Here is a 144179-nt window from a genome sequence, read left to right as displayed (position 1 = left end):
TTCTTCTTTTGGTTGAGAACTCCTCCTTCATACTCTTCTAAGTATCCTGTGTTTCTAGAGGTTACCTTTGTGGAATTGGGGTGCATATATTCGCCATAATTCTTAAAGTCTTCTTGCCTGAAATCCTTTTGTCCTGCTTCAGTATGGCTGCTGCTAACGGGTTTCTTTGGAGAATCTGACCACTTGTCTCCGAAGCTTGCATTGATGCTTTCTTGTTTGATACTAGTCATTTCTTGCTCTTTCCAAGTTTCTACGCTGCCAGCAGTTCCAATTACCGAGCCTGCATAGCTCTTTCCTTGCTTGATTTCAGATGCTTCTCCATTAACGATACCATTCCGATAGCTGTTTTCTGGCTGGAAAACACCATTTTGTTTTGTATCTGGTGCTGGCACAATTGCTCTTGTAGATTTTGTCTCTGCTTTCTGCTTTCCTTTCCCCTGAAGCGTGTCCTGGGAAACTCGTGATTTACTCCTTCTTGGACAGATCCTACTTAGGCAACCAGGTGGCTGTTTATGTTCTGTTTTAGATTCTTGTTTTTGCAGCAAAGGGGCACGATGAGCATAAGTACTCATATTGTTAGGGATGGTGTGTTTGTGTACCAATTGCTTCAGCACTTAGTTAAGTAATACCCCAGAAAAGTTTACCAACAAAGAATCTTGTTGGGACTAATCCAAAACATTTTAGTGGCGTTATGCATTGTAAAGTTGTTGCCAAGATTCTTCAACAAAGAATTTGCTTCCTTCCTTTGGATCCTCAACAATTGTGAGAAGAATAGAGATCGGCTTAGCAACAAAATGAACCCACAAAAAAAGAATATATGCCAGATTGCCAGCCACATCAAAATTGTAACTGCTCATTCATTGAGAGAGACTACTTTTCTAGAAAGCAAAAGCAACTTTTCCAATTTCAATTCAGAATAGATAGAGAACTACTCAACTTTTACAATAAAACCAGGTTTGATATGAGTGGTAGAGCAGAGTTTTCACTAATTGAGCTCTTAAGATGTGACTTGTTTTTTTTCTTAGAATAGTTATTAGAACAACTTATTATAGTGGATAAAATCATAAAGCACTGTCAGACTATTATCAATCGGACGGAATATAGCAGAAAATATCAATTTGTTTTATCCAGGAGAAAAGGAAATTAAGTTAAGTATAAACTTTTAATTAGAATGATGCTATCGATGAACCTAGAAAAGAGAGTTGAGGGTTGGAACGCGAGTATAACAAGAATTCTTGGGATTCCCTGGGGATTCTTGATTGGTGCTGAGCTAACTATAGTGCAAAGTCGTATCTCTTTGGTTAATAAGATCCAAAAGGTACAGATCCATAATAGGCACATAGAAATTATCGTATCATTATTTATCTGGCTTTTTGCGATTAATTCTTTCATTTTTTGATATCACCTCCTTAGCTTCCTACTCTTCAAAATATCCAGATTTACTTGAAATCTTATGCAATACTGTTGCTTTTTCCATTTCCTTTTTTTTGGGGGGCACATTGCCAAATAATTCATTATTTAACGTTGTGTTTCTACATTTGGGAATATTACATCTGGGAATATTATTTACATCATGCCTTATTTATGTATCTTCAATAAAGAATTGGCTTGCTGACTGGCATATATTGTTTAAATTTCAATTATTTTTGCATGCTATACAAAATCATATACCTGCTATCATATAAAGCACGTGGAAGACTATCACTCAACTTGAACGTTGGTCTACCATTACTGATAGTAACTACCGATAGGCGATGTGCCTGTCAATTTTCTGTAAAAAAAAGCGCTTAAGAATTGCAAGCTGTAGAAATTGGTAAGGACGAGGAATTTTCATGTCTCTTTCACTATCTTATATCCTTAATGAAGAATAATCGACTTCCATTCTTATTAAGATCTTTTATTTTATTATAGTGTACTATATGAATGAAATGTGAACGCAATATATGGTCTTCTTTTACGCGTATGAAACTAAGCTCTGTGAAAAAATAGAATAAAAGAGGAGGTCTTGGAGAATTATGTGTCTCAATTCCTTTGAACTATATAGTACTACAAAAATGCATCTTCCTAGCGTTCTACAACTATTCAGTGCACTTTCTCTTCGTCTCTGGTGCACCACTACCACCACCATAATCAATGCAAATGAAACAGACCGTTTAGCATTACTTGCCATAAAGTCACAGCTTCATGATCCACTTGGAGGTCACTAGTTCATTGACCAATTCTGTAAACTTGTGCGAGTGGACAGGCGTGACTTGTGGTCATCGGCATCAAAGGGTAACAAAGTCAGACCTGGGAAACCAAAGCATAGGAGATCTTTCGTCTCCTTATATTGTGATTCTCAGCTTCACTCAGGTTCATCAATATTGCAGACAATGGCGTCCAAGGAGAGATTCCCAATGAACTTGGTAATCTAGTCAGGCTTGAGAAACTAATATTGGCCAATAATTCGTTTTCAGGTACAATACCAACCAATTTGTCTCTTCGTTCGAAGCTCATGTTGTTTTTTGCTAATAGAAACATCCTTGCGGGAGAAATCCCAGCTGAGATTGGCAACTTGTTCAAGCTTGAGAAACTATCCTTTTGTGTCATTAAGCTCACAGGACAACTTCCAGCTTCCATTCAGAATCTTTCATCTCACCTGGAAGCTGATTCAAATAGGAATAATTTTGGTGGGAAAATTCCTGAGAGTCCAGGCCAATTAAGAAGCTTATTTTATCTCAACGTAGGTGGAAATCAATTCTCAGGCATGTTCCTTCCTGTTTATAATCTCTCTTCGCTTGAGATGATTTATCTCCACGATAATAGGCTCAATGGAAATTTACCACCTGTCATAGGAGCCAAACTTCCAAACCTTCGAAAAATTGTTATTGCTTTAAACAATTTTACTGGCCCTCTCCCAGATTCATTTTCCAATGCTTCAAATCGTGAAAGGCTTGAACTATCCTACAATCAATTCAGAGGGAAAGTGGCAATTAATTTTAACAGCCTAAAAGCATCTATCACGTGTAAATTTTGGGAAAAATAATTTAGGATGGGGAAGCCAATAATCTTTATTTTATAACCCTACTAACAAATTGTAGCAGATTGGAATGGCTTGGTTTTTATGACAGTCAATTTGGAGGAGTGCTGCTACATCCTATAGCCAACGTCTCAACGATGATGACCAAAATCATCATGGGAGGCAACAAAATATTTGTTACCTTCCTACTGGGATAAGCAATCTTGTGAATCTAGATTCACTTGCTACGGAGTGAAATCAATTGTCTGGGTCTATTCCTCATGCAATTAGTGAGCATAGAAAATTGCAATTACTGTACTTGCATTTCAACTTTTTACAAGGGAGCATCTCCTCCTCTCTTGGTAATCTAACCAGGCTGACCAACCTTGTCTTGGCAATTGCAAGAATCTGATAATGTTGTCTGTCTCCAAAAATAAATTGATTGGTGCTTTGCCCCAACAAATTCTGGAGATAACAACCTTTCACCTTTCTTAGATTTATTTGATAAGGTTCTCAGGGGCTTTCTTCCTCTAGAAGTGGGTAACTTGAAGAATGTTGTTGTATTGGATTTATCTGTAAACCAATTTCCGGTGGGATTCCCATTACTCGTGCTTGGACAAGCTTAGAATGTCATATTGTGTATGGCAATTCTTTCAAAGGAATCGTTCTTGTCTCTCTGAGTTCATTGAAAAGCATTGAAGAACTTGATCTCTCAAGCAACAATTTATCTGGTCAGCTTCCAAGATTGCTTGTGAATTTATCCTTCTTAGTACTCTTGAATCTTTACAATCACTTTGATGGTGAGGTACCAACGAAAGGTGTTTTCAACAATAAAACAAGAATTTCACTTGCTGGAAATGGAAAGCTTTGTGGTGGTTTTGATGGATTGCATTCACCATCCTGCCACTCTAAAGATCAAGAAAAGTCACTCTATTCAAACTGGTGATTTCGGTGATAATATCATGTTTGATTGGTCATTCTCGAAGAAGGAGATCTGCACATGAATCTTCTGATTGGTTACCTATGGAACCGCAGTTTCAGCAGTTTCTTATGCCGAGCTGAGTAAGGCACCTAGTGAACTTTCATGATCAAATATTATTGGTCAGGGAAGCGTTTGCTTTGTGTATGAGGGAATTTTATGTGAAAGTGGAACAACAGTTGCAGTGAAGGTGATTAATCTTATAGAAAAATGAGCTTTCAAGAGCTTTGTGGCTGAGTGTGAAGCATTAAGAAATATCCACCATAAAAATCTACTTAAGATCATCACCGTTTGCTCTAGTATAGATTTTAAAAGAGTGGATTTTAAGGCTCTAGTTTATGAGTACATGAAAAATGGAAGCTTAGAAAAGTGGTTGTACCTGAGCGATGACTTCCTGGAAATGTGCAAGTTTAGTTTGTTTCAAAGACTAAACATAACCATTGATGTGGCTTCTGCAATTGAATATCTTCACCACCGCTGTCGACAACCTATGGTTCATGGTGATCTAAAGCCGAGCAACGTTTTACTTTGGGCTAGCAAGATTTTTATCGGACATTCCACTTTGTACAGTTCCTGAAATTCAATCAAGTTCAATTGGGATAAAGGGAACCGTAGACTGCGTAGCTCCAGGTAGCGATTTCTTTTCTGATATTTATATTTTCCTAATTTTATATGTGGAAACTGACACATTAATGCATCAACTTTTGTTTTTTTTTTGGCTCTCAAAGAGTATGGTATGGGAGGCATCCTTGCCAGGAGATCTATGCAGCTTTGGAGTTATGTTGCTAGAAATGTTCATTAGAAGGCGACCTACAGATAACGCGTTCAGTGAAGGCCTAACTCTCCATGAATATGCCAAGATCACAATGCAGGAAAAAGTGATGGAGATTATTGATTCTTCGCTCAAGAGCTGACAAAGGTGCCAAAATTGAGGAGTGCTTCGTTGTTACAGTCAGAATTGGAGTTCTCTGCTCAATGGAATCTCCAACTGAGCGGATGGAGATGAGAGATGTTGTGGATGTTGTGGCACAATTACTTGCTTTAAGGAGATTTTTCTTGGTATCAAGGTTTGATATAGTGGTCAAGGCTCATATGCTTTTATGGATAGCACAATCTGTTTTTCCCAAAATTTTTATGGGGAAATCCAGCTGTAAAATTTGAGTAATTGAACAACAAACTCCAATTGAATTAGAAAATGAAGAAACGACAGACAAACAAGCACGTGCGCGCGCACACATACATATATGTATGCGTGTCTCTCTCTCTCTATATATATATTTACTGTTTTCAAGTGAAAAATAAACACACAACTATTTTTTTTTTAATTATTTTGCTTGCCTAACAAGTAACAGCATTCTTCAGTTGCTCAGTAGATTCATTCTCCAGCTGGTTATCTTAGAGAACTGGTGTCTGCATATTTCTCAAATTTGTCATCTAGCCGGACAACATCCTTTTTTTTATTTCCTTCCACATCGATAAACCAGCTTGCTCAGCACTGCCAATATATTTTTTTTAATATGGCTTTCACTATCGTTTCCATGCTTCGGAACACCTCTTTGCTACTCTTCTAATTGATTGCCAGAGCTTCTGTTGGTTATCTTTGAAGGACTGGAATCAGCATAGTTGCGCTCTCTGTTGATGCCTTTTTGCATGACTTCCTTGTCTTGTTCTTTTGGCCGTAGTTGACCTCCTTGTTTAGGAGTATTGCTGGTTTCAATTTGAGAGTCCAATTGCTTGTCAACAATGCTTCCATAGCTAGTGTTTTCCTTGATAAGACCCTTTTGCTTCTCATTTGACAGTAATTGGCTTTCTTGTGGGCTGCTAAAAGTTTTCCTTGGAGGTTCAATCTTCTGTTTTTCTTTTGACCAAACCTGCCCTGCTTCAGCAATATTGCTTCCAGTTTTCCTCGGACTTTCAATCTTTTGCTGTTCTTTTGACAAGAAGTTGCCACCTGCGTCCGCGCTTCTAACAGTTTTCGTAGGAGGGTTGGCCTTTTTTGGTTCATTCGACAACAGGTGACTTACTTCAGGGCTGCCAAGAGTTTTCGTCGGAGGGTAAAGCTTTTGTTGTACTTCCGGGCCGCCAAGAGTTTTCATTGGAGGGTAAACCTTTTGTTGTACTTCAGGGCTGCCAAGAGTTTTCGTTGGAGGGTAAACGTTTCGTTGTACTTCAGTTTTCCTTGGAGGGTAAACCTTTCGTTGTATCTCAGGGCTGCCAAGAGTTTTCATTGGAGAGTGACCTTTCTGTTGTTTTCTTGACAAATCAGCTTCAGGACTGCCAAATTTTCCCTCTGGAGTATTCGGGATCTTGTCTTCAAAACTTTCGAAGCTGCTTTCTCGCTTGTCTTTTAACCATCCCTGGCCTTCGTCAGACCTGCTAACAGTTTCCACGACACGGTCCGGCTTCTTTTCTTCCGAAAGGCTTCCACGGCCCATATAATCTTGGCTTTGATTTGCTTCTCCGTTGCTGCTATTGGCAGCCGCTATCCAGCTGGGATGGTCTACATCTTTTTTCGTTTCACCATTTCGTTGTCCATCTGGCATAGTTGTTTTACCAGAACCTGAGGCTGTGTGGCCTTTTCTGTCACCTCGATTCGCAGCCTTGGCAGGACGGGATGATTTCATACAGCAACAAATCTTTTCAAGACAAGATGTTTGATGATCATCTTCATTTTCTTCAAATCCTTTTCTTTCCTCCCAACTATCTGGGGTACCGTAACTCAGAGCAGACATATTCTAATTTTGAGCCACTATATGTTTCTGCATAAGGGCATCTGCCTTCACATTTCAATTAAGAAAACACTGCATATAAATAAAATAAACAAATCTCCACGCCAGAATTTTTTCTTTTTCCAGACCAATTAAATTGTTGCAGCAGGGAAGATAAAAGTTGTACCGAGATTCTTCAATTGATTAATTACCAATTTCTTTCTGTCCGCAACACTCATCCTCTCTAGTGCTTTCTAAATTTTCTTAAGAATTTTCATTTTCATAAGATTCTTCAATGTAAAAAAAAAAAAAAAAAATTCACATGAATCAGGTGTTCCTTAGATGCCTTTATTGATTAATCTGTTGAGCCATATATTTCATCACTTTCTTTGCAGAATTTGGCTTTTGCGGTTGCTGATTTGTTGTAAAATTATATTCCTAAAATCACACGGGGAACAAGGAAAGAATCATGCTCTTTAGAAAGATCTGTGCAGTATAATTTAAAGTTGTCACTAAGTTGTTTATATTATCATTTGATTGTTTTCAAAATAGCTCAAGAAACATATAATAGTTTCTATAGCAAGCCATCAGAACATTATTGCTGTGGCAGACATGGTTTTGCTTTATTCTACAGCTTAAATTATTAAATAAGTGATAATGCTCTTATGTTACTCTGTTCTTTATTTTAAAACAATTGTTGTAAAGTTTTTTTTTTCTCTCTCTCATTTAGGAGTGTTAATGGTTAAGACGCAAATTCCATCACAGTTCCATCACTGTAATATCCCCAAATCAAAGTGCGTTCATACCGAGTAGGCTCATCACAGATAATATTATTGTAGGGTATGAATGCCTCCACAAAATTAGATTGAGTAAAGGAAAAAAAAATGGGCTTGTTGCATTGAAGCTAGATATAAGTAAGGCCTATAACAGAGTGGAATGGAGGTTTTTGGAGCATACCATGTATCAGCTAGGATTTGCAAAAAATTGGATTGATTTGATTATGAACTGTATATCAACATCTTCATTCTCAGTGCTAATAAATGGGGTAGCTAAGGGCTTAATTCAGCCTCAAAGGGGCCTGAGACAAGGCTGCCCTTTATCCCCATATTTGTTTATTCTTTGTGCAGAAGCTTTCTCGAATTTGTTGATCCAAGTAGAGAAGAAGCAGCTGATATAGGGATTGAAATTCAGCAAAGAGGTCTCCATCAACCATCTCCTATTTGCTGATGACAGCTTGATTTTCAATAGAGCCAAAACTGAGTGATGGTTGTTGAAGCCAACAAAAATAAATGTCTACTTTAAATAAATTGTGTACAGTGATTGAGCAGGGTTGTGTCCACAGAGATCGGTAATTATTTAAATCCTTTTAAAACGTAAAACATAAAATGGGGGGTTTTGTTGACAATAATAAAAATCAAATTAAAATAACAAGAATGCAAATTAAAGTTGTAATTCAAATTGGAGAAAGCTCTGGTTGAAGGAATTAACTCAGCTTGATTCGACTACTGATCATTGATTCAAATATAGATTATTATTACTTATGAATAGACCGGTTATAGCTATTGAGACCCTCTAATAGCCAATCTCTCCTTAACTAGTCGATAACCAAGGTACGACCGTTGTATATTTCCCTAATCAATAGACAACCCTAGATACGATCACATGATTTAATCAATTGACAGCCTGAAAAACCAAAGAGACCCAAATCCTAATCAACACATATGATGATTCATTTAAATTAGATTGTTTATTCTCATAACACAACTCACTGCTATGTTATTTGTCACAAACATTAAAATCTTCATACGATGAATCCTTTAATTGACAATAGATTAAGTTGATAATTAAATAGTGGCCAATTACCTAATTAACAAACATAATCATGAAACTAATTCAGAGAATAAACAAATACCCAAAAAGTAATAAAACAATTAAAGCATAAGAAAGATCTCACAGTAGTGATGAATCAAAGCTTCATTAACCTTCAACCAGAAAAATAAGTTTAGTTCTTCATAAAGAGAAGAGAAAAATTAGATATATGGTTTCTTTCTTTTTCTCCAATCAAAATCCCCTTTTTCACAATAGATTCCTCCCTTAAATACTCTCTCTCTCTTCTCTTTTAGAATTCTATTTAAAATGAAATCCTAATATCTGAAATATTAAATTCGTAATTACAAAAAAAACCAAAAATACAAAACACGTTAAACTAAAAACTGCAGGTCCGCAGTTGACAGCACGCTCCCACGCCTTATCAACAAAGTTCTTCTAACGCTCATAATTTCTCTAAGAGAACAATCATCCTTAAACATCATCTTATAGCTCAATTTTATCATCAATCAATAGAATTGCACCTACAAAAGTAAAACACAAGTAAATCACTATTATTAAGTGCAAAACATTGATATTAAGGGAAGTAAATAATGCAAAACTAGTGCATAAATTGCACTCTAACACTGAGGATTGCAAGAACCTAAAACAAATTTTCAATTGTTATGCAGCAACTTCAGGCCAGATATTCAATTTTGAAAAATCTTCCATGTTTTTCAGTGGAAATACATCAGCGGGGCAGATAAACATCATCAAAAATATGTTTTAGCTAAATGTTGTGTCAAAGCATGAAAAATATTTGGGTTTACCCTCGATGATTGGGAGAAAGAAAATTAGTTTTTTCAAGGACATTCAGCTGAGAATCAGTAGTAGGTGCAACAAAGTCTCCCTTTGAATCTCTAATTATGATCCCAAGCCCCACCTTCTGCTCTTCCATATAAATTGCAGCATCTGTATTGATCTTAACATACCCTTCAGGGGGAGGCTTACGTGTTAGTTCATTGTTGGACTTTTGTCTGCCATCTGCCTGCATCTGGGGAACTTTGACTTTTCTGTAGACTTCAACTGTTGCTTCAGCTCTGGCCACTGGAAGTCGGGGATCCTCTTTTCTTCTTTAAAAAATGAAGAGGTTTCTTGAGTGCCAAATAGCCCAACAAAGAGACACAAACAGAGCACGTCTCTTGTGTTTTGCTTCTCTGCTATAGCTTTCATGGCAGTTAACATATCTTGGTTCTCCATGCCCTCTAGATCCTCTTTGAACCCGGTCTGATTCCACACCTTTTGGGAGAACTTGCACTTTATGAGCGCATGAAAAACGTTTTCACCTTTCTTTCCACACCTTTGGCACCATGGGTCTTGTAGAGCTTTCTTCTTCCATAAGTTTCCAGCTGTAAGCAATAAGTCTTGGGCTGCTCTCCACATAAACACCTTCACTTTCTCCGGAATTTCCAACTTCCATATTGCATTCCATTCTGTTGGGCTGGCTGCTGAGGAGCTCGGTTGGTCTTTAAATTTTAAACTCATTGCGATCTGGTATCCACTTTTAACAGCATACCTCTCTTGCTTGTCATAAGCCCATATCATCTGATCTGGTTCAGGGGCTCAAGTTGTTTTCAAGTGAGGGTAAGGAGATTTTAATCAAGGCTATGGCTCAAGCCGTACCGGCTTATGCTATGAGTGTGTTCAAAATCCCCATAACCGTATGTGAAGACATCAAAAGAGCCATTGCCCGATTCTGGTGGGGGTAAAAAAAAGAGCAAAATGGCATCCATTGGGCGAATTGGAGAAGTTTGTATTAAGCAAAAATAAGAGGAGGGCTTGGATTCAGGGATTTTGCTTGCTTCAATCAAGCATTGTTAGTGAAACAAAGCTGGAGAATAATCCAGCATCCACAATCTATTTTGTCAAGGGTGCTAAAAGAAAGGTATTTCAAAAATACTAATTTCTTACAAGCCAAATTAGGATCCAATCCTTCTTTTATTTGGAGAAGTATACTTTGGGGAAGGAAAGTTATACACCAAGGAATGAGATGGAGAATTGGCACAGGGGATAAAATCAAAGTGTACAAAAGCAACTGGATGCCCAGACCACAGACATTTAAACCCATTTCAAGGCCAACTTTAGATCCCGAGTGTAAGGTGGCAGAGTTAATTGATGAAAATCAGCAGTGGAAGGAAGCTCTGATACACCAACACTTCAAGCCTGAAGATGCAGCGCAAATTCTCAGAATTCCACTACCTACCAGACCAAATTTTGTGGCACTACGATAAGAAGGGGCTGTACTCTGTCAAGAGTGGATATCAGGTTGCTTTGAGATTAAAACACTCAGATTTCCCAAGCTGTTCCAGCAACACCCATTGTCATTGGAATGTCATTTGGTCCCTTGATCTCCCAGAGAAAATCAAGATTTTCATGTGGAGAGCCACCAATAATCTGCTCCCAACAACATAATTTATGGAAGAGAAAATTTGTGAAAGATCCAATCTGTCCAAGATGCAAGATGAGGGCTGAAAGTACCATACATGCTGCAATAGAATGTAAAGCAGCGAAGCAAATGTGGAAATTGACTCCTTTCAGAGATGAAGTGCAGCTTTTGAGCTCCCCAGATTGTGCCAATTGCGCCCGGTACACCTCCATACTTCAAAAATTATCTCAATACCCTAAAATATGTTTTTGCCAAAATTTTCATCGATACCCTTTAAAAACTGATAGGAAATTACTAAACCATCCTCATTTTAAAACATTTCAACTCAACGGACAGCAACTCTCCCTTCTCTACTGAAGCAAACAAACACTCATCTGCTGCAATTCTCTCCATTATCAAACTCAAACAAACAAACACTGCAATTCCCTCACTGGCATCACCTCTGCCGAAACAAACATTCATTCTCCATACATGGTAAATTAAACTTCAACACGAGCAAACTAAGCCTAAGAAGGGGAAGCTGCCACAACTGAAAAAGTGAAGCATAGTTCGTCACTACATAATCGCCGGAGAGAGTTGATCATTTACTGTAAAATTGTCAGAATGTAACTAGTTGAGACAAGTAATTTTGTGTAATTAGTTTTCTTGTTAATATTCAAGGGAAAAAAATAAAAAGTTAGAGTTTTATATTGAAAAAATAGATTAATTAGTCGTGGGTCTCTCATAACATGTTCGAAAATAAATTTCTAATTGTTTTGCTGCATGCAAATTGTGAAAAATTAATGGATTGTGCTGATTATAATTTTGTTATGTAACACAAGATTTGATCTTGTAAGGTTATGTAAGATTCAAGGTGTGTATTACACGACCTTCATGTATTGCACAATTACACGACCTTCATGTATTACACGATTACACGACTACACGACCTTCATGTATTACACGTTTACACGACCTTCATGTATTATACAATTACACGACCTTCTTGTATTACACAATTACACGACCTTCAATTCCACATTTTGTTTCTTGTCAATAGAATCTACACATTACATTTAGTTTAATTAGGCTCACAATAAATTAGAATGATGCATATACCTTTACCTTGTGAAATGTCATTAGTTAGAGAGATTCTTAATTTCCAATTATAAGCCATGGTAAGTCATGATATGTCTAGTTATGAGTGGAAATATTTTATCACTGTGAATGGTGTTCTTATGTGTATAACATTACATTAATTTCCTATAGTTGATATTTTTTTTTCTTAATTGATTTCATGGATTAATTATATGCAAGCATTCCTCATATATGCTTGTATGCTTGGCCAGAGGAAGAAAGCACTTTGAAGATAAAAAAAAAAAATTTTTAAATGGCTGTAATATGTTTAATTGCGACTTTAAAATTACACGAATTTTTCCATTAATCATTAGATTAATTTAGTTATTTAAAGACTTAATTTGTGCTAAGAATTTATATTTGTTGCTATGCAGAAAATGTCAACGAAAATTATTAAAAAAAAGAAGTGAAATTAAATTGGAATCTAAAAAAATTCCACATCATCATTGGTTTGAATTGTAACTGGTGGCATAGGATCAGATGTCTTAAGTTTGAACTTCATTGTGATTTCGAATTCTGAAGTATCTATATCAATAACTTTAGCTATCTTCTCCACCAATTCAGCATATGTTGTCGATCGTGGTATCATTATCCCTTTAGCTTTTGAACCTTTGAACTTATACTCGTCATTTTGCTCAATCCATTCACCATTGAAGAGAATAGGCACACGTACCAAAACCATATCTGATGATACAATAAAAACAATAATATTAAATTTCATATACAAGTAACTACACGACCTACATGACCTACACGACTATATTACTTACACGACTTACACGACTATATTTCTTACATGACCTACATGACTTACACGACCTATATGACTAACTATATGACGTACACGGTATCAAAAGAATGCACGACTCGAAACATTTTCGCCATAAATAAGTTATATTGCTGAAAAAAATAATTAAACAACCTACATTGCATATATTTCTACATATAAGAAAAATGGTGAAAATAAAACATTGTAATGTGAGGAAAATTTCTAAATTTTCCTCAAAATTAAAAAATTTAAAACCCAACAACATTAACATACCTTATTGGGTTGTTTAATAAGCAATGCACTTTGAAAGAAAGAGTGGGTGTTAAAGAAATGAATACATAATTGTATTTGTGTAAGAAGTTATGAAAGATTTTAAGAGATTCTAAGAGATTTTGAAAGAATCGGCAGCAAAAATGGAGTTGGGTGAAAGAAATGAGGAAATGAATATGAAGACAATTCATTGAGTGAATTTGATGCATTCATTAAGGGTATTTCTGATTTTACTCACATTTGTTAGGGTATCCATAAAAACTAAAAAGGGAGGGGGTATTTCAATAATTTTGAAACTATTAAAGGGTATTTAATTAAACCCCCCCCCCCCCAAGATTTGTTAGGACAGATGTATGAGATAGCAAAAAGAAGAAGTAAAGAGGAGCTGAAGCTGATAGTTGCTCTATGGTGGGTAGCCTGGTATGCTAGAAATCAGTTTGTCTTTGAGATGAAAACTCTGGATCCAGAGAGAGCAGCAGCTAAAGCTGAAGCTGTGGTGGAGGCATATACCAGAGTTAAAATGCACAAAGTGAAAATGGCAGCTGGATCAGAAATAGATAGAAATTCAAGTTGGCTTCCCCCTCCCGAGGGAAAATTCAAAGTAAATGTTAATGCAGCAATTAACAAAGGGACACGCCAAGGAGGACTAGGGGTAGTGATAAGAGATCAAAATGGAAGAGTTTTGGCGACAGCAGTGAAAAAGATAAAGTTCAATGGGGATGTGGCACAAATAGAAGCAGCAGCTATTAACCTGGGAATCCAGGTGGCCAAAGATGCAGGATGGACCCCTTTGACTGTCGAATCGGATTCAAAAGAGGTGATTGACTTGGTGCTGCGTAAGAAGGGCAGTAGAACAGAGATTGTTTGGTGCATTGAAGATATCCAAAACAAAATTGAGGGAGAGAGTATGATTGTAATCCAGCACATTCCAAGGGAATGTAATGCAATGGCACATGCTATAGCCAAAATAGCTTTAGCATGCAGTGATGATTGTGTCTGGAGGGAATCTTTTCCCCCACAAATCATGAATGCAATCACGCAGTTGGTTTAATGAAAGCAATTCTTTCTATAAAAAAAAAAAAGAAAAAAAAGTAGCGGGTAAAGCCCAAATTAAATTTTTAGCTGAACCTGTAGGATTTGGACCAAGCCCGTGGGGCAGCTTCAATTTTACATTTGCTTACTGCAAAAGTATTACAAAATTTCATGATCTCTTTTGGGTTCTTCCGCTCTTAACTGCTAATACTAAGCACTTCTTAGATCAATTCAGTTCCCGATCACAAGAAGATATCGCCAGAGAGATTGAAGAATGTGCTAACCTGAGAAGCAAGAGATATTTTGATTTTTCTGAAAAAAAAAATCATTTTATTTTATTTTTTTCATTCAGGCAATAATTAATTGACAGATTATTGGTTTAGAGCTCAATGGTTTAATCATCTGCAATATTCTGCAAGCATGCAACATAGTTAATGACTGTTTTATTTTTCTTGAGGAAGCCAGCTCTCCCTCTATCCAAGGCCTAGCTTAATAGTTTTCAAGCAATTTTATTTGGCTTATCGCTCCATTTCGAACCCTAAAAAAATGGTAAGGACTTAAAAATTTGATTTGAACTTTGCCCGCAACTAGGCCAGGAAGCCAGCTCTTAACCAGAAGGTAATTTCATTTTTTCATTTTTCATTTTTCATTTTTTTTAATTAGGAGTAGGAGTGTAGTGTTAAATCAAGATTTGAAGATATTAGTGGGACAAAAGGGTAATTCATTTTCGCCCCTCAAGACAAAGTTTTCTCATTATCAGAAACAATCCTTGTAAACCCATAATTACTTTTTATTATTTTATTTTAATGTATATCTTATAGAATGTAGCATTTTAGACTAATGATATTTAAGAATGTTTTAAATTTCTTAAAATTTCAAATCACTTAACTTTTTATTTTATTAAATATATTTTTAATGGATTAGGGTATTAAAAGACTTGTCTTTATAAAAACTCCTTTTATATTATTTTGGTTTTGATCAAACCCTTAGAACCTAACAAAGAAAAGAATATATCAGCAAAATACCAACAAAAAAAAAAAAAACTCTCTTACATTTTGAAATAGGAGGAAGAGAAGATTTTCGTTGTGTTACTGTTTTTCATTAAAGAAGTTCTTGACTTTTAATTTAGTTTTGAAGGTAGGCCAAAGTGAGCTCGTGTGTTTGGAGTTATTGTTGGTTGCTTCACATCGAGATACATGAATTCATGCATAATGTTTGCTATATGTATATATGTAAATATATATATGAAAAGATTTCATATGGATTAGCATTTTATGGTTTTGAAGTAATTTTAGCATATAATAAATTATATTTTCGTTAAAAGCTTATTTAAAATATTTTCTTAAATTTGTTTAAAAATGACTTTAAAACACTTGTTTTCTTATAAATGTTTTCCTTGAAATTATTTGTAAAGCTTTGTTAATTTAATGTCTTATAAGAGTGTTTTACTAAAATATTATTGAATGATTGATATTGAAAGATTGAAAACTGTATTTAAGGTTTTGGCTCATTATCCATAATTACTGTTACTAATATGACTGAATAGTAAGCTGTATTATGCGCACCTACTGACGAATATTGCAGGGTACAATACCCTAAGGGTGCTTCGCACATTGTATTATATTCCACTATATTACATTATTTTAAATGCAAGTGTATTGTATTATATTGTATTACATTAGCACTATATTATAATAATGTTTACAGTGTTTGCTGCAACACTGTATTGTGTTAATTTTTTTTGTGATTAATTTGAATTATTAATTTTTTAATGTACTAAAAAAAATTTATTTGTTTATTTATTTTTTTCATTTTCCTCTCTCTCCTCTTTTTTTTTTTAATTTTTCTTTTCCTCGGATAATGTTTTTGTATCATCATCTATTTCCTCTCCTCCTCCTTCCTTGTCTTCTCCATTTCATTTTCTTCTTTGTTCATTTTCTTTTTTTTTTCCTCTTTTTCTGCTTCTTTGTTCATCTTCTTCAGTTTGTTTTCTTTTTCTTTTTCTTTTTTCTCGTTTTCTCCTTCTTTCTTTGCCTTCTTTAGTTCATCTTTCTCTCTCTCTTTCTGCTTCTTTCTTCTTCTTCTCTAGGCTTTAGCTTCTCCACAGTGAAGGCATCTTCATATCATCTTCTCCACAGAGTAGGCAAGTGGTGGTGGAGCAGTAGCTATGATGTTTGCATGGCACAGTGAAGGCGTTGATGATGGCGTCGAACGATGATTGTCAGGTCGATTGATAATGCTAGATTTGTTGATATAAAGTTCATCGTGAAGAGTTGGCGTGAAAATGTTGCAAAATTTTCTCAATTTTAATTTTTTTTTGCTCTAAAATGTGATGCGTCGTAAACTCGACTCTCCCCTTGGGTTTGATTTATGCGGATTTGACTGCATTAATTTTGTAAGTTAACGCAATGCAGTTTTGGAACCAAGCATGTGCTAGTATTAGGTTAATGTGAATAGTATTTTTATCCTACATTATGTAGGCTACCAAACATGCCTTAATTGAATTATTGGTGAGCTACCGAGACAACAAGTGATATATTGACTGGCCGGGTCACTAGGAGTGTAGGCCATATTATGCGGCATGAGCAATTGAATGAATGAAATGTTTTATTAATAAATGATTTATTAAACAAATAAAAAATGATTATTATGTTATGACTTAACTGATTATGAGTTTTATCGTACATATGTATTAGATTATAAAATGATTACTGATTTTGAATTTATCATACTTATAATGATTATTGTGTATTTTATCATAATCTTATGCATGAGTTTGGTTTCTAAGTTGATGGCCCACCCTTTATCTCCAACATTTTTCAGATTGATTTAAGAGTTGTGGGCTTTTGGGTTTAGAGAAGAAGATATGTTAGCTGAAAACTTTGGCATTTTCTAGATGAATCAATTGTTGTTACTTTGGTTATTGTTTAGAGCAAAATTTTTGTTTTGGAGGATTATTGTTATATTTATTGTTTTAGAGACCATGTTTTGACTATGGACAAAATTTATTTTTATTTAGAAATAGTAATGAGATTAATGTTATGAGGTTTCATTCCAAATACCTTTTAAGATTCTTAGGTAAATTTGGGTTGTTACAATCCTTTAATTATATCCCATAGCTGTAATACCCCAAATCTCCTAAGGGTATTTAAGTCTTTTTAATTTTTAGTGATCCTTTTTACCCTAGTATAAATAGAACGAGATGTCTTTTTCATTATAAAAGAGAGAAAAAGAGGGATCGGTTGAAAAAGAGAGATGGAGAGACAAGAGTGAAAAGAAAAGAGAAAAAGAGAAGAAGAAGGTCTTCTTCTGCTTCTTAGTTTTTGCCATAGACAACACATGGGATCAAGTTGTTATTGTTGGGAGAAGTTTTGGAGGTACGTTTTAATTATTGATTTCTATTAAATTGTTGTGGAGAAGCATGATTGCAATAGAAGTAGAAATCAAAGATTTTACATAAATATGCTGACAGTGAATTATTTCGAAAATCATAGTAATTTGTACAAATTGATTTTGATTCTGATTTTTGGGTATGTTAAACTAGACATCGTCTAATATGTTTTGAAACTTGTTTCAAGTTAATCGGATAAGATTTCAATTAATTATGATTTTTCAAAGTCAAGTCTGAAAACCCGAAAATTTATGATTTCGGTGAATTACGAAATTATTTCTACCATATCTAGACTTCTTAAAAAATTATGAAATTTGGACCAATGATTTTTATATGTGTCTAGTATGATTCTGGAAATGTTCATGATTTTATGATAAAGAAATAAATTGTTTTGTATTTTTAAAGCAAGTGTGTTCAAAACAGAAAACTGTTTGACAGTATTGATGATGTCTGAAACGTGAATTATTTTCAATCGTTTTGGAAGGAATTATGTTATGAAATTTTTATCAATGAACTTTCAATGTGTCAGCATATGGTCTGTAAAATTTGTGATTCTTTCAATAAGAGAATAATTTATTAAAAATCGGAGAAGTATGGACTGTTATGTTTTGAGGGCCGATTATTGAGGACATTTGAGGTTGAGCTTAAGAGTTGTTTAAATTAAGATATTTGAGGACATTAGAGTTTATGATTGAGATTTGATTATATCTTATGAGAATTTATTGATGATTTTAGGTTGATGGTATCAGTACGCATTTGTTACATGAGGATGCCAAGAGGTAAGTAAACTAGACTTTAAAACGAATCACAATAAATAATATATATGTTTGACTTGTATGAAAAGCCTATTTTGATATGTACGAATATGGATTTATGTCTCTGCTCATGTGTTTATGTGATGTGTTGTTATTTAATGGGCGTGATTATGTACATGGGCATATGTATGTGTGATGGTTCATTGGCATGAGCACGAAAATGCATTGAGTTTTCTATGAATGAGAAAGTGGATTTTAGCAAACGAAATTTATGTTTTATGAGATTTTGCATTGGGGGCCACCTCTTGAGACTATGCGGGGGCCACCTCTTGAGGGCCAGAGCGCCGCAAAGTGCCACGCACAGCACAAAGTGCCACATTGCAAGATACGTATTTCATCGAAAGAAAATGAAAAAGTTTGAAAGCGACAGAAAGAGATTTTTATGAATTTATTTTACAGTATTTCTAAAAGATCATGGCATATCATCCATTACATTATGTATAAGTATGTATGTATTTTCTATAAGAAAAACTAGTTTGCTTACTGAGTTTTGTACTCATTATAGTTTATTGTGATATAGTTTCCAGAAGTCAGGATTGATTCGTGATGAGTGACAAGTTGAAGATGGTAGATGGTTTGGCTAATTTTTTTTAAGTTATTCCGCTGGCTTTTGTATTTGAGGCTCGAATTTTATTGTTTGTAAAGAGTTATTTAAATCATATGTGAGTTGTGGACATATTTGCCCTTGGATTTCGGACTGGGGTGTTATAAAAGCTTTATTGTCAAAGATTCTCTTCTCAATATTCCCATGAAGAATAATATTTTCCAGTAGATCTTTATTTTTAGATTATATAATCTTTCAAAAGCTGCACCGACCAACCTCCTTTCCTGAAGAGAGCACTAATTTTCACGAGCAAGCTCAATATTCATTCCTGTGACCTCATATGAGTTTCATGCTTAAGTTGAGACAATGATGAAGTAATGATGAAGGTTTATGTCCTGATAAGAAGCAACAGCTGAATATTACTTAAAAGAAATGATATAGAGGCATCATAAATAGCAACAGGATCATTTATTCCAATCATCTAAATGTCTCTCTGTTTAATTGGAAACTTCTGTGGTTATTTATTTATTTATTTTCAGATCCATATATACCTCTGTTGTTTTCTGTTCATCGCACCCGATCACAAAACTTCAAACTCTCAAGATACCAAACTTGGGAGCACCAATTATCGACCAATATCCTGTCTGAGGTATTTGAAATTGAATATCTCTTCCTTCACAAGCACTCCTACATCAGAATGCAACTTTCATGCACCAGATGATTTTTGGAAGAAGCATTAAACCAGAAGATAAAATGCAGAGGTTTGATTTCATAGACTTCAATAATTGTTTTAATCTCTAGTTAGTTCTTGATTCATTTGTATGAATTTTCTGTCTTTATTCTGTTGTTCGCTTCAAATCCTGTTGATATTTGGTCTGGTTGTCATTGGGCTCTTATGGTTTGTTTATGCAATAATATAAGGTTGAGCGGTCTTCTTTGAAATGTCAATTTAGCAATTTCATCTTTAATTTCTACCCTTTTAATCAGTTGCGTTAATGTTTTTCTTATTATAAGGCAGAGTTAATTCATTTTATTACTGACTCTGAATTTTTAAGAATGTCCAAAACATCTTGTAATCATGATTTATTTTCATTTCATTTTCAGACAAAAGTGCTTTCTATGAATCCCAGTGCAAATGTATGCTGCTTTCGTTTTTGGATTGGAATTCAGAAAATGGAAGAAGAAAAGCATAATAAACAGGACTGCAGGACATAATTAGCATCTCGTTCTTTTCTTGAACTGTCTTTGTTTTCTTTATAGCATTTCTTGCGATGCTTTCTTAGCCTTTCTTCTTTTTCCTTTTGCTAGTGTGGCATCTCTTTCTTTTCTTGAACCAAGATACTTTTGCCTTTACTTACAAGTAAAGTTTAAATTCTCTTTCGTGTTTTGTTAACTTGTGTTTTCTTTCAGATGCATGATCATTTTCGGTTTCACCAAAAGCATCCATTTATCATAATCAACATTATTTTTCTATTTATTCGAAATAATAGTTTGATTGTGTTGCGTTCAAACACAATAAGAAATCATCCGAGATATTGAAGTTAGTCATTGCTCTGAGGAACAACAGGTACTTCATTATTTGCATTGTCCCAAAATAATTTCATTTTATTAAATTTTCTCGAATATTAAATCCACTTCATGTTTTTGATTGACTCTTATTCACAAGTTATATTTTTGGCTCTCATTTTCTTATTACGATAAATCAGATTAAACAAAAAAAACTGATTGAAAGTTGTCAATCATCATGGTTTATCCATTATTGAACGCACCACCATAAGTTACATAAAACGTAACTTACATCAACCCAAGAGTATATGACAATTACTAAATTATATTTGATTTGTTTGGACCAACTCTTAGGTTGATGTAAATTATATTATCCAGTAGTTTACAATGTTGTAAAAGTCATTTTATGATGTCATAAATCTATCCTGAACTTTAATTCCAAATAGAAAATATTTTCTCTCTGTATGTGTATACATAGGAAAATTATCAGGTATGGATGCTCGCACGAATTTTCCTACAAATTTGGGGTTTCAAAATAGTGTAAAAGCCCTTCACATCATTGTAAAAGCATTTCATATCATTGTGAAACCTCAAATCCTCACGAATTTTTGTGCTGACATCTACTGGAAAGAAGAACTATATATATTAGAAATATCTAATCTAAGATCCTACACTTTGTTAAAGTTTGAAAAAATTATTACACCATATGGTGTAATAAAGTAATATTACTTCTAAACTTTAATAAAGTCCAAAATACTAAATTAGATTAGCACATTTTCACGCACGCACACACACATTTATAATATAAGTCATTATTTAATAAGCGATCTTTTACTTCATTGAAGTGAGGAATAAAATAAAAGACTAGAAAAACACACACTTCAATGCAGTGTATTTAATTTGATAGTGTATTGGAGTGTATGCTTTTCTTGTTTTTTAAAGGATCTCTTACTTTAATAAAGTATTAGATTTCTCATTGGAATAATTCTCTCTCTTTCTCTATATATATAAAAAAATTAATATTTTTACATTTTCTAAAAATTCACCCAAGCTCCACGCCCATTTCAAATTAAGCTTTAAAAGCCCCTTATTATTTTCTATAATTTATGATACCCATAAGTTTTATGACAGTCAACATGGCATATTAAAATTCTTAATTAATGTCTTCATATATTATCATCAGCGGCGGAACTACATTTGGCTCCTTTTTTTTTTAACATAATTTTGTTATAACCTACCAAATTTTATTGTTTATCCATCATTGCCCCATAATTGATGGTTGGCCTCTTGAATTTTAGAGATTTTATATCATTATAGCCCAGTTAAGTTTATAGTTTTTCCATTATATATGGCTCAAATCAATCCAAAATTTTGGTTCTGCTAAGTATCATTTATATGATATGTATCAGATAACATTATAATGTCAATTATGATGATTGTTCGCATGTAAATATATTTATATATAGTTTTGTAATTTACTCTTGCACTATAAATTGGAGAATACCTTTGGAGAGTATAATTAAAAATTAACATTACTCATTGATTAGATTTATTTGCAGTTTTATTTTTATATTGTTCGTATTTAAAAAATATTTAACCTTTTTAATAAAAATTAAAAAAATATTTATCTATTAATTACGATAAAAAAATATTTATCTATTAATTAAAAAAGTTAATAATTATTGAATCCATAAACTGTGTCAGTAATGATATACTTACTACAGTTAGTACACCATCATTACAGGATAAAATAAAATTTCACTACAGGATAAATTTTTCCTTCGTCTTTTATGGATGTTGTACTATTTTTTGTACATACAATGTTATTCAACTAGAATTTATCACCTGCAATGTGAATATAACCGGCTGCTTACTTAAACGGAGAGCTACTGATCGACTCCCCTCTTGGTCTCCATTATGCCCCTTCCATTTTGGGTAGACACATATCGTCCAATATTCGTGAATGTGGTTAGATTTCGGTGGTTCAATAAATTTCTCATAGTAAATATTAGTAAACATCTGATTACATTAACTAGTTGCAACTTGCAAGTGATATAATTATGCTATAGATCTCCAAATTTTTCAGGAGGCATCGGCATGGACATAAACTTGGGACTATTTTCAGAGAGGCTGAGAAGGCTGTTAGCTGGTGAAGAAGGCACGTTGCCGGATGCTGCAAAAGAAGGGATTCAAAACCTTCACACAGAGATTGAGGTCGTTACTTCTTGGCTGAGAGACTATGACTACGACTTGGCTTGGCTTCTGATGCAAATCGGTGCTGCTGCAGAGGATCAAATTCATTCCACAGATCTTAAGGCCATCATGAAAGAAATCAATCGCTTTGCCTATGAATCTGAGAAAGTCATCGACACATTCATTATCCCCACCATCATGGAACAACAAAAGAGTGGAAGCAGTTCCAAGGAGATACGTGACGCTCTGCTTGGACTCCAAAGAAAAATCATTGATATTAAACAATGGATGCAACAAATTGAGCACATCCCCTTCGATATCATTGACGTGTTCAAATTGTATAAAGCTGAAGCCCGTAAATCTCCTGCATTTTTATGTTTCTTCAAATTTTTCAAAACTGAAGCTTCAAGTTTTAAGAACAGAGACAATGACATAGTGGGTCTGGATGATAAAATGGAGGAGTTGTTAGATCATTTGATAGAGGGACCACCTCAGCTTTCTGTAGTAGCAGTACTTGATAGCGTTGGCTTAGACAAGACTGCTTTCGCTGCAGAGGCTTATAACAGCAATTATGTGAAGCATTATTTTGATTGTAAGGCTTGGGTTCCGGTGTCTATTCTCTATCAACCTGACAGCTTATTAGATAACATAATTAAGTTTCTGATGCCTTCATCTAAGTTGAGTGAAGTTATGGAGGATCGAGATTATGAAATGAGGAAGATAATTCATCTTCATGGTTACCTAATGAGCAAGCGATATTTGATTGTGCTTGATGATGTGTGGACAAATGATGTATGGGAATTCATTCAAGAAATTCTTCCAGATAATCTGAATGGAAGTAGAGTACTAACAACAGTTAGTAATATTGAGATTCTCAGCTCATTCCAATTGGAAAACGGACAGCACATTCGGCTTGATTTAGTGCCTGCTGGAGGACCCTTGAGAGTTACGTACGAAGGATGGCCTTTCCTCATCTTGTACCATGGAAGTTTGTCACTAGAAGAAAATAGAGAGAAAATACTAGCAGAACCCTTTGGGGATCAAGTCCTTACATACTCCAAGTTTCCACTATACTTCAAACTTTGCGGTCTCTACTTGTCTGTCTTTCCTCTACATTCTGAGATATCCGCGAGGCAGTTGTATCAATTGTGGATAGCTGAAGGTTTCGTACGAGATAACAGTGAGGCAACTGCTGAGGAGATCTTGGAAGAACTAATAGATAGAGGCTTCATTCAAGTGAAAAGAAGAAAAGCTAGTGGCACGATCAAAACATGCTCTTTTTCGAGTCTTGTGTGGCCTACAATATTGGCAGTAGCTTGTACGGTGGAATTTATCTATGCCCCTGTCATGGATCCGCAAGGTAAATCACGGAAAAGGGTAAGACGGTTCTGCGCAAATGTCAATCTGGGTGAGTTGGACTCATTCGATCGTCTTGACTCGTACCTCCATTCTTTCTTATACCTCTCTCCAGAAAGCGACCGCTTGAACCCCAGAGACATCATGAAAATTTGTAAAATGTTCAAATTCCTCAGAGTATTGGACTTGGGATCTTTATTTCTAGACCAATATCCAGCCGGAATTGAAAATTTATCTCGCTTGAGATATTTGAAGCTGAATATCCCTTCCCTCAAAAGCCTTCCTTCGTCATTATTAAGCAATCTTTTGAACCTGTACACGCTAGACATGCCCTCTAGCTATATAGATCAGACAGCAGATGACATTTGGAAGTTGAACAAACTCAGGCATCTAAATTTTGGCTTAATCACTCTTCCTGCTCATCCAGGAAAATATTGCAGCTCTCTAGAAAATCTCAATTTCATTTCAGCCCTACGTCCTCGCTGCTGTACTCCAGATATATTGGGCAGATTGCCTAAACTTGGAAGTCTCCAGATATGTGGAGATTTAAATTATTATCAATCTTTGTTGTCCAAAAGCCTTCACGGACTGAGCTGCCTTGAATCCTTGAAGTTGGTGAACGAAAGCAAGATGCCACGGCTCTCAAAAATTGTCTTATTTGAAAACCAATTCCCTCCAAGTCTAACCCATCTGAGTTTTTCTAATACTGACCTTATAGATGATCCCATGCCAACACTAGAGAAGCTGCCATATCTTCAAGTGCTCAAACTGAAGCAAAACTCGTATTCAGGTAGGAAGCTGGCTTGTGGGTCTGATGGTTTTCCAAAACTCAAGGTATTGCATCTGAAATCAATGATATGGCTAGAGGAGTGGACTATGGGGAATGAAGCCATGCCGAAACTTGAATGCTTGGTTGTCAACCCCTGTGCTTACTTGAAAAGGCTTCCTGAACATCTTTGGTGCATGAAGAACTTCAAGAAATTGGAGTTGTGGTGGCCTCAGCCGGAGCTGAGGCAAAAGATGCGGGACTTCGAGGATACGGAGCCGTATGACATCCAGATCTATCCTTTTGGAATGTGATTAGCATGGACTGAATTTGATGTTAATTCACATTTGGGGTGAGTTTTTCTCCTCATACAATATCTTCAACCTTTAATTATTTACCTAAGTTCATATAATCTATTTTCATCTCTTAAATAGATTTGATAGAGCGTTGCTGCCTGTTCTGGTGCTTCTAATTTCTAATTTGATATTGTGGCTTAGGTCCTCTTGACAGTTTCTAATACTCGCACCAACCATTAATCCGTTCTTTGTAGCAGAGGAAAACCATTATGTATTCAAATATGAGCTTAACGACCATTGTCTATCCTTTGTTGTAAAATGACATTTTCATTTCTCACCATTACCTTAATTACTTGTTTAGGGAAATCAGAGCAGGAAATATCATCGCTGCCGCAAGAGTTTCAATTTCCACCGGAATCCAGCATTTCTGTCCTCATTCCAGCTGTCTACTTAATAAGTCCTCAGTGATCGATACAGGACCTTGTTTGATCTATTTGCTTTCAAGTATTACAGTGTTCAAACTTTATCAATTGCTTTACTTTCTACTATCAGTTTGGCGTGCTTAAAATTCTAGCCCAAGTCTAAGCTTGTATGGTTTTATTTTGTATCTTTTTTCTTTTGTTTGCTTTGAGATGCTGTTCTAATCTAGATATGTATGGCACTTAACATGGTTTGATTTACAGAATAGATTGATTATTTATGAATCTCATGCTTTAGTTGAGATGACGGTGAAGGTTTTACTCCCGGCAATAGTGAAGCAACAACTGAATAATACGTAAAAGAACTAATAGATAGAGGCATTATAAAAGTCAACAAGTTCCTTACAACTAACTACAGAATTATATAATATTGCTTTGCATGTGTCGACTGATTCACCGCTTCTATCCACTTAATTCTCTCTCTTTTTGCTAGCAATCCAACTGTGTTTCATATAATTAAAAGCAATAATCATTGTTCTCACGTTTACCCTCTTAAGGCATCAATAGGGGTGCCTTGTAATGTAGTGCAGTGAAGCTAATGGCGCGCCAAAGCGTTGCTTTCCGCCGAGGAATTCCCTTTTGTATTCATAAAAAGAACCTTTTAGCCATTGGGACTAATTGATTAAAACTTCACTTCCCATTATCACCATTTCTTTCTGCAGGTAAAATCAAAGAAGTTATATTGTAGCTGCAGCCCGGAACACCATTTCAACTGAAATCCCAGAATTTACCGGTTGTGACTTAATATATTTCAGCTCTCTACTCATAAAATGCACACGAATGACAACTTTTATTTACTTTTTTGATTTTACCATTCTCTTGCAAATGATGAATACACAAATAAGGAATTTTTTTTCCAACTTACTTGCCTAACAAGCAACAACATTTTTCTGTTTCTCCTTCCACAACTACGAACCTGCTTGCTCAGTAGCTTCATACTCCATCAGTTATTTTAGGGTGCTGGGGTCTGTGTTATCACCTTAGTTGAATCTCCAATTTTCAACAAACATGGCTGCTAATAACAGGAATCTATGCAGAATCTAATAACTTCCCTCGAAGGCTTACGTGAAGCACTTTCAATATTAGTCCTTTGTTGCCCTTTCCATGGTTCAAAGTTTGGAAGAGTTTCACTTGCAGGGTCTCTAGTGCTGTTCCCTTGCTTGAATTCAGATGCTTCTTAATTTCTGTAGATTGTTCTCTTGTATGAAGACAATCTACAGAGTTTTGTATGTGGCACTGCTGCATTGATCCTACAATTTCCTTGAGCCTAGTCCTGGGATTTCGTGATTTATGCCTCCAAGGACAGATCATATTACAGCATCACAAGTTGGCTGATAATCCTAATCTGTTCCACTCTCACCTTGAGCATTAGCACTGGCATTTTGATTTTTGTTGTTTTCCACCTTTGTTTCTGCACTAAACTAAGGCTCTCCAAGTAATAATCCAGCTGGAAAGTTTACCAAAAATGAATTTTCTTCAAAAGAATCCCAAGCATGTTAGTGGGACACCTTAAATTAAGAATCTCTTTTATTCCTTCCGCAATATCCTCACATATTGATGAATGATAGGCCAAGAAAGAAACAACACCACTTAAAAGAATATATGCCAACCAGTTCATTATCAAAACTGTGACTGCACATTCATTGAGAGATAAAACTCTAATTATGCTTATTAAATGGAGCATAATTAGTGCTCTGCTTTGCTGAAATATGTGTGAAGAAACTAAAAATTCCTCTGTTCTATGATAAAGAGAAAGAGTAGTGCTCTGGAAAGAACAAGTGGAGCATAAATTTTAAGTCCTTAAGATGTAATTTTGTTTTATAAAACCATTATTAGAACAGTATATATTGGTGATAAATCATGTCGCACTATCAGAATATGCTCATCAATCAGGAAGGAATAAAGCAGAAATGCCAGTTTGTTCTGAAAAGGATGAATTTCCTGCATTAATAACTCAGCTTACCATCCCAAGAGTTAAACAATCAACAAAGATCGTGCAGTACTCTTTTAGAGATAATATGGGGTGTCAATAATGCGTATGAAGTATTCTGATAATTTGTTTAAGTTGTAAAAGAGAAAATTGCAGAAACTGACCAGCGAAGAGATAATAAGTATTCCAGGTAAATAGTATTTGACGAACAAAGTATTTTAGAGAACTTAAAATTTCACATTAAAAAAATCTTCAATTTATATAAAAGGAGTATAAAATTAAATGAAAAAACAAACTTATCTTTCGTGTTGGATGTCTTGTGAATAACATTTTTTTTTTTTTTGATCATTTGACAAAGGGCACCTCTGCTTGTTCCAAGCTACCAGTTGTTTTTGTTGGATTGCCTTGTGTCTCTACGAGCTTCACAGATATCATCTTGCCTTAGAAGTCCCTTTTGCTGCTCACTTGATGCATGTACAGTGCCGCTTTTATTCATATCTGTATGGTTTGGCGATGTTTGTATGTTATCTTTGTTGATGCCCTCTAGCTTTACAACATCCTTTTGTTGACCTTTAAGCAATAATTGCCTTCCTTGTCCAAGACTGCTGTTATCTGTATATTGATCTTGTTTAGGAGCATTGCTGGTTTTCATTGGGGAGTCCGATTTCTTCTCAATTGGGCTCCCATAGCTGGTTTCCTGCTTGATAAGACCCTTTTGCTTCTCATTCGACAACAAACGACACTCTTCTGGGGTGCTAACAATTTTGCTTGGAAGCTCAATCTTTTGTTGTTCTTTTGATATTAGCTGACCTGGTTGAGTACTACTGTTTTCAGTTCTCACCGGAGAGTAACCCTTTAGTTGCTGCTTTGATGATTGCTGATCTGTTTCCGTGCTAACTGTTTTCCTTGGAGGTTCAATCTTCTGTTTTTCTTTTGACCAAGCCTTCCCTGCTTCAGTACTACTGCTTCCAGTTTTCCTCGGACTTTCAATCTTTTGCTGTTCTTTTGACAAGAAGTCACCACCTGCTTCCGCGCTTCTAACAGTTTTCGTTGGAGGGTTGGCCTTTTTTTGTTCATTCGGCAACAGGTGACTTACTTCAGGGCTGCCAAGAGTTTTCGTTGGAGGGTAAAGCTTTTGTTGTACTTCCGGGCTGCCAAGAGTTTTCATTGGAGTGTAAAGCTTTTGTTGTACTTCCGGGCTGCCAAGAGTTTTCGTTGGAGGGTAAATCTTTTTTTGTACTTCAGGGCTTCCAAGTGTTTTAGTTGGAGGGTAAACCTTTTGTTGTACTTCAGGGCTGCCAAGAGTTTTCGTTGGAGGGTAAAACCTTTGTTGTACTTCAGGGCTGCCAAGAGCTTTCGTTGGAGGGTAAACCTTTTGTTGTACTTCAGGGCTGCCAAGAGCTTTCGTTGGAGGGTAAACCTTTTGTTGTACTTCAGGGCTGCCAAGAGCTTTCGTTGGAGGGTAAACCTTCAGTTGTATTTCAGGGCTGCCAAGAGTTTTCATTGGAGAGTGACCTTTCTGTTGTTTTCTTGACAAATCAGCTTCAGGACTGATAAATTTGCTCTCTGGAGTGATCGGCATCTTGTCTTCAAAACTTTCGAAGCTGCTTTCTCGCTTGTCCTTTAACCATCCCTGGCCTGCATCAGACCCGCTAACAGTTTCCACGACACGGTCCGGCTTCTTTTCTTCCGAAAGGCTTCCACCGCCCATATAACCTTGCCTTTGAATTGCTTCTCCGTTGCTGATATTGGCAGCCGGTATCCAGCTGGGATGGTCTACATCTTGTTTCGTTTCACCATTTCGTTGTCCATCTGGCATAGTTCCTTTACCAGAACCTGAGGCTGTGTGACCTTTTCTATCATCTCGATTCGCAGCCTTGGCAGAACGGGATGATTTGAGACAACAACATGATGTTTGATCTTCAGGTTCTTCATTGCCTTTTCCGTGATCATTCCCAGGTGGGGTGTCACCCTGACGGTGAGCAGTCCCAGACATTTTCTAATTAAATATGCCCCAATATGTTTCTGCATTAGTGCATCTACCTTCACATTTCACCTAACCAAGATCTAGGAAAGCTTGCAAGATTTTTTTTTCTTTTTCCAAATTTATCCAGAGCAATAAAATTGTTGTATCCTGGAAGATAAAGTTGTGCCAAGATTCTTCAATTAATTAATTAATAATAATAACTTTCCTTCCGTAACACTCATTCTCGCAAGTGCTTTTTAAAATTGCTAAAGATTCTTCAATTGAAAATTTTCACGTCAGTCGGGTGTTATTGAGATGCCTTTATCACAAAGAATGGCTCAGAATAAGAACTTCCGGTTCTATTGAGCCGTATATTGTATCAGTTGCTTTGCGAATTTTGGCTTTTGCAGTTCCTAGTTAGTAGTAAAATTATCACCCTTGTATCATATGGGTAAAGGGAAAGAATAAGGGAATGAATAATGCTCTTCAGAAAGAACCTGATGAGTATAAGTTAAAGTTGTCACTACGTTGTTTAAATTATCAATTGATTATTCTTAAAATAACTTAAGCAGCATATAGAAATGTATATGATAATGTATGCGGTATCAAAATATTATAATTTAGAAGGAATAAAGCAAAAGTGAGATGAGTTTGAGTTATCCAGAAGAAAAGAAAGAAAAAAAAAATGGAACTGCTTGGTTAGCTCAAGGAGAATTGGGAACTTTACTTTACTTGACGAGTATTTTCTATACTTCATATAAAATATGCAATCAATTCAATCATGTTAATGCAATTTAAGAGTTAAAAAGGATTAACTATCTAAATTAATGCAAAAAGATAAGGTCAATCTCAGCCTCTGTTGTCATCATGCTTTTATTCATTGGCGTCATTTAGGCCCATGAACCTAATATGCTATGGCTAAGTAGCATCTTGTGCCAAAAAGATTAATTTACAGGGCACTCCCTTTTTCCATTTTTTGGCGAAACATGAAAAATAAACCTGTAGCATCATCATTTAAGTCCTCGTTATTTAATTTTAAATACAAATTAATTAAGAATACCAAAAGTCCAAAATCGTCATAAAATTACCACAAAAAAAAAAATTAAGGTCTTTTTCATCACATGGATTGTTATCTCCCCTTTTAAATTTGGTCATAAAAGTTCCTCTAGTGATGCCAGCTGTGCAATGAATGAAAATGAAGAATACATATATGTATGTGGGTGTGTGCTAGTATTTGAGTGCCATTATGCTACTATTTACAAAAGATTATTTGCAAACACTTCTCATAAATCTAGTTTATCATCATTATATAGAAATTTCTTCTAACTAGTTTAATTTTAATTTCCACAATAGAGACGCTTCACTTTCTCTTCCAGTTTTCGAGAAAAATAACTTCCAAGCGACACAAATATTATTTGTGTTTCCAAGTTACCTTGGTACTAGAACTATCAGTATGTTAAGCAAAATGCATCCATGGTTGCTGTGGTAAGGGCAACAAAATTAAATTAGGGGTTAACTTTTGCTTACCCCAAATATTATGATAATATGTTCTTAACCTACCTCCGCCGAAGTCGCTGACATTTTTCAGCTAAATTTAACTATCGACTGACATTAATCAATAAAGTATTTATGATTGGAACAGAATCTGTATAAAATCCCGGAATCATTAGGAGTAGTTGTCGGTCACTCTTAGTGCGTGGGGGTAGTGCTTTCTTTTACTGTTTATGAGAGTCATCTGTTCTCAAGCATATTGGTATGACATTCATAGGTGTCCTGCTTCACGAATCATTCATGTTCTTTGGAACCCTCCAATTTCGCTTTTTTTAAAGATTAATACGGATGGTCTTGCCAAAAATAATCATGGTTTTGCTGCTTTGTTGCGGTATTTTTAGAGATAGTCATGGTGATTTCTTGGATGCCTTTTGTCATGGCCCAAGCCTCCACATGGCCTGGCCCATGGAGAATTCTAGAGCAATGGGGACTTGTGTAGAGCATCTATATATTTCCTTTGTAATTAATGTGTTTAGGTGGTAGTAGATAACTTTAGACACTCTCTAGATACTTTCTTGTAATCTATAAATAGGAGAGGGCCTCATTTGGCCAAATCAATTCCAAGCAATATACAATTTCCAGCACACATAGCCTTGTAATCATTCTATCGAGTAATACAAATCCTTTCCTCCCATCCTTAGTGAGTTAGAGTGAATACTCATTCCGGTTTTCGAATTCAACAACAGATTTGGGTGTAAGGCTGACTTAGGGGCAAGAGAGTGCGAATTTGGCTCCTAAGGCCGCACGGCATAGCGTGGGAACAAACCGGGCCGTGACACTTTGCAGTTTAACTTCGTCGCAAGTCTTCCTTCTTCACTGAGACTATTGCTGGAAAAATAGCATAATGAGTTACTATTTAAAAATATAATTTTGAGTGGATCCACTTAGTGTAAGTGGAAGGTTAAGGATGATTCGAAATCTTCTTTGTGAGTATTTCAATATGATAATTTGTATGCCTAAAATAATGCTAGGATGAATGAGAAATTGATGTTCAATGTACATCCATTGACTACAATAAATAAAAGCAGGAGTTACAGAGATTGTAATGGCTGGTTAAATGCAGAATTAATCATGCAATCAATTCCAAAAAAGCAGTGGTTATGCTTTTAATTAGATATTAAAGGCAGTGGTAACAAGTGCATTTAATAAGAAATTAAATTCGTCAGTTACAAAACCTATAACAATCAAATTTATGGAGATATAAATAGCTAGCACACTTGAGCTACACCAAGCACCAAATCCTGAACTTACAAATTCATTGTGTTTGACCAAATCTTGACCGAATTAAAAATCTACACAAAACAAAAGTCATGATTCAAAGGACATCGCGCCTTACTGGAGAGCATGGATTATAATGACATGAATTTTAAGCTTTGTTCAAAAGACATTAATGGTCCCACCAGAGATGTGCATATAGTTAAGTAGTGGTAATTTTTCAAAATCTAATTTTAAAAATTAATTTCATCCTTTAATAAAATTTCATATATATCGTCATCTTTTTATATAAATATTAAATTATCTTTATTCAGTTAGAAAATAGATTCATAAAATTTAAGAAGAATCAATTAATCATTTTTGTCAATAACTAAGTTATTGGTTGACATAGTCCACACTCCTCTCCTTATCTGTAAGGTAGGCGGTTCGAATCTTTCTAGTTGCTTTGGGAGTTAGGTTGATTATATATTTTTGTAAACTTGAGTGGTATTGGACTTCGATTGTATTCGATGTGCTATTAAAAGTTAATTATTCTTATTATCAATTGTTAAATTGAATATCAGCACGTGTATACTCTATATCTTGGCGTTACTAATCCTACTTAATTAATTGCCTTCCAAATGCCAATGGTCTTCGTTTGTCTCTCCTTCCTAATTGGCAACTTGGTGATGTCAAAATATTTCATTTATATTTTTCTCGTATTATTTTATCACAGCCTAAAGCAGCTGACAGAAGTGACCACGCCACTTCAACATGTGCTAGATGCTAATGAATTTAGCTAGCTGGGCCATTTTTTCCTTTGCAGGGTTGTTCACGGCTTTTTTGTTTATAGTATTATGCATGAGTTCTATTTTTATACAATAAATCACTCGCTGTAGCGAGGATGTTTTAAAAGAAAAAAGAAAAAAAAATCATTCAGAAGCTTGGGAAGGCTATCTTCATTCCATCAGACTTCAGTAAACTTAATTCGTTCATTTAGAAAGGTTCACTTAGCTTTGTTTCTTCCTCTCCTATTTTCTTTGGATTTTGAATTCTCTCTTGTAAATCTTGGGTTTGAGAAAATACAACTAAAATTTAATGAGAAAAGAAATCACAATGAAAAATATAAATATTTTTACATAGTGAATTTAAGAGTCAAAATTTAGCAACGAAAGAGAGTGAAATTCCATCTATTGTTTGACAAAACTAATAATAACCTTCTTGATGTTTTAAAGCACATCCAATCCAATACAAGTTTGTCAGAATTAACTAGAAAATGACGACAATTCCCTTACTTGTTTATATAATTTTGCATTTAATTTTTAATTGATTATGACAAAAAAATTATTCAATTGATTAAATAATTAATGATATTCATAATCTCAATATCAAACAATCATCAAGAGTAAACTAGTAAGATCAGTAAAAAAAAAAAGAATAATACTTAGGGAGTTTGGATGTGTTTTAAAACATCAATGGGTTAAATTAGTTTTATCAAAGAACACGACAATTATTTGAATAATTGTCCAAGAGAATTTATACTAAAAACTTAAATAAGATAAAGTAACTCAAAATTAAATAAAATGCAAGCAATTATGAAATTATCCAAGAGATTAAGACAATAGTATGTGACTTCACCATAAAATTCAATTTTATTCTCAATCTATGCTATTAAAGATTACTACCCATATTGACAATTGAATATCCCTAATTCCTTTGATATCCTTTCTCAAGCAATATCAAATATATTCCCATATAATAATACACTATATCTCTATGTAAACTCATTAAGTTCTATGGTATTCTTAAATTAACTGCACAAATCAGGTTAGTACATCTCTGTCTCCCATGTAATTCATGGCATCCACAATACATAGCAAAAGTACATAAATCTCCTCTTAGTCTTATTATATGTCCTCCAATCAATCAAATGATTATATAGTCAAAAGTATTAAGCACAATAATAATCACTCAATCATAGAGAAATAAACTAAAATTAACACAAATTTATAGAATTAAATTTTCATAGTTATGCTATATCATAACCATAACAAAATAAATTAGTTTGTAGAATAATTAAGCGAATTCATAAACATAAATGAAAACATTCAAGTAAGACAATCGAAATAGGGAAAGAAAAACCTAACAAAATAATATCAGCTTATTGTCACAGGATGAGTGTTTTGCGCAGCTAACCTGTGCGGCACTTAGACAACTTTGCCGAATATTGCTAAGTAAGCCTTGAGATTCTTGAACTAGAGAAGAGAGCAATGGAGCCGAATAAGAGAAGTTGTATTGCACAAAAGAGAGATTACAATGCTTGAGTTACTTACAATGCTTGTTGTTGTGTACAAATGCCTAATACCATCCCATATTTATAGGGGAGGCTTGCCAAGCTCTAGAGATTCTAGAGAAATCTACCAACTATCTAGAATTTACATGTGCTGGAAATGCATAGAGAATTCTAAAGTATTTACAAGCTCAATGTGCTAGAGTTGCCTAGAACTTTTCGGAATTGGGTCAAGCTAGCACTCTTGGCATTGTGTTGGGCTCTTGGTGAGCAAATTGGGCTAGCGAATTGGGCGGTCCGCAACATTATGCTCCAATCCTCCAAATTGCTCCTGCGGCTCTCAGCTTTGGCTTGCAATTGAGTGCAGCGGTTGTTCCTCTTCTCGCTCCCTTCAATGCTGCCGTGAGTCTCCTCTTATATTATCTTTAAATTTGCACCCTAAATTAAATGTATTGAAAGGAGAAAGACAAAAGCACTGCCTTTAAGTTCTTAGGCCATTTTATTTTGCAAACCTGAAAGCCCAAATTCACGTGCCATGCACTTGAATCAAAGCCAATGCTTCTACAATTATTCACGTGACTTATACAATTAATTAATTAGCCAATAAATCTATGAAATTATTTATTAATAAATCTAACAATTCTCCTTTAAGCAACCTTCTTCCCTCTTTTCTTCTATAATCGGCAACTATTCCCATTAAATTTCAATTTGTTTCTTCTTTAAATTCTTTGCACTTAAAAAAGGTCTTCTCAAACGCTCTCTACGAAACGGTCCTAGAGAACTGTTGTAGAAGTTTATTTACTGTCTTTGTACAGTGTTTTCTTCTCTCTTTAGGAGTGTATATAGTAATCCAAATTCAATACTAGATTGTCAATAACACTTTTGTTTTTTGTTTTGTTTTTTTTTTCCCCACTTGTTATCCAGTCGTTTAGGGTCGTGTTTCTCTGCCTGTCTGATTATGGATACAGAGGAAATAGCAAAGTTTTGCAAATCGTTGTCAATCTCAGAAGATGATGGAAAAGTGGTTTCGCTTGACAGATCACTTGTGTTGCTGGGGAAAAGGCAAATGCAGAACTATTTGGCGGGCAAAATTCTAACAAATAAGAAGGTTAACATGGAGGCATTTAAGGCTGGATACATGATGTGTGGAAAACGGTGAAGATCGTTATGATTGAATGTGTAGGCGACAACTTGTTGATGTTCCAATTCAACTCTGATGGTGACAAGAAAAGGGTATTTGCAAGCGGTCCTTGGAGCTTTAAGAATGCTATTATTGTGCTAAAAAAGCTGAAAGGGTTGGGGATCTTGCAAAATTAGATTTTACTCATGCCTCTTTTTGGATACAAATCATAATGTTCCAATTTTATGTATGAACAAGGAGATAGCTTTGTTCCTAGGAAAACAAACCAGGGAGGTTGAAGATGTGGAGGTGAGGTCGTATGGTGACTTTACAGGTCGTTTTCTTCGATTGAGAGTGATTGTTGATGCTACTAAGCCATTGAGGAAGTGTGTAAAACTATAGTCTCCGGAGTTGGAAAATGAGGTCATCATTTTGCTTGTGAGGTATGAAAAGCTTCCCGATTTCTCTTACAATTGTGGTAAAATAGGGCATGTTCGTCGAGAATGTTCAAAAGATAAGGAATCCAGTAGCTTAAAAGTCCGTGCAAATTTAGATTTTAAATACTCCCTTGGTTGAAAGCCTCAAATCGAGTGGATATTGGGCGTCAAGCGTAGTCGGCTGATGAAAAACTAATCAGAGTTTCTTCCCAAAATCATGAAGACAAAACGGAGAGAGTTCAACTTCAACCATTTGTACAGGGAGAAGCACTACTAGAAAAATGAGTTTCATTGACACCAATTTAGTGTCAATAATTACTTTTGTTTACACTTGTTAATTATGTCAGTAATGCTCAAGTCAGAACATACTGACACTAATTTTTAATGTTAGTGATTTTTGTATCAGTAATTCCTACCACAATAGTATCATCAAAATAATGACATCATGATGTTAATATTTAATAATACTATTTATATGTCAATAATTTGTATTACTACAGTATCACCAAAATAATAACACAATGATTTTAATATTTAATAGGGAAAAAATCATTTTCATCCCTAGAGTTTTATGCAATAGCCCATTTCATCCCTACTTTTTAAATAATAGCTCAAAACATCATTCTGCTAACTTAGCGTTAGTTTAATGCCGTTAACTAGTAATTCATTGAGGGCAAAATATGATTTTTTTTTATTAAAGTGGTACAAACTATATTAAAATAATTTTTTTACACAATTAAATAACACTACAAAATATGCAAAATTCATTAATTTTTTCTTAAATAAAATCAACGATGAAATAGCTTGATATAGCCACTGAATAATCGTCATAAGCAACAAATTGTAATTAGCACAATATCTTTAAATCCTTGGAAGAAAAACTCAAAAATACAACCAATTTTTATGTGCTTGCATGTGCGGAAAATCTTCTTAATCTTCAACCAATTTTTATTTTAAGCTTTGCTACCACTTTTCTTTGACAATTATTTTCTCCCCAAGTCCTTACCACTATCTCCCTAAGTCGGCTCACAGTGCGATTAGAGAGTATACTTATACGAATATGAAAATTGTGATTATTTTTTGTACTTAAATATAGGGTTTATGGGGCTTCCGTGCCGCCAAAATAGAGAGAAGTGCAAAATAATTACTTGAAAAAGAAGTTTTCATCTTTTCAGTATTTTTTGTTTAATAAGATTAGATAAACATCATTTTTAGTTATATATCAACTTTTATTTATTTTTTTAATTTTCTCTTTAATGGAAAATCATTTTTTACTCTGAATGAATAACTAACAAATGCCATTTAACTAACTATGAGTTAATAAAAGGATGTTTTGAGTTATTGTTTAAAAAGTAGGGATGAAATGGGTTATTGTATGAAACCCTAGGGATGAGAAGGGATTTTTCCCATATTTAATAATACTATTTACATATCAGTGATTTATGTGTCAGTATTTAGTGATGTTATGCTTCATTTGGTTAATAGTATATTTTTATTTTAATTATATTTTTCCTGTTTGTTTTACAATTAAAAAAACTAAAAATATATTAAATATACCGAATCTTGCAACACAATTTACATAATAAACATCGCAAATACATCACTTAACTTAACATAATTCAACTACATCATTGTTTGGTAAAGAAAAAAAAGCACCAAATTAAGTTTTGGACAAAAGTACAAAATTAAGTTTCAAAAACATTAACCAACAAGAATATGCTCAATAATGTCATTGAATATCCATACGTGGCTTCATTTTTTTCCCATCTACAAGTACATTAAATCAATTAGTACACCACAAAAAAAAAGTCTTGGAATTTAAAAGCAAAAATAATCATAAATTAGTCATACATTACCTTACGATTACAAGTTATACTTAACTTGACAACATATGTAACCCATTGATCATGAAGTCGTGAGAACTCTTTATGTCGTATTCATCAATTCCCTTGAACTTTAATTTTAAAACAGCACGTTATTTATCAAAAATCAAATTGTAAACTACTTAATTATCATTCATGTGATATATCCATGTGATAACAATTCAAAACACTTTATGCACGTTAAATGAGCTCCAACAATGTTACTCTTTTATCCAAAATTATACAGGAAGACACTCAATATCTTGAAGACCATGCTAATAAAAAAAAAGAAGATATTTCAACGAGTGTTGATCTACATTATTATATGAATTACTATTGTTTACTCAACTTATATAATAATCTTTGAAGCCGAAGCAACTTGTGAACACCAACACTAACCACTTTAATGCAAATATGGATGTAAATACAAAGCGTCAATCCCTATGCGTACTATACAACTCCTCATATATATATATATATATATATATATATATATATATATTAGTATTGCCTTTGTAAATTAAAATTATTTACGAAAAGGATAGCTAGTCATTATTTTACTCCATCCATCTTTAAAATCACAAAAGTAAATTTCATTATCCATTTATTATTCTACTGGAATGTAATTTCAATAAGCCAAATTCATATAAAAAAAAATATAGATATAGATTCAAGTAGAAACCATAAGCTTTTCCTCAAGCTCTTTAACTCCATATTCCTTAGCTCCTCATAGGTAGAAATGGGCTGCCAGAAATGAAGTGCCAAGATTCATTCAGGTTTTTTTATCAAACACTTATTGGAGGGCATAAAAATTCAAAGACAGTGAACAATATGGCAACATGCATGTGATTACCTACATTCAAGAACAAAACAAAAAGAAGAGGAATAAAGATAAAGATAGAAGATTGGTCTAATTATCATTCATGTCCTATATAACATGTACTCATTACAAGTCATCTCACTGCTAAGTCAGTTACTAATTGTCACTCATTTGTAAGCCATACTGTTAGTGTCTAACATATGAACATAACCAAGTGCTCATTTGCTTCACATTACACAGAACATCTTTAAGAGACTTAAAATAACCCATGCATGAAACAACAACCAATCTACCTACTCTTCACATATAGAGGAAAAAAGATAACAGATTTTGCATTCCACAAATCAAAATAGCAATTCAATTCATGTACCTATAAAATTTGAAAATCAAAACATTGTCAAGCACTTATATATCTTAGTCCATAAACATTCACCTATGAACTCCATTTTGCAGCAACTAGCATATGGCCTTCCTTCACCAGCAGCAAGCATATCTTATAAATGAATAATGAATGGACAAGAAAACCATTAGCGGCCTACTTTTAACTTGTGAACAATTCATTGCTTAACTGCAGGTAATAAGACAAATCAGTTCTTTATTTAGTAACAAGGTTAAGAGCAGATTTTTACTAAACCAGTATTAGTGTAATACTTCCAATAAAAAACCGGGGTAAAAAGGCATGGTGGGTCATTAAGAAATGAACTTACGGGAGCAACAATAAAAAATTTGGCTTTATTTTGTAAGCATCAAAATGAGTGAGTCGATAATGAGTGAGTGAAGATTTGGGTCTCAATTTGTGGGTGGGTTTTGGATATTTTCAACAGCTAGGGTTTGGATTGTGTTGACAGGTAAGCAGAAGTTTCGGTTTAGGGCTAACTTCAAATCTGGTGCAATAAAGAGAGACGACGACGACTAAACGAAGAGCCAGCACCGATGAGTTAAGTCTATCACAGAGAGAGAGAGAGACAGAGAGAAATGCTTGTACTTTGGACTACCAGTGAATGAAAATATGGAAAAATAAGAAAAAAATTCAAATTACAATTAAATAAAAGAAAAAAGATATGGAAGACAAAACCCACCAGCATCACACTATTGGTAGAATTTCTCAACATATGAAACATGCCAAAAAATTAAATAAAAAAATTAATCATAAGCTAATTTTAAACAAATCCATTAATTAAATTGATGAAAAATAAAATATTAAGTCATTACAAGCTGAAACCCCCCTTAGTTCTTTCTCCAAACTTAGCTTGTGAGGGAGAACATGATTACTTGAATATGCAACTTATGGTAGCCACTTCATCCCTTGTTGATGGTTTTTACTTGCTTGCCCGGTAGAGGCACTAGATGATTAGTTGGAGAAAAAGCCCCTTCTATAACAAGCAATTAGGGTTTTGATTTGTTTTTCAATTTGGGAAAATGGAAAAAAGGAAACAAAGTTTTAACTTTTCATTATCTATTTGAATTAATTGAACTTAATTCGTAAATAGACAACAAAAAATAGAAGAGATCAAGAAGAGGAAAATGAAAGAGAAAGAGGAAGATAAAGGCAAGATAGCAATAGAGTTTAGGAACGATAATCAGATGGGGAAAATTGCTCATGTGTAGGTTTTGTGCTGTAGCTATTTATAATTTTTGTTTGTAAATATATTAAAATATTGTTTCGGGCTTGATTCAACAGGGTTCAATGGTATGTGCTCTCAATGTTGAAGTTTTTAAACCTTAGAGGTCTTAGGTTCGAATTGGAACTAAAATAAATTTTAATGATTTTTTTATCTCTAATTTTTGATATTTAATTTACTGACATATTAGTATCAATAACTTCTGATACCTATTTATTAAAAGTAGAAAATGGTGTATAGATATATAATTACTAATACTTTTTATAAAATATCAGTAAATTAAGTATCAGAAAAGTATTTTTGTAGTAGTGAAGATTAAGCAAAGCATGGGAATGCTCCAGATCATGGCTCTTTACATAATGATGGTAGCAAATGGGACAATACGGTGACTTTAGGTAATCATGATAGTAGCATTGCGAGTGGAGCATTTAATGAATTCGGCGGTGAAGCAATTTCCGAGGAAGATAATACAAGGGAAGCAAATTTGAGGGTTGAGCCTGAGGGTGTGATTGGTAGTATTAGGCTTCCTAATCACTAATCAGGCTACGGCCCATGCTATAACATATGAGAAAGGCTTAATTCATGATGACAATGGTAATTCTGGAGAAATGAACTATAAAAAGCCCATAATAGGCTTAAGATGCAATTAAGCCTGTGAAAAGTGGTAAGCCTCGCAAATGGCCTATAAAGCAAGTCATTGGGAACAAGGCCAACTCTGGGATTGGCATCAAGAGGCATGTGTGGAAGTTGACCCACCGTCCTCAAAGAATTAGAGAGATTTGGGATAGCTCAATTTTTTTCACGATTCCTACTAAGTGTTCAAGTCTGACTGAAGATAACTTTATTCAGCAACAAATTATTGATGGAGATGCATATCATGATAGATTGTATGATGTTCATATATCCATGAATCTCATTTGTTGGAACGTTCGAGGCTTAAGGAACACCCAAACGTAGGACATCTTAAATTTGTTCTCCAACGGGTCAGACCATGTATTTTATTTTTGTGTGAAACAAAGATGTTGACCATTCAAATGCAGAGTATCAAAAGAAAGTTTGGTTTTGACAATTGTTTTATAGTGGATCAAAATGGTTTAAGTGATGGACTTGCAGTGTTGTGGATGGATGATGTTGACCTTACTATTGTTTCTTATAGTAGACACCATACAGATTGTGAAATAATTATGGAAGATGATGATCGTTAGTGTTTCACAGGGTTTTACGGGCACCTAGATAGCTCTCACAGAGTACGTTCTTGGAATTTGTTGAAAAGATTAGCTCAACCTAGTAACGATATTCTTAGTTTATAAGAGAAAGAAGGGGTTGGTACACGAAATTTGGGTGCAGTTTTGGAGTTTAAAGACACAATCATGAAGTATGGTCTTTCTGATTTGGACTACAAGGGCGTGCCTTTTACTTGGATAAATCTAAGGTTTAAGGGAGGCCAAGTTAAAGATCAGTTAGACAGATTTTTAAGTTTATAGCAGTGGCGCAATAGATTTCCCAATATTTTGGTTATTCATATGACGATTGAGGGTTCTGATCATTTGCCGATTTGGATTGGATTTAATAAAGGAAGAACATCAAAGACAGTAAGTGATAAGGACAAGTCACAAGCAACAAATATGGTAGCTTGTACCGCCATGGCAAGAGGATTTCCAACATCTCGTCTAAGCCATAATTGATGGAAAATATAGCAGCACATGTCATGGTGGATTCATCACAACGGCAAGTTGATTATTATAATTATTGTAAATATTGTCTTTCCTTGTACAGCATCTTGAACGTCTCTATATATTTGTAAAATTCAAGAATTGCAGAAGTAACAAAAACAATTACTATTTTCACCATATTCAAGCATCTCAAATATTTTTCATGGTATCAGAGCCTAATGGCTTCAAGTTCAAATTCAGAACCATCCCTATTCCTTCAATCTTTCCATCAGTGTTCGAGTTTGATTCCAATAAAACTCAACACTGAAAATTATCTTATTTGGAGTTCTCAAGTTCAACCACTTATATTTACCCTTGGGCTAAATCACCATATAGTTGATGTTAAGACTCCACCGAAGATGATAGAGCAAGATGGGAAGGAGATAAATAATCCAGATTTTCTCATGTGGAAAAATAATGATGGACTTCTCACAACTTGGCTCAGAAGTATGATGAACGAAGACGTGTTGAGCATGGTTATCGGCTTGCAAACGGCTCAAGAAATCTAGCTCACCGTTGAAGAAAACATGCTGCCTGCAACTAAGGAGCAAGAAACATGGCTAAAAGGTAGCCTTTATTCTCTAAAGAAAGGATCTTCCAAGCTTGATGAATTTCTTAAGAAATTCAAGGGCCTTTGCGACAAGTTGGCAACCATTGGAAAACCAATGAACGATGATGGCAAGATTTTTCAAATTGCAAAAGCCTTAGGTCCCAAATATGCTGACTTCAAAACTGCAATGCTCACTAACCTCTCCAAAACCATGAACATACTGTGATCGTAGAAAAAGATGAAGAAGCTAGACTTGGCACAAATCAAAACCAAGCCTTCTTTGGTCAACGTGGAAGAGGCAGAAATCAAAGAGGTGGAAGACCTCCATACCGACGCAGAGGATCTCAACACAACTCAGGTGGTAGAAATTACCCCAACAACTACAACAATGGCAACAACCGTAAACCACAACAGCAGCCTCAAAAACCAAATAAAGAAAATAATACCTCAGATGAAGAAGTTATTTGCCAAATCTGTCACAAACGCAAACATAGTGCTGCTGAATGTTGGTACAGATACGACTATGACAATGAAGAGGATCCACATGCCCTAGCTGTGATGAATCTTCAAGAAAATAATGATCAACAGTTCTATGTGGATTCTGGAGCAACATCACACATGACAAATAACACAGGTAATCTTGATCATGGAAGGCCGTATAGAGGTAATGACAAAATAATTGTCGGCAATGGTCAAGATTTAAATATTTCACATATTGGTTCTGCTTCTTTAAATACAAATCATGGTTCTTTACACTTAAATAATATTTTAGTTGTTCCAAAACTCAAAAAGAATCTCTTATCAGTTGGACAACTCATTGATGATATTAAATGTGTTTTTGAATTTAACACTGATGGTTTTATTGTGAAGAGCAAGGAAAACAAGGTTCTGGCAAAGGGGAGTAAGCAAGGGAAGCTATACACATTGGAAGGAGACTTTCATGCTGCCTTCAACGCAATTCAAGGAGAATCTAGCGGTTTTAGTTTATGGCACAAGAGGCTTGGCCATGCCAATCCTAAAATCTTGGAGGCCTTAAAACGCAATAATTTTATTGACTTTTCTAGTTGGTCTAAAGCACCCCGTATTTGTGTTTCTTGCCAATTAGGCAAGAGTTGTAGGAAATCTTTTAATTTATCTAATAATAAAGCAGATTTTCCTTTACAAAAAGTGCATTGTGATATATGGGGTCCAGCTCCCATTACTTCTACTCAACATTTTCGTTACTATGTATTATTTGTAGATGATTACTCACGTTTTAGTTGGTTATATCCCTTAAAACAAAAATCTGATTTCTTGGAGTGCTTCTTGAAATTTCAGAAACAAGTTGAAAAGCAATTGGACAAAAAGATCACAATATTTCAAAGCGATGGAGGAGGGGAATTTAATTCTACGGCCTTCATCAAACATCTTGAAAATTGCGGCATCACAAGACAAATTTCTTGTCCATACACTCCGGAGCAAAATGGTTTTGCTGAGAGAAAGCATAGGCACATCAATGAGACAGCCTTGACGATGATGTTTCATGCTTCTTTGCCTCTCAAATTATGGGTGGATTCTTTTCTTGCAGCCACTTATATCATTAACAGGCTGCCTCTTTCACCTTTAAAAAATAAAAGCCCTTATGAAATTCTTTTCAAAAAATCACCGGACTATAGAGGGTTAAAAGTCCTAGGTTGTAGATGTTTTCCTTATCTTCAAGATTACAGTAAAACAAAATTTGATAAAAAATCATATCCATGTGTTTTCATAGGCTATAGTCCCCTCCATAAAGGATATCGTTGTCTACAACCTGAGACTAATCGTGTATATATATCAAGGCATGTTGTATTTGATGAAAATTATTTACCATTCAAAAATTTAACATCATTTTTTAATGTGCAGGAACATAGTACATTGACCACCTTCCCTCAACAAGATGAGTGGCTCCCAAAGAATTCTCCCAATTGTGAGAATCTTAATGATTCACGTGCTGTCAAAGTAAACAATTGTAAAGGCGCTACAATATCAACACCACATGTGCAATTCATGCCCCACAAGGACGTGAACTTGGACAACAACTCAAATGCCACTTCTCCAATTATTTCAGATTTCCCACAAGACAATTTAGAGGACAATTTGAATTCAGCAACTCCACACGACAAGTCAGAAGCAATTCCAAATATTTTGGAGTCTCCACATGCAATGCAACCTTTGACTACAAATGATTCAAATTCTAGTAGTTCACATGCAACTGAACCACCTAATTTGTCCAGAAATACAGACAACAGCCCTGCCACAAATTCACAACAAGATTATCCTAACATATCCAATCGCTTATTTGTGGAACTTAAGATACCAAACACAGCTGCAGAACCACAAAGCCTAAATACTCATCCCATGATGACACGCAATAAACTCAAACAAAATCCTAAATTAGCCGTTCAAGCCAGCCACAGTAGAGAAATTGAACCCAAAACACTCGAAACTACCTTAAAGAATCCACTTTGGACTCAAGCTATGAAAGAAGAGCTTCAAGCATTGCATCAAAATTAGACATGGGTCCTTGTGCCGCGGCCTCACAATGTTAATGTCATCGGATCAAAGTGGGTATATCGTATCAAATACAAAGAAGATGGAACCATTGATCGCTATAAAGCTCGATTAGTTGCCAAGGGATTCACACAGGTTCCAGGAGTCGACTTCGATGAAACCTTCGGTCCCGTTATAAAGGCCACAACTATTCGCCTTATCCTTGCAATTGCTGTGAGCTCAAAATGGCTTATCAAGAAGCTGGATGTTCGCAATGCTTTTCTTCATGGACTATTAAAGGAGATTGTCTACATGGAGCAGCCTCCCGGGTTTCGCAATTCACGTCATCCAACATATGTTTGCAAGCTTCAAAAATTACTCTATGGCCTGAAACAGGCACCTAGAGCATGGTTCGAGTGTCTTTTTCAAGCCTTAATTTCTCTTGGATTTTCTAGTAGCAAAGTTGATAGCTCTTTATTTATATTTAATAACAAATCCATTCTTATACTTATATTAATTTATGTTGATGATGTGATCATTACAGGAAATAATGAGAAGGAAATTCAATCAATCATCAACAATCTGAGCTCAGAGTTTGCTTTAAAAGATCTTGGCAACCTACATTACTTCCTAGGAATTGAAGTTCAACAATTCACGCATGGCATCTTCCTATCTCAAGCGAAGTACACTAAAGACCTTATTTCCAAGGCAAGAATGCAGGATTGTTCTCCTATCAACACGCCGATGGGCTATACGATCAATATCGTGTTCGGATGATAATGAACATGTGGATGCGACCGAATATAGAGGCCTTGTTGGAAGCCTTCAATATCTCACCTACACAAGGCCCGATATCACATTTGCTGTCAATCGAGTCTCTCAACATTTCCAAGCGCCAACAAAAGCCAACCTCAAGGACGTGAATAGGATCCTTCATTACCTTAAAGGTACCCTTGACTTTGGCCTTAGATTTTTGTCTTAAAGCTCTCTCAAGCTCTATGCCTTTTCCGATTCCGATTGGGCTGGATGTCTGATAACAAGACGAAGTACAACAGGATTTTGCATTTATCGTGGAAGCAATTGTATCTCTTGGAGCTCCAAGAAACAACACACAGTCTCTCGCTCAAGTGCCGAAGCCGAATATAGGTCCATGGCCTCTGCTGCTGCCAAGTTAACATCGCTCACATATCTACTTAATGACATTGGGTTCTGTATTCCGAAAGCACCCACACTTCTCTATGACAATTTGAGTGCAATTCATATGACTAAGAACCCAGTGTTTCATGCTAGAATGAAACATATTGAGCTTGACGTGCATTTTGTTCGTGAGAAGGTTGCTAAAGGGTCATTATTTACACGATATGTGCCTTCTCATCTTCAGATTGCAGACACTCTTACAAAACCTTTGGGGAAGCATCAATTTCTCACGCTATGAACCAAGCTAGGTGTTCATCGCATGTCACTGCCTAGCTTGAGGGGGGCTGATAAGGACAAGTCACAAGCAACAAATATGGTAGCTTGTATCGCCATGGCAAGAGGATTTCCAACATCTCGTCTAAGCCATAATTGATGGAAAATATAGCAGCACATGTCATGGTGGATTCATCACAACGGCTAGTTGATTATTATAATTATTGTAAATATTGTCTTTCCCTGTACAGCATCTTGAACGTCTCTATATATTTATAAAATTCAAGAATTGCAGAAGTAACAAAAACAATTACTATTTTCACCATATTCAAGCATCTCAAATATTTTTCAGTAAGGATAGGTAGGGCGGCAGATTTTATTTTGAGGATTATTGGTCCTTGTGTAATGATTGCAAAAGATTGATTGAGCTTTCATAGTGTGATGCTAGTGCTTTGAATGGCAACAATCCTATTTCAATATTTCTATATAAAGCGGAAAGTTTGAAGGAAGTGCTGAACGCTTGGAGTAAGGAAAATTTGGTAGGAGGAACAAGATGTTGGAGGCATTGCAGAATCAACACACAAATTTAATCAATACTCCTCTGATTTTAATAGACTGTGAGGCTATCAGGAAAGTAGAAGCTGAGATTGATAATATTTTGCAGGATGAATATTTTAGGTGGAGGCAGCGATCACGGGCTGTCTAACTTAAGGAAAGGATTTCGTAATACCACATTTTTTTCATGCTTGGGATTCAGCTGGACGAGGAAGAAATAAGATTGATGGGCCACTGAAATCGAATAACAGATGGAAAGAAGGGCGTAAAGAAATTGCAACAGAGGTGTGCAACTATTTTACTAATCTATTCATCTCCACAAACCCTTCTCGTGATTCAATTGACGATGTTATTAGTGGTTTGGAGCCTAGAGTAATAGAGGTTATGAATCAGATGCTAGACAAACCCTTTACAACAAAGGAAATCCGTCGAGCCCTTTTTCAGATGCATCCTTATAAAGCTCTAGGACCTGATGGACTAAATGCTGAATTTTTTCAAAAATACTGGCATATCATTGGTGAATCAGTAACAAATGTTTGTCTTTATGTCATGAATGATGGGGAAGACTTCTCTTATTTGAACAAAACTTACATTGCTCTGATTTCTAAAATTAAAGAGCCAAAAAGAGTTTCTGAATTCAGGCTAATAGGCTTATATGAGCACATTGGCTAATAGTCTCTGTAATATTATTTATAAAATTATTATAAAAGCATTGGCTAATAGGCTTAAGCTGATTTTAGAAAAATAATAATTTCTCTTAATCAAAGCACTTTTGTGGCTCGTGGACTTATTATCAACAATATAATTGTGGATTATGAATGTTTACATAAAATTAAATGTAAGAAAAAGAGGAAAAATGGCATGATGGCTCTGAAGTTAGATATTAGTAAAGGCTTATGATTATTTAGAATAGGATTTGCTTGCAAGGGTGATGCTAAAATTTGGCTTTTCTAGCAAATGGGTTGATCTTATTTTGCGCTGTATTACCACTTCTTCCTTTTCTATGCTAATTAATGGAGTTTCTTCAGGCAATATAATCCCTCAAAAAGGATTAAGGCAAGGCTGCCCATTCTCTTCTTATCTATTTATTTTATGTGCTGAAGCTTTTTCATGCTAGTAATGCGAATGTAACTCATGGTGTTGATTTTGGGCGTCATGGTCCTTCTATTTCTCCCTTTTTTTTTTTGGTTGGCAAATGACAGCCTCATTTTTGTAAGAGCCTTGGTGGATGAGTGCATACAGCTCAGAAGAATATTTGAGAAGTACTCAAAGGCTTCTGCCCAGTTGTTGAACTTAAAGAAATCTTCAATGCTTCTCAGTCCGAATGTGCAGGCTGATGTTTTTGCAAAGTTGAAAGAGGTTTTCCAACTGGAGGTTGTATCCCATCATTAGAAATATCTAGGTTTGCCTTCAATGCTTGGTAGATCTCAATGTCAATATTTCAGTGAGCTGAAGGAGAAAGTGTGTAACAAGCTTAATTGCTGGAAATCAAAGCTGTTTTCTAGTGGGGGTAAAGAGGTTTTGATCAAAGCTGTGGCCCAGGTAATCCCAACCTATGTCATGAGTGTTTTTAAGCTTCCTTCAATCCTTTGTGATAACATTCAAAAATCATTGCAAAATTTTGGTGGGAATCTAATATGAAGGCAAGAAGTATTCACTAGATGGATTGGAAAAAGATGTATGTGCCGAAGAAAGGTGGTAAGTTAGGCTTTCGTGATCTTGGAGCTTCTAATCAAGCACTTTTTGGCAAGCAATGCTGGAGATTTCTTCATTGTCCAGAATCACTAATGTTTAGGGTGATCAGGCTAGATATTTCCTAAGAGAAGAGTTCATGAAAAGTAAGTTGGGGTCGAACCCTTCATATACATAGAGAGGAGTTACTTTGGGGGCAAGAAGTTATAGAGAATGTTTCTAGATGGCAGATAGGTGACAGTAAATCAGTTGTTGTCTACTCAGATAGATGGCTGCGAAGGCCCCATACATTCAAACTTATATCACCAAAGCTTTTGTCTGATGACACTAAGGTGGTTGAACTTATTGATAGAGGAGGCTGTTGGAATGAACAACTAATTCGACTAAAATTTCTCCCTGTTGATACCGAGTTAATTCGAAAAATTCATCTTCCTCATGTTTCGAGACAAGACAAATTAATTTGACATAATGATAAAAGAGGAATATTCAGTGAAGAGTGGGTATCAAGTATCTTTAATCATGAAGCTTCCTGAGAATCCTTCTTGCTCCAATGGTGCTCAAGGTGGATTTAAGTTGTTGTGGTCTTGTTGAGTACCAAACAAAATTAAAATATTTTTTTAGAGGGCCATCAACAACTTGCTGCCAACTTACGGAAATCGTTATAAGAGAAAAATCTTAATTGATTCCTGGTGTCCTAGATGTGACTTGATTGTGAGACTAGTTTACGTTCTCTGGCGAAGGGTGGTTATGCTAAAAAGGTTTGGAAGCTCTACTCCTTTGGCGCTTTATGGGAAAGTCCTCACTTAAGTTTCATGGAGCTGGCCTGGTCTATAATGGACAAAGGTAACAGAGATGATTTTGGTTTGTTTATGGTGACATCCTGGACTATTTGGAGTTCAAGAAATAATTGGATGTTTCGAAGAAGAAATTGTTGTCCATTATTAACCTATAATCGAGCAGTGGATTTGTGGCACTCTTATAGACCTCTCCAACAGCATTCTTTAGACCAGCTGGTATTGGGAGGAAATTCTTCCATTCAACATTGGTCTCCTCCTGATGTTCCTTGGTATAAAATGAATGTAGATGCGGCAGTTAATTATGATAAAGGATTGGTTGGTTTTGGAGCAAATATAAGGAACTCTAAAGGAGTCATGGCTGCAGCTACTTGGAGATATCATTTCCTAAATAATGTTCAATTTGTTGAAGCACTTACTATTTATGAAGGTTTAAAGATAGCTAATTTGACGGTGCTTTATCCTTTAATTATTGAATCGGATTCGTAAAATGTGTTTAGGCTGATTATTGACAAGCTTGCAGGCTAGAGTGAGATTAAATGGCTAGTTGGTGGGATTCAAGATCTAGCTAAGAGTGTTGCTAACGTTATGTTTAAGTTTGTCCCTAGAGTTTATAATTTAGTGGCTCACAAGTTGTCTAAATTAGCATTGCTCTAGCCAAATAGTTGTCTTTGGTTAAAAGAAGCTCTTGCTGAGCTCTCAGCTTTGTTATCTTGTTATAATCATTTGTCTCTTTAATGAATATCTATTTCCATTCAAAAAATAAATAAATTTTTGCACTTACATATTCTCAATATTGTATACCTACATTAACAAATAATGAAAATTGTTGGAAAATTCACTGTTCCCTCCCAAGATGCAGTTACTATGTCAAGCAAATAATAATATAAAAATTAAATAGATAATAACACTAATTACACAACACAAGATTTATATGGAAATGGAAAACGTTAAATCCAAAGAAAAAATTACTATATAAAAGATTGTTACAACTAAACTCTCAATAACTTTCCTCTCATCCAAACCCCACTTACACTCAATGACAGCATCTGGAGAAAAAAGAAAAAAAAATTTTCTACCCAAGTTTACAAATATTCATATTGCAAGAGCCAAATGCAAATTCTATTTCTCTTCCTATGCTTCAAACTTGCATCTCTCGTTTTCAAACTTAGATCTCTCGATTTGATTACGTGATCCCAAGGAATAAAATGTAACTACTTGCTTAAGAATATTTCTATCTATTTTTAAAGCACTGGCTGCTTCTCTTGCATTCACCAAATAAATGCTCTTATGTGGGATACAAAACTCTGAAGGGAGCCCTTCTTTTATAACCAAATAATGGCTTCATAAATCAACAATTTCGACTTCAACATTTAGCGAATGTGGCATCAAAACAAAACATGCAAGAAAGTAAATTTCAAAGCAATAAATGCTTTGTCTCACTCTCTTAGTTTTGTCAAAAGAAAGAAAAACTGCATCTACTCTCTTGAATTTGCTTCGAGCGTGACTTCTGTTGGATTTTTTAATCCAACATTGGACTTGTATGTGAATAATTATATGTTGCAGATTGTCATATAAGATTAAGTCCAATTAAAAATGATCTATTTAGGTTTTCGGTATTATAAGTTTTAATGTATATAATAGGTGTGAGCCTTTAATGTGTAGAGACCCAATAATATTCTAACTCTATGATGGGCAGAATTAGGAATACCCAGTAATAACAGGAAAATGTTGTTTATATAAGTGGTTATAGTCCCCAGGTCACACGTATCTTTCTATTCTTTCTGAAATTCCATCATCAGAGAGAGAGTGCAGAGAGAATTAAAGGATTCTCTAAGAGAACGTGTAGATCTAAAAGGCTAACCACATAACCATAGAGAGCAATTTAGCGTTATAGATTCAGGTACTCTTCCGTATAATTTTGTTATTGATTATTAGGGTTGGGCAAAATCGAGTTCGAATTGGGTTTAGATTGGGTTCGAATCAACCCGATCGGATTTCGAGTTGATTGGGTTGGAAAGAATTTCATCCGAACTCAATCTGAATCAGTAACCTAATCCAATCCTACTATGTTCGGATCGGATCGAATTGGGTTAAAATATCGGGTTGACTTCGGATTGATTCAGATTTATATTAGAAACGGTTCGCTTTGATAAAATATATATGTGATAATAAATAAAATTTTGTAATTTATATTAAAACTATTCCCTAAATCAATGAAATTTACATTAAAATTAGTAAATAACCATCAAAATTTCAAAAGTCAAAACACAAATTCGAGTTCGGGTTACTGGGTTGGAGACTTTGAGTGGATTGGATCTTGGAGGAACTTGGTGAATCGTGATGATGGACGCGTGAAGTAGCAAAGCCGGTGGCTGCGTCTACAAATGATGATCGGCGTGTCAGATCAGGTAGGAAAAGTGACGGTGACCGCGGGCATGGTGTGCTGCGTCGGTGGACTGGTGGTCTGCTCTATGTTGCATCGGTTTCCTTCTGCCTAAGGCTGTGATTTTTGAAGAGCAAAGACTGGAGAATGGAGATTGGAGATGAAGACGTCATATTGTAGAGATGGAGAAGAAGAGACTAGAGAGTAGAGAGTGATTGTGTGAATGAGAGAAGAAGTGGCTGAGTGGAATTGGGGAAATGAGCTTGTGTGTGTGCTTTACAGCTTGCAAGAGTAAAGTGTTTTCACTATTGAATTTTCTGATTTTTTTTTCAGCCAAATCCGATCCGATTTTCAGATCGGATCGGGTTTAATCTGACCCGATCAAGATCCGATTGAGTTGGCTAATATTCATCCGATTAGGTTAGGCTAATAATTTGATCCGATTCGAACCCGATTTTTTTCAGATCGAATCGGGTCGGATCGGATAATTTGCCCCGCCTTATTGATTATTAGTGATACAACATGAATATTCATGAGTTATAGGTAATAGTTTTCACCAAAGGTTTTTCTTGTTTCCAACAACTTTAACCCTTGTTGACTTATCAAACGTTTTCATTTTTTTTTAAAATCAATTTTCAACAAAACTTAAGGCTTGTATATTAAAATAGAAATAAACACAAATTAAGTATGAGAAGCTAAAATAATATATAAAATAAAGCACATCATAGGTTTCGCTCTTTTCCCAACTTTAACATATAATATACAATGGTGGAGAGAGATCTACAGATAATCAGAGAGAGAGAGCGATCCAAAGATAATTAGAGAGATGGACAGACGTAATTTGAATGAGACGAGAAAAAGAATAACACCAATTATATATGATAATTTAATTTAATAAAGGTATTAAAGGCATTAAGATCGGTTGATAGCTAAAGTAAAATATTAATTTTTAAATTTTTATGATAAGTTTATTGTGTAAATAAGTTTAATGAGTATTTGGTGGGTTGGAATAGTCTCGTCCATTTTATTATTGCATCTCTAGAGTTTTGCCAAATTTATGTACAGAGCTATTCAGATCATGCAAAAAAATAAAAGAAAGAAATAATCATGGAATTATTGAAGACCGAAATTGAATTATTATTGGAAGGAGTTAAAGTAATAAAAGAGCGAATACCCATAGAAGAAAGAAACGTAACTGGAAGCAACAATTAAAAGATTAACAACAGAAATTTTTCACAAACAGAACTAAAGCCATGAGGAGGCCTGAATTATTTGTTGAAAGCAATACAACTTAGTAATATTAATGAATTGAGGAGATGGAAAGGAAGCTATATTTTTGCTGCTTCAATTGGTCTCCTTCCTTTTTGGTAGTTCTCAACAACGATGCTGGTATAATCTTTCATGGTCTTGTACAGTCTTGGCCTTGTCCCGGTCACCAATCCTTTGACTGGTTCAATCTCTTTATTCGGATTCGGGAAACAAAACATCACCAGGGACATTCTTCCCCTTTCTGTATTTGTCACCACTCTATGTATAGGACTTTTGAATATTCCATTACTCATTATCTGCATTAATTAAAAACTTTTCAGGGAACAAAGAAGTAAAAATAAATTCTAATAGGGATGAAAGTACCATCATTCGAAAAATAATACCAATTAAAACTTGAGCATTAGACAGTTAGCATTAGCAATTAGTTACCTCAATCTGATCGCCAACATTAATAACAAAAGCTCCTGGAATGACTGGAACCCTATACCATTGATCATCTTTCTGAAATTGGAGGCCTTCCACTTCTTTATCTTGGATGAGATAAGTAAATACTGATGCATCAGCATGTGGCTTAAGACCTATGGCAAGATCAGGCCTTGGGCATGGAGGATACAAGTTGAATATAGAAAGCATTGATGCTTCTTCACCATACATGTCGAGAAAACAATTCTCTTCCAAATTTAATGCCCTCGCTATGGCCTTGAGTAGCATTTCGTTTAACTTTTCTATCTTGGCGGTATATTCATGTAAAATTTCCCTGAACCAATTACCGCAAACAAGAGAAAGTTAATTGGTGTTGATAAACATAGTTAGACGTCAAGTAAAAGATATTTCTTATGATTTTTACAGCTTATTTTTCACCGTAATAACCCAAAAAAAAAAAAAAAACTGCTTGCAACAAAAGCAAGATACAAAAGATTTATCTTTGTTTTAATTAGTTTGTGCTTACGAATTATATGGCTTCAGGGAAATTCACCTAAAAGATTGAGGATTTTCAGGCCATAATTTGAGTTGTCTTTTATCTTCTGGTTTAGTTACAAGATGCAATCGATCAATCCAATCGAATGCTTGGTCCTTGGAATCAATAATGTGATTCATATAACCGTCGTAGCTACCATTTTCCCTGGCATATTTCTTCTTCTCTTCCAGAGGAAGACCAAAGAACTGCTTGCCAACTTCATCCACTTTGTCCATAAATGCAGGGTCTATTCCATGATTGATTATCTGAAACTCCAAAGTTTAAGCTATGAGCATTATAAGTTATACAATAGCTAATCATTCTCATGAGTAATCATCCACAGTTAAGGAGTTTTGGACCTTTACAGCACCGTAAAGGGCTCTTAAAGCGCTATAAAGTCGTTGTGCAAAGAGCATCGACTCTACACAGCTGTAAAGCCCACGTAATATGCCTTTGCAGTACTTTATAAAACGCAGACATCCACAGCAGATTAAGTTATGCAATATCAATTGCAGCATAATTCAAAAATTAATTAAGTAGCAGAAAAAAAAAAAAAAAAAAAACTGACCTGGACGCAGCCCCAAGAGGTAAGAGCTGAGCAAAGTTTCTCAAGTTCTTTTTTGCCGCATGTTGGCGATGACAAGAGACTGAAATCAATTGTTGGAATGTCTATGTACGAAGGAGAAGTACCAAGAGTTCCAGCATCACCACCCTTATAGATATAATTTTTTGGTAATTCTTGGACTGTTTTTGATGGTGTTTCTTCTACTTGAGCAGGAGCCATATGTACGAACGTTGTTTTTCAGAAAGTTATGCCACACAATATTTCCTCTGGAACTTCTTTCACTCTTTTTGAGTAGTGATGGCTTTTGGAAAATATTAAATAAATGACTCATGTTGAAAAGTCTCTGCTACTGGCTGAGGTCAAACCTTTTGTGCAAGCTTTTCGAATCCAACGTCTCACACTTAATAAATTAAATTGAATTAATTCGTTTTCCATTAATCCAGTTGGTCATATGAAGCATCATAGGTTTTTCATTTTTCCTTTTTTATTTAAACATCGTAGGTTGGTGTTATCTTTTTTTTTTTTTTTTTGAAGAAAGGAAGAAATTCATTAAACAGACAAATGAGAAAATAACCAGGGTGGTGGAACATGTCTCCATTCACCCGGACCTGACAAAGAACACCCCACCTTAGCCACAACATGGGCAGCGGTATTCGCAAATCTCCTTACAAAAGAGAAAGTCACCTCTTTTAAGCAATGAGCCAAGGCTCTACAATCCGAAATAATAAGACCAAAACCATTCCGATAGTCCTTGGAATCAGTCAAAGCATTAAACACTTGTAAACAATCAGTCTCAATAATAATAGGAAAAAACTGGGTGTTCTTAAGCCAACTCAAGACCTCCCGCACACCCAAAGCCTCTGCCTCACAAGCTTCAAAATTGCCAACCAAAGATCCACATTTTGCAGCAAGAAATTGACCCTCAGAAGACCAGATAATTGTGCCGTAGCTAATCCTAGTAGTAGCACGGGAAGTGGCAGCGTCCACATTGCACTTAAACCATCCAACGCGAGGGCGTTTCCAACAAAAAGAGCCAAGAGTTAAATCTGCTGGCATCTGAGTAAAGTGACTCAGTTGACGAGCCCTTTGCCACTAGAACAAGTCTTGACCAGCTTTATTGAGCACTTGAGGCACTCTGCCTACTAAATGCCTCCAAACTTTAGTATTCCGATTTTGCCAAAGACCCCAACAAACCATTGCAGCAAGACAACTATCCTCAATACTACACCGAGTAAATAGAGCATCCAACCAAGCTCCAAAAGTAACAAAATTTCCAGCAAAACCAACCAAAGAAACCATCCAGCATTGTTTGGCAAAAGGACAATCAACTAAGACATGATAAATTGTCTCAAGAGATGCATTACAGATAGAACAATAAGGGTGTACCTCAACTCGACGACTGAGAAGGTTATCAGCAGTGGGAACCACATTTGCCACAGCTCTCCAAAGAAAATTCTTGATTTTGGCGGGTACAGCCAGCTTCCAAATCTTATTCCAAACTCCACTGTCAGGCGGTTCCAATATAATATCCATCCACTTATAACAACTCCGAACAGTGTAAACTCCTTTTGCGTCGGGGAACCAATACCAAGTATCACAATCCCTCCGAGAGCTAAGAGGAATTTGGAGAATGCAGTCTCGATCTCTTCTGTTAAACACATCCTTTACAAGGTCATAATCCCACCTTCGGTGATCGGGAATCATAAGACTACTCACAGGAGCTGATGCTAACGTCGCTGGAAGATTAGTTGTAATAAAGCCACTCTCCTGATCAGGCAACCAAGGAACCGAGCCAATAGTAATGCTCTGTCCACTTCCAACTTGGACACGACTCCCTTGGATTAAAATCTTCTGAGCAGCCAAAATCGATCCCCATACAAAACTCGGATTACTTCCCATCTTTGCTTGAGTGAAGTCTGCATTAGGATAATACCGTGCTTTAAACAATCTGCCCACCAGCGAAGATGGATTTGTAATTAACCTCCAGCCTTGTCTCCCTAGCATAGCAACATTAAAGTTGTGGATGTGTTTAAACCCAATACCACCATAAGATTTGGGCTTACAAAGTCTGCCCCACTGCATCCACCTAATTCCACCACTACCAAGGTTGGTGTTATCTAAATCTGGTAAAAGACAAGAAATTAAATATTTTCACTTCATTAAATTGGCCATATAAATCATCCAAGGTTTTCTTTTCCTTTCTTTTTTCATTTTTTGAAAGCTGAGTATCCTAAAGTTGGTGTAATATAAATTTGGATGGATAGAGGCTACAGTCATTTCTCAAAAAAAAAAATTCCTGGAAAATTAAAAATTCAATTGAATTTTTAGCATTTAATCCAAAGCTTACGTTTGACTCCCTCGTCTTTTTCCCAAATTTGTTACAGCCTAAAACAGTTTATGATTTAGCTGTTGTAATCCTTTCTGTTGGTTCTCCAATTTCTAAATTTTATGTTGTAAGCCTGGCAAGTTTATAGTTTCTTCATTATCACCCGTCTATCCAAAGTATTCAATAAAAATATTTTATGTCCCTGAACGTTTAAATGCATGTATAGGAGATGAAAATAATTAAAGTTGGCCGTAAGATATGCTGCACCCTAGACTTTTCTTATATTCAGTTTTAGTTGGAAAAAAATAATATTTTTGACAAAAGACGTGGGGTGCCAAATTCAATGTACAAATCAGTTGATAACAAATTAATCCAACTTGGCCTTTAAGTTTGATCCAACATTAAGGATCTATATCGCGATCAGAAATGTTTACTGGGGTCGTACTTTTCACATTTAAACTTTTATATATCAACCTCAACGTTACGAACTTACAAAAATCGTCATTGACAACGAAATCAGAAGCAGTCAGTTACGAATTTGGATGGAGCCGTGATTCTCTTTAATTCTATTTAAAGTATTTTACAACTGTACATGTAAAGAATACCTAATTTGCAGCCAAAATTGAAGCCATTGGCATGCAAGATGTGGACTTTGAAGATTGAAAAACTGAGCATTCGTCGAAGGCCTAATGAAAAGTTGTTTCCTAAACTAATATGAAAAAGAGCGAAACACTGTCATTGGACAAAATTAATAGATATCTCCCTAATATTTTAAAATACTTCTAAATGTCTTGGAGCGCCGTCTTTTTTATTGATCTTACCACTTTATCTATAATGGTTGTTTGATTTTGGAAATATGAATAAGCATAATTATTTAATTAATTGAATACTTTTTGAATCATAATTAATTAAAAATCAAATGAAAAATTATGAGAAAAAGTAAGAGATCGTCATAATTTTTCAATTAATTCTGAAAATATTTTCAGAATTGATTGAAAAATTAAATGCAATATGTATGCACACACACACACTATTTTTTTGCAGAGTAATAAGTTGAGGGTATTTAAAACAAGCAGTTGTGGGTGTATATTTATATAAAATTTCAAGCTATTATTATTATGCAAAAGAATAGTATATATAATTATTAATTTTGAATTTAATTTTTCAGAATTAATTAAATAATCATGTCAATTTTCTTACTTTTTCCTATAATTTTTAATTAATTATGATAAAATTTTTTTAATTAATCAGATAAATAAAGGTATTCATATCTTAATATCAAACAATCACCAAGAGTTAAATAATAAAATCAGTGAAACAGTTGAACGTGTTTTAGTGAATTTAAGAGTCAAAATTTCGCAACGAAAAAGAGTGAAATTACATCTATTTTTTTGACAAAACTAATAAAAACCTACTTGATGTTTTAAAGCACATCCAATTCAATACAAGTTTGTCATAATTAACTAGAAAATGACGACAATTCCCTTGTTTATATAATTTTGCATTTAATTATTTTTAATTGATTATGACAAAAAAAATATTCAATTGATTAAATAATTAAAGATATTCATAATCTCAATATCAAACAATCATCAAGAGTAAACTAGTAAGATCAGTAAAAAAAAAAAGAATAATATTTAGGGAGTTTGGATGTATTTTAAACATGAAGGGGTTGGATTAGTTTTATCAAAGAACACGACGGTTGCCATGTAATTAGCAAGTGCACAAGTCGGCACAAGTAATATAATGAAAAGTCGAATATTGTCCCTCAAAAATTATATATCCTATTAGCAATCAAAATTATTCTAACCCTAATTTATTTGAATAATTGTTCAAGAGAATTTATACTAAAAACTTAAATAAAATAAAGTAACTAAAAATTAAATAAAATGCAAGCAATTATGAAAATCATCCAAGAGATTAAGACAATAGTATGTGACTTCACCATAAAATTCAATTTTATTCTCAATCTATGCTATTAAAGATTATTATCCATATTGACAATTACATATCCCTAATTCCTTTGATATCCTTTCTCAAGCAATATCAAATATATTCTAGTATACTAATACACCATATCTCTATGTAAGCTCATTAAGTTCTATGTAAACTCATTAACTGTATAAATCAGGTTAGTACATCTCTGTCTCCTATGTAATTCATGGCATCCACAATACAGAGCAAAAGTATATAAATCTCCTCTTGGTCTTATTATATGTCCACTAATCAATCAAATGATCAGATAGTCAAAAGTATTAAGCACAATAATAATCACTCAATCATAGAGAAATAAGCTAAAATTAACACAAATTTATAAAATTAAATTTTCATAGTTATGCTATATCATAACCATAACAAAATAAACTAGTTTGTAGAATAATTAAGCGAATTCATAAACATAAACGAAAACATTCAAGCAAGACAACTGAAATGGGGAAAGAAAAACCTAACAAAATAATATCAGCTTATGCTCCAATCCTCCAAATTGCTGCTGCGGCTCTCAGCTTTGGCTTGTAATTGAGTGCGGCTGTTGTTCCTCTTCTCGTTCTCCCTTCAATGCTGCCGTGAGTCTCCTCTTATATTGTCTTCAAATTTGCACCCCAAATTAATTGTATTGAAAGGTAAAAGACAAAAGCCACTGCCTTTAAGTTCTTAGGCCATTTTATTTTGTAAACCTGAAAGCCCAAATTCACGTGCCATGCACTTGAATCAAAGCCAATGCTTCTATAATTATTCACGTGACTTATACAATTAATTAATTAGCCAATATATCTATGAAATTATTTGTTAATAAATCTAATAATTCTCCTTTAAATAACCTTCTTGTTGTGTCTTGATCGAATTTAACCAACCAAGATTCCTCAAGACTGCTCTAAACACTCTGATGCTTGATTAAGAAACACTTAAGGAACAAATAAAAGATACACAGAAGAAGAAGCTAAATAACAGCAACCAACGAGAAAACAGTTTAAGTGGTTCAGCCTGGAGATGGCTTACATCCACTGAAGAACAGAGTAACAATCTTTATTCAATCACCAGGAACAAGATACAAGATTATAGATGAAGTTACAGGAATCACTCGTGCTGATTTCTTATCTCTTAAGGCAATTTATACACGCTTAAGAGGATACAGAAATCTCCCCCAACAGTCAGCTATCCTCTGTAATCCAAAACCCAGATTTTTCCAGCTCTTGTAACAGAACATAACAGCCTTCTAAGACACGTGTTTGCTCCACGTTAGGCAAGGCTTCAAAACGGCATTCAGCAAAGACGTTTTGGTTAAGTGTAAGCATGTGATGGTCACGTGCTTTACTTACTCACACATGGATGATCAAACAACTTTGTCATACGGCTTTGCATGACTTTAACCGACTAGTCATATTCTGTTCCAATCACAAACTGACATGTCGTATGAATTTCTGGAAACCAGTTTCAGAGCTCACACTTTAACACTTCTTCCCTCTTTTCTTCCATAATCGGCAACTATTTCCATTAAATTTCAATTTGTTTCTTCTTTAAATTCTTTGCACTTAAGAAACGGTCCTAGAAAACTGTTGTAGAAGTTTTATTTACTGCTTTGTACAGTGTTTTCTTCACTCTTTAGGAGTGTATATAGCAATCCAATTTCAATACTAGATTGTCAATAGCACTTTTGGTTGTTTTTTTCTTTTATCCACTTGTTATCCAGTCGTTTAGGGACGTGTTTCTCTGCCTGGCTGGTTTTGGATACAGAGGAAATAGCAAAGTTTTGCAAATCGTTGTCAATCTCAGAAGATGATGGAAAAGTGGTTTCGCTTTACAGATCACTTGTGTTGCTGGGGAAAAGGCAAATGCAGAACTATTTGGTGGGCAAAATTCTAACAAATAAGAAGGCTAACATGGAGGCATTTAAGGCGGTGATACATGATGTCTGGAAAACGGTGAAGATCGTTATGATTGAATGCGTAGGCGACAACTTGTTGCTGTTCCAATTCAACTCTGATGGCGACAAAAAAAGGGTATTTGCAAGCGGTCCTTGGAGCTTTAAGAATGCTATTATTGTACTAACAAAGCTGAAAGGGGTTGGGGATCCTGCAAAATTAGATTTTACTCATATCTCTTTTTGGATACAAATCATAATTTTCGAATTTTATGTATGAACAAGGAGATAGCTTTGTTCCTAGGAAAACAAACCAGGGAGGTTGAAGATGTGGAGGTGAGGTCGTATGGTGACTTTACAGGGCGTTTTCTTCGATTGAGAGTGATTATTGATGCTACTAAGCCATTGAGGAAGTGTATAAAACTATTGTCTCCGGAGTTGGAAACTAAGGTCATCATTTTGCTTGTGAGGTATGAAAAGCTTCCCGATTTCTATTACAATTGTGTTAAAATAGGGCATGTTCGTCGTGAATGTTCAAAAGATAAGGAGTCCAGTAGCTTAAAAGTCCGTGCAAATTTAGATTTTAAATACTCCCTCGGTTGAAAGCATCAAGTCCAGTGGATATTGGGCGTCAAGCGAAGTCGGCTGATGAAAAACTAATCAGAGTTTCTTCCCAAAATCATGAAGAAACGGAGAGAGTTCAACTTCAACCATTTGTACAGGGAGAAGATGAAGCAGAGCATGGGAATGTTCCAGATCATGGCTCTTTACATAATGATGGTAGCAAATGGGACAATACGGTGACTTTAGGTAATCATTATAGTAGCATTGCAAGTGGAGCATTTAATGAATTCGGCGGTGAAGCAATTTCCGAGGAAGATTATACGTGGGAAGCAAATTTGAGGGTTGAGACTGAGGGTGTGATCGATAGTATTAGGCTTCCTAATCAGGCTGTGGCCCATACTGTAACATATGAGAAAGGCTTAATTCACGATGATAATGGTAATTCTGGAGAAATGAACTATAAAAAGCCCATAATAGGCTTAAGAAATGCAATTAAGCCTGTGAAAAGTGGTAAGCCTCGCAAATGGCCTATAAAGCAAGTCATAGGGAACAAGGCTAACTCTGGGATTGGTATCAAGAGGCATATGTGGAAGTTGACCCACTGTCCTCAAAGAAACAGAGAGATTTGGGATAGCTCAATTTTTTCACGATTCCTACTAAGTGCTCAAGTCTGACTGAAACAAATTATTGATGGAGATGCGGATCATGATGGATTGTATAATGTTCATGTATCTGCAATCATGAATCTCATTTGTTGGAACGTTCGAGGCTTGAGGAACACCCCAACGTTCGGAAATCTTAAATTTGTTCTCCAACGGGTCAGACCATGTATTTTATTTTTGTGTGAAACAAAGATGTTGACCATTCAAATGCAGAGTATCAAAAGAAAGTTGGGTTTTGACAGTTGTTTTATAGTGGATCATAATGGTTTAAGCGATGGACTTGCATTGTTGTGGATGGATGATGTTGACCTTACTATTGTTTCTTATAGTAGACACCATACAGATTGTGAAATAATTATGGAAGATGGTGATACTTGGTGTTTCACAGGGTTTTACGGGCACCTAGATAGCTCTCACAGAGCACGCTCTTGGAATTTGTTGAAAAGATTAGCTCAACCTAGTCATCTGCCATGGTTATGTGGGGGTGACTAACGATATTCTTAGTTTATAGGAGAAAGAAGGGGTTGGTACACGAAATTTGGGTGCAGTTTTGGAGTTTAAAGACACAATCATGAAGTATGGTCTTTCTGATTTGGACTACAAGGGCGTGCCTTTTACTTGGACAAATCTAAGGTTTAAGGGAGGCCAAGTTAAAGATCAGTTAGACAGATTTTTAAGTTTATGGCAGTGGCGCAATAGATTTCCCAATATTTTGGTTATTCATATGACAATTGAGGGCTCTGATCATTTGCCGATTTGGATTGAATTTAATGAAGGAAGAACATCAAAGACAGTAAGGATAGGTAGGGCGGCAGATTTTATTTTGAGGATTATTGGTCCTTGTATAATGATTGCAAAAGATTGATTGAGCTTTCATGGTGTGATGCTAGTGCTTGGAATGGCAATAATCCTATTTCAATATTTCTACATAAAGCGGAAAGTTTGAAGGAAGTGCGGAACGATTGGAGTAAGGAAAAATTTAGTAGGAGGAACAAGATGTTGGCGGCATTGCAGAATCAATACACAAATTTAATCAATACTCCTCTGAATTTAATAGACTGTGAGGCTATCAGGAAAGTAGAAGCTGAGATTGATAATATTTTGCGGGATTATTTTAGGTGGAGGCAGCGATCACGGGCTGTCTAACTTAAGGAAGGAGTTCGTAATCCCACATTTTTTTCATGCTTGGGATTCAGCTGGACGAAGAAGAAATAAGATTGATGGCTACTGAATTCTAATAACAGATGGAAGGAAGGGCGTAAAGAAGTTGCAGCAGAGGTGTGCAACTATTTTACTAATCTATTCATCTCCACAAACCCTTCTCGTGATTCAATTGACGATGTTATTAGTGGTTTGGAGCCTAGAGTAATAGAGGATATGAATCAGATGCTTGACAAAGCCTTTACAACAAAGTAAATCCGTCAAGCCCTTTTTCAGATGCATCCTTATAAAGCTCTAGGACCTGATGGACTAAATGCTGAATTTTTTCAAAAATACTGGCATATCATTGGTGAGTCAGTAACAAATGTTTGTTTTTATGTCATGAATGATGGGGAAGGCATCTCTTATTTGAACAAAACTTACATTGCTCTGATCTCTAAAATTAAAGAGCCAAAAAGAGTTTCTGAATTCAGGCGTATTAATCTCTGTAATATTATTTATAAAATTATTATAAAAACATTGGCTAATAGACTTAAGCTGATTTTAGAAAAATAATAATTTCTCTTAATCAAAGCACTTTTGTGGCTGGTAGACTTATTATCAACAATATAATTGTGGATTATGAATGTTTGCATAAAATTAAATGTAAGAAAAAGAGGAAAAATGGCATGATGGTTCTGAAGTTAGATATTAGTAAGGCTTATGATTATTTAGAATTAGGAAATAGAACCGCGCTTCTCGCGGCTTTGAAAAAAAAATTAGTATTATCTTTTTTTCTTACTTTGCACTTAATGAAACTAATAAAAAATATGAATTAATTTTTTTTTTAGATGAGGCAGCCTTATAAAACTAATGTTATTTATGAAAGTTAAATTATTTTTTGTTAACTTTAAAAATATATATTAATGTGTATAGTATAAGTGTACAGACCTTATACTTTTTGCAGTTGTTGATAAGTTCCAAATTATATTCAACTTGTTAATCTATTAGAACTATTATATCTCTTTTTTTTTCCAACCAGCTCTAACGATCTCAATATTACCCACACCACATAAACTTCCGATAATATCTGTAATATTATGAAAAAATAACATAAACATGTTAAAACATAAGGATCAATAATTTATAATATACACTTTAACAAACATTAATAATTAAAAAAAATACCTGAGAGGATTGTATTATCATTCACACATATATTAATCAAATTTGAAGATATGAATTGGAATCCATTGATCGGAATCTTAACAGTTCCTTCTTCTAACCTCTTAAGTGAAGTTATAACCAAGAAAATAATCTTATATTGATTTGAAAATGGTCTGTACTCACCCGTAGTTGAAACAACTTTCAAATTCTTGACACTGTACAAAGAACTCTCACTCAACATGTACCTAAACTTTGTCACTGAATTTTTCCTGATTGTTACATGCGTTAGATTTTCCTACGAAAAAAAAATACTACATTAAGTGTAAAAAAATTGGGAAAAAATTAGAGAAAATAATACGAGAAAGAATTTTTTATGCAACATTTTCATCAACAAAAATCATGTTCATACTAATCAATTCTCCATCCTTCTTGGTATTAACAGAGTCCCACATCCTACAAAGCCTAACCCTTATTACCCAACTATCTTCATCATTGTTCAACTCATGAAGAAAAGTGTATTCCATGAAGCACACAATACTAAAAATTCAAATAAGTAAAAAAAAAAACACAAGAATATTTTTAAAGAGTATGTTGGTTAAATAATATAAAAAAACTCAAACATAACAAATCTTAAATACTTAATCTTTACAAAGTTTGAAGAAGCCACAAGACACTAAACAAAAGGTTGCATAATTAAATATGAGATTATGACAGTAAAATTAGGCTCTAGTGGCATTGGTGAGGGAAGATGAAGGAACCTTCCTTCCTATATCAATTAGTTGATGTATTTTAAGGCACTAAAGTTTAGTTGTTGGCTTAATAAAATAAATGAATGTTTCAAGATTTATAATTAATTATTATTAAGGGTTACATATTGTTGAATTTAAATAGAAAGAGGAATCTTTTTCATGTTTATTACAAAATGCTACTAATGCGAATGTAACTCATGGTGTTGATTTTGGGCGTCATGGTCCTTCTATTTTTCTCCCTTTTTTTTGGCAAATGACAGCCGGATTTTTGCAAGAGCCTCGGTGGATGAGTGCAGACAGCTCAGAAGAATATTTGAGAAGTACTCAAAGGCTTCTGCCCAATTGTTTAATTTAAAGAAAGAAATCTTCAATGTTTCTCAGTCCGAATGTGCAGGCTGATGTTTTTGCAAAGCTGAAAGAGTTTTTCCAACTAGAGGTTGTATCCCATCATGAGAAATATCTAGGTTTGCCTTCAATGTAACTACTTGCTTAAGAACATTTCTCTCTGTTTTAAAAGCATTGATTGCTTCTCTTGCATTCACCAAATAAATGCTCTCAAGTGGGATACAAAACTCTAAAGATAGCCCTCCTTTTATAACCAAATAATGGCTTCATAAATCAACAATTTCGACTTCAACAGTTAGCAAATGCGGCATAAAAAAAAACATACAAGAAAGTAAATTTCAAAGCAATAAGTGCTTTGTCTCAAAAAAATGCTTTGTCTCAAAAAAATGCTTTGTCTCACTCTCTTAGTTTTGTCAAAAGAAAGAAACACGGCACCTACTCTCTTGAATTTGCTTCGAGTGTGACTTCTATTGGATTTTTTAATCCAATATTGTTGAATCCTTAATCTAAAATTGGGTTTATATATGACTAATTATGTGTTACAGACTGTCATATAAGGTTAAACCCAATTAAAAGCGATATATTTAGGTTTTCGGTATTATAAGCTTTAATGTATCTAATATGGTGTGGGCTTGTAATGTGTAAAGACTTAATATAATTCTAACTCTATGATGAGAAGAATTAGGAATACCTATTGACAAAAGGAAAATGTTGTCTATATAAGTGATTATGGTTTTTAGGTCACACGTATCTTTCTATTATTTCTGAAATCTCATCATCAGAGAGAGAGCGTAAAGAAAATTAAAGGATTCTCTAGGAAAACGTGTAGATCTGGACAACCAACCAAGCAACCCTAGAGAGTAATTCAGTGTTATGAATTCAGGTACACTTTCGCATAATTTTGTTAGTAATTCTTGGTGATACAAGATGAATATTCCTAGGTTATAGGTGATGGTTTTCACCAAAAGTTTTTCTTGTTTCCAACAACTTCCGCCCCTGTTGACTTATCAAACGTTTTCATTTTTTTTAAATCAATTTTCAACAAAAATTAAGACGTGTATATTAAAATAGAAATAAACATATATTAAGTATGAAAAGCTAAAATAATATATAAAATAAAGCACACCAGAGGTTTCACTCTTTTCCCAACTTTAGCATATAATGTACAATGGTGGAGAGAGATCTAGAGATGATCTCAGAGAGAGAGATCCAAAGATAATTAGAGAGATGGACAAACGTAATTTGATTGAGACGAGAAAAAGAATAACACCAACTATATATGATAATTTAATTTAATAAATGTATTAAAGGCATTAAGATAGGTTTTAAGCTAAAGTAAAATATTAATTTTAAATTTTCATGATAAGTTTATTATGTAAATAAGTTTAATAAGTATCTGGTGGGTTATTATGTAAATAATTTTAATAAGTATCTGGTGGGTTGGACTAGTCTCATCCATTTTATTATTGTATCTCTAGAGTTTTGCCAAATTTATGCACAGAGCGATTCAGATCATGAAAAAAAATAAAAGAAAGAAATAATCATGGAATTATTGAAGACAGAAATTGAAATATTAATGGAAGGAGTTAAAGTAATAAAAGAATGAATACCCATAGAAGAAAGAAACGTAACTGGAAGCAACAATTAAAAGATTAACAACAGAAACTTTTCACAAACAGAACTAAAGCCATGAGGAGGCCTGAATTATTTGTTGAAAGCAATACGACTTAGTAATATTAATGAATTGTGGAGATGGAAAGGAAGCTATATTTTTGCTGCTTCAATTGGTCTCCTTCCTTTTTGGTAGTTCTCAACAAGGATGCTAGTATAATCTTTCATGGTCTTGTACAGTCTTGGCCTTGTCTCGGTCACCAATCCTTTGACTGGTTCAATCTCTTTATTCGGATTCGGGAAACAAAACATCACCAGGGACATTCTTCCCTTTTCTGTATTTGTCACCACTCTATGTATGGGACTTTTGAATATTCCATTACTCATTATCTGCGTTAATTAAAAATTTATCAGGGAACAAAGTAGTAAAAATAAATTCTAATAGGCATGAAAGTACCATCATTAGAAAAATAATGCCAATTAAAACTGCATTAGACAGTTAGCATTAGCAATTAGTTACCTCAATCTGATCGCCAACATTAATAACAAAAGCTCCTGGAATGACCGGAACCTTATACCATTGATCATCTTTCTGAAATTGGAGGCCTTCCACTTCTTTATCTTGCATGAGATAAGTAAATACTGATGCATCAGCATGTGGCTTAAGACCTATGGCAAGATCAGGCCTTGGGCATGGAGGATACAAGTTGAATATCGAAAGCATTGATGCATCTTCACCATACATGTCGAGAAAACAATTTTCTTCCAAAGTTAATGCCCTCGCTATGGCCTTGAGTAGCATTTCGTTTAACTTTTCTATCTTGGCGGTATATTCATGTAAAATTTCCCTGAACCAATTACAGCAAACAAGAGAAAGTTAATAGGTGTTGATAAGCATAGTTAGATGTCAAGTAAAAGATATGTCTTATGATTTTTACAGCTTATTGTTTTCAGTAATAACCCAAAAAAAAAAAAAAAGCTTTATCGTTGTTTTAATTAGTTTGTGCTTACGAATTATATGGCTTCAGGGAAATTTACCTAAAAGATTGAGGATTTTCAGGCCATAATTTGAGTTCTCTTTTATCTTCTGGTTTAGTTACAAGATACAATCTATCGATCCAATCGAATGCTTGGTCCTTGGAATCAAGAATGTGATTCGAATAACCTTCGTAGCCACCGTTTTCTCTGGCATATTTCTTCTTCTCTTCCAGAGGAAGACCAAAGAACTGCTTGCCAACTTCATCCACTTTGTCCATAAATGCAGGGTCTATTCCATGATTGATTATCTGAAACTCCAAAGTTTAAGCTATGAGCATTATAAGTCTTACAATAGCTAATCATTCTCATGAGAGATCATCCACATTTAATGAGTTTTGGACCTTTACAGCACCATAAAGGGCTCTTAAAGCGCTATAAAGTCGTTGTGCAAAGAGCATCGACTCTACAAAGCTGTAAAACCCACGTAATATGCCTTTGCAGTACTTTATAAAACGCAGACATCCACAACAGATTAAGTTATGCAATATCAATTGCAGCATAATTCAAAAATTAATTAAGTAGCAGAAAAAAAAATAAAAAACTGACCTGGACGCAGCCCCAGGAGGTAAGAGCTGAGCAAAGTTTCTCAAGTTCTTGTTTGCCGGATGTTGGAGATGACAAGAGGCTGAAATCAATTGTTGGAATGTCTATGTACGAAAGAGAAGTACCAAGAGTTCCAGCGTCACCACCCTTATAGATATAATTGTTTGGTAATTCTTGGACTGTTTTTGATGGTTTTTCTTCTACTTGAGCAGGAGCCATATGTACGAACGTTGTTTTCAGAAAGTTATACCGCGCAATATTTCCTCTGGAACTTCTTTTATTCCTTTTGAGTTGTGATGGCTAGTCGAAAGGCCAGTTTATAGAACTTTTGGAAGATATAAAATAAATGAGTCGTGTTGAAAAGTCTCCGCTGCTGGCTGAGGTCAAACATTTTGTGCTGGCTGTTCGAATCGAACGTTTCACACTTAATAAATTAAATTAAATTAATTTGTTTTCCATTAATCCAGTTGGTGATATGAAGCATCATCGGTTTTTTATTTTTCCTTTTTTATTTAAACACCCTAGGTTGGTGTTATCTAAACCTAGTAAAAGACAAGAAATTAAATATTTTCACTTCAGTAAGTTGGCCACGTAAAACATCCAAGGTTTTCTTTTTCTTTTTCTTTTTTCTTTTTTTGAAAGCTGAGTATCCTACAGTTGGTGTAATATAAATTGGGTTAGTTAGCCGCTACAGTCATTTCTCAAAAAAAAATCCTGGAAAATTAAAAATTCAATTGAATTTTTAGCATTTAATCCAAAGCTTACGTTTGACGCCCTCGTGCTTTCCCAAATTTGTTATAGCCTATGACAGTTTATGGTTTATCTATTCTAATCCTTTCTGTTGGCTCTACAATTTCTAAATTTTATGTTGTAAGCTCGTCAAATTTGTACTTTTTTCAGTATGATCCGTCTATCCAATGTATTCCTGGTTCCTCCACTCTTATCAAATCCCAAAAGTCTCATATTCAATAAAAATATTTCATGTGTTTGAACCTTTATATGTATGTATAGCTATAGGAGACGAAAAATAATTGAAGTTTGGCGGCATGCAGGGACGTAGCCAGGAATTAAATTGATCTGGGGCACACTAAAAATGTAGTATAATTTTGAAAATTTATATTACAACACATAAAATCGCAATATAATATAAATTGATAATAAATTTTGAAAATTTAGATAACAATACATAGAATTGCAACTATAATATAAATTAATAATAAATTTACTTATTACAATTGTTCTAATCAAGAATTCCCCAACGAGATTTCATGCGTTGAAAATGCTGTAAAATAATTTCATTATCAATACAATCAAATACATCTTTTTCAATGTACACAACTAGATTATCATTCAACCATTCATCTTCCATTCAACTTCGTAGTCGATTCTTCACATAATTCATAGCTGAAAAAACTCTTTCAACAGTAGTAGTGGCAACTGGTAAAACTAATGCTAATGTGACTAATAAATAGACCAATGAAAACACCTTGTGCTTATTAGTCTCAACCATTTTTTGTGCAAGATCACAAATCCTGTTTAATCCTGAAAACTCAACACTAGATTGCATATCCATTATGTAAACATCAAGTTAAGTATCTAGTGCCATGAGATCAATTGGAGAAAAATCTTTTAGATAAAATTGAGCAAGGCGCAATAACGTTTCTTTATTGAAAGCTGCAAATAAATCTTTTGGACATAAACAAGCCAAGCACATAAGTAATTTAGTGTTTATCTCATTAAAACGACTGTTTAACTCTTGAAGTTGCATATCCAAAATAGTACAAAATAGGTCAATGCGATAATGATGCATATTTGTGATCTCTTGTGCTCTATGCCTTGATCTTCCAGGGGTTAGAAACATATTTTCCATGACAGGAACAATAATAAAACGCTTCTCACAAAATGAAGAAACTTGACTAAGCAAAGAATTCCATCCATGTTCCCTCATCCTTAGTAGACCTAGCTTGCAAATACTAACTAATTTCATGGAATTCACAAAATCTTGATCTTTCCTTTGTAATGCTTGTGACAAATCATTTGCAAAACCAAGAATATTTTTCATCAAGTATAAAGTAAACACAAAATCAAATGTTTGCATGAACTTCAAATTTAAGCTATATAATAAAATTAGCAATTTTAAATTAGAAAAAATAATGAAATAAAAAATTAGAATTAAAAAACATCTCGCGCATGGTGACGATCAGGGAGCACTGCAAATCGCCTAATCTGCTATGGAGTCCACCCACCACACTTTATTTCATGGAACTCTGGAAGAGACGAGAGAAAGCGGAAAGCTAAGATTTTACTTATTTTAATTAATTTTTTAATGAATTTCATTTGATAAAGGTTCTCTCATTTGTCTTTATTGATTTTTATGATATTATAATAGTTAATCAAATTATTTAGAATTAGACATTTAAGTTAGGGGCAACATGAAATATTTTTAAAATTATGTGGGCACTTTCAAAGTTTTAAAATTTACGTGGGGCATTTTGATAAATAATAAATAAAATATATTTTTTTAAGAAAACCATCAAAAAAAATTTTGAAAGCCAGCTGGGGCATGTGCCCCACCTGGTCCGATGCTGGCTCCGCCTCTGGCGGCATGACACAATGCATCCTAGATTTTTATTATATTTATTTTAGTTGGAAAAAATATATTTGACAAAAGACATATGGAATGCCAAATTCAATGTACAAATCAGTTGATAATAAATTAATCCAACTTGGCCGTTAAGTTTGATCCAACACATTAAGGATCTATATCGCGATCAGTAATATTTACTGGGGTCGTACTTTTCACATTTAAAGTTTTAATATATCAGCCTCAATGTTTCGAACTTACAAAAATTGTCATTGACGACGAAAACGAAGGCAGTCAGTTACTTTAATTCTATTTAAAGTATTTTAAAGCTGTACACGCAAAAGAGTAGCTGGTTCAATAATTTTGCGGCCAAAATTGAAGTCATTGATATGATGGTTGTTTGATTTCACAAAATTAATAGAAATCTCCTTAATATTTTAAAATACTTCTAAATCTCTGAGTGTCATCTTTTGTATTGATATTACCATTTTATCTATGATGGTTGTTTGATTTTGGAAATGTGGATAACTTTAACTATTTAATTAAATATTTTTTAACTATATCTAATTAAAAAATTATATAAAAATAATGAGAAAAAGTAAGAGATCGACATAATTTTTCAATTAATTCTGAGAATATATTTAGAATTAATTGAAAACTTAAATGAAAAAGAATATTTACATAAAATTCTAACTATTTAACACACATACTATTTTTTTGTCGAGTAATAAGTTGAGGGTATTTAAAACAAGTAGTTGAGGGTGTATATTTACATAAAATTTCAAGTTATTATTATTATGCAAAAGAATAGTGTATATAATTATTAATTTCGATTTTAATTTTTCAGAATTAATTAAATAAGTATGTCAATTTTCTTACTTTTTCCTATGCTTTTTAATTAATTGCGATTGATTTTTTTAATTAATTAGATAAATAAAGGTATCCGTATTCTTAATATCAAACAACCACAAGAGTGAAATAATAAGATCAGCGAAACAGTTGACATTCAGTGGAGTTTGAACATGTTTTCAAATATTAGAGGGTTTCGCTCTTTTTCCCCTAAACTAATATCATTAATTAATTGAATATCATCACATGTGTAAACATTAAATAATCTATCTTGGCATTACTTTATTGTTTTCCAAATGCTAATTTCATCTTTAAGCAAATCTACTTTATATGATTAAAGTAATAATGGACACGCAAACTAACTCGAGCAATATTCGCCGCCTTTTTAGAAGTGAGACTGTTATTTGTCTCTTTTCTGCTTGACCTAATTCAGTCTTCTCTCCATATGATTCCAAATAATTGAAAAATAGACGGAGTTCAACTTCGGAAGAAGCATGTGTACTTCGTTTGTCTCTTTCTTCCGATTTGGCGACTGAATTTTTGAAAATGATTTCGGGTGCTTAAAAATCATCCAAGTACTGAACTGAACTTTAATGAGTATTGAATCAATAATTGTTTGGTAAGAAAATTAAAAATATAAAAATGCAAAATAAATCTTAAAATATAAATTTTTTACTTTGTAAAAAACAAGCTTAACAATAAATTCTAATTCAAAAATCATATAGAGAGTATTCTCAATTAACTGGAGGTTCGTCTTGTGACCTGGTTTAATGGCAGTTTGAGATTGCTGCAGTTTATAAAGTTATATGTTTATGATGTGTTAATAGAATAATCAATTGAACAAAAAAAATTAGGTGGTAAAAATAAAAATATTACATATATATATATATAATAAAAATTATTTTTACTATTAAGATAATAGCAATCTATCTTGATTTATTTTATTAATATTCTATTAACTAATACAGACATAATTAAAAAATATTGTCAATATTATAACATAAATTTTGTGAATTATTTTGAATATTAAATATAATTAATTTAAAATTATTAACCTGTTAAAGATATTTTATTATCACTAAAAAATATATGAGATATTAATAATAGGGATATTATTATTTTTCCACTAAATGTATTCTGACACATCATGTCAGTACTATGGTTTGGTAAAACTATCATTTTACCACCAAACGTTTAAACTGTTAGCATTTTCCCACCATTCCGTTAAACCTCAATTAATATGTAACGGAAAATTCATAAAAGGTCAATTTTACCCCTGGAGCGTAAAAGACGATTTTGCCCTTTAAGAATGAACAACAGCAAATGATGATTTAATTACAAAAATAACCCCATTATGCTTATAAGAGCTGCTGCTGTTTCGGATCACGAATGCATGACAGCAATAATCCTTTTGCTTGTCGTGGGCTTCGAGGGATGAGCACCTAGAAAATTCACTGATTAAGTATTGCAAGCAATGCAAAACATCAAACAATTTTAGAAGGGAAGTGCTAAACTTCAGCTCCCTTGCAAAAGGATTAGGATCAATTGAAAGATTTTCTATAATCTCAAAGGTACAACAAAATAGTTTCTTTGGACTCCTCATGAACTGCAGTTAGCATGCGGAGCATTGCCCCACAGGGAGAAGGATGCTAACCACAGGAGAGAATAGAAATAAATAAATTAAAGTCATATTAACTCAAGGAGAAGAAAATATACTTTGAGACCAGGAACGTGACAAAAGAAAGCTTCAGGAGATTGCGAGTGATAATGTCCACCATGGCCCACAGCTCCGTAAGGGGCTCTTACTGTTAATCCTGGGGAATCACATGAAGGCCCTTCAAGGACAAAACAAGAGCAGAGAGACGGGGAGGAAGAAAAACTAAAAAAGAAAGAACCAGAGGGGAGCATTGGACAATAAACAGAGCAACAAATTACCTCCACAATTAAATTGATTTCCACTCCTGTATCTGAACTTAGCAGCTTCATTGACAATCTACCAAGAAGATTATGTCAACTAAAGGTGAATTATGAAGCCACAAGAGACGCTAGTTTCTGGAAGAGAGCTATACCTGATCAAAAGCTGGAAAAATATAATCTGCAAATTGAATTTCAGCTATAGCTCGATTTTCCGTATCACGCATGAAATGAAAGCAAGGGATATGTACATCATATTAGAGGTTCCTGAGGAACTATGCTGAGAATGACTTCCCAGCTTGTGCATTTTAAACATAAGTTTCTGAAACAAACCATAGCTGCCAGACCAATGGCAAACCCAACGATGCCCTGCATACAAAAAAGATAATACGAACCTATCAAATATGCATAGCACAGAAGAGTCCAATATTAGTGCGTGGAAAGAGAGTGAGACTCTCTATTTGACAGTAAACATTTCACGTGATATGTCTAAAATACCCTAATGATGTCAGCATAATTTTTATTCAGTTAACGGAATGGTGGGAAAATGCTAACAGTTTATACGTTTGGTGGTAAAGTGATGGTTTTACCAAACCGTGGTACTGACATAATGTGTCAGAATACCTTTAGTGGGAAAATGATAATATCCCTTAATAATATTAAAATAATTTTTTAAGATTCAAAAAATTTTACAGAATTTTTATTATTTTATGACTTATATTATTATTATTATTATTATTATTATTGTATTTGTTATAGATGTTTATTTAAAGTCAATTTTTTGTTGTTATAATAAACAGTATAATGGTAAAAAAAAGGAGTTTATGCGATTATTTTTGAAATTAAGGAGGTTTTTAAGACCATTTAAGAAAATTTTAGGGGTTGGTGTGCGGGATTTTTTTTCCCTTTTTAAGAACTTGTGGATTTAAAATTTAAATTGGCCCCAATATAATTTTATGAGAAGCTCTGCCTATGAATGGCACCCTATGTAGCAGATTGTGTTATAGTTACAATATCATCCTTAAATTTACTTATGGAATAATAATTTCATAAAATAGATACATTTATCTAATTCTTAATACATAAAACATCATTATCTTTTAATTTACAATATTTTACAATCTTCGAAAAAATGTTAAATAATTTTTTTTCAAAAAATTGTACAAAAAAAATGGGCACCTCTATAATGTTTAAATATTATCTTTTACAATATTTAGTATGTCTACAATAAATAAATAAAATTAAAAGAGAATTTTTATCCATATTCTAAAATAATAAGTATTATTAGAAGAAAAATAAAATACTACACATATGATAAAGAAAAGGGTATAGTTGGTTTAAATGGGTCCATTTATCAAAGAGCAAAAATTTTGATAGAGTGTAGGGAATATTTCCAACTAGAAAATAATTAGGGGAGGGATAATTCAAACCCACAATTTTTGTTTATAGAAAAATCACATTATTTTTTAGCATTTCAAATGAAGAAAATGTTTATACAATAAATCAATTAGATCCTTCATTTTTTCATTGAAGTCTCTTGAACATTGTTGATGTTGACCGTTAATATTGTTTTAACATAATTTTAGTATGACTATTTTACGCTTATAATAAGAAATACTAGATTGACTAGAAAATGTACCATATGTTTTGCCATAATAATTCAGGTATTTAATTTTACAACCTATATAATCTAACTTTTTTTTAAAAAAAATTTCATTAATCATTAAAAAGTACAAATCTCAAAGATAACAACATAGGTATATTGGAAAATCTTCCAACCAAATATAAGAATCCCTACACCGGACATAATATTTTGCTAATGCATCCGCTATTAAATTAAAAACCTTAGAAATACATCAAACTTGAAAAGAATGCTTTGGAGAAAGTAAGTGCTTCACTTCAGAAATAAACCAAAACAACTCGGTATGAGTACTAAGTTGATCCAAAACTAATTGATCATACAAAGTGAATCCAACTCAACCATTAGTAGAGATAAACCAATCTTTCTAACAAGTCGTAATCCAAAGCATAAGGCCTCAACCTCAGCCACATCAACATCATCAGAGAAAACCCCTTGAGCAATTCCCACAACCATCACCAAACCATCATGGTTGCGCACAATAGACCACAACCCACTACACCCTTATTTGCATTTATTGTGGCATCTACATTCAATTTCAGCCAATCCACAGGCGGTGGCTCCCATTGCACACACTCATGCCTATTACTATTCAAATTACAATCAACAATAGTGACAACATTATTGGCAAAAGACTCCAAAATTCCTTGAGCTCGTGCACATATAGTGTGCGGCCCATTAGATTGTCCCAACAACACCATATTATTATGTGCCCCCTAAATACCTCACATAATCATCACCATCGAGCATAATTCAGTGCTAGATAAGGTGGAAATAGAATACTAGGAAAAAAAAAAAGAAACTCAACAATCATTACGACAATCACATAAAATAGATTAGCAAAAACTGTATCATTCCACACTCATTGTTCAAAATCAAAATGAAACAAAGAATGCATCAAGGTCTCATAAGAAAGGTTACACAAGCACAACAAGCATCAGATAATACCTTTCTTTTTGTTAGATTAACTTTTGTCAGAAGAGCCTCATTAGAAGCTCACCAAAGAAAAATCTTTACCTTAGGAAGCACCTTCAAAGTCCAAATTAGATTCCATCACTTAGATATCCCAACTGATGTTCCAGTAACTAAGAAATCTGGAACTTGTACAGCCAGATGATACCCAAATTTTACAGTATAAAACCCACATCTATCAAAACGCCAAAACACAGCATCTTCTATCAACATATAAAAGAGTTTCAATTTTAAAATCAGTTCAACATCAATAGGTAGAAATGCCCCCGTAATCGTGCCACATCCTAACCATTCCCACGGTCAATCAAATAATCCACTGTCGTACCTAGTGGTAATGAATCTGGTGAGATAGGGCTAAAAGTACTTGGTCGTGGCAGCCAATTACTGCCATAAACATTAATGTACGACCATTTCAAACACAACAATAAAGACCCCCCTTTAATAGTTCTCGTCCCCAAAGAATAATCTGCCATATGTAAGAAGGATTAGAGTCTAATTTTGCATATAGAAATGGGTTGCGTCGAAAATGTCTAGCTCGTAACACCCTTGAAATTGACAGATCATCATAAAGCGACAACCACCATTCTTGCTTGTTCAACATGGCTTGGTTAAACAGATAAGATTGTAAAACCTAAAACCCCCCAACTCTTTTAGCTAACTCATCCTCCTCCACTCCATCTAATGAATGATCTGTTGGTTTTCATTTGACCCCCACTAGAAAGCTGTGAATTGTCATTGAAATGCGTTGCATAAAGTCTCTGGCAAATAAAAAGCACTCAAAGCATACGATGGAATGGCTTGGGCCACCATCTTAATTAATACCTCCTTCCCACCACAAGAAAAAATCTTTCCCACCAGCACGACAATTTCTTGGCAACCAAAACTTTTAATTCGTTGAGAAATACCGACAATTCTTACCAATCATGGCTGATAAATGTAAACATTGTTCATAAACCAGAACCTCAGCAAATACCGAAAAAAGCAGTTATCTCGAGCAAAACATTTGGAGCCATATTCTGAATAAAATGAATAGAAGATTTGTCATGGTCAAAAACTTGCCCTAATGCCACAGAATAACAATCCAATATGTTCTTTAGCCTACCACAATCCTCCAATGATGATCGACGAAAAAGAAAAATGTCATCCACAAACAAAAAGTGGGAAATGAATAAATCAGAAGCAAAACATACCCTCAAGATAGCCTTTACAGATTTAGTAGCTTGGATCAACGTTAAAAAACTTCAGCATATACAATAAATAAATAAGGCAATAGAGGTCACCCCTGCTGCAATCCCCATTGCGGCCGAAACAAGCCCCAAACTTCTCTATTTATATTGAACAAAAATGTTGTAGTAACACAAGGCCATAATCAACATAATCCAATGCACAAGAAAACCCAAACGACACATCACTTGTTGGAAAAAATAACCCCCATTCAACCCGATCATATGTCTTAAGAATATCTAAGTTCATCGCCACTAAGTTATTCTTATGGGACGGACAAAACCCCAGCCTATGCAAGCATTTGTACCTAACAATGACATTGTCGGTAATGGTATGAAAGCACTCTGGTTTTGTGAAATGACATCACCCAAAACTAACTTTAATTTGTTAGCAATAACCTTTGCAATAACTCGATAAATAACATTGCATAAACTCAGTGGTTGAAAATCAGACACCATGGTTGGAGATATAATCTTTGGTATCAAAACCATAATTCCATGATTTAAATCAGAAAGGAGAGCACCATTATTTAAAATAGAAAGATAAATAGATATAATTTGAGTACCCATCACAGCCAATGATCCTAACAGAAAGTAGGTGGCAAGCCATTCGGTCCAGTGCCATAGTCGGATGCATTTGCATCATAGGCTGACAAACTTCATCCCTGAAGAACGGTAAAGTTAGCTACTGATTCATAACATCCATTACTCTCACAGGCGCATGTTCTAAAGCCGATGCCCATTGCTAATGAGCTGCATTTGACAAAGAAAACAACTTCATAAAATATAGCTCAACAATAGCCTCATCTATAACCATCTGACCCTCCTGATCTAATAACCCCCAAATCAAATTCTGTCGTTGCCTCATGGAATCATAAGAGTAAAAAAATCATGTATTATTATCCCCTTCCTTCATCCAATGAACATGAGCCCTTTGTTTCCAGTACAATTCCTCTTCTTGAAGTAAGTCATCAATTTCCCTTTCTAAGCACCGAAGCCCATTATCATCACTGTAATGCCTATAAGTTTGTCAAAAATATTCTTTAATTATGAATACTCTTCATCAAAGTGCTTACGCCACCCTTTAAATTCCACTGAACTCTATTTAGTAAAGGTGAACACAGTTTTCATAACTTTATATTGGAAAAGCCAAATATGATCACCGTGAGTAGCACCATCATCCAACTCTTTGCAACCAGTTCTTTACAAGCTTGATAAGCCTTTCACCATGCTTCGTAGTTAAAGTGAGCTTTCAACCTTCTATCTTGCTAAGAGCCCTTAGTACTAGTAATTTTTAAGAGAACAGGAGAATGATTAGCCCACCAAGAATCGAAATGAGTAACTGTTGAACATAAGCCTAAATCATGCCAAGTACAGTTACTAAGAAACTTGTCCAGGTGTTCCTCCACCAACCCCACATCATACGCCGGTTAGCCTAAGTATAGGGGAACCTTACAAATCCCATATCAATTAATTCATAATCCCGAATAGCCTTACAAAAATCAGCCACAGCCTTAGAACATCTTGGCGGTCCCCTTAAATTTCTCCGTATAATCAAGAATTTCATTAAAATCAACCCTACATATCGAAGGCAGCAAAGATAACGAACTAAAACGACGAAGAAGTTCTATGTATGTTTCTTTATATTAGCCTCAGGATGATCATATACACTAGTAAAATGTCGACTTAATTATAGAATCTATATGATGACAACTATATGAAACAGCAGATAGATTGACCTCATGTTTCCAAAGAATTGCTATCCCACGGCCAAAGCCAACTCTATCCAAAGCTAAGCAACTTAGAAAACCCAACTCTTAACTTTTCATCTCGATAATCGAAGCCTCAACCCATGTTTCACAAAGAAAGACAATATCAGCTTGCACTAACTGAAGAATTTTTTGAAGAGCAGAGAAAGCCTAAGGATTCCTTAAACCTCGGACACTCCAGCATGGCACATTCATGGTGATCGGCTCAGCTCCCACCGATAAATTCGACACATCAATAGAAGAACCCACCAAATTCCCGTTTGTCACTTTTGAATGTTTACTACTACCATTTCTGTGAACTGCCACATCCCCAAATACCAATTTATTCCTGGCAATCAGAGAATCGATTAAAAAAACGTGAGAATCCAATCACGTAGCTCGCTTCCAATGCCTTCCCTTATTAAAGCCTTCCTGTACCATTTTCTTAGAAGCAGGCATACTAAAAAAATCTTCCTGCAAATGAACAAGCCCCTTCGTCCTTTTATCACATATTTTCTTAAAATTAACGAGACCCAACACCTAACATCACCGATCCCACTTCCAATTTCTCAAAAACCAGTCGCCGACCGACCATATTGAGTTTGTAAGATCATATCCTCATCCAACACCATTGAATTAAGCAATAAGTTAAACTTAGAGGCATGGGGAGATTCAACCAATCTTTTAGAAAGAAAGTTCAAATCAGCACCGTCATTACTCATTGCCGCAAGGGAGAAAGATTGCTTGGCTTTCGCACGTGGGTTAGCATTGGATTCTTTTTGCGCGTAAGTAACAAAAGTGTTTTGAGTAGCATCTGATGACGCAGCTGTATCACTCTCGTGAAGACGTGTAAGAGAATTAGGAAGTACACGTGTCTCGCCTGGACGTAGACCATCCTTTGAATGGACGGTGATATGAGAATCTACTATTTTGTACGCTGACCCTATCCGCATTAAAGCATCCCCCACCACTAACACAATTTGAATTTTCCCTCAATTTATCCAAAACATTGTCCTTAATTGTAGGCTCACAATTTTCGTGATTAGTTACATCTACTTGTACAACTGGTTCCGCCAAACTGCCCCCGTGCCCTAATGAACGGCCACGACCATCAGGGACGTAGCCAGGAATTAAATTGATCTGGGGCACACTAAAAATGTAGTATAATTTTGAAAATTTATATTACAACACATAAAATCGCAATATAATATAAATTGATAATAAATTTTGAAAATTTAGATAACAATACATAGAATTGCAACTATAATATAAATTAATAATAAATTTACTTATTACAATTGTTCTAATCAAGAATTCCCCAACGAGATTTCATGCGTTGAAAATGCTGTAAAATAATTTCATTATCAATACAATCAAATACATCTTTTTCAATGTACACAACCAGATTATCATTCAACCATTCATCTTTCATTCAACTTCGTAGTCGATTCTTCACATAATTCATAGCTGAAAAAACTCTTTCAACAGTGGTAGTGGCAACTAGTAAAACTAATGGAAATGTGACTAATAAATAGACCAATGAAAACACCTTGTGCTTATTAGTCTCAACCATTTTTTGTGCAAGATCACAAATCCTATTTAATCTTGAAAACTCAATACTAGACTGCATATCTATTATGTAAACATCAAGTTAAGTATCTAGTGCCATGAGATCAATTGGAGAAAAATCTCTTAGATAAAATTGAGCAAGGCGCAATAACGTTTCTTTATTGAAAGCTGCAAATAAATCTTTTGGACATAAACAAGCCAAGCATAGAAGTAATTTAGTGTTTACCTCATTAAAACGACTGTTTAACTCTTGAAGTTGCATATCCAAAATAGTACAAAATAGATCAATGCGATAATGATGTATATTTGTGATCTCTTGTGCTCTATGCCTTGATCTTCCAGGGGTTAGAAACATATTTTCCATGACAGGAACAATAATAAAATGCTTCTCACAAAATGAAGAAACTTGACTAAGCAAAGAATTCCATCCATGTTCCCTCATCTTTTGTAGACCTAGTTTGCAAATACTAACTAATTTCATGGAATTCACAATATCTTGATCTTTCCTTTGTAATGCTTGTAACAAATCATTTGCAAAACTAAGAATATTTTTCATCAAGTATAAAGTAAACACAAAATCAAACGTTTGCATGAACTTCAAATTTAAGCTATATAATAAAATTAGCAATTTTAAAATAGAAAAAATAATGAAATAAAAAATTAGAATTAAAAAACATCACGCGCATGGTGACGATCAGGGAGCACTGCAAATCGCCTAATCTGCTATGGAGTCCACCCACCACACTTTATTTCATGGAACTATGGAAGAGACGAGAGAAAGCGGAAAGCTAAGATTTTACTTATTTTAATTAATTTTTTAATGAATTTCATTTGATAAAGGTTCTCTCATTTGTCTTTATTGATTTTTATGATATTATAATAGTTAATCAAATTATTTAGAATTAGACATTTAAGTTAGGGGCAACGTGAAATGTTTTTAAAATTATGTGGGCACTTTCAAGTTACGTGGGGCATTTTGATAAATAATAAATAAAATATATTTTTTTAAGAAAACCATCAAAAAAAATTTTGAAAGCTAGCTGGGGCATGTGCCCCACCTGGTCCTATGCTGGCTCCGCCCCTGACGACCATTAGAACTATCCTTATTACCATTACCAGTTGCACGGAGCCAACCCATGTAATGTAACGGGACATTCTCTTCCTACTCGGCTCTACCAAGTTCATAAGTAGAGCAATCCTGATAAAGATGATCTAGCCGCCCGCAATAAAATTAAATATTCGGCAATTGCTCATACGCTACTGGTATCAAATGATCAACGTCCTTTATACGAAAACAGACTATCAAACCAGGCTTAACAGGTTCAGAGACATCAACAACCATATGCACACCGGAAGATACTTACCAACAAAATCGCCGACCAACTTCCACCTTCTCTCCTGTACCCAACATACTAGCAATAAACTATACCATCTCCTGTGACATATACCCCATTGGCACATTTAAAAACCAAACTCAGAGAGCAGCCTTATTAAAATTTTGCTCCTCCAATGCTCCGGTACCCACAATAGGAGAAAAAACCAGTAAAGCTTTTCCATAGTGCCAGGGTCATATTGCCAAAATTCGATATCTATCATGCGCAAAAGCAAAACGAAACAGCAAAATGAAACAGAAAATTCTTATCTTCCGAATTTCCACTGTAATACCCTTAAAGAATTTCCAAATTGACTAGAATACTATGGATAAAGGTATCTGTTGATGCTGAAATCTGCTCGCCCTTTGCCCGACAAGATTTTTACACCAACGTTCACGTTATCAATAATGAAGATATCAATTCCTTCTTGCTTCAACGATTGCTCCAGCCACTGAAGTTGGAGTTGTCCCTCTTTTTCTCACTAAGCCTGCGTTCACAAAAGTGGATCAAAGACGCCGGTGGTTTTGTCGGCGTAAATCTTCTGATGTCTAAGTTAGCACAAGGTGTTTACGGGAAAACAGTGCAATTAGGATTCAAATAATTGCTTAGAATTAGCTCACTCTCGGTATTGAAAAGCGTCTGGATACAATTTGACAGAGTTTTCCCTTCTCTCCTTTTTTCCATCCCTTCTTCATCGATTTCTTCTTCTTTTATAGCCGCTGTCCCATGTTCCCGTTTAGCCTTCATCCCTCCTTTTTCGGGTGGTGGCAGCCCCTCATGGGACTCTAACTGCTACATTATGGGCAAATGTGGGATCTCGCGTCTCTCGCAACGGTTCTGGGAAAAGCGCAACTACCGTGATTCTGTGGGATCGTGTTCTCGCTTTTTCGGGGGATGGGTATCGGCTCGGTATATACCTCTGGTCGGTATACTCCCCTGGTTGGTACTCGTCTCTGGTCGGTTCATATTTGTTCCTGTGTTCTGCTCGTACCATTTGGCTGAGGTGATCCATGCCGGGGTGGAAATAGTAGCATGGCCGACCTGGTGCTTTTATTTACTTAACATCAGTCCCTCAGTTTCTGGTCTTGCGAGTGAAATGAGTTAAGAGTAGAAACTGATAGTCAAATCTTACCAACCCGGGGGCTTCTCATCTGGTCTTCTGTTTACCGGGATGGACCTGAGGTACCATTTTTCTTCTGGGGAGGTTCCGACCCGAGCATGGGCCTTAATGAGCATATCCATTGCATATCTGGGCTTGCATCTAGCCTGGCCTCTTGTAACGGTTAGTGACGTGGCATCTCCAGACTCTTCGTATTTGAAATTTGAAAAGACGGGCTATTCGTCCTCGATATACGGTAAGTGAGCTGGCATCCCAATCACTTAAATGCTTTCATTTCTTCCTTTTCGTTTCAAATCCCTAGACTTACATCATCATCGTTTTGTTATTCGTCTCTCCGTCGTTAACCTACCCCCTCTTTAAACTTTACTCACACTTCCCGCGTCCGGAGTATCTACTTGATGGATTTTTTCTCTGTCACGGCAGCGCTATCAGGGCCAGTTCATTCCAGGTATTGCTTTTAATCTCTTCTCTGGTTGTTGTTGCTTGGGTTCTGTGTTGCCCCCTTTTATATCCGTATACTCGAGTTTTCTTTATTTTCTTTTGGGATTCCGATATGTCAAATCGAAAAAGGAAGTTAATTGTTGATGAGAGTGATGAAGAAACAAGGGATTCAGACCTTAACGTGTCAATACCCACCGATTTCTTAGGTCCCTCCAGTAGTGTAGGTCCTTCCCATGGCAGGGATACCCTTGAATACCCACGCCCCCTGACCATTTCGCCTTCCCCTGAATTAGAGCTTGTGGGGAATAGAGGTGGACCCGCATCCGGCTCTGGTGAGGATCACCGTTATAGTGGGGTTGGGGTCCCTGAAGAAGTGGGTGATGGCGAGGGAAGCAATTCCGAGCCGAGCGGACCCTCTAGGAAAAGGAACCTTGGCCACAGGGTGGAGGCGGATTCTTACCCTATTGATTTCATAACTTGTGCCATCACCTCCACTGATCTATTCAAGCTTAGGAACCTCTACAACATTCCCGAGGAGGTTCTCCTTGTAGTTCCTTGGAAAGTTGATGTACCTAGTTGGCCTCTAAAGGGGTACGTGACGATGCACTTGGAGAGTTTCAGATTAGGAGCTCGGCAGCCCCTTCAACGTTATTTTGCCAAGATATTGGGCGGTATGCACCTGGCCCCAGGTCAGCTACACCCAAACGGGTGGAGGATTCTCTCGGCTATGTTTGTGCTGTGGGAGAGGTGCGGGTCGGAGGAGCTTTCCCTTGTTGAAGTGAAGCATCTGTACCAGCTGCGGAGCAGCCCAAAGGAGGCGAGTTGGTACTACTTCATGTCCAGTTCTGCAAAGAGGAAACCGATCACTGGGTTTCATTCTTCATGTAAGAATTGGAAGAACAAATTCTTCTTTACTGGAGGAAACTGGTGTCCAGTAGTCCAGTCGCTTGGTGGGGATATTTACCTTCCAACGCATTTTGTCACCCCAGGTCGTTCATTTTTGCCTATATTCTTAATCAAAATTGCCACTTATTGAGTTCTTTAACCTTGTTTGTTTTTTCAGAATCTTGGGGTTTGGTTAAGGACCTTGAAGACCGACCCTTGCTCCAGGTTGAAACTGCTCTAGTGAACGCGTCTACCTGCCAAGACTTGCTGTCACCAACAAACTTGGTCGGTTCGAGCTTAGTGGACATTACTGCCGGGATGGATAACAAAATCCTCAGTGCAATGAGCAGAAAGCGTGGTCGGGCTCCTAGCAGCTCCAGCAACCCTCCTCCTCCTCCGAAGAAAGTCAGTGTTGGCCCTTCTAAGGCTTCTGTTCCTGTTCTGCCCCCTCCTCCACCTTGTAAGAGTGTCGAGGAGAAAACTACTAACAAGAGTTCTGAGGTCAGCGCACGTTCTGGAGACCGATCCTCCCCTCTTCCGGCTCGTGATCAGGGTGACTACCTGACCCCGTATCAGAGGGACTATGGGAAGTCAGTGGGACCGAAGATGGTCCAGGATATTGAGAGCATGAATCTCAATGAATTAGCTGGTTCTGTCCAAAGGGTCTCCTTCAAGTTGGCCACCATAGTATCTTGTTACAAGAATAGGATCACGCGCCAAGAGAGGAAGCTTCAAGCTGAGAACCAGGACTTGAAGAAGAGGGTTGAGTCTGCTGATCGCTCGAAGAAGAAGTTGGCTGAGCTGAACATGCAGATTACGGAGCTAGAGGAGAAAATTGCGGTTGCTGAGTCCATTTCCTCCAAACTTGAGGGTGAGTTGCGTGACCTGAAGTCTGATCTTCAGGCTATTCAAAGTGAAAGAGATACTCTGAGGACCGCCCTTGAGGGAGAAATCAAATCCCTGAGTGAGCAGCTGGTTGAGGAGAAAGACAAATCCGCCGATGTGGACGATCGGCTGGATGCCGAGTATGACTCTGGGGTTGCTTTCTCCTATAAGTGCATCATGTCTGTGCTTAAGGAAGAATATCCCGAGCTGGACATGAGCAAACTGGAGGCTGGAGTGCAGCGGTATATGGCGGAGATCAACCAGACAGATAAGGAGCAGGGTGAGCAGGATCAGGTGGAGGCTCCTTTAGATGGGGTGCAGGAGGGGGAAGCTGGGGGATGTGCTTTTGAAGTGGGACAAGGGTCCATGCCTCCTCCTCCCGGTATTGTTGATCTTCCACCTCCAGAGATAGCTGATCCTTCACCTGCTGAAACCGTTGACCATCCTAATCCTTAGGTCTATTTTTGTATAGACTCTAGATTTTCATTCGTTTTGTAAACATTTAAATGCTTATAAATTTTTAGATGTTCTTTACTGGCTTTCTTGTCTGATTTTTGCTCATGGATTGTATCTGCAAATTAATTTGACAATTTATCTGATTTTGCCTGCTGGTTCTTTAGTGGACCGAGCAGGAATAGGCATCCGCTTGCCTTAGTAAAATTTTTGCAAAATTGCATGTTGGTCGTTCGTTGACCGATCAGGAGCATGCACTTACTTACCTTAGTAGAATTTTCATAAAATTGGCTGCTGGTTTTTCGTTGACCGAGCATAAGCAGGCACTTACTTGCCTTTGTAAAAATTTATTGAAATTGCATGCTGGTCTTCGTTGACTGAGCAGGAACAGACACTTGTTTGCCTTTGTGGAAATTTCATAAAATCACCTGCTGGTCTTTCGTGGGCCGAGCAGGACCAGGCACACACTTGCCTTGGTAAGAATTTTGTAAATTTAGCTGCTGGTCTTTCGTTGATCGAGCAGGAGCAGGTACTTACTTGCCTTAGTAGAATTTTCGTAAATTTAGCTGCTGGTCTTTCGTTGACCGAGCAGAAGCAGGCACTTACTTGCCTTAGTAGAAGTTTCCTAAATTTAGCTGCTGGTCTTTTCGTTGACTGAGCAGAAGCAGGCACTTACTTGCCTTAGTAGAATTTTCGTAAATTTAGCTGCTAGTCTTTCGTTGACCGAGCAGAAGCAGACACTTATTTGCCTTAGTAGAATTTTCGTAAATTTAGCTGCTAGTCTTTCGTTGACCCAGTAGAAGCAGGCACTTACTTCCCTTAGTAGAATTTTCGTAAATTTAGCTGCTGGTCTTTCGTTGACTGAGCAGAAGCAGGCACTTACTTGCCTTGGTAGAATTTTTTTTTTATTGGGTTTGCTAGCAGGGGGATTTCGTGCTGAATTCATCTTTATTGAAATTTGAATGCATTACAGGAACACAGAATATATGCATGTGCAACAAGCCATCATGCATTTAACAGAAATAACTTATGAAGACTTAGTAAAGCACTTTGCTTACTGGAAATACTTCTTCAAGTGCTCAGCGTTCCACGACCTCTCTACGTCTCGTCCATCTGTGTACGCTAACTTATAAGCTCCTGGTCCAGTTGCTCGTATCACCCTGTACGGGTCTTCCTATTTCTGGTCAAGAGCGCCATGGTTAGGATCCCTGGTGTTTTGGCTCACCTTTCTAAGCACCCAATCTTCTGTTTGGAACTGCCTCACGCGTATGTTCTTGTTGTAATAACGCGTAACCCTTTGCTGACACTGGGCCACTTTCTGCGAGGCCCCTTCCCTTTTCTCCTCCAGTAGGTTCAGGCTCAAACAGATCTGCTCGCCATTTTGCTCCTCATTGAAGTATTCCGTCCGATGTGTTCTTTCTCCAATTTCTGCTGGGACTACTGCCTCATGACCAAAAGCTAAGGCAAACGGGGTTTCCCCTGTAGCGATTTTGTGAGTTGTCCGGTAAGCCCACAGTACCCCTGGTAGCTCGTCAACTCAAGCTCCCTTCTTCTCTCTCAGTCTAGTCTTCAGGAGTTTCTTTATCACTTTGTTGGCTGCTTCCACTTGTCCGTTTGCCTGGGGGTGTGCGGGGGTTCAGAACTTCCGGTCCACCCCTAGGTTCCGGCAAAATTCTCTAAAGTTGTTGTTGTCAAATTGCCTCTCATTGTCGGTGATGATGGTATAAGGGATTCCGTATCTGCAGATGATATTCTTCCAAATAAAATCCGTTGTCTTTCTCTCCATAATTTGGCTAAGGACCCCCACTTCTATCCACTTGGTGAAGTAGTTTATTGCTACAATTGCATGGGTTGCCGCTCCTCGGCCTTTCGATAACGGACCAATCAGGTCGATTCCCCATTGAGCAAAAGGCCATGGGGATGTCATAATGGTAAGCTTTTCTGGGGGTTGTGCGGGAACCTCTGAGAAGCTTTGGCAGATTTTGTAATTTTTTGCCATCCTTTTCGCATTCTGGTGCATGGTCGGCCAAAAGTATCCTTGCCGAAGTGCCTTGAAGGCTAAAGTTCTTGCTCCTGAATGATTTCCACATATTCCTTCATGAATCTCCCTTAGTACATAGTCTGCCTCCTCATCATCCAAACATCGCAAAAGGGGCAAGGTGAATCCTCGGCGGTAGAGCACCCCATCGAGCAGTGCATATCTCGCTGCTCGGCATTTTAACTTTCTTGCTTGCCTTTTGTCCTTCGGTAAAATGCCATCGCGGATGTATGCGAGAATCAAGTCCATCTAGGATTCTTCGGCGCTTATTCTCATTACCTCTACTTTCTCTCCTATACTCGGCGAAGCCCTCATCTCTAGTGGAACTGACTTAGGTAATTTGGGATCTACTGTTGCAGCCATTCTTGCCAACATGTCTGCTTCACCTCTACCTTTTTGAAGAGTTCAACCATTTGTTTCGCCTTCTTCAAATAAAGCCCCAATTTCTCTTCTCTTACTTGAAATTGATCACTGAGCTGATTACATACTAGCTGGGAATCTGCTCGGATTTCTACTCTTTCTGCCCGTAGTGCATGTGCAAGCCCGAGCCCAGTAATGAAGGCCTCATATTCAGCTTGGTTGTTCGTAAGCTGGAACTCGAATTTTACTGCATAAGATACCTCGACCCCTTCTAGGCTTCGGATTATAACTCCTGCTCCGGATCCCTGTTCATTACGTGACCCATCAACCATTACCAGCCACACCCCCTTTGGATCCTTCTGTTCCACTAGTTTTTCCTTCTGGACCTCTTCCCCTGGTTCAACACGGTCAACTATAAAATCAGCCAGGGTTTAGGCCTTGATTGCTCCTCGGGGCCTATAGGATAGGTCGAATTCGCTCAGCTCCACGAACCACTTTACTAACCGCCCTGATGCATATGGTTTTTGGAGCATTTGTCGGAGAGGCTGGTCGGTCATCACAATTATCGGGTGGGCCTGAAAATATGGTCGCAGTTTCCGTGCTGCTATTATTAAAGCCAGTACCCATTTCTCCATCAACGGGTACCTAGTTTCTGCGTCTACCAGGGCTTTACTAGTGTAATACACAGAGTGTTGCTTCCCTTCTTCTTCTCGGACTAACACTGAGCTGGTGGCCCATTTTTAGATTGCCAAGTACAAAAACAGCTGGTCACATTCTGTCGGAGTTGATAGTAATGGGGCGTGGGCCAGATATTCCTTCAGCTGCCCAAACGCTTCCTCACATTCTGATGTCCACTCCATCTTTCTCTCTTTCTTTATGGTTTGGAAAAAAATGTGGCATTTATCTGTGGCCCGCGAAATGAATCGGTTCAATGCTGCCAATTTCCCTGTAAGGCTCTACACTTCCTTAACTGTTCATGGGGACCTCATTTCTGTTACCGCCCGTATTTTTTCCGGGTTGGCCTCGATCCCTCGGTGGCTCACCAGGAACCCCAAAAATTTGCCCAAGCTGACCCCAAATGTACATTTCTCCGGGTTTAGCTTCATTCCATATTTCCTCAATAGTTCAAAGGTCTCTTCCAAATATTTCACGTGATCACTCGGTTCTTTGGACTTTGTGATCATATCGTCCACGTATACCTCTATAGTATGACCGATCAATGGCTTGAAGATCTTGTTCACCAACTTTTGATAGGTGGCTCCTCCATTTTCAGGCCAAAAGGCATTACCCTGTAGCAAAACAGACCCATGTTAATTATAAAGGTGGTGTTTTCCTCATCCTGCTCGTCCATGAGTATCTGGTTGTATCCCGAAAAGGCATCCATGAAGCTGAGCAGACTGTGACCTGCTGTTGAGTCCACTAATTGATATATCTTTGGTAGGGGAAAACTGTCTTTCGGACATGCCTTATTAAGATCTGTGAAATCCACACACATTCTCCATTTCTCGTTGGCCTTCTTTACCAGTACTACATTGAAAATCCACTCCGAGTACTTGGCCTCCCTTATAAATCCTGCTTTCAACAGTGTCTCCACCTCGGCATTTATGGCCTCGTACCTTTCCTGGTTAAAGCATCTCCTCTTCTGCCTCACCGACCTCGCCTCCTTCTTGATTGCCAACTTGTGGCAAGCTACCCCGCGATCAATTCCTGGCATGTCCTCGTGAGACCAGGCGAATATATCTGCATGAGACTGTAGGCACTTTACCAGCTCGCCTCTTACTGTCCCAACCAATCTTGAACCGATCTTAACCACTCTGCTCGGGTTGCTTTTGCTTACCGCAACTTCTTCTAGTTTCTCAACAGGTTCTTGGCGGCCATTTTTAGACTCTCCTCAGTTATCTAGAGAAGTAACCTGTAGTGTCTCCTTGGCCGTTGTAGCATAACAACTCCTTGCCATCCTCTGGTTGCCTTTTACTATGCCAACCACTCCATTTACTCTGTATTTCAGTGCCAGATAATGTGTAGATACAACGCATTGGCTTATCCTCATGAAGGGTCTCCCCAATATCATCTAGTAAGGGCTTCTTTCCTCTACCACAACAAAGTCCAGCATCATCGTTCTTTCAAACGGCTTTGTCCCCACAGTAATTGGGAGTTCGATGATCCCTATGGGAGTTAACCGTCCCCCTCCAAATCCCTTTAAGGATGTATTTATCCGTTCCAATTTCAAGTCTGCAATTCCCATATCATCTAGGGCCGACTTAAACAGGATGTCAACCGAGCTACCCGTGTCTACCAGTATTCGTCGCAATTCTGTACCAGCCACTATTGCCTTAATCACCAGTGCATCCTCATGAGGATATAAGATACCCTATTCATTGTCATCTGTCCACATAAGGGGAACTTACAGCACTTTTGCCTTCTTGGCTGCTGGCAAATTGAAAAGTACTTCTTTGTTAGTCATGGCGTATCTCCCATAGTTCTTTCGTGCCCTGTTCGAATTCCCAGCCAATGTTGGCCCTCCTGCTATCACACGGATAGTCGGCTGTTCACGTTCCAGGCCCCTCTCAGCTCCTTCATCGGGCGTGTACTGTGATTCAATGACGGGGGACACCCCATCTACATATTCATCCAAATAACGGTTTCTCACTAAATCCTCCACCCGGATCTTTAAGTCACGACACTGGCTGATTGTGTGACCGTGAGTGTCGTGAAATTTACAGAATTTACTCTTATCCCGTCGGTGAGCAGGTTTTGTTATAGGGGCTGGAGGGTACAACAGGTCTCATCCCTCGATTCTCTCGTATAACTCCTCCATAGGGACTTTTAACATGGTGTATTGTCTGTATGCTGAGCTTTGGTCAATCAGCTGGACTGCTCGGCTATCATGAATATCGTCCCGAGCGGATATTGAAGGTAGCTGACCTGATCGTCCCGTTCTGGAGTTGGCCGTGTGTAGTGCTCTGGGAGCGTTGTGATAAGGATGGTTTGCCAACTGCTAGAATTCTCGTTGCCGCTCCAGGAATGGGGGGCGCGGGGGCTGAGTCCGATTGTGTTGGACCTGTTGCGGTCTTTGAGCCATGGGGTAAGGGCGAGACCGAGTTGATACCGCACCCATCATTAAGGATTCCTTAGCTCGCTTTCCCGACCCGCTCCCACTTGAGGTTTTCCTTTCTTTTCGTCTCAGCTCCTCCAGCTGTTCACTCTTTATCCTTGTCGATTTTTCCTCTTCGATTTTAATGTCTCTCTTTGCCTGCTCATACCCCGCTGAGTAATTCTGCACCAGGGGACTTCTCAGGTTATACCATAGCCGGCCTATCCTCACACCCTCTTTTAATCCCCTCAATGCCTGCGGGTGATTGAAAGCTCCCAAATCAAGCTCGGCTCGGTGGTATCGTTTTACAAAATCTCAAAGGGATTCTTGTTCCTCCTGCTTCATCCCCATTAGTTCCATCATATCATCCCCTGGGGCCAGTGCTCCTCGAAACTGTTCGGCCAACTCTTGGCACATCTGCTCGTACCCTCTAATACTTCCTCGTGACAGCTTGCGGCACCATTCTCGGGCTCGTCTCTCCAGTGTCAATGGAAACACCCTACACCTCTGAGCTGGTGTTAACCCCTGAACACCCGTCATGTCGTTGAAACGTTCAATATGCACCAGTGGATCACTTCGCCCAGAGTATTTGAGGTCAGGGAAGCGGAAATTTATTGGGATTACAGTACCCATGATCTTAGTTGATAGTGGAGATTCTTCATCTAGCATTATCCTCCAGCTCGGGGGCTTCCTCTTGCCTTGTATCTCCTCTATCACTTGTGCTAATCTGCGCACCTCTCCCTCCAATTCTGCAGCACGATCAGGATCACGCGCAACTATCGGATCTCGCTCCTGCTCCATATTTTGCAACCGCTGTCTGAGCTCTCCTTCATCAATACTGGCCCCTCGGCCATTAGTTTCTGGTACCCGTCCGGGGCGAGGTTGGTCCCTCCTTTCATTTACTCGTTCTCCTGGAACCCGACCAGTGCTTCTGTGGGGATGCACCCCATTAGATTGGTCTGCCGGCAGAGGGATTTCCTCAACTCTACGCCTCCGGAGGCTGGGTTCTGCTCCAACATCATCTCTTCCCGCGGGGGTTTCACAATCCTTTCTCCGCTCATCCCTCAACTCATACAGTATGGTCGCGAGAGTCTCCATTTGTTTCTCCATCCGCTCCAATCAATCTTGCATCATCCTCTCCCGGGCTTCATTTGTAATTTCCCGGAGAGTGATTGTCTCCACAGTTTCGTTATCCTCCCTGAAAGCATCCTTCCTCGGCACATCCATGTCTAATCGTTCGTTACTTCTCCGGTAACTATTAATTCGGTGGTAGCTTTTTATCCAGCTCCCTACAGACGACGCCAAAATGTTGATGCTGAAATCTGCTCGCCCTTTGCCCGACAAGATTTTTACACCAACGTTCAAGTTATCAATAATGAAGATATCAATTCTTTCTTGCTTCAACGATTGCTCCAGCCACTGAAGTTGGAGTTGTCCCTCTTTTTCTCACTAAGCCTGCGTTCACAAAAGTGGATCAGAGACGCCGGTGGTTTTGCCGGCGTAAACCCTCCGATGCCTAAGTTAGCACAAGGTGTTTACGGGAAAACGGTGCAATTAGGGTTCAAATAATTGCTTAGAATTAGCTCACTCTCGGTATTGAAAAGCGTCTGGATACAATTTGGCAGAGTTTTCCCTTATCTCCTTTTTTCCATCCCTTCTTCATCGATTTCTTCTTCTTTTATAGCCGATGTCCCACGTTCCCGTTTAGCCTTCATCCCTCCTTTTTCTGGTGGTGGCAGCCCCTCATGGGACTCTAACTGCTACATTATGGGCAAACGTGGGATCTCGCATCTCTCGCAACGGTTCTGGGAAAAGCGCAACTACCGTGATTCTGTGGGATCGTGTTCCCGCTTTTTCGGGGGATGGGTATCGACTCGGTATATACCTCTGGTCGGTATACTCCCCTGGTTGGTACTCGTCTCTGGTCGGCTCATATTTGTCCCCGTGTTCTGCTCGTACCATTTGGCTGAGGTGATCCATGCCGGGGCGAAAATAGTAGCATGGCCAACCTGGTGCTTTTATTTACTTAACAATATCCTTATTCACCAGCTATTTGGTCAAGATCTTACCAATCAAACTTGCAGCCGCCATAGTCTCCCTTCGTCGCAAAACTTTATCTGAAATGGCAACAGTGGTTGCCTTTCCCCACAATGGGAGCTTCTCACAAAAATAAATTAATTCCGACGTGTCCATAACATGAAAATGAATAAGAAAGAAAAAAAAGAAAAGGAACTGAAAAAACCAACGAGAAAAAGAAAAAGAGCATTAGAGAAAGGGCCCTGCCTAAACTCCCACACCACTAGCCTCAGACACACCAAAGAGTTCGCGAGGGAACTAATTATTTTTGTTAATTGAACTGAAACTCAATAAATTTTCCAACACCTTTACATTTAAATAGCATAAATTTGACAACCAATAAAATTTTAATTACCCTTTTCTGAAGTGGGGTGGGTTTGTACAATTTAAGGGGTAGAAATATTACCATCCAAATAGTTAACTAAAATAAGGGTTCCTTTATGATGCTGTAAATTTTTTTACAGCATCAATAATGTATTAATTATGAACCATTAGATCTAATCAATGGTATATAATATTTGTACTAAAAAAATAATTTAAAAATAATGGTAACCGTTCAAGTGGGTGGATAATTTTTGTAAAAATAATTGTGACCACCCTTAGAGTTTGAAACAATTTCACTTAAATAGTATATTTTATTTACAATTACTTTTCAGCCCTCCTTTAAATTTGTAATATGATAATCTCTTTTAAATAAATCTTCCAAAATCAGTTACCATTAAGTATAAAATATAATATCAAGTAGGTTATTTAATACAAAGTCTTGTAATAATTTGTATTGTATGAATTTAATTACAAACCATTAATACCTAAACAAGAATGATAATAGAAAGTATTGCAATAAACTATTTTATATGTGTTTTATTAATAATACTATATGAGTCACAACAAATGAGAAATATTCTATTCACTAATTATTATTGAAAAATATATGTTTATATAACTATAGAGTGAGAAATATTTTGATTTAAATTTTTATCAAAAAATTAAACTATTTATTTAATGCAATTCAATGGTGGAGGATATAACATTATGAAATGTTGCTTTGACTTTCAATATCAACCATTAGACTATGAGATATTAGTGGCTCAAATATTGTGCCAAAATTTTAAGTTAAAGTATCCCAAACCATATCTTTATAATGGAAATATAAAAATATACAATGATTTTTTTCCTCATTTTTTCCATTAAAGATTATTCAATGTAATATTTTATTTATTGTCACTATTAATTATCATAACAAAAGTAATGACTCTTAATAACATAAAATTTTATAATTATAATCAAAGGATATCAATAAAATAATATTTCACAATTCATAAACTAAAGCTCATTAGGAATATATATTAGATTTAACTTTTATGAAATTAACAAAGTGATATTTGAAAATAAAATGAAAATATATAGGCTTATAAAACTTAAAATTCCTACCATGTAAGGATATTAATTGCAAGATAAATATAAAGTTCAAAGAATAAATATGTTAAATGTGTGTTAAAAATAATACATACTTCATGATAAATTATACAATGGCCCTTAATATTATATAAAATAATGAATATTTTAATATACGATATTAAATTTTATTAAAACATGTGTGATCAAGTAATTTTTATGTTAGAAGCAATCTCAACAATGAGTTTATTGATGTAACTATGACATTTACTTAAGTATATGTACTTAGTTGTGTTATTTATTACTATTATATCATATATAAATTTTGCAATTGTAACTTATTTATTTGATTTGTGTTAAATAACCTACTATTATATTTTATAATTAATGGTAATAGATTTTGGAAGATTTATGTGAAAAAGATTATCACATTTCAAATTTAAAGGAGGATTGAAAAATAATTTTAAATAAAATATGTAATTTAAGTGAAATTGTTTCAAACTCTAAGGGTGGTCATAGTTATTTTATAAAATTCTCTACCCTTACACGTTTGTTAACCGTTTACCATTATTTTTATTTTTTTAAATACAAATATTGTGTACCATTGATTAAATCCAGTGGTACACAATTAAAAACATTATTGATGATGTAAAAAAATTACAGCATCATAGAGGAACCCCTAAAATAATACTTCAACGTTTAGGATAGAAGGATAAAAAAGTTCCTAAGATTTCAGAAAAGATATACAAACACCTATCCGTAAGCAAATTGATTAGTTGGATGGAATATTGAATTTCAAAGTTTAAATGACTTGTTTACCATTCTAATTATCGGGAACAAAACAAGCTAAATTTTGAATATTTACGTTTTATTATAAGAAAATAAACACTTCGTGGGACAGCTAGCCACGAAAACTCAATAAATAGTCTCATTTTAAACTAAGCATAACTTTATTCCTTCATTTAATATAATATATTAAATAAAAAATATTATTAATTTCATATGGTATATGTATTTATAATCTATTTATAAAGAGAACAATTAAGAAAAGTAGTTTTTTAAAAATAATTATTCCTTTTCAAACGTGTTAATCTTAAATAATTTGGTTGCCCTTGGCGGACAAACTTTGAATTAAATACTGATTAACTATATTATATACAACAATATTATGTTAAATATTTTAATTTTTAATAAATAAAATGAAATATAATTATATTCAAATTATTCAAATTGTGTCACATGTACTTTCAAGGCAAATATCCTAAGTTACCCTTTTGTTTTTATCCAAACTAATGAAACATTTTAAAAGACATGGTTCTCTGTCTTCTTCAAAAAGTTCGAGATTCTTTTATCAATTTCTCCCCATACATTGGGGGACCCGCTATCATTTTCCCCATTGATTAACCTAATTGATATGATAATATGCGAACATAGTGGATTTCTATGATGAAAAACTATATGATAATATGCGAACATAGTGGATTTCTATGATGAAAAACTAACCTATCAATGATTTGAACAAAGTGAAAAGAATAGAAATAGTACCGATCATTTTTTTAAATCCCTTTATATTTTTAATTTTTGTGGTTCTATGTTGTCTTAATAATTGATCAATATAATAACCGATGATACATACACATAAATATAAAATCGCATGAAATCAAACAAATTCCTTCACTCTAACAAGCTCTAATAATGCAATCCTTTAACCTGTGGATATGACTCCATCATCACCACACATTCAACAAATGGACAGTCTTGCAGCTATAAAAATCATTGAATCACTAAACAATATTGAGACAGCTTATTTTCACTTTTCTTTTATCTTACCGGTGCCCGAATCCAATAATGTCATCTCTCCCTCTATACGAAAAAGTTATTGCCAAAAACACAACACACAGATTTTTAGACGTCACCATCTTGTTCCTTCTTCTTTCTCTGCTCTTCTACAGGCTCTTATCTCTCAAGCACAATGGATTCGCTTGGTTTGTTGCTTTTCTATGCGAATCTTGTTTCACCTTCGTCTGGGTTCTCACCACTGGCACCAAATGGACTCCTATATCTTACAACACTTATCCACAACGGCTCCAAGAACGGTAACGAAATTAACAATAGTTTAATAATTTGCAGGATTTGGATTCAGTGCTGACTTGGGCTGGTTAATTTAAAACGTGCTAATACTCCAACAGGATAAAGGAGCTTCCTCCACTAGACATTTTTGTGACAACTGCAGATCCTTATCTAGAGCCTCCAATCCTCACAGTGAACACAGTACTCTCTTTGTTGGCAGTTGATTATCCAGCTCATAGGCTTGCTTGCTACGTGTCTGATGATGGCTGCTCACCTCTCAACTTTTACTCTCTCGTTGAAGCATCAAAGTTTGCCAAGCTTTGGGTTCCATTTTGTAAGAAGTATAATATTCGAGTTAGAGCTCCATTTAGATACTTCTTACGTGAGTCTGATGAACCGCCTTGTGCGAGTTCATGGGAATTCCAGCAAGACTGGGAAAAGATGAAGGTAAAAAATATAACATAGCTTCAAGATTCGCTGCTCTACAAGCTTCTAAAAATCTTGTATTACATGTGTATTTATGATAATGTATTTAATTATTTTTTCATTCTCGCACATGGGGGCGTGTTGGTTTAGTGGTAAATTTTTTAAAGTGATATAAGAGTTATAAAGTTTGAACCCGCTCACATAGGTCAAGAGAGAATGGCCATCACATTTAATAATGAGTGTAGGTAATTTGTTTGATCTGTACATAGAGTACTTATGATCTTGTTAATTATAGGAAGAGTACGAGAGACTTTGCGGAAACATTGAAGCTGCAGCCAACAATTCTACTTCATTTGATCTAACAGGGGAATTGGAAGTTTTCTTCAACACAGTGCCAGAATCATCCAACAATAATCACGGTAATAACTAGCTAGTTTATTTCTTCAGTCAATTTTTGGCTTTTACAATGTGCTTTGCCGTGGAAAATGGACATTCTAAGAAAGGACTACGAAACAACTTCTACGAAAAGCACTTGACATGTCAAAGAATTCATCCTCGATAAAATTGACATCCGACAAAACTATGAAAAACAAGTAATTACAATTTTGTTATCATTTTCGCTTTCTTTTTTTTCAAAATATCTAGTTCAAGAGTTGCGGTTTGCCAGAAGCTTATATTATTGGCTCAACAAAATTAGTTCAAGCCGATGTAAAATTTTTTCTTTAGAGAACCGAAAAAGAAGATTTATTGGTTTAATCATTTTATTATTTGTAGGTTATATGGGAGAATATGCAGGGTCTCTCTGATGGGATACCACATTTAATCTACATATCCAGAGAGAAAAGGCCAAAGAATCCACATCATTATAAAGCGGGGGCCATGAATGTATTAGTAAGTCGATACTTATTTGAGTACCGCTGGGAATTCTAACAATTGTGTACCAACTTTAGTCTCAACTAATGCGGCATTCATTTAATGGACGATAAAAATATTGATTTTATTACTTATGAAATTCACTATCCAATAGATGAATACTACATAGCAATTGGGACTCAAGTTTTGACTCAATTGTTGAATCTCAATCACAATTGTTTTTTAATTTATTGTTAATTTTGAATGACAAATAGACTAGAGTCTCCGGCTTGATGACCAATGCACCATTCATGCTCAATGTGGATTGCGACATGTATGCCAACAATCCAGAGCTTGTTCTTCATGCAATGTGTTTGTTTTTAGGCTCCAATGACGAAAGAGACTGGGGGTTTGTTCAGTGTCCGCAATATTTCTATGATAGACCAACGGATCATCTAGCCGTTCGGCATCAAGTGACTCATGCTAGCTCTATTTTTAATCTTAAACTCGATGCGTCGATTAACGTAGTTAATTGCTTGTTCAATGCATAGCCAATAGGGTGTTTAACTTGTTTGTTTTGCTCGATATTTTGTTAGACTCTCTTTAAGGGAATGGTGGGAATTCAAGGACCATTCTATGCAGGTTCAGGAACTTTTCATAGACGAAATGTTGTGTATGGGTCTGTGGCCGGGTGAGGTGGATCATCAAGGAAAATATGTTAATGAATTTAATGGTACTCTGTTTTCTTATTTCTTATTTCTGTTATGCATCTTTTTTCTTTAGGGCATTTGGATTCTATATTAATCCTAGCTGGTGCTGAGATAGATATGAAGGTTGTGATTAATGATTTTTTTGATAAGAATGTGTTGATAAATAAATTTTGAGAATGCGTTGTTAATTAAATTTTGATACTCCATTGGTACAAATGTATAAGTGATTCAAAAATCTTTAAAGTTAAGCAGAATTGACATTAGCGTGGGAGACTTTTTTTTTTTTTCTAAGCTGTTACAAAAACTTATATTTGGATCTTATTATGATCTTATCTGTACTGCATTTTGAAAGATCTTATGCAATGTAAGGATTTTTATCAGTAAAACATTATGAAAAGGTTAGTACAACTCAGCTTAGCACTGAATCCAAATTCAATTAGCTAGCCTTTAATTAAAACCGAATTAGTACCGCCAATCACATTTTATATTTCACTCCATGTAAGCGCACATGAACATGGAGCCCAGACATATCCTAGCTAATGATTTGAATTTGCTTTGGCTATGGATTGAAAATCCTCAATCCCAAATATTCCCGTAAACACTATGTTACCTAAATCCTAATCTTGCAGGAAAAGTAGCGGATGATGAGTTATTGAAAAAATTTGGAAATTCAAAGGAATTCATCAACTCAGCTGCTCATGCTTTGAAAGGAAAGGCATATTTTACGAGCATTCTGTCGAAATCACTGGATGTAGTACACCAAGTTGCAGGTTGTGACTATGAGCATAGCAGTGACTGGGGTAAAAAGGTAGGCAGCAAACTTTCAAGAAATTGAAGATATCGACATGAGAGAAGAACTAGCACTATGAACAATTTTTTCTTTAAGCTTGTGTTTCAGTTATTTATTTTTCATATTGATGATAGTACAATAGATCTAACGCATAGAAGTAATATATTATTGGACTGTTGATCATAACAACCCAGACATATTCTCTCTTATTAGTTAGACTTTTAATACTCACACAAAGTATACTATTGGACTGTTGGCCGGGTGCCCTCAACATTCGATGGCACTAATTCTAGTCCTCTGGTCATGTGGCTCTTTCCTCTTCCCACCAAATGGGAAACAGGGGTGCATTTCTCTCTGCATATTGTGGGAGTATGTTTTTGAAAATACACTAGTAGACCTAGAATTTATACTATAAATATATAAATTCAGATTCCCAATAGACTCAAATTTACAGAAGTATAGAATACAATAATTCGATGAAGTATAAACCAAAAGTATTCGAACTTTTCTCATCCAACGTATAATGAACTTTTATTTATTCTTTTCAGGTTGGCTTTCTATATGGCTCCATAACAGAAGATATGATAACTGGCATGATGATCCATGCAAAAGGTTGGAGATCAGGTTATTGCTCGCCAGATCCACGGGCTTTTCTTGGCTGTGGTGCACTTGCGGACCCTGCAGCAATGAGCCAACAAAAAAGATGGGCTACAGGATTCCTTGAAATTCTATTTAGCAAAACAAATCCCATTTTTGCTTGCTTCACAAGCAAGCTCCAATTCCGCCAATGCTTGGCCTATTTGTGGATCCTTATTTGGGGCTTACGCTCAATTCCTGAGGTGTGCTATGCTGCTCTTCCAGCTTACTGCATCATCACCAACTCCAGTTTCCTCCCAAAGGTAATAAATTCTTAAGCATACTTCCGTTGTACATTCAACCAACCAATAGAATTATGACATGTGTAGCTTCCACAACAGATTCAGGAATTGGGCATATGCATACCTGTAACACTTATTGTGATCTACAAAGTGTATACTTTATCAGACTACATTCGTATTGGCTTCCCAATCGATTCATGGTGGGTTAACAGTTGTATGGAAAGAATTTTCGCAACAGGTGCATGGTTCTTGGGACTTTTAAATGTAATACTCAAGTTCTTAGGACTGTCAGAAACTATCTTTGAAATTACCCAAAAGTTTCATCAGCCCAGGACTCCTGCTGATGATTGTGGCGAAGACGATGATAAAATGATCTTCGACGAATCCCCTGTTTTCATTCCCGGCACGACAATTCTGTTGGTGCACGTTACAGCATTGGCCATGGCCTTGCTAGGGTTGGAAGCACAAGGTGGGCAGGGCACAGGGCTTGGGGAGTTCTTTTGTAGTACGTATGTGGTCCTATGCTTCTTGCCTTTTCTGCAGGGGCTGTTCAGGAGAGGAAAATACGGGATCCCTTTGCCTACCATCTGCAAATCTTCTGCTTTAGCACTTCTTTTTGTGCACTTGTGTAAGATGAGCACTATCTCTGTGAATTGAGATGCTGCTCTTGTACAGATCATAGTACTAGGAAAATACAATAACTTTTACTTTTGTTCGAGAGAGAGTGAGAGAATTAATAAGATATTGGCGTGCCTTACAATGATATGTGAGGGAATCAATTATCTTTTGGAATATGATGAGTTGAGGGATTCAACAGTTTTTTTTTTTCAGTGTTAATATAATTTGCAAGAATATATGCATGTAAATTAGAGAGAGAGTGAGAGTTATTTCAGACAGAGATATGAAAATTTGATATTATGTCCACACAATTAATCGAAGAAATAAAACCGTACTTACATACTTGAGTTGCATAGTTTATATCCATGCCATCAATCTTTACTCGGCATACAAGCCTGTTTCTAGTTATTCTGAGAATGCTCTTAAAATAACAGGTTGGTTGTGCATGTAGTAAATTTGAGAGGGAAAAATAACAGAAACCAAATAAGAAATGGCACTAACTTGTTAGTCTATATAGAAGAATCACAGCAAGCCGGTGTATTTTCCTGCTTTCACTATCCCAATATCCATGGCTTTACTCAACTCCTCGGTCTCCAATCTCAATCTCTTAGGATGAATAGTAGATATCATCTCCTGTGCTTGCTTCCTAAATTCGTCCACTTTTGCTTTTCGTTCCCCAATATCTTGGTCTAGCTGGTCAATCTCTCCTAAAAGCTTAGACATCTTTTTGTATTGATAGCGAATGGGGCTAATCTGGTATAACTCAGTATCAATTCCATGACGAGCTTCCGCAATCCTCTCCAAATGATCAAACACAAAACCAACTCTAAACCCTGCTCGTTGAGCAATTCTGGAGTCCCTCCACCAGGTGTAAATTAAGTCATCGGTGATGTCCTGAACCATAGTGTCACACATACTATGCACAGTCGCACAAAATAGGACGAGGACACAGTTCTTTAGTCCTTGATTTAAATTGCAACTGGAACCAATATCCCCATATTTGTCAAGCAGTTTTCTGAGAACACCGGCCAACCTTGGACTGGTTTTATAGATATCATTGACATTGATAAGCTCTGACCTATAATCCTCCCATTCAAATAAATCCTTCATGAAATACAAAGAGACAGCCTTCTGCGATTCCATTAATGACTTCGTGTCTTCCTTAGAAGAATCTACTGCCATAAGCTGTTGATCAATAGAAAATTTCTCCCGACTCTCTTCCACTTCCTTATCCACATCCTGTAGTATGTCATTGAATTGCTGAGCTTCCTCTTCGGTTAAGGACTCTTCAATATCCCCCAAGGTTGAGCTCTTACTGTTGACCACCTCGCCAGCAGTGCTCTCATGGATAATGCTCTTCCTATTGATAAATCTAAATTGTACATCTCGCGGCTTTTTCTGTAGTGCAAGTCTTACCTATACATCAAGCAAAAATAATTCGCGTAAATTTCAAACAATTATGATATATAGAACATATATTATATTCAATGCAATTTATTGGAGATTCAATTAAGGATTTTCCAAAGGATATCGGCATATAATTATGCTTACCTCAGAAATCACGCAATCAAATTCCGCTATGAAGTCGCATTCTGAACAATAATAAACGCACGCTTTAGGGTGTCTTTCCTCCTCGCAAATATCACAAATTTGTGCATCATACTCATCATCAACAAGACTATCCATGAGGGTCAGCAAATGATGGTGACTCATGTGTTGAATAGTTTGTGGCAATGGAGAATGTAAAAGATGGATATTAAAGTTGCATTTCAGACAACGCTGATTGGATACATCTAAATGCATGAAGTTATAGCTTTGGCATTTCGAGCTGTGATCTAACTTTTCAAAGAAAGTGAAAATTTGCTCATCACCTTGCAGTTCCACTCGAAATTGCAATGAAAAACAGTCAATATCTAAAGTGAAATCGCAACGGTTGCATTCGTAAATGAAGCCAGACACATTTTTATGACAAGCACTGCATACACGGTCTGTTTTAGAATGATCTGTCGAGACATAGAGAGGATGCCTGTGGAGGAGATGTTGGGGCTGCCAGGGCAATTCAGTGCAGGATTTGTGGAGATAAAATCCGCAGGGATCACAACCATATGCTGGATCATCTGCTTGGATTAATCTTTCACATGCATAGCAAGTAACACCGTCATTCCTCTTGCTTTCAAAAGCAAAGTACAAGCAATGATCGTGGCTGAAATGCCTCAGCTTCACTCGTTCATCATGTGATACCTCAGTGAGCACACAACGCACATGTGCGTTGTACTCACATTCGACACAGCAATAATACGGATGCTTTGGGTTTCTTTCTTCCCCACAAGCGTCACAACAAAGTACATCAGAATCATTTTTGGCTACTGCCTTGGTGGAGATGGACAGAGGATGATCATGGCCATGTTTATGCACAACAGTTGGTGGTAGCGATGCCGGGGCTGGTCCGCACTGGACATGAAGATTGAAGCAGCACTGGACACACCGGACAAAGAAAGTACCCTCAATTTCAAAACCACATGCTTCACATATCCCTTGATAGGACATATTCTCCACAAGAATAAGAAGATGCTCATGACCTTCGTACTTTACGCTTGGCTTCAAATACGCGCATTCAAGATGCAGGGCAAAGTCGCAATAATCACATCGGTAGCATCCGCCTGGATTTACATTCAAGTCACATGCATCACAATAATATCCCTCCAAAAACTTGCTTTCTTGGAGTGTCAAACTATGGTTTGGGAGTGGGTGCAAAGGGTGTCTGAGTTCTTTCGGCAATTCAGCACATGAGTTATGGATATAGAACTCACATGGCGCGCAACCATAGCCCGATCCATGGATATGTTTGCAGCATAATTTACATTTCACGTCATCTACTTCCGAGAGGGTTAAAGTATGGCAGTGAATAGAATGCCCCAATTCATCATCATTCTTGTTTTCAAGAAGAAATGAGCAATCATCGTGGCTGGTATGTCCCAATACCTCTCGATCATCATCGCAGAATATCTCAGTGATCACCGCACAACGCACATGTGCATAGTACTCACATTCAACGCAAAGATAACAAGGATCCTTGGGATTTATTTCTTCACTACAAGCGTAACACTTAAGCGATTCAACATAATATTTGACATATGCAGTGAGTGTGAGAGGATGATCGTGATTTTTATGCACAACAGTTGGTGGTAGTGAAGCAGGGACTGAGCCACACTGGACATGAAAATTAAGCCTACACTGGACACACCGAAAAAAGAAAGTACCTTCAATGTTACCTCTGCATGCTTCGCATTCGCCTTTGTAGGACATATTCTCCACTAGAATAAGAAGATGCTCGTGACCTTTGTACTTTACGTTTGGCAGCAGAGACGCACATTGAGGATGCAAGCAAAACTCACACTTTACACAATCGTACACAAAATAGTTAGTCATGGAGAGACAGGCTTCACAGTCCAAAATACTGTTCTTATATATGTCGCTGAGTGACAAAAAATGTCCCGGATGTGGATGGAAAGGATGTAGAGTTTGTTGTTGGGGAAACTTACTGCATGATTCATGAATATAAAAACCACAAGGGACACAACCGTAGCTTTGACCTCGTAGATTTTTGTTGCATATCCTGCACGTCGCATCCTTCACCTGAAAGACGTCCAAGGGATGCTGGTGACTGAAATGTTCAATGTGCTCCACGCGATCTTCATGATACGCGATGAGTGTGCCAGCACAACTTGCACAAATCTGAAAACCGCACAGGTAGCAGCAGAACCTATAGCCTTTTTGTGACCAGTCACAGTAATCACAACGAAATTTTCGAGTCCTGGTGAAAGAGAACATATCTGAACTAGTACTGAAGAAGAAAGAGCAATGTGGACGAAACGAGATTTGGATTTGCGACGGCAATTCTGCACATGATTTATGAAAAATAGGAGAGTTGGGCCAACACAGTTTGCAGATGTAAAAAGAATGCTTATGTGAGGGGGATTCGTCGTGGCAACCAAAGCATTCTGTCGGTTCCGGATAAAACCCACACCTGGTGCAACGGTTGAGGTTCTCGAAAGGGTTGCCACAGAGAGGGCAAAGAAGTTTACCCTCATCATTCTTCTCGCAAAGTGTCAAAGGATGCTGGTGTATATGGGCCTGTTCAATCTCCATCTCTGTCGTTAGAGATTTGATCAATTGGGAAATGGTAATGAACCTTTCTTTATTACTCATTTTAGTCATCATCCGTTCATCTCCTTTGTCCTTTCTAGCTTTAGTGGAATTTTCTTCTTGGAAACTCGTCATTGACCCACCAACCGCAACAATTTTGGCTGTTTTGACAAGTTGCTCATTATCTTACTTTAATTAAATCCATTTCAAATAATTAATCGTTGTTCGGTCATTGTATTTCATAATTAAATCAGTAATTTCGAAATATTAACACAGGATCAAATCGTTGGAGACTAAATCCAAATCTGAAGGGAGGAGGAAGTGTTGATGCTGAAATCTGCTCGCCTCTTAACCGACCAGATTCTTTCACCAACGCTTGTGTTATCTACTGTTGCTTGTTCATTGGGATTGGAATCGTCCTCCTTTCTCTCAATAGACCTGCACTCACTAAAAATGGATCAGAGACGCCGGTGGTTTTGCCGGCGTAAACCCTCCGATGCCTAAGTTAGCATAAGGTGTTTACGGGAAAATAGTGTAATTTGGATTCCAGGAGTTTATTAAAAATTTGTAAGGAAATGGCCTGGTTGCAATTTGGCAGCGTTTTCCCTCTCTCTTTTTTTTCTATCCCTTTCTTCATCGATTTCTTCTTCTTTTATAGCCGCTGTCCCCACGTTTCCGTTTGCCATTCATCCCACCTTTTTTGGGTAGTGGCAGCCCCTCATGGGACTCTAGCTGTTACATTGTGGGCAAACGTGGATCTCGCATGTCCTTCAACGGTTCTGGGAAAAGCGCAACTACCGCGATTTTGTGGGATCGTGTTCCCGCTTCTCTGGGGATGATGCCGGCTCGGTATATACCTTTGGTCGGTATGTTTCCCTGGTTGTATTCATCTCTGGTCGGCTCATGTTAGCCCACGTGTTCTGCTCATAACACTTTGGCTGAAGCGATCCGTGCCGGGGCGGAAATAGTAGCATGGCCGACCTAGTGCTTTTATGTACTTAACACCAGTCCCCCAGTTTCTGGTCTTGCGAGTGAAATGAGTTAAGAGTGGAAACTGATATTTGAGTCTTGCCAACCTGGGGGCTTCCCACCTGGTCCTCTTGTTAACTGAGACGGACCTGAGGTACCATTTTTCTTCTGGGGAGACTCCGACCTGAGCATGGGCCTAAGTGAACAGATCCATTGCACATCTGGGCTTACATCTATCCTGGCCTCTTGTAACGGTTAGTGACGTGGCATCACCAGACTCTTCGTATTTGAAATTTGAAACGACGGGCTATCCACCCTCGATATGTGGTGAGTGAGCTGGCATCCTCATCACTTAAATGCTTCTATTTTTCCCCTTTCCACTTCAAATCCCTAGGTTGAAATCCTCGTTGCTTTGTTCATCCGTTTCTCCACCATTAACTAGCCCCCTCTCTGAACTTTACTCGCACTTCCTGTGTCCGGGGTTTCTACTTGCTGGCTTTTTCTCTATCACGGCAGCGCTATCAGGGCCAGTTAATCTCAGGTACTGCTTTTAATCTCTTCTCTGGTTGTTGTTGATTGGGTTCCGTGTTGCCTCCTTTTGTATCCGTACATTCGAGTTTTCTTTGCTTTCTTTCGAGATTCCGATATGTCAAACCGGAAAAGAAAGTTAATTGTTGATGAGGGCGAGGAAGAATCAGGGGATTCGGGCCTCAACGTGCCAATACCCACCGATTTCTTAGGTCCCTCCAGTAGTGTAGGTCCTTCCCATGGCAGGGATACCCTTGAGTACCCACGCCCTTTGGTTGTCTCTCCCTCCCCCGAACTAGAGCTTGTAGGGAATATGGGTGGACCTACGTCGGGCTCTGGTAAGAACCACAACTTTGATAGGGTTGGGATCCCTGAAGGAGTTGGTGATGGTGAGGGGAGCAGCTCCGGACCGAGCGGACCTCCTCAGAGAAGGCACCTTGGTCATAGGGTAGAGGCAGATTCTTACTCTATTGACTACACAGCTTGTGCCACCACCCAAACTGATCTGTTCAAGCTGAGGAACCTTTACGACATTCATGCGGACATTCTCCTGATAGTTCCAGGAAAAGGTGATGTCCCTAGTCGGCATCCGCGGGGGTATGTGACAATGCACCTGGAGAGCTTCAAATTAGGAGCTCGGCTGCCCCTTCAATGTTATTTTGCCAAGATATTGGGTGGTATGCACCTGGCCCCGGGTCAGCTACACCCCAATGGGTGAAGGGTTCTCTCGGCTATGTATGTGTTGTGGAAGAGGTGTGGATCAGAGGAGCCCTCCCTCATTGAAGTGAAGCATCTATACCAGCTGAGGAGTAGCCCGAAGGAAGCAGGCTGGTATTACTTCATGTCGAGCTCTGCGAAGAGGAAACCAATCACCGGCTTCCCCTCTTCGTGCAAAAATTAGAAGAACAAATTCTTCTTTGCTGGGGGAGCTTGGTGTCCAGCAGCTCATTCGTTGGGTGGTGATATTTACCTTCCAACACATTTTGTCACCCCAGGTCGTTCATTTTTTGCCTATACTCTTTCTCGACGTGTTACTTATTGGGTTCTTTAACCTTGTCTGTTCTTTCAAAGTCGTGGGGTTTGATAAAGGGGCTTGAAGACCGACCTCTGCTCCAGGTGGAAACTACTCTGGTGAACGCATCTACCTGCCAAGATCTCATGTCATCGACAGTCCTGGTTGGTTCGGGTTTGGTGGACATAGCTACCGGAATGGATAACAAGATTCTTAGCGCTCTGTCCCGAAAGCGTGGTCGGGCTCCAAGCAGCTCCAACAACTCTCCTCCTCCTCCAAAGAAGAGCAGCGTCGGCCCCTCCAAGGCTCCTGTCCCTGCTCTGCCCCCTCCCCCACCCCGTAAGAGTGGTGGGGAGAAAACCTCCGACAAGAGTCCTGAGGTCAGCTTGCAGTCTGGGGACCGATCTTCTCCTCTTCCATCTCGGGATCAAGGTGACTACCTGGGCTCATATCAGAAAGATTACAAAAGATCAGTTGGGCCCAAGATGGTGAAGGACATCGAGAGCATGGACCTCTCCGAGTTAGCTGCTTCTGTTCAAAGAGTCTCCTTCAGGTTGGCCACAATGGTTTCGTGTTACAAGACCGGGTCCGCGCGTCATGAGAGGAAGCTTCAAGCTGATAACTAGGAGTTGAAAAAGAAAGCCGAATCTGCTGATCGGTCCAAAGAGAAGCTGGCCGAGCTGAACAAGCAGCTTACGGAGCTTGAGGAGAAAGTTGCGATTGCTGAGTCTACTTCCTCCAAGCTTGAGGGTGAGCTGGGTGATCTGAAATCCGATCTTCAGGCTACTCAAAGTGAAAGAGATACTCTGAGGACCGCCCTTGAGGAAGAGATCAAATCCCTGAGTGACCAGCTGGCTGAAGAGAAAGGTAAGTCCGCTGATGTGGATGATCGGTTGGATGCTGAGTATAACTCCGGGGTTGCTTTCAGCTATAAGTGCATCATGTCTGTACTCAAGGAAAAATACCCCGAGCTCGACATGAGCAAGCTAGAATCTGGGGTGGAGAGGTATATGACTGGGGCCGGCCAGGGAGATAAGGAGCAGGATGAGCAGGAGCAGGTGGAGGTTCCTTTGAATGGGGAGCAGGAGGGTGAAGCTGGGCAGCGTGCTTTTGAAGTGGGGCAGGGGTCCATGCCTCCTCCTCCCGATGTTGCTGACCTTCCACCTCCCGAGGTAGCTGACCCTTCACCTGCTGAAGCCGTTGATCCTCCTAATCCTTAGGTCTATTTTTGTGAAGACTGTAGTTTTTCATTTGCCCTGTAAACATTTGAACGTTTATATAAAAAATTTTTAAATGTTCTTCATTGGCTTTCTTATCTGGTTTCGCCTGTTGGTTCTTTAGTGCATCGAATAGGAATAGGCATCCGTTTGCCTTGGTAAAAATTTTCGCCAAATCGCTTGCTGGGCTTTGGTGACTGAGCAGGAGCAGACACATATTTGCCTTAGTAAAAGTTTCATAAATTTAGCTGCTGGCCCTTCGTTGTCCGAGCAGAAGTAGACACTTTCTTGCCTTAGTAAAATTTTCATAAATTAGATGCTGGTCTTTCGTTTGACCGAGCAGAAGCATACACTTTCTTGCCTACTTCGTAGAATTTTCGTAGATTAGCTGCTGGTCTTTTGGTGATCGAGCAGAAGCAGGCACTTTTTTGCCTTAGTAGATTAGCTGCTGGTCTTTCGTTTGACCGAGCAGAAGCATGCACTTACTCGCTTTAGTAGATTAGCTGCTGGTCTTTCGTTTGACCGAGCAGAAGCATGCACTTACTCGCTTTAGTAGATTAGCTGCTGGTCTTTCGTTTGACCGAGCAGAAGCGGGCACTTTCTTGCCTTACTAGATTAGCTGCTGGTCTTTCGTTTAACCGAGCAGAAGCGAGCACTTTCTTACCTTAGTAGATTAACTGCTGGTCTTTCGTTTGACCGAGCAGAAGCAGACACTTTCTTGCCTTAGTAGAATCTTCGTAGATTTAGCTGCTGGTCTTTTGTTGACCGAGCAGAAGTAGGCACTTACTTGCCTTAGTAGAATCTTGGTAAATTTAGCTGCTGGTCTTTCGTTGACCGAGCAGAAGTAGGCACTTTCTTGCCTTAGTAGATTCTTCGTAAATTTAGCTGCTGGTCTTTCGTTGATCGAGCAAAAGTAGGCACTTACTTGCCTTAGTAGAATCTTGGTAAATTTAGCTGCTGGTCTTTCGTTGACCGAGCAGAAGTAGGCACTTACTTGCCTTAGTAGAATCTTCGTAAATTTAGCTGCTGGTCTTTCGTTGACCGAGCAGAAGTAGGCACTTACTTGCCTTAGTAAGATTTTTGTGGGCTTATCAGCCGGGGGATTCCATACTGAATTCATCTTTATTGAAATTTGAATGCGTTACAAAAATACAAAATATATGCATGTGCACCAAGCCACCATGCATTTGACAAATATAACTTATCAAATTGAAGATTTAGTAGAGTATTTTGCTTACTGGAAATACTTCTTTAAGTGCTCGGCGTTCCACGACCTCTTCATGTTTCGCCCATCTGGGTATGCTAACTCATACGCTCCTGGTCCCGTGGCTCGTATTACTCTATACGGGCCTTCCCATTTTGGGCCAAGAGCACCATGGTTGGGATCTCTAGTATTTTGATTCACCTTCCTAAGTACCCAATCTCCTGCTCGGAATTGCCTCACGCGTACATTCTTGTTGTAATAACGCGTGACCCTTTGCTGACACTGGGCCACTTTCTGTGAGGCACCTTCCCTTTTCTCCTCAAGTAGGTCCAGGCTTAGGCAGATCTGCTCGTCATTTTCTTCCTCAGCGAAATATTCCGTTTGATGTGTCCCCACTCCAATCTCTGCTGGGACTACTGCCTCATGACCAAAAGCTAAAGCGAACGGGGTTTCCCCTGTAGCAGTTTTGTGAGTTGTCCGGTAAGCCCACAATACCCCTGGTAGCTCGTCAACCCAAGCTCCCTTCTTCTCTCCCAATCTGGTTTTCAAGAGCTTCTTTATCACTTTGTTGGCTACTTCCACTTGTCCGTTTGCTTGGGGGTGTGCGGGGGTGCAGAACTTCAGGTCCACCCCCAAATTTCTGCAAAACTCTCTGAAGTTGCTGTTGTCAAACTGTCTCCCATTGTCTGTAATGATGGCATAGGGGATCCCATATCGGCAGATGATGTTCTTCCAAATAAAATCTGTTGTCTTTCTCTCCGTGATTTGGCTGAGGACTCCCACTTCTACCCACTTGGTGAAGTAATCTATTACCACAATTGCATGTGTCGCCGCTCCTCGGCCTTTCGGTAACAGACCAATCAAGTCGATTCCCCATTGGGCAAAAGGCCATGGGGATGTCATTGTGGTCAGTTTTTCTGGGGGTTGTACAGGAACCTCAGAGAAGCTTTGGCATGTTTTACAGTTTTTTGCCATCTTATTTGCATCCTGGTGCATGGTCGGCCAGAAGTATCCTTGCCGGAGTGCCTTGAAGGCTAAAGTTCTTGCTCCCGAGTGATTGCCGCAAATTCCTTCATGAATTTCCCTTAGTACATAATCTGCCTCCTCATCATCCACACATCGCAAAAGGGGCAAGGTGAACCCTCGGCGGTACAGCACTTCATCTAGTAGCGTGTACCTCGCTGCTCGGCATTTTAACTTTCTTGCTTGCCTTTTATCCTCAGGTAAAACTCTGTCGCGGACATATGCGCGAATCGGGTCCATCCAGGATTCTCCAGTGCTTACTCTCATCACCTCCACTTCCTCCCCTATGCTCAGCGAGGTCCTTACCTCTAGGGGAACCGACTTAGGTAATTTTGGATCTACAATTGCAGCCATCCTAGCCAACATGTCCGCTCGGTAATTCTCATTCCGGGATATTTGCTTTACCTCTACCTCTTGAAAAAGCCCGACCATCTGCTTCGCCTTCTTCAAATAAAGGCCCATCTTCTCTCCCCTTGCCTGGAATTGATCATTGAGCTGATTACATACCAATTGGGAATCTGCTCGAATTTCTACCCTCTCTGCTTTTAAGGCGTGTGCGAGTCCGAGCCCGGTGATAAAGGCTTCATATTCAGCTTGGTTGTTTGTGAGCTGAAATTCGAACTTCACTGCATATGTTATTTCGGTCCCTTCTGGGCTCCGTATTACAACTCCTGCTCCGGATCCTTGCTCACTACATGATCCGTCAACCATTATCAACCACACCCCCTCTGTTTTCTCCTGCTCTATTGGTTGCTCCTCCCGAAATTCTTCCCCTGGCTCCGCTCGGTCAACTATAAATTCTGCCAGTGCTTGGGCTTTGATTGCTCCTCGGGGTTTATAGGAGAGGTCAAATTCACTTAGCTCCACAGACCATTTTACTAATCGACCAGATGCATCTGGTTTTTTAAGTGTTTGCCGAAGAGGCTGGTCAGTCATCACAACAATCTGGTAGGCTTGAAAATACGGTCTGAGTTTTCGGGCTGCCGTTATTAGAGCCAACGCCCACTTCTCCATTAGTGGATATCTGGTTTCTGCGTCCACCAAGGTCTTGCTCGTGTAGTATACCGGGTGTTGCTTCCCTTCTTCTTCCCTGACTAAGACCGAGCTGGTAGCCCGCTTGGAGATTGCCAAGTACAAAAGCAGTTGGTCACCCTCTCTCGGAGTTGACAGTAACGGTGCACGGGCCAGATATTCCTTCAGCTGCCCAAATGCTTCCTCGCACTCTGATGTCCATTCCATCTTTCTTCCTTTCTTTATGACTTGGAAGAAAGGGTGGCATTTATCTGTGGCCCGCGAGATGAATCGGTTCAATGCTGCCAACTTCCCTGTAAGGCTCTGAACCTCTTTAACTGTCCGTGGAGATCTCATATCTGTAACCGCTCGTATTTTTTCGGGGTTGGCCTCAATCCCGCGGTGGCTTACCAGGAATCCCAGAAATTTACCCGAGCTGACCCCAAATGCACATTTCTCCGGGTTTAGTTTCATCTCATACTTCCTCAATAATTCAAAGGTCTCTTCTAGATGCTTCACATGATCCCTCGGCTCTTTGGACTTTATAATCATATCATCCACATATACCTCCATAGTGTGCCCAATCAACGGCTTGAAGATCTTGTTTATCAACCTTTGATAGGTAGCTCCTGCATTTTTTAGGCCGAAAGGCATTACCCTGTAGCAAAACAAACCCATGTTAGTTATAAAGGCAGTGCTTTCCTCATCCTGCTCGTCCATGGGTATCTGGTTGTACCCAGAAAAGGCATCCATGAAACTCAGCAGACTGTGACCTGCCGTTGAGTCCACCAGCTGATCTATTTTGGGTAGGGGAAAGCTATCCTTTGGGCATGCCTTATTGAGGTTCGTGAAGTCCACACACATTCTCCACTTTCCGTTGGCCTTTTTTACCAGGACTACATTTGAAATCCATTCTGGGTACTTGGCTTCCCTTATAAATCCTGCTTTCAACAGCTTCTCCACCTCGGCGTTTATTGCCTTGTACCTTTCCTGGTTGAAGCATCTCCTCTTCTGTCTCACCGGCCTTGCCCCCTTCTTGATTGCCAACTTGTGGCAAGCTACCCCGCAATCAATTCCGGGCATATCTTCATGAGACCAGGCGAATATATCCGCATGAGACTGTAGGCAATTTATCAGTTCGCCTTTTACTGCCCCAACCAATCCTGACCCGATCTTCACTACTTTGCTCAGGTTGCTTTTGCTTATCGCAACTTCCTCCAGTTTCTCAACAGGCTCTTGGCGGCCCTTTTTAGAGTCTCCTCGATTATCTAGAGAGGTAACCTGCAGTGTCTCCTTGGCCATTGTAGCATAACAACTCCTTGCCATCCTCTGGTCACCTTTTACTACACCAACCACCCCATTTACTCTGTATTTTAGTGCCAAGTAATGCGTGGATACAACGCATTGGCTTATCCTCATGAATGGTCTCCCCAGTATCATCTGGTAAGGGCTTCTTTCCTCTACCACGACAAAATCCAGCATCATCGTTCTTTCAAAAGGTTTTGTCCCCATAGTAATTGGGAATTCGATGATCCCCATGGGAGTTAACCGTCCCCCTCCAAATCCCTTTAAGGATGTATTTGTCCGCTCTAATTTCAAGTCTGCGATCCCCATATCATCTAGAGCCGACTTAAACAGGATGTCAACCGAGCTGCCTGTGTCTACTAGTATTCGTCGCAATTCTGTACTGGCCACCATTGCCTTGATCACCAATGCATCCTCATGCGGATATAAGATACCCTCTTCATCGTCATCTATCCACATAATGGGAATTTGCCGCACTTTTGCCTTCTTGGTTGCCGGCAAATTGAAAAGCACTTCTTTGCTAGTCAGGACATATCTCCCATAGTTCTTCCGTGTCCTATTCGAATCCCCGGCCAATGTTGGCCCTCCTGCTATTACACGGATGGTCGGCTGTTCACGTTCCAAATCCCTCTCAACCCCTTCATCCCGTGTATATTGTGATTCCATAACAGGGGACATTCCATCTACGTACTCATCTAAGTATCGGTTCCGCACCAAATCCTCCACCTGAATCTTCAGGTCCCGACATTGGCTGATAGTGTGGCTATGAGTGTCGTGGAACTTGCAGAATCTGCTCTTATCCCGTCGGTGAGTCGGTTTTGTTATTGGGGCTGGAGGGTACAGCAAGCCTCGTCCCTCGATCCTCTCATACAATTCTTCCATGGAGATCTTTAACGGAGTGTACTGTCTATACGCCAAGCTCTGGTCTATCAGCTGAACTGCTCGGTTATCATGAATGTCACCTCGGGCTGGCACAATCGCTAACAGATCTGGTCGACTAGCCCTGGAATTGGTTGCATGTGATGCTCTGGGAGTGTTGTGATAGGGGTGGGCGGCCATCTGCCGGAATTCTCGTTGCCGATCCGGAAATGGGGGACGCGGAGGTTGAGCCCAGTCGTGCTGGAACTGCTGTGATCTCGGAGCTATGGGGTAAGGGCGGGATCGAGCCGATATTCCGCCCATCACTGAAGATTCTCCAGCTCGTTTTCCCGATCCGCTCCCTGTCGGGGCTCTCCCTTCCTTTCGCCTCAGCTCGTCCAGCTGTTCACTTTTTATTCTTGCCGATTTCTCCTCTTCGATTTTTATATCTCGCCTCGCCTGCTCATACCCCGACGAGTAATTCTGTACAAGGGGGCTTCTTAAGTTATACCACAGCCGGCCGATTCTTACACCTTCTTTTAATCCCCTCAACGCCTGCGGGTGATTAAAAGCTCCCAGATCCAGCACGGCTCGGTGATATCTTTTTACAAAATCTCGAAGGGATTCATGCTCCTCCTGTTTCATCCCTATCAGTTCCATCATATCGTCCTCTAGGGCCACTGCCCCTCAGAATTGCTCGGCCAACTCCTGGCACATCTGCTCATACCATTTTATACTTCCTCGGGGCAGCTTGCGGTACCATTCTCGGGCTCGTCCCTCTAATGTCAACGGGAACACCCTGCACCTCTGAGCTGGTGTCAGCCCCTGCACACCCGTCATGTCGTTTAAACGCTCAATGTGCACCAGCGGGTCATTTCGCCCAGAGTATTTGAGGTCGGGGAAGCAGAAATCTCTTGGAATTATGGTACTCATGATCTCAGTTGATGACGGAGATTCTTCATCTAGCATTATCCTCCAGCTCGGGGGCTTTCTCTTGCCCTGTATCTCCTCTATCACCTGCGCCAATCTGCGCACCTCCCCCTCCAATTCTACGGCACGGTCAGGATCACGTGCAGCTATATGGTCTCGTTCCAGCTCGGCATTGTGTAACCGCTGTCTGAGCTCTCCTTCGTCAACACTGGCACCTCGGTCATTGACTTCCAGGACCCATCCGGGGCGAGGTTGGTCCCTCCCTTCATCCACGCGTTCTCCCGAGACCTGACCAGTACTTCTGTGGGGATGCACCCCATTAGGTTGGTCTGCGGGCGGAGGGATTTCCTCGACTCTACGCCTCCAGAGGCTGGGTTCTGCTCCAACTTCATCTCTTCCCACGGGGGTTTCACAATCCCTTCTCCGCTCATCCCTTAGCTCGAACAATATAGTTGCGAGAGTCTCCATTTGTTTCTCCATCCGCTCCAGTCTATCTTGCATCATCTTCTCTCGAGCTTCATTTGCAATTTCCCGGAGAGTGACTGTCTCCCCAGCTTCGTTATCCTCCCTCAAAGCGTCCTTCCTTGTCACATCCATGCCTAACCGTTCGCTGTTTTTCCGGTAACTACTAATTCGGTGGTAGCTTTTTATCCAGCTCCCCACAGACAGCGCCAAAATGTTGATGCTGAAATCTGCTCGCCTCTTAACCGACCAGATTCTTTCACCAACGCTTGTGTTATCTACTGTTGCTCGTTCACTGGGATTGAAATCGTCCTCCTTTCTCTCAATAGACCTGCACTCACTAAAAATGGATCAGAGACGCCGGTGGTTTTGCCGGCGTAAACCCTCCGATGCCTAAGTTAGCACAAGGTGTTTACGGGAAAACAGTGTAATTTGAATTCCAGGAGTTTATTAAAAATTTGTAAGGAAATGGCCTGGTTGCAATTTGGCAGCGTTTTCCCTCTCTCTTTTTTTTTCTATCCCTTTCTTCATCGATTTCTTCTTCTTTTATAGCCGCTGTTCCCACGTTTTCGTTTGCCATTCATCCCACCTTTTTTGGGTAGTGGCAGCCCCTCATGGGACTCTAACTGTTACATTGTGGGCAAACGTGGATCTCGCATGTCCTTCAACGGTTCTGGGAAAAGCGCAACTACCGCGATTCTGTGGGATCGTGTTCCCGCTTCTCTGGGGATGATGCCGGCTCGGTATATACCTCTGGTCGGTATGTTTCCCTGGTTGTATTCATCTCTGGTCGGCTCATGTTAGCCCACGTGTTCTGCTCATAACATTTTGGCTGAAGCGATCCGTGCCGGGGCGGAAATAGTAGCATGGCCGACCTGGTGCTTTTATGTACTTAACAGGAAGTTTCTCCGTCGATGACTTTTGTTTATGTGTGGGAAAAATGAACTAAGGATGGAAATAAAATAATAAATCAGAGTTATTGATTATCTTCAACTTAGGATTAGTTTGGTAATGCTGTAGTTTTTAAAATAATTAGTGTCAGTTTGTGCTATAAAAATAATGAATTGTGAAGAGATCAGTTAAATATTTAATAAATTTTATTTTTAAAAATGCTTAAAGTTTTAAAACGTAAATCTCATTTTTAAAATGTTTTAAGAATGCAAATGACTTAAATAGACGTAAATCTATAATATTTATTTACATATGCATTTATAAATGTGTATGTAATATTATTTTATGTATATATATAATAATTGAGAACTAAAATAAATATTTTATTTTATTAATTAAATAAAAATCTCAATATAATTGGTAATAATAATAATAATTTCCTTAAATACAATAATTTTATTTCCTCCTTAAATAAGAATTATTTTGGATTTCTATAACATATATTAGGATATATAAAAAATTGTATATAAAATTAATTCTTAAAATTAAATTTTAAAAAATTACTCTTTCTCACCCTTAGTCATCATCCATCAATCTCCTTTGTCCTTTCTTTGGTGGAATATTTTCTTCTTGGAAGTCATCATCCATCAATCTCCTTTGTCCTTTCTTTAGTGGAATATATTCTTCTTGGAAGTCATCATCCGTCAATCTCCTAGTACTTTCGGCTGTTCTGACAAGTTGCTCATTATCTTAATTAATAAATCGTTCGCAAACTAATTGTTGGTCGGTCATTATTTCATAATTAAATAAGTAAAACTGTTTTTTTGGTAGATTAAATAAGCAATTTAAATCTTATAATTGTGTATGACAAAGTTTTGTAAGTATTTTGGATCTAGTGCTTTAAACTATAATGAAGTTAATTATGTATGATTAAGAATTAATTACGTAAGATATACTTTGATAACAGTATATATAATTTTATAACAAGATTAATACGAGATCATCATATCTGCAGAGCACTGAATCCAAATATGAAGAAAGAAGAGTTTCCTCTCCGTCAATGAATTTTTTTTTATGTGAGAAAAATCAAATAATAATAAAAACAAAGCAATAAATCAAAATAATTAATTATCTTTTATCTTAATTAGAATTAGTTAAGAAATATTATTTATCATTCAAGATCGGGTGGTTTAATAGTCATTCGTTATTGTGAACTTATATGAGTCATTTACTTTTTAAATTCAACCATATTTTGTTACAAATCTTCTAGTGTCATTATTTTTATTGTATATACAACCAACCAATAGAATTAAGATATGTACGGTTTTTAATGCAAACTTAGGAATCAGGCATATCAAAAATGACTTAGTAGGTAAAAACTATAATCTCGGGGATAGATGAGAGTTATCATGTTCTGATTGGTGGATTACGAAAAGAGGATAGACTCAATACATGTCATGCAATAATGTTTTTTTTAAAGATAAGGGATAGTGTTGTTGGATATTTAATTCAATATTGTTGGATCCTGAACTTAATATTGGGTTTACATGTAAATAATTATATGTTGCGAACCGTCATATAAGATTAAACTCAATTAAAAGTGATCTTTTTAGGTTTTTAATAATTTAAGTTTTAATGCATATAATAGGGTGTGCGCCTTTAATGTGTAGAGTTTTAAGCATAATTTCTATTTCAATGATGAGTTTAAATAGGAGTACCTAAAGACAATATGAAAAGTTGTCCATATAAGTGGTCATAATCCTGAGATTACACGTATTTCTAATTTTTTTGACATCCCATTATTAGAGAGAGCAATGAAAAGTTTAAAACATTCTCTAGTTACGATTATTATAAGTATAACAATGCACATGTGGAACTAAATCCTTAGATAAACAAATATTGGATCCAAATTCTAATCCAAAAACTTCATTCCATTTAGCTACGGTTGAGATTTGAAAGCAATAGTCCTACAGATTTTCTTGGCTGCAAAATGCAAGTATATATGGCAAGTTCGTAAAGATGATGCAGGTACAAATAACAAATGTTTTAGGAACAAAAGAAGAGTGTTTGTAGAGAAGTATAATTTTATAACTTTAATGATGGGTATGAAGTTCTCGATTAAGAAAGTAACAATAGGTTCAAATAAAATTTGAGGTCACATCTACTTCTTTCAAAGACAAAGTTCGAAATTAATTTCCACAGAGGAACCTACTTCAAATTAAAATATCTCTTAATTAATGTCTTGCAAAGACGTTGACGTAGAAAATGAATGTCTTCTTACAAATTGGGTTTCGCAAAATCTTGACGTAGAAAATGAGGTCAAATCTACTTCTTCTAAATTCATTTCACAAAATGAAATGAGTAAATTTGACTATTAACAATTGTAAATGTGAGTCCAAAAATTTAGAAACAAATTTAGATATCTCATGCGTTAGATATACCTATTCGATACAAAAATTTAGAAACAAATAAACTTCATTCTTATCATTCAATGTAGCTTATAGTCTAAATTAATTTTTTTTAAAAGAATAAGTTAAAATAAAAATATTTAATCTTGCACATTTTTTATTTCATAATGGTCACAATTCTTATCATATTTGCATTTTAAAATGGCTATTAGTTTCTTTTGTCATAGGTAACTATCATAATGGTTTTGAGTTCGGCCATATTTAATTGCTTGATCGAGAGTAATTTTCATCCTAATATGATCAAGATCTTTAGGATCAAACATTGATTCTATGATCCTCATTTTATTCCTAACATGCCCCCTCAAACTAATCTCCAAGTCTCCATTTTGTAGTTAGGTTGTGAAATTAAAGTGGTTAGCTATGAAGAAAGTTCGATAATGTTAGAGAAATATCAATTAATAATATTACTATTTGTTTGTGGGATATGCTTCGACGAAGACCAGCAGTGATGAGCAGACATCTGGTAGCAGGGTTCCTCGAACAGGTATATCTTGTAAGAGTCTGGTAGCCGGGGGAGCAGGAGCAGGAGCAGGAATATCCTGCTTGTCCACGAGTACGTCATCCACGAGGCCAATCTCCTGCTTGAAGCATAAAGCCATTCCTGCTACATTCCTGCTAGGGTTTGAGTCGAGGAGACCCGGTCAACGACAGTTGGCGAGACGTGCTCTCCAGTCCGAGAATCAAGACACGAAGGCCACGCAACCACCCACGACTACGGAAATGGAGCATCCACTTTCGAGAGGTGGGAGGATAATGAGCGCGAATGGAGGGAAGGCCTGAGTTCAAAAGTGGCCCATAAAAAGGTAGCCAACGAAGGTAAAAGGGTGAGAATTTTTTATAGGAGAACTAAGATAAAGAGAGCTCTAAAGAACGGATACTAGAGAAAAGCCATAAGATTAGTGGCTAGTGTTCCCAAGAGCACAAAACCTTCATTTCTGACTTGAGCGTCGGAGGGTTTACGCCGGGGAAACAACTGGCGTACTCTGACCTATTTCTATGTACGCAGGAACCTTAGGAGAAGAAGCCTTACGAGAAGAAATCCTGGTCGTGGTAGAGTTGATCGAGCAGAGATCCTGGTCGTGGTAAAGAGGGCAACCAGAATCTCGCATCAACATTTTGGCGCCGGCTGTGGGGACTGATCAAAAAGTTTCTGTTGACAGCAAGAAGATGAGTAAAGCAAGTGGAAAAACAATGGAGGCATGAGGAAGTAGTGCATAAGGGGGTGATATGAGACTTAACGATTCCGTAACGCTGAGGAAGATAGCCAGTGAAGCACAGGAAAAAACCATGTTTGACCGGATGGAACAGATGGAAAAGCAGATGGAGACCCTGACAACCGTCCTACATGAGCTGCGGAGTGAACGAAGGGAAACCCAGGAGGAAAGGGTGAGAGGTGGTGGAGTGACACCAAGTCACGATAGTACGAGGAGAAGTCAAATCACTAGGAGATTTGGTGGTGAGAGAGGTAACTTATCTCTGCGGGGAGAAATTCATAGAGAGGAAAAGCAATCCCCAGCAAGACAGATTTTTTATGAGGACGACGGGGTGGCGAATGTAGAGGAAACATAGCTCAGGCAACACTTACATGATGTAGAGCAAGAGCAGGATCAAGTTGCTGCACGTGACCCTGGTCGTGCAGTGCAGCTGGAGGAGGAAGTGCGTATACTAGCACAGGTAATTGATGACATGCAAGGAATGAGTAGAGCTCCTGGTTGGAGGATAATGTTGGACGGAGAATCACCGCTCACGGTAGAGATCATGAGGGCAGTCATTCCAAGAGATTTTCGCCTCCCAGACCTTAGATATTCGGGACAAACTGATCCGTTGGTGCACATATGATGCATATAGAGCGCTTCAACGACATAACCGGGGTGCAAGGATTATCTCAAGCCCAAAGGTACAAGGTGTTCCCACTATCCCTAGAGGGACGTGCACGCGAGTGGTACAGGAAACTTCCTCGAGGGAGCATTAAAACCTTCGAGCAGATGTGCCAGGAATTTGCAGAGCAGTTTCGTGGGGCAATGGCACCAGTAGAGCTAGCAAAACGGGCCATCGGGTCGTGTTCGTGTCGTGTCAGCTTCGTGTCGTGTCAAATTTAGGTCGACCCAAACCCGACCCATTTAGTAATCGTGTCAAAATATTGAGACCTAAACCCTACACGGAAAAATAATCGGGTTACCCAATAACCCGCTTAATATTTATATATTAAACAAAAGTTACATCAAATATTTACACTTTGTCATACATATGTATGCACATACATACATACATACATAATTTATCAATATTATAAAATATACATATCTACTAAAATATTACACACACTATTGATGTTTTAATTATATATATGTAAATAATATTATATATCAATATTATAAAATATACATGTCTACCAATATTTTATACATTTACACTATTAAAGCTCTAAATATATTTAAAATTTTATAATTAAAATATTGTGTCTATATTCATCCTTTTAAAGAATAAAAAAAAGCATCCTAATATTTGAGTTTTGATGACAAGAATCTGTAAATTATTTTAAAATAGAAAATATAATTGGGTCATTGATTGGATAAATTGGTCAAGAATTTTAACCCTAACCCGACACGGAAAAAAATCGTGTTGACTGGACCCGACCCATTTAATAATCGTGTTAAATTCGACGACCCATACCCATTTATTGGTGTCGTGTTCATGTCGGGTAATCGGGTCGTGTCAAATTTTGCCAGCTCTAGGCATCAGAAGATGACATGATGGAGTTGAAAAGCATTAAGCAGGGGGAGCAAGAAACCCTTTGGGAATTCATCAAGAGGTTTTATCGTGCTGTCTTCGATTTGGGAGTCTTCAACCATTCTCAGGCATTAAGGGGATTGAAAGAATGAGTGAAGATAAGAAGGTTGTGGTACAACTTGAGAAGCCCAGTTATTCAGACGTATGCAGCCGCATACGAGCAGACTAAGAGGGACATAGAGATTGAAGAAGAAAAGGCAGCACGGATTAAGACAGACCAGTTAGAAAGGTTGGGAAAGAAAGAGAAGAGAGCATTACCAGGGAATGGGCCGATCAGGAGGAGGGACCACTAGGCCTCAGGTAGTGGTGCAGGAGGTCGGGTAACCGCTTACCAGCCTCATCAGAGGCTACCACAGTATCAGCGCAGCAGGGCGCAACCTCCTCGCTCACCAGCTAGGGAGCCTTGGAGAAGGCATGACTCAGCATATGGTAGTCTTCATCCACACTCCCACGGTAGTAGAGAGAGCAGACCAAAAGCGCTACCACCGCCTCCAGCTCAGAATGGCACAAATAAAGAAAGGGCAGTGCATATTATCGACCAGAACTAGGACTATGGGCGGTATACTTCCTTGAAGATACCCCTGGACGAGGTGTACGAGGCCATAAAGGACCGGGGACTATTGTACCTCCATGTCCCAATAACAAAGCTACCCAGCATGAGGAATAGGGGACGCTATTGTAAGTTCTATGGCACTCATGGCCATACCACTGCAGAATGAAGAGATCTCAAGACCCAGGTTGAGGATTTGGTGAGAAATTGGTACCTGGATGAGTTTATAGATGGGATTTTCCCGATGGTGACCTCGACATGTGAAGGGGAGTAGAGTGACAGAAACTTGAGGCGCGAGCAGCCTACAGTAAGAGTGATAGCTGGGGGCCCAACATTGGCCGGAGATTCCAACAGATCGAGGAAGAATTATGCCAGATACGCCATGACTAGTAAAGAGGTATTCTTCAACACCCCAGCAGCCAAACGAGTAAGAGTCAGGCAAGTGCCAATCATGTGGACATATGAGGATGAAGAAGGGATTCTATACCCCCACGAGGATGCTTTAGTCATTAAGGCCACTGTTGCTAGCAAGACGTTTGACCGAATACTGGTTGACACAAGGAGCTCAGTTGATGTGTTGTTTAAGTCAACTCTAGAGGAGATAGGAATAGCAGACCTGAAGTTGGAGTACACTAATACTTCCTTGAAGGGGTTTGGAGGGGGAAAGCTGGTCCCTCTGGGCGTGGTCGAGCTGCCTATCACGATTGGGAGCTCCCCAATAGAAAGGACTATGATACTGAACTTTGTGGTGGTGGATGAAGAAGGTCCTTACCAGATGATCCTAGGTCGGCCATTTCTGAGGATGAGCAAAGTGGTACTGTCCAACCATTATCTAGCTCTCAAGTACCGGGTGAATGGGGTAGTTAGAGTGGTACGAGGAGACCAGAGAATCGCACGAAGCTGTTACTCCTCGGCAGCAAGGGAAGCAATGCAGATAACATCCCTTGATTCCTGAGTGGAAAACAAGAATGGCAGACAAGAACTTGTAGAGGAGCTGGAGACAGTGAGCCTAGGATCGGAGAATCCAGGAAAAACGATCAGAATTGGGTCGAGACTTAAAGAAGAGCAGAAGCAGGAGTTGGTGCAATGCTTGCAGGCTCATACAGATGTGTTTGCTTGGACACATGAAGACATGCTAGGGATTAATCCTGAGGTAGCATGTCATAAGCTGGCAATAAAGAAAGGTGCTCGAGCAGTAAGGCAGAAAAGGAGGTGCTTCAACTAGGAGAGGTATGAGGCTATAAATGGCAAGGTGGAGAAGCTCTTGAAAGTATGGTTCATTCGGGAAGTCAATTATCCTGAGTGGGTATCGAATGTGGTGTTAGTAAAAAAAGCTAATAGCAAGTGGAGGATGTGTGTGGATTTCACAGACCTCAACAAGGCATGCCCGAAAGACAGCTTTCCCTTACCAAAGATTGATCAACTTGTAGACTCGACAGTTGGACATGGCCTGCTCAGCTTCATGGACGCATTCTCGGGATACAACCAAATCCCTATGTTCGAGCAGGATGAGGAGAGCATGGCATTTATTACTAACCAGGGTATGTTCTATTACAGGGTAATGTCGTTCGATCTTAAAAATTCGGAGGCCACGTACCAGAGGCTGGTGAACAAAGTCTTTAAGCTGTTGATTGGGAGAACAATTGAGGTGTACGTGGACGACATGATAATTAAGTCGAAAATCCCGAAGGAACATGTCGAGCACCTCGAGGAGACATTCGCACTTTTGAGAAAGTACAAGATGAAGCTCAACCCGGAAAAGTGTGCTTTTGGGGTCGAGTCAGGAAAATTCCTCGGATTCATGGTGAGTCATAAGGGGATCGAGGCAAATCCCGAGAAGATCCAGGCGATCGTTCAGATGAGGTCGCCTCGTAACCTAAAGGAGATGCAAAGCCTTACGGGGAGGCTGGCGGCATTGAGTCGATTCATATCCAAGGCTACAGATAAGTGTCAGCCATTCTTTTAAGTGATAAGGAGAGGGAAGAAAACAGAATGGACCCCAGAATGCGAAGAGGCCTTTTAGAGCTTGAAGGAATACTTGCAGCAAGCACCCCTATTGTCCACACCAAGGGATGGGGATAAGTTATCTTTGTATTTGGCGGTATCAGATCGTGCCACAAGTTCTGTTCTGGTGAGAGAGGAAGAAAAGGTTTAGTATTTCCGATATACTACACCAGCAAGGCCCTGCTCGACGCTGAGACCCGATACCCACCGTTGGAGAAATGGGCACTCACTCTTGTGGTCGCTACTCGGAAGCTGAGGCCGTACTTTCAAGCATTCCTCGTCTCGGTAATAACAAACCAGCCGTTGCATCAAACCCTACACAAGCCGGATGCCTCTGGTCGGCTCATAAAGTGGGCTATAGAGCTGAGCGAGTTCAACATTGATTACAAACTCCGAGCAGCGATAAAGGCTCAAGCAATGGCCGATTTCATAGCAGAGTTTGCAGAGCCTGAAATATGTTTGGACCAGCTGGATATTGCTACAGACAGTAGCGAAGCCTGAGTATAGCAGATGTCTGTAGATGGGTCATCAGGGGAGCAGGGATCAGGAGCAGGAATTGTCTTGGAAGGCTCAGAGGGGGAGGAGATCTCTTATGCTGTAAAGTTAGAATTTGCAGCCACAAATAACCAAGCAGAGTACGAAGCCTTGATAGCAGACTTGGAATTGGCTAAGGCAGTGAAAGCAGATAGAGTGAAGATCAGAACTTATTCCCAGCTGGTTGCAAATCATGTCAGTGAAAGATTTCAACCGACAGAGGAGAAGATGGAGCAGTACCTAAAGATAGTCAGGCAGATGATGGGGAAATTTGAAGCGGTTGAGGTGATACAAATTCCCAGGGAGCAGAATAGTCGAGCATATATTTTGGCTAGAATGGCAGCGGTAGCAGACCCAAAAATGCCAAAGTCGATCCCTCTGGAGATGAAGTCCAGCCCGAGCACCGAGCAGAATCTGGAGGTGCTGCGGATAGAACAAAAATGCTCGTGGATGGACCCGATAATTTCATACCTTAGAGACGGGGTATTACCACCAGATAAGCTGCGAGCTCGGAATATTATAGCACAGGCCTCGAGATACACGATGATTGATGGGGTGTTATATCGGTGAGGGTATACGCTACCGTTCCTTTGGTGTTTGGATGAGGACGATGCGGACTACGTACTGAGAGAGGTACATGAAGGAATCTGTGGAAACCATTATGGTGAGAGGTCCCTGGCCCACAAGGTTCTAAGGCAGGGATATTTCTGATCGACAATGCACCAGGATGCGCAGGAGAAAACCAGGAGCTGTGTAAGCTGCCAGAGTTTTGCAAGTTTCTCCAACCAACCACCAGAGAAGCTCACCTCTATGGCCTCCCCTTTGCCATTTGCTCAATGGGGAATTGATCTGATCGGCTCGTTGCCAAAGGGACGAGGAGCAGCAACACATGCAATAGTTGTGATAGATTACTTCACGAAGTGGATAGAGGTAGAAGCCCTTAGCAGGATCACAGAGAAGAAGACAACAGACTTCGTATGGAGAAACCTAGTCTGTCGGTACGGGATCCCTTATGCCTTGGTAATGGATAATGGCAGGCAGTTCGATAATCACAGCTTCAGGGATTTCTGCCAGAACCTCGGGATAGAGTTGAAATATGGCTCGCTTGCTCACCCACAGTCTAACGGGCAAGTAGAAGCAGCCAACAAAACGATCGAGAGGCTTTTAAAAACCAGGCTTGGAGCAAAAAAAGGTGCTTGGGTTGATGAGCTATCAGGTGTACTATGGGCATACATGACAACCCATAAGACAGCAACTGGGGAAACTCCATTCGCCTTGGCCTTCGGACACGAAGTGGTTGTACCAGCCGAGATAGGAACAACCACGCACCGGACAGATCATTTCGATGAGCAAGAAAAGAACGACCAGATGTGCTTGAATTTGGACCTGCTAACCGAGAAGAGGGAACAAGCATCGAGGCGATCAGCCATTTACCAGTAGGGGTTGCTCGGTACTATAACCAGAGGGTGAATGTATGGTAGTTCAAGGTCGGAGATTGGGTGTTGAGGAGAGTGAATCAGAACATGAAAGACTCGGCCCAGGGAGTACTCGGACCAAATTGGGAGGGGCCATATAGGATCAAGCAGCTAGTTGGACCCAGAGCTTACAAGCTGGTTTGCACGGATGGCCACGAGGTGAAACGCCCATGGAACGCGGCACACCTCAGGAAATATTTCTAGTAAAACTTGTTCATGTTTTAAAGTTATTTCTGTTCATGCTCGTTGTTTTTTATTTTTATTTCAAAGCAATCTCATGTAAGCCGAATTCAATAATAAGTGAATCAATGAGGAATTTCAGTCAACTGTACTGTTCAAAAATTTACTAAGGTATGCAAAGGCTCACCAAGTCTCAAAGCCTGTTTATGGCGAGACTAGAAGCCAAGCGTGCCAGGATCTGCTCGACCAAGCGAAGACGAGCAGAATCCCAAACATTGAAAAAATTCCTAAGGCATGCAAAGGCTCACCAAGTCTCAAAGCCTGTTTATAGCGAGACCAGAAGCCAAGCGTGCCAGGATCTGCTCGACCAAGTGAAGGCGAGCAGAATCCTAAACATTGAAAAAGTTTCCAAGGCATGTAAAGGCTCACCAAGTTTCAAAGCTTGCTTATGGCGAGACCAGAAGTCAAGTGTGCCAGGATCTGCTCGACCACGCGAAGGTGAGCAAAATCCCAAGTATTGAAGAATTTTCTAAGGCATGCAAAGGCTCATCAAGTCTCAAAGTCTATTTATGGCGAGACCAGAAGCCAAGCGTGCCAGGATCTGCTCGACCAAATGAAGGCGAGCAGAATCCTAAACATTGAAAAAGTTTCCAAGGCATGCAAAGGCTCACCAAGTCTCAAAGCCTGTTTATGGCGAGACCAGAAACTAAGCATGTCAAGATCTGCTCGACCTAGCAAAGGCGAGCAGACCCTCAAGTGTTATAAAAATTCCTAAGGCACGCAAAGGCTCCATAAGTCTCAAAGCCTCCTCGATGGTGAGACAGGAGGCCAAGCTCGCCAGAATCTGCTCGACCAAGCAAAGACGAGCAGACTCTTAAGTGTTATAAAAATTTCTAAGGCAAGTAAAGGCTCCAAAGTCTCAAAACTTGCTCGATGGCGAGATAAGAAGTCAAGCTTGCTAGAATCTGCCCGACCATGTGAAGCTGAGCAAAAAAAAAAAATTCTATACTAGAAGACAAGTAAGAACATTCTTATTAATATGCCAACAGTTCGTAAAGCTGTTCATCATAACATACAATGTCCAAAAAATAAGAAAAGGCAACTACAACACAAAACATGTTTAAGAAGACAGCGGGTCAGTAAGCCGAGCAGTCTCAGTTGGCTGGTCCACCTCAGGTGTTGGGGGAGTATCACCAGTTGTGTCCCGGGGGGTACTCACCTCGCCAACGTCAGCAAGGATTGCACGAGGAGGAGAGTTTTCCTCATCGACCATAATTGGCTCCACCACTTCGGCATCCTCTTTCGCCGCCCCCTCATCCATGTGTTGAGCAACACCAGCTGTAAGGTCATCCATCTTTAGATCAGGGTGTTGCTTCCCAAGGACAGCCATGATGCAACGATAAGAATGCCAAAGTCCCTGGTCGTATTGGTTGTCAGCTTCCTTCTCCAAGTTCTCGACCTGAGCCCTGTGGGAATCGCGGAAAGATTCGAGCTGAGCCTCGTACATAGCCTTCTGCCTTTGCAGATCCTCCTTGACCTTAGCCAGCTCTTCCTCGAGGGTAATGGCCTTTGCTTGAGCAAGAGATTCTCCCTCAATCAATTTCAGATTCTCGAGATTCAGGTCTGCTGCTTTCTTCTTGGCATCGTCAGCTCTGGTCATCGCCGACTGAATGTCCTCCTTCATCTTCCGGTCATAACGACCAACCTTGGCCTTATAGTAAGTGGTCATGCAGCTGAGATGGAAAGTGTTGTACTGCATGGCCCCCACCAGATCACCCATGGTGCAGCCATCAAAGTCCTCCAGGTCCTTCTTGCTCACGAGTTTAGATAGCTCGTTGAGATAGGGGACCAAGTGTTCTGCTCGGTTGTCAGATAAACGAGATCTAGGCCCGACAGGAGGAAAAGAGGAAGTAGGATTAGTGGTTGCTCCACTAGTTTTTCCGACTTTGGCAGGAGGAGGAGGTAGAGTCTTCAAAGGAGGAACCTGCTGCGCAATGTTCACCCGCTTCGCAGTAGGAGCGTCCTTGTTCTGGTCCTTCTTCGCAGTTTGAGGTCGAGAACGTTTCCGATTCAGAACCCCGATCACAGCATCCTTCATCTTATGGCCGGAGGGCACCAAACAAGATTCAACCATGGTATAAGTGGTTAGCAGCTCCCGGTACGAGCAGGAATTGGCCAGTACAGCCTTGACCCGTTTGAGCTGGTCGGGATTAAGCGGGAAGTGAACACCCCAAGAACCTGCAAAACGAATAGACATTTGGTTAGAGACAAATCAACAAAGTGAGAACAACTATAGAGACGAGACATCTAAAACGAGCAGGCAACCTGGAACCACGAAACGGGGTGGGACGCGATAATCCTTCCTATCAATCTGTGCAACTTAACCCCAGGGGCCCCCAGCAAAAAGGAACTTTCTCTTCCAATTCCCACCACCACCAGTAGGAAGGTCGGTTATGGGTTTCCTGGTCTTAGTACTTGATTGGAAGTAATACCAGCCAGCATCTTTGGGGCTGCTTTTCAGCTGGTACAGGTGCTTCACCTCATCAACTGTGGGCTCGCTTTGGCAACATCTGTCCCACAATATGAACAAACCAGAGAGTACTCTCCACCCGTTGGGGTTCAGCTGACTAAGAGATAGATTTAGCCCGTTAAGAATCCGGGCAAAGTAGGGTTGCAAGGGGCACTTCAGCCCATACTTAAAACTCTCCAAAAATAGGATAACATATCCCCTAGGAGGCCGGCTAAGAGTATCCTTCTTTCCTTGGACTTTAAGAGGTATTTCACCAGGAATACTATACCTAAGCCAGAGGTCAGTGAGTTCATCAAATGTGGTCGTGCACGTAATGTAATCAATAGCGTAATCCCGCGATAGGGCTCTACCTCCTACTGTACTCCGCCCTTCTGGTCGCGATGTTCTCGATGAGGATACCTCACCAGAGTCACCCCCTCGATCTTCACTCAGGGTGTTTTCCGAGCCAGAAGATCCCTCATCACCACTATTTCCGCTCGAGGAGGCTGTTTGAGGGGACATTCTCCTAGAGCTAGTCCCAACACTAGACCTAATGGGTTCTAAGGGGATCCCGGGGTCAAAAGCAGGATCGGTGAGCAGACTAGGCAAGAAGTCCAACTCATCGTCATCAACCTTAATAACTTTCTCTTTACCTTTCAACATTCCCTAAACTATAACCAGAGCACCACCAACTACTACTACCCAAGCAAAGCAACGAGAAAAGAAATTATCCAAGATCGAGAAAATAGGAGAAATACTTGAAGAAGGGGCTCGGTCAGAGAGAGACAGGGATGGAAGCTTTAATGCCGAAGTTCATTCGCCGGAGAGACAAGAAGGGAGAAAATGATGAGTTCTCGTTTGGGGGTTTTGGGTTTTCCTACTGAGGAACAAACTCTTGGGCTGCCAGCATTTAACGGCACATATCTCAAGAGTCTTGCAACCGTAGGTTTGAAATTCAAATGGAGGGGTAGATTTTTGCCACATCACCTCATCCGCAATTAAATGCGACACGACTCTTGGCAGCCTTTTTCAATCCCACGCGGCAAGAACTGTCGAGTTTCTACTGTCGGCTCACTACGTTACCCAACACCAAAAACTCGGGGACCAGTGTTTGTGGGATATGCTTCGACGAAGACCAGCAGTGATGAGCAGACATCTGGTAGCAGGGTTCCTCGAACAGGTATATCTTGTAAGAGTCTGGTAGCTGGGGGAGCAAGAGCAGGAATATCCTGCTCGTCCACGAGTACGTCATCCACGAGGCCAATCTCCTGCTGGAAGCATAAAGCCATTCCTGCTACATTCTTGCTAAGGTTTGAGTCGAGGAGACCCGGTCAACGACAGTTGGCGAGACGTGCTCTCCAGTCCGAGAATCAAGGCACGAAGGCCACGCAACCACCCACGACTACGGAAATGGAGCATCCACTTTCGAGAGGTGGGAGGATAATGAGCGTGAATGGAGGGAAGGCCTGAGTTCAGAAGTGGCCTATAAAAAGGTAGCCAACGAAGGTGAAAGGGTGAGAATTTTTTATAGGAGAACTAAGATAAAGAGAGCTCTAAAGAACGGATACTAGAGAAAAGCCATAAGATTAGTGGCTAGTGTTCCCAAGAACACAAAACCTTCATTTCTGACTTGAGCGTCGGAGGGTTTACACCGGGGAAACAACCGGCGTACTCTGACCTATTTCTGTGTACGCAGGAACTTCAAGAGAAGAAGCCTTACGAGAAGAAATCATGATCGTGATAGAGTTGATCGAGCAGAGATCCTGGTCGTGGTAAAGAGAGCAACCAGAATCTCGCATCAACATATTACTATTGACAAAATACTGAACGTAATATAAATTTATAATTGAAATAAAAATTGTTTGCCAAAGCCACTTTTAACTTATAAATTAAGGAAAAAGACACCTACACCCCGAAAGTTTGAAAAATAGTCACAAAAACCTCTAAATTTTTACTAAGGGACAACAAAATGCCTTTTTGGCCATAATATCCTTTGAATTTCATAATTAAAAAATTGAATTCAAATTTTCTTAAAAATAATTTAAATTTAATACAAATAATATATTCCATCTGGTAGACTAATAATATTAAATTATTTTTAAGGTTTAAAATGATTTTAAAATTTTAAATTATTATACTTATTTTAATAATATATTTATATTTATTACGTTCATTATTATTTTTATGAAAATTATATTAAATTACTTTTAAGAAAATTTAAATTTAATTTTCTAATTATGAAATTCAAAGGGTATTATGGTTAAAAATGGGTTTTGGTGTTCTTTTTTTCGAAAACGTAAGGTTTTAGTGACTATTTCCCCAAATCTTGGACGTATAATTATCCTTTTCGATATAAAATATAATTAAAAATATTTTTTAAATATTTTATAATTATAACTTTTAAACTATTGTTGCTTATTAGCAATATTAAAAGAAGCCTCACAGGAGGTAAGTAATAATTTTCCATTTTAAAAATGGATGATGAAATAATTACGATGGGCAGGTAGAAATTTACCATATCTGGTCTCAGATTGAGGCTGAAATTAAAGGTGAGGACAAACAAGTAAGTTCAAAGGTATGTAACTTCCACCTATAAATTGCTTGCAATTAATGAGATTCTTATGCAAAGCACATCTCTTTGTTCTAACAAATAATTTCTCTGGAATTTGCAAGGCAATGAAACCAACCACGAATATTACTTTCTCCCCTCTTTTTCTTGCATTGCTTACCATAGCATCAATCAACATGAGCTTTTGAAGTGGAATTGAAAAAGTGGCATGCCTTTGTAAATTTGATGAAAGTGATGAGGGTAATTTAGTCCAAAAATAGGGTGTTTGGCTAGTTATGGTAGAAAAAATTTTGAGAGGTCAAAGTTGAAAAACACAAAAATTTTAGACCCATTTCTGTAAATTTTCCAAAATCTTGACGTAGAAAATGAGGTCAAATCTACTTGTCTAAATTCGATTTCACAAAATGAAATGAGTGAATTTGACCATCAACATTTGTAAATTTTAGTCCACACACCTAAATAGTAATCATTATTGTGTTATTCCATTTCTAATATTTTGAAAAGTCATTATCCTACCAAACCTTCTAGATTTTCTATTATTTTAAATTTGCTCATGATTTATTTATTGTCACTAATTAAAAGACAAAAGTAGTGTTCTGTTAAATTATTCACGAATTAAGAACATACTCTAATGTGAGAGAGAGAGAGAGAGTACAAGTAAGGCACAATAATAGTTTAAAAACAACTTTTATTTATTCTCAAAGTATATATAAATAAGAAGATGAGTCCTCCTTTTATAGTTACATAATCACACAAATAAAGTACATAGATAGATAAACAAATATATCTTATTGCACTACTCGGGGGCTTTCGTAGTGATTGAGGGAGTCGAAAACTGATAAGTGAGTTATTTATGAGCAAGCACTCTTCTTATGGTTAGATCCAATCTCTTGGTCCTATGGAGGGGAAAATGAAAAAGAATTTCACGTTGTTCCTTTGAGGAAGGAAAGAATAGGAAAAGCCTATTGATTGTAGCTTTCTCCAAGGAAAAGCATAAAAAAAATAAAAAGGCTTGAATGGTGCATCACTAGTTATAAATTCTTATGAGATAGTAGGAGTTATAAATGATGAAGAGTTGTTTCGTGGGAAGATAAAATGTCATTTTGATACATCTCTACATAATTATAATTATTTCATAACATCTTTAATAATTTTTAAAAGAAAATTAATGTTTAAAACCAAATTTCAATTTACAATTTTTAGGATAATTTTGTCTTTATTAAATTGGAGAAATAAATTTCTTTATAACACCCATTTTCTTAATATACCCACTGCCACCAATAAACTCTTAAATATTTCAAAACTAACCCGCCTACATTTAGATTATTTGTTAATGGGTTGATCAAATTTGATAGATTAGCTCTTTGAGACACGAAGTTTTAATTTTAGAGAGATAATTAATAAAGAGTGGTGCTATTAGCACCCCTTTAAACTCCTCATAAATCCCCTTTTCTAGGTACAACCCATTAAAAATATTTAAAAATCACACTACTTCTAAATACACCCATTTTAATTCCACAAATACCCTAAATTTTTATTTGTCAACAAAATCCCATAATCTCTTATTACAAGATGCAGAAATTTCAGTACTTAATTCAAAGATTCAAGCATGTTGTTAATGAGAATTATTTTCAAATACAACTATTATTTTCTAAAAGTTCTCAAAATAATCATCAACGTGATATGATGAAGTGCTTATTATATCAACTAACAGGCTTTTAAAATCACATTGAAGCTTAAAATTAAATTATTAGACTCTTGCTCTTTTGAGAATTTTGGGCGCCTACAATCAGTAACTCTATTTTAACCGATAGAAGGATAATACATGTTCCAGTTCCATTTTTTTATGGAGGTTAAAATTGTAAATTTACAATCAAGGTTTTATAAGAATTTTAGTTGGGCGCCGCCACTAGCTCTACTCATTCATAAATGTCAACTTATTTAGATGGGAGTCAAATTTACACAATATGAAAACCCATAATATAATTTAAGGGTATGTAAATACCCGTCCAGCACGTAAGACAATTCTTCTTGAACTTAAATATCCGCCCAGCACGTAAGATAATTCTTTTGGAATTTAAATATCCGCCCAGCACGTAACACATAATTCTTTTTGAAAGAGACAAGCACGAAACAAAATTTAAATACCCAATTTTTGACAATGGTAAATAGCGCAATTAAAATATCTTTGAAATATCTTGCGGTGACATTAACGCAGAAAATAAGGTCACAGCTGCTTCTTCCAGATGGGATTTTAAAAAATAGACCCTGCTAATGAACAGGAAAATGCCAATACTATGATGACCGCAAAAGTAATGATCAGTTTCTTGTCACATTAATTTAAAAATGAAATAAGAGATCTTTGTATAGAAATCAAAATTGGCAACTCATATTTAAAAGCTATCTCATGCGTTAGATATACCTCTTCGATACAAAAATTTAGAAACAAATAAACTTCATTCTTATCATTCAATGTAGCTTATAGTCTAAATTAATTTTTTTTAAAAGAATAAGTTAAAATAAAAATATTTAATCTTGCACATTTTTTATTACATAATGGTCACAATTCTTATCATATTTGCATTTTAAAATGGCTAGTAGTTATTTTTGTCATAGGTAATTATCATAATGGTTTTGAGTTCGGCCATATTTAATTGCTTGATCGAGAGTAATTTTCATCCCATTATGATCATGATCTTTAGGATCAAGCATAGATTCTATGATCTTCATTTTATTCCTAACATCCCCTCTCAAACTAATCTCAAGTCTCCATTTTGTAGTTAGGTTGTGAAATTAAAGTGGGTAGCTATGAAGAATCTTTGATAAATATCAATTAATAATATTACTATTGGCAAAATACTGAACATAATATGAATTTTTAATTGAAAAAAAAACTGTTTACCAAAGCCACTTTTAACTTATAAATTAAGGGTTAAAAATTAAGGAAAAAAACACCTACATCCCGAAAGTATGAAAAATGGTCATAAAAACTTTTAAATTTTCACTAAAGGACAACAAAATGCCTTTTTGACTGTAATGTCTTTTGTATTTCATAATTAGAAAATTGAATTTAAATTTTCTTAAAAATAATTTAAATTTAAGACAAATAACATATTATATCTAGTAGACTAATAATATTAAATTATTTTTAAGATTTTAAATTTTAAATTATTATACTTATTTTAATAATATATTTGTTTTTATTACTTTCATTATTATTTTTATGAAAATTATATTAAATTATTTTTAATAATTTAATAATATATGAAATTATTTTTAAGAAAATGTAAGTTTAATTTTCTAATTATGAAATTTAGAGGGTATTATGATCAAAAATAGATTTTGGTGTTTCCCTTTTTGAAAACCGAGAGTTTTTGTAACTATTTCTTCAAATTTTGGACGTATAGTTGTCTTTTTCCTTATAAAATATAATTAAAAATATTTTTAAAATATTTTATAATTATAACTTTCAAACTATTGCTGCTAATTAGTAATATTAAAAGTAACCTCACAGGAGGTAAGTAATAATTTCCCATTTTAAAAATGGATGACGAAATAATTACGATGGGCAGATAGAAATTTACAAACATATCTGGTCTCAGATTGAGGCTGAAATTAAAGGAAAGGACAAACAAGTAAGTTCACTTGATAAAGGTATGTAACTTCCACCTATAAATTGCTTGCAATTAATGAGATTCTTATGCAAAGCACATCTCTTTGTTGTAACAAATAATTTCTCTGGAAATTGCAAGGCAATGAAACCAACCACGAATATTACTTTCTCCTCTCTTTTTCTTGCATTGCTTACCATAGCATCAATCAACATGAGCTTTTGCAGTGGAAGTACTTATGTGAGTTGCTTGGAAAGTGAGCGAGAAGCACTTCTGAAGTTCAAGCAAGATCTCAAAGATCCTTCAAACCGGCTTGTCTCTTGGAATATTAGTGACGGAGATTGCTGTAAATGGGCTGGTGTTATTTGTCACAATACCACAGGACATGTCCTCCAGCTCCTTCTTGGAAATCCTTATGAGATGTCAAAGTTGGGTGGTAAGATAAACCCCTCTTTGCTTGGGATTAAACATTTGAATTACTTGGATTTAAGTGGTAATAATTTTGAAGGCATAGAGATTCCAAAATTTCTTGGTTTAATGGGGAAATTAAGATATCTTAATCTCTCTGGAGCTGGTTTTGTAGGAATGATTCCTCACCAAATTGGAAATCTCTCTAATCTACAGTATCTTGACTTGAATTGGAATTTCGGTAATAATGCCGAGACTCTTTCGTGGCTATCTAGTCTTTCATCTCTGAATCACATTGATTTGACTGGCGTGAACCTCGACAAAGTCTCTGATTGGTTGCTTGCAATAAACTCACTTCCTTCTTTGAAAGTATTAAAGTTGGCCATCTGCCAACTTCATTACTTTCCTTCACTATCTGTATCCTCAGATAACCTTTCATCTCTCACCACCGTTGATCTTTCGAGAAACCAGTTAGGTACCTCTGTGATGCCTTGGGTTTTTGGTCTCAGTGACCATTTAGTCTTTCTTGATCTAAGTCTCAATTATTTTGAAGGTCCGATTCCTCGTGGCCTCGGAAACTTGACGTCTCTGAGATATCTCGATTTATCGGCCAACCATTTCAATTCTACAATACCTGAGTGGTTTTTCTCCCGGTTCGGTTGTCTTGAGTTTCTTTCTCTTTGGAGTAATCGCTTGCAAGGTACATTTTCAAGTTCGGTAGGAAACTTGACTTCAATCCAAACACTCGATCTCTCTTTTAATAACCTTGAAGGGAAAATTGCAACATCATTTGGAAGACTTTGTAAGTTAAGGTCGGTCTTTCTATCACACTCAAACATGAACCAAGAGATTTCTAAAATTTTAAATATTTTTTCAACCTGTATTTTAGATGGTCTAGAGGTGTTGGAAATGACTGAATGTCAGCTTTTTGGTCATTTGACCGATCAAATTAAGCAACTAAAGAGTCTCAAAACTTTTTCTTTAAGTAATAACTTTATTTCTGGTCGTATTCCTTTGTCTTTAGGGCAACTCTCTTCGTTAGACAGTGTAAATCTTTCCAACAACACACTGTTCGGATCTCTTTTTGAAATTCACTTTGCCAAGCTTTCAAAATTAAAGTCCTTCGATGTTTCCCAAAACTCATTATCATTAAATGTTAGTCCTGATTGGATTCCTCCTTTTCAACTAAAAGAGTTAAATTTGGAATCTTGTAATTTAGTAGGAAATAGGTTTCCATCTTGGCTGCTCTCACAAAAATCTTTGTTAGAGCTTGATATCTCCAACTCAAGAATTCAAGATACAATTCCTGATGAATTTTGGGAATCTTCTTCCCAGCTTTATTCTTTAAACTTCTCAAATAATCGGATTAGTGGAGAGATTCCTAATTTGTCCAAGGCTACCCATCTTCAATACCTTGACTTGAGTTCAAACAATTTCTATGGTCCATTGCCTCCACTATCCTCTAATGAACTGTATGGAATTGATCTTTCCAACAATTCTTTCTCAGGCTCTATTTTTCAATTTTTATGTCATCGATTAAAGGAGTCAAAGGAATTAGAAATTCTTGATCTTGGAGAAAATATTTTATCCCGAGAAATACCTGACTGTTGGATGACTTTTCAGTCCTTAGAAGTTCTGAATTTGGGTAACAATAATTTTACCGGTAACCTTCCACTCTCCATAGGAACCTTAAGTTCACTCCAGTCATTGCATCTTCAGAAAAACACCCTCTTTGGAAAAATTCCTGAGTCCTTCAAAAATTGTACGCAATTACTAGCCCTTAACATTGCTGATAATCAGTTTTCCGGTAATGTTCCCGCATGGATTGGAGAAAGTTTTTCAAGAATAATTATTCTCATCCTTCGTTCAAATAAGTTTGATGGCCACTTTCCAACAGAATTTTGCCTCTTATCTTCTCTCCAAATTATAGACCTTGCTTCCAACAAGCTCTCCGAAGGCATACCAAGATGTATCACTAATTTGAGTGCCATGGTGACAACGAACTATTCGGTGTACAACGACATCACATATTCAACCAATTTTCGCATTTCTATCGAGAAGACATCTCTTGTGATGAAAGGGAGAAATGTTGAATACAGCAGCAATCTTAATTTGGTGAGGAGTATAGACATTTCGGAAAATAATTTCTCTGGAGGGATTCCTGCGGAAGTAACCAAGCTTTTGGCACTGCAGTCATTAAATTGGTCGCATAATCATTTTACTGGAAGATTTCCTGAGAATATTGGTGCTATGAGATCACTAGAGTCTATTGATTTCTCCTACAACAAGCTTTATGGTGAAATCCCCCAGAGTACTTCAAGTTTGACGTTCTTGAATCATTTGAACTTATCCTACAACAACTTGTCGGGAAAAATTCCTTTAAGCACTCAGCTACAAAGCTTTGATGCATCATGTTTTCTCGGCAATGCTAATCTCTGTGGATCTCCTCTTTCTAAAAATTGTACTGAAAATGTTTCGGTACCTCAAGTTGAAAATGGAGATGAAGATGACGAAGAAGTGAACTGGTTCATTGTAAGCATGGCACTTGGATTCGTGGTAGGTTTTTGGTGTGTAATAGGTCCTCTAATTGTCAACAGAAGGTGGAGGTATATGTATTCTGATTTCTTGGATGACATTGGAGAAAAAGTTAGCAATTTTAGAATAAAATATTCCCTTTTTTTTAATGCCTAGTTATTTGAAATGTTTGAGTTGTGTCTTTCTATGTATTTTGGAGGCATTTGATACACTGTATTGTATTATATTATAATGTATTATTTTAATATAGGTATATTGTATTATTCGGTATTGCATTAGTATTGTATTATAACAATGTTGTATAATGTTTGACTCTACATTGTACCGTATTAATTTTTAATTATACTATATTTGGTGTTGCACTGATCTGTATTAATTTTTTGTGATTAATTTAAATTATATATTTAGAAAATAATCCAAATAAGAATTCTATTATTTGTATTATTAATTTCAATTTAATATTATTCAAATCTATTCATATTTAAACATTTATTATTAATTATATTAAATTGTTAAATAATAATCAATTTTTATATACTAATTACAATAATATAATTAATAATGTAATCTTGTGTAATATTTTATTTTTATATGTTATTAAGTATTTATTATTAGTTATATTAACTTATTAAATATTAATCAATTTTGTATATTACTTATTATAATATAATTAAATTACTGATATTTTTAATACAATAAAAATTAAAATATAATATAATATTATTTAATAACAGAATATAAATTTAGTAATTTATATTAATCATTCATAATATAAAAGAAAATTAAAATTAACAATATATAATATTATATTAAATTAAAATTTTATACTTATTTTATTTATTTATTTTATTTATTTATTTATTTATTTATTATTATTATTATTATTATTATTATTATTATTATTAGGATAAATAAAATAATTAAAGCAAGGTACTCCATTTTAATATGTGCTTTAAGTGAAAAACTAATGTGAAAGTTTGAACCAAAACGTACATTAAAAATTTGGCTCCATGATTAAACATGAAAACTAAATATATAGAGTATAGAATAGAAGAATGAGGGATTTTTTTTTTAATTTATTTTGAAAGGTAAGAGATTGGGTAAAGTGTAAATTCATTCTTTACCCTTTATCTTACTAGGATTTGGGTGATCACATTAAAAAATTACTTAAAAATTATTTAGTCAAGCCTTGTCAATGAATATGAGGTGTTGATTATTTTTCCTCATCATTTTCTGTAATCTCAAATAAAGTAATAGTTTCCTCAATTATTTAAATGGGTTTATTGATTTAAATAGACTATTAGTCAATTAAAACTATCAATATGGACAAAAGAATATATGGGTAAAGGTATTACTTATTGATATTCTCCCACTCTTCTACTCTTTTCTCCGCTAGGTTCTAAATTTAGTGAAAAAATTGGATTAATTTTAAATAAAGTGAAACAAACCAACTTGATTGTTAACATTAAAAATTCAATTTTAAATACTTATTTTACTAGTAAAGACTAAAAAAAGGATCATTGTCCTTACTTATTAGATTACAATTACTTTTAAACCAATTAACACTGTCCATAAATGCTTAAAATGGACATTGTTCGGCGATCATTATTTATCTGTGCAAAATCAACCTGCGAGGGAAAGAGAGAGAAAGATAAGCTTAATTTGCTACCACATCATGTGCCAGTCACTTTTCCATGAGGAAAAATTTACGTAATGGACAATTTAAAAATGAACATTTTGACTAATTCTGGTCAGATGGTAAAGTAGTGTATGCCCCCTTGTACTCGAATCTGAGTGTTACACAATATAAAAAGGACCATTTTCAAAAACCTCTCCCCTGGTTTGAGGTAATTAAAGTTAAATGGAAAATTTCCTTGTATTCTCACTAATCTCCCTCACCGTTAGTATGAATACATGTTGACTGTTAGTGGACTGCCAAAATGACCAAAATACCCTTCTGATGAGAAGCATCATTTGGCACCCAAAAATTGGCGGCAAGAAATTGGTATTATAGTTCAGTTAAAAAGTCATAAATACGCTTGTAAAATAACAAATGTACATTGAAAAAATAATAATTTTGTATTTGGTTTTGGTTGGGGGGGGGGGGGGGGGCGGGGAATTCATAGACTTCACCAACCATTGGCCCCCATCACCATTGCACACCAATTTTCAAGCAAAAGATTCACAACCTATACACCAACCGACCAAGTTTTTGAAAGACTCACCCCGTCAATCCATTTAAATTTCGCCATTGCCATACATTAACAAAAACCATAAATTTGTGAAAATAATCCAACACAAAAACCTACGAACTTAACTTTACTCAAAATCTAACTTAAGAATCGAGAGATATTTAAATTTTATATACTTAACCCAATATCAATACTCAATCAATAGGTCATAATTTTTCTAGTAATAAAATTTATGATAATAAACTTAATCCCAATTACAAAACATTTGGGAAAAAAGTAAATTTAATGACTAATAAACTAAATTACGAAATGGCCGAACACGGCGTGCAACTTGATTTATTAATCTTCCTTTTATTCTTTACACATATTTCATTGCTAAATGCATGTTTCTTATTATATCGTATAATGGGCAATAAATTAACATTCCCAATGTGATTATGAGGACTTCCATAAGGATGAACACAGACACATTCTTATTCCCAATAATGAAATACTTGCTAAAGTTAAAGGTCAAGAAAGTAACCAACATTTTAGTCATGAGCATCATTTGATTACGTTGGAGGTAGATGGCATCGATCGCAAAGCATACTACCGAAGTACCAAAGCTCCGAGTTGTGGTTGTGCTGCATGTGAGTTTTATATCCATAATTCTTGTTCTCTGTTGCCCGAAGTTAGTTCAACATTCTTTCCATCAATGCCATTCTTTGACTCTCCCGGTCGTTGGATACCAGTGTGCCGAGTGTGATTGTAACTTGCATCCGGAATGTATCTCTTTGAAAGCAAGAAAGAATTACAAGCTATAGTGTTTGGCAAGCAAGAAAACACAAGAAAATGAAAGAAAGCTCTGCGAAGAAGCTTGTAGAAGATTCTTATCCCAAAACTGAAAAATGAATATTATAACAAGCTGAGAATGAATTAAGCTAATTTGTTGTACACGCGTGTTTGTTACTACGTATAAGCAATGCTGCATAACTAATTTTGCATATCTGCTTAGTGAGCTAACTAACTCTGCCAAGTTAGCTTAGTGAGCTACTCTGTTATGGTTAGATATACAGCATCAGCATGTTCTGCTTTACTAGAGTCGCCAACATCCCCTTTCAAGCTGAAATGTTCAGGATGAACATTCAGCTTGCTACGCAACTAACTAAATTGCTTGAAGGTGAGAGCTTTAGTCAGTGCATTAGCTGTTTGGTCCTGACTAGGCACAAAACAGACCTCAATCTCCTTGGTTGCAACTTTGTCTCTAATAAAGTGTATGTCCAATTCAACATGCTTAGTTTTAGCATGATAAACTGAATTATATGTTAAGGCTATTGCTTCTTGATTATCACACCACAGTATTGGTAGGAACTTAGTTTGATATGAAGCTCACCAAGTAAAGATTGTATCCAAGTAACTTCAGAAATAGCATGAGCTAGAGACCTATATTTTGCCTTTGTACTTGATCTTGAGACTACAGATTATTTCTTGGATGACCATGAAACTAAGTTGGGACCTAGATAATATGCAAAACCAGCCACTGACTTTATATCATCACGATCACAAGCCCAATTAGAATATGAAAAACAGTCTATTTGCAAAACTCCCCTGTTGTAAAATCGCAGCCCAAAATATATTGTTCGTTTTTAAGTACCTTAACAATCTTTTGCATGTTTCCCAACGTTGTGTCCTTGGATTAGATAGAAATTGACTTAGCTTATATATAGAGAAAGCTATGTCAGGTCTGGTAAATGTAACATATTGTAGAGCTCCTATAATACTTCTGTATTGAGATACATTGTCAATGATATCGCCTGATTCTTTGTGAGCTAATGGCTTATAGACATGTGAGTTGGAACTAGACTGCAATTTGTCACACCGTCTTTAACTAAAATATCAACAATATATTTTGCTTGTGACAAATATATTCCACTTGCAAATTTGTTGACTTTAATTCCCAGAAAGTAATGAAACTCTCTCAAGTCCTTTAGACCAAAGGTCCGATGCATACCATGAATAACTTGTTGATTCATGGGAGAACTAGAACAAGTGATTATAATGTCATCAACATAAACTAAAATAAGAGTTAGATGACAATTGTTCCACTTATAGAAAAGAGAATTATCATATTTTGAGTTCTGAAAATGCCGTTGAGAAATCATTGTAGTCTTGAATCTATCAAACTAGGCTCTAAGTGCCTGTTTTAAGCCTTAGAATATTTTTTTAAATTTGCAGATGTGATGACGCTTAATAGAATAATTAAAATAATAAAGTATATTTTAACAACAACAAGAACAACAATAATAATAATTAAAATTATTATTATTATTATCATCATCATCATCAAATAATAAAGGACCTATTTGCAAATACTATAAACTTTTGAGTATTTTCATAAATCTATAGGGGCCAAAATGCAAAAATGATAAAAGTTGATTGAGGGCAATTGGGGGATAATAAAAATTTATTGGGGGTGAAATTGGAAATCTAGGGAATGAGATATTGATTCCCGGGGGTTGGGAATCAATGTCCCATTCCCTATTCCCAAATTTGGGTGGGGGCCACGATTTCGATTTCGATTTCGATTCCCGCCTTTATTTTAGAAGTAAATGTTGTCGATGATTTCGATTCCAGATTCTAATTCCCTATTCCATGAAATAAACAATGTCTGACAGTATTTATGCTACGTTTACTTGTTAGTAATCGGAATGGGTAGAAATCGGAATGAGATGGAATGAGAATGAGCTCGAATGGGAATGAGGAATGAGAATTAGAATAATTTGTTTATTTAAGCTACAAAAATCGGAATGGAAATGGGTTATAATCTCATTGATGTGTTTATTTTATCTTGAAATTGGAATCATAATAAGTTGAATTGTTTAAGTTACTAAAATGCCCTTAGTTAATAATAATAATAATTATTATTATTATTATTATTACTATTATTATTATTTGTGATTTTTATTATTATAAAAATAATTAATTGTTATATTAATTAATTATAATATATAAATTAATTATAATGATCATATTAATAATTATTATCATAATATATTAATTAATAGTGATAATTATATTATTAGTTAATAATAATATATGAACTAATTAAAATAATTATTAATTATTACAAAATATATTAATTAATTATAAAAATAATATATTAATTATTGTGATTATTTATTCAAAAATTAT

General features: G+C 37.0%; 9 protein-coding genes, 1 long non-coding RNA gene and 1 pseudogene across 10 annotated transcripts; 5 read left to right on the top strand and 6 right to left on the bottom strand.

Annotated features, from left to right (window-relative positions):
- Nucleotides 1-17377: 17377 nt before the first annotated feature.
- On the top strand, nucleotides 17378-19032 carry LOC102622484 (uncharacterized). The gene is made up of 3 exons (XR_369132.4): nucleotides 17378-17501; nucleotides 18251-18294; nucleotides 18851-19032. It is a non-coding gene; the product is annotated as an uncharacterized LOC102622484 (long non-coding RNA).
- Nucleotides 19033-20004: 972 nt separating this feature from the next.
- Nucleotides 20005-25564, top strand: LOC102630682 (disease resistance protein RPP13-like). Its single transcript, XM_006464783.4, has 3 exons — nucleotides 20005-20441; nucleotides 22467-25047; nucleotides 25353-25564. The coding sequence occupies exon 2, from the start codon at nucleotides 22478-22480 to the stop codon at nucleotides 25007-25009; it is 2532 nt and encodes an 843-aa protein (XP_006464846.3). The 5' UTR covers nucleotides 20005-20441; nucleotides 22467-22477; the 3' UTR covers nucleotides 25010-25047; nucleotides 25353-25564.
- A 27473-nt stretch (nucleotides 25565-53037) lies between these two features.
- LOC102631277 (codeine O-demethylase-like) lies at nucleotides 53038-54954 on the bottom strand. Its single transcript, XM_006464784.3, has 4 exons — nucleotides 54665-54954; nucleotides 54115-54362; nucleotides 53568-53895; nucleotides 53038-53434 (listed from the first exon to the last, which is right to left on the bottom strand). Exons 1-4 carry the CDS (start codon nucleotides 54878-54880, stop codon nucleotides 53198-53200), a joined length of 1029 nt encoding a protein of 342 aa, XP_006464847.1. The 5' UTR covers nucleotides 54881-54954; the 3' UTR covers nucleotides 53038-53197.
- A 12105-nt stretch (nucleotides 54955-67059) lies between these two features.
- LOC102622690 (codeine O-demethylase-like) lies at nucleotides 67060-68974 on the bottom strand. The gene is made up of 4 exons (XM_006464433.3): nucleotides 68669-68974; nucleotides 68123-68370; nucleotides 67605-67932; nucleotides 67060-67474 (listed from the first exon to the last, which is right to left on the bottom strand). Exons 1-4 carry the CDS (start codon nucleotides 68882-68884, stop codon nucleotides 67238-67240), a joined length of 1029 nt encoding a protein of 342 aa, XP_006464496.1. The 5' UTR covers nucleotides 68885-68974; the 3' UTR covers nucleotides 67060-67237.
- Nucleotides 68975-73324: 4350 nt separating this feature from the next.
- LOC102622986 (2-oxoisovalerate dehydrogenase subunit beta 1, mitochondrial-like) lies at nucleotides 73325-74540 on the bottom strand. Its single transcript, XM_052431463.1, has 4 exons — nucleotides 74168-74540; nucleotides 74034-74091; nucleotides 73815-73912; nucleotides 73325-73540 (listed from the first exon to the last, which is right to left on the bottom strand). Exons 1-4 carry the CDS (start codon nucleotides 74237-74239, stop codon nucleotides 73457-73459), a joined length of 312 nt encoding a protein of 103 aa, XP_052287423.1. The 5' UTR covers nucleotides 74240-74540; the 3' UTR covers nucleotides 73325-73456.
- A 9669-nt stretch (nucleotides 74541-84209) lies between these two features.
- Nucleotides 84210-86323, top strand: LOC107175245 (uncharacterized). Its single transcript, XM_015526654.2, has 2 exons — nucleotides 84210-85086; nucleotides 85161-86323. The coding sequence occupies exons 1-2, from the start codon at nucleotides 84210-84212 to the stop codon at nucleotides 86321-86323; spliced, it is 2040 nt and encodes a 679-aa protein (XP_015382140.2).
- A 10634-nt stretch (nucleotides 86324-96957) lies between these two features.
- LOC102623276 (cellulose synthase-like protein B4) lies at nucleotides 96958-101825 on the top strand (annotated as a pseudogene).
- Nucleotides 101788-105803, bottom strand: LOC102623574 (uncharacterized). The gene is made up of 2 exons (XM_006464435.4): nucleotides 103179-105803; nucleotides 101788-103043 (listed from the first exon to the last, which is right to left on the bottom strand). The coding sequence occupies exons 1-2, from the start codon at nucleotides 105774-105776 to the stop codon at nucleotides 102150-102152; spliced, it is 3492 nt and encodes a 1163-aa protein (XP_006464498.2). The 5' UTR covers nucleotides 105777-105803; the 3' UTR covers nucleotides 101788-102149.
- Nucleotides 105804-107388: 1585 nt separating this feature from the next.
- On the top strand, nucleotides 107389-109502 carry LOC107175279 (uncharacterized). The gene is made up of 4 exons (XM_015526695.2): nucleotides 107389-107839; nucleotides 107938-108023; nucleotides 108342-108824; nucleotides 108921-109502. Exons 1-4 carry the CDS (start codon nucleotides 107389-107391, stop codon nucleotides 109500-109502), a joined length of 1602 nt encoding a protein of 533 aa, XP_015382181.2.
- A 1231-nt stretch (nucleotides 109503-110733) lies between these two features.
- On the bottom strand, nucleotides 110734-115560 carry LOC127898890 (uncharacterized). Its single transcript, XM_052431394.1, has one exon. The coding sequence runs from the start codon at nucleotides 115558-115560 to the stop codon at nucleotides 110734-110736; it is 4827 nt and encodes a 1608-aa protein (XP_052287354.1).
- Nucleotides 115561-128304: 12744 nt separating this feature from the next.
- Nucleotides 128305-130356, bottom strand: LOC107175309 (uncharacterized). Its single transcript, XM_015526729.1, has 2 exons — nucleotides 129777-130356; nucleotides 128305-129422 (listed from the first exon to the last, which is right to left on the bottom strand). The coding sequence occupies exons 1-2, from the start codon at nucleotides 130354-130356 to the stop codon at nucleotides 128305-128307; spliced, it is 1698 nt and encodes a 565-aa protein (XP_015382215.1).
- Between the last annotated feature and the right edge of the window lie 13823 nt (nucleotides 130357-144179).

The sequence above is a fragment of the Citrus sinensis genome, chromosome 7 (assembly GCF_022201045.2).
Source record: "Citrus sinensis cultivar Valencia sweet orange chromosome 7, DVS_A1.0, whole genome shotgun sequence".
In the NCBI taxonomy this organism is placed as follows: Eukaryota; Viridiplantae; Streptophyta; class Magnoliopsida; order Sapindales; family Rutaceae; genus Citrus; species Citrus sinensis.
This window is presented reverse-complemented; position numbering and strand designations above follow the sequence as displayed.

Bases quoted from the DNA above. Each gene is read 5' to 3' on its own strand.
- LOC102623574 (XM_006464435.4), bottom strand. From the start codon at position 105,776: ATGGAGATTGAACAGGCCCATATACACCAGCATCCTTTGACACTTTGC. The intron at 103,044-103,178 runs GTAAGCATAATT...CTTGATGTATAG, and splicing joins TTGATTGCGTGATTTCTGAG to GTAAGACTTGCACTACAGAA.
- LOC102631277 (XM_006464784.3), bottom strand. From the start codon at position 54,880: ATGGCTCCTGCTCAAGTAGAAGAAACACCATCAAAAACAGTCCAAGAA. The intron at 54,363-54,664 runs GTCAGTTTTTTT...TTGGAGTTTCAG, and splicing joins CCTCTTGGGGCTGCGTCCAG to ATAATCAATCATGGAATAGA. The intron at 53,435-53,567 runs GTAACTAATTGC...TAATTAATGCAG, and splicing joins ATGTTGGCGATCAGATTGAG to ATAATGAGTAATGGAATATT.
- LOC107175245 (XM_015526654.2), top strand. From the start codon at position 84,210: ATGTCAAATCGAAAAAGGAAGTTAATTGTTGATGAGAGTGATGAAGAA. The intron at 85,087-85,160 runs GTCGTTCATTTT...TTGTTTTTTCAG, and splicing joins AACGCATTTTGTCACCCCAG to AATCTTGGGGTTTGGTTAAG.
- LOC107175309 (XM_015526729.1), bottom strand. From the start codon at position 130,356: ATGTTGAAAGGTAAAGAGAAAGTTATTAAGGTTGATGACGATGAGTTG. The intron at 129,423-129,776 runs GTTTGTTCATAT...TTCGTTTTGCAG, and splicing joins CGGGTGGAGAGTACTCTCTG to GTTCTTGGGGTGTTCACTTC.
- LOC102622986 (XM_052431463.1), bottom strand. From the start codon at position 74,239: ATGCGTGATACGGAAAATCGAGCTATAGCTGAAATTCAATTTGCAGAT. The intron at 73,913-74,033 runs GTAATTTGTTGC...GTGATTCCCCAG, and splicing joins AAATCAATTTAATTGTGGAG to GATTAACAGTAAGAGCCCCT. The intron at 73,541-73,814 runs GTATATTTTCTT...TGAATTTTCTAG, and splicing joins GTCACGTTCCTGGTCTCAAA to GTGCTCATCCCTCGAAGCCC.
- LOC107175279 (XM_015526695.2), top strand. From the start codon at position 107,389: ATGTCAAACCGGAAAAGAAAGTTAATTGTTGATGAGGGCGAGGAAGAA. The intron at 108,024-108,341 runs GTGTGGATCAGA...GTTCTTTCAAAG, and splicing joins ATGTATGTGTTGTGGAAGAG to TCGTGGGGTTTGATAAAGGG. The intron at 108,825-108,920 runs GTCTCCTTCAGG...GAGTTGAAAAAG, and splicing joins TAGCTGCTTCTGTTCAAAGA to AAAGCCGAATCTGCTGATCG.
- LOC102630682 (XM_006464783.4), top strand. From the start codon at position 22,478: ATGGACATAAACTTGGGACTATTTTCAGAGAGGCTGAGAAGGCTGTTA.
- LOC127898890 (XM_052431394.1), bottom strand. From the start codon at position 115,560: ATGGAACTGATAGGGATGAAACAGGAGGAGCATGAATCCCTTCGAGAT.
- LOC102622690 (XM_006464433.3), bottom strand. From the start codon at position 68,884: ATGGCTCCTGCTCAAGTAGAAGAAAAACCATCAAAAACAGTCCAAGAA. The intron at 68,371-68,668 runs GTCAGTTTTTTA...TTGGAGTTTCAG, and splicing joins CCTCCTGGGGCTGCGTCCAG to ATAATCAATCATGGAATAGA. The intron at 67,475-67,604 runs GTAACTAATTGC...TAATTAACGCAG, and splicing joins ATGTTGGCGATCAGATTGAG to ATAATGAGTAATGGAATATT.